The sequence below is a fragment of the Manacus vitellinus genome, unplaced genomic scaffold, assembly GCF_001715985.3.
Source record: "Manacus vitellinus isolate BGI_N305 unplaced genomic scaffold, ASM171598v3 scaffold_1_pilon, whole genome shotgun sequence".
NCBI lineage: Eukaryota > Metazoa > Chordata > Aves > Passeriformes > Pipridae > Manacus > Manacus vitellinus.
In genome coordinates this window covers 46,365,003-46,509,181 of record NW_021939396.1, presented here as the reverse complement: position 1 = coordinate 46,509,181, position 144,179 = coordinate 46,365,003, and the positions used below count along the sequence as shown (strand labels likewise).

General features: G+C 39.4%; 2 protein-coding genes across 2 annotated transcripts in view; one reads left to right on the top strand and one right to left on the bottom strand.

The window, feature by feature from the left end:
- Window positions 1-14,989, bottom strand: part of ANKRD29 (ankyrin repeat domain 29) — a 29,380-nt gene extending 14,391 nt beyond the window's left edge. The window contains exons 1-4 of the mRNA XM_008928351.3: window positions 14,963-14,989; window positions 9,137-9,247; window positions 7,186-7,284; window positions 5,244-5,342 (exon numbers count right to left, since the gene is read on the bottom strand). Coding sequence (XP_008926599.1) covers window positions 5,244-5,342; window positions 7,186-7,284; window positions 9,137-9,247; window positions 14,963-14,983 — 330 coding nt within the window. The 5' untranslated portion in view covers window positions 14,984-14,989. The remainder of the gene's footprint in view (window positions 1-5,243; window positions 5,343-7,185; window positions 7,285-9,136; window positions 9,248-14,962) is intronic.
- Window positions 14,990-35,828: 20,839 nt separating this feature from the next.
- Window positions 35,829-143,644, top strand: LAMA3 (laminin subunit alpha 3). Its single transcript, XM_018080963.2, has 77 exons — window positions 35,829-35,937; window positions 46,554-46,671; window positions 47,283-47,401; window positions 48,931-49,101; window positions 51,949-52,046; window positions 53,534-53,649; window positions 57,344-57,462; window positions 61,429-61,519; window positions 62,529-62,660; window positions 64,066-64,128; window positions 65,466-65,507; window positions 65,640-65,777; window positions 66,604-66,738; window positions 69,386-69,520; window positions 71,045-71,182; window positions 71,625-71,671; window positions 72,575-72,674; window positions 73,884-73,936; window positions 74,301-74,406; window positions 75,329-75,428; window positions 75,932-76,088; window positions 79,298-79,430; window positions 80,846-80,988; window positions 82,316-82,416; window positions 82,533-82,686; window positions 84,058-84,218; window positions 86,429-86,537; window positions 88,675-88,772; window positions 90,853-91,018; window positions 91,422-91,548; window positions 92,646-92,785; window positions 93,156-93,271; window positions 93,794-94,005; window positions 94,830-95,034; window positions 95,658-95,802; window positions 96,540-96,680; window positions 97,994-98,158; window positions 101,053-101,154; window positions 102,123-102,206; window positions 103,171-103,401; window positions 107,116-107,229; window positions 110,957-111,066; window positions 112,941-113,021; window positions 114,457-114,563; window positions 117,370-117,420; window positions 117,808-117,959; window positions 118,493-118,603; window positions 118,702-118,813; window positions 119,377-119,544; window positions 120,673-120,869; window positions 122,262-122,378; window positions 122,920-123,071; window positions 124,423-124,564; window positions 125,162-125,261; window positions 125,645-125,761; window positions 125,845-126,024; window positions 127,853-127,995; window positions 129,015-129,191; window positions 130,318-130,469; window positions 130,578-130,740; window positions 131,235-131,368; window positions 131,857-132,004; window positions 132,849-132,968; window positions 133,897-134,021; window positions 134,372-134,492; window positions 135,632-135,772; window positions 136,525-136,655; window positions 137,527-137,661; window positions 139,230-139,374; window positions 139,677-139,828; window positions 140,242-140,431; window positions 140,730-140,870; window positions 141,681-141,840; window positions 141,979-142,106; window positions 142,225-142,318; window positions 142,642-142,761; window positions 142,947-143,644. Exons 1-77 carry the CDS (start codon window positions 35,890-35,892, stop codon window positions 143,090-143,092), a joined length of 9,936 nt encoding a protein of 3,311 aa, XP_017936452.2. The 5' UTR covers window positions 35,829-35,889; the 3' UTR covers window positions 143,093-143,644.
- Window positions 143,645-144,179: the final 535 nt, after the last annotated feature.

Here is a 144,179-nt window from a genome sequence, read left to right as displayed (position 1 = left end):
GTCAGTGGAGTTAAGTTTCTCTATAAATACAATGAGACATTAGACATTCCTGCCAAATTAAACTACTGTAATTTAATAGGAGCTGCTGGAACAAAACACAAAAGCAATCACTATTGTTCCTGGATTAAAAAACACCTTATACACACTTAAAAGACAATGGAAAAGCTAATAGCTTTGTGAAACCTGTTTCCCGTCTCCAACCAGCCAAAAGCCTCTTTGCCTGAGTGGTGACTTACCAGATCAAAGGGCTACAAACAAAACCCAGACATTTTTAAAGACTCTTCCTCCCGAAGGAAATTGAGAGAGAAAGGTTAGTGAATTAAGAAGAGAAACTATGATACCCAGATTGGAGGTTCTCTGTGGAGAGGCAGGGAAGGATGAGTTTTATGAACCTTAAAAATGTTGAGGTTTCCTGTATCGAGGGTAAATAGGCATGCTCAGTGAGTTGCATATGGGAAATATTTGTTTATTATTTTATGATCTGGCTTTTGTTTTCTAAAATTTTTGTGTTCTCAATAAACTCTTCTTATTTTTAGAAGATTGACTGGTTATTACCATAATTTCTGTAGGGAACCAAATGACAGGTCCCAAATAAAAGACAAGCCTGCAAAGCAACCACAGTTAGCATGGCAGAGTTAAAGACCAGCTTGGAATCCAAATGTGTGATCCCATCCTGGGAGATGTGATAGCTTGGGGTTTAAGAAAGGCAATACTACCTCCCAAGAGATGCCTAAGTGACTCAAAATGGAGATCCTGGTCAAGTGTTTGGTTCAATCCAGTGAACAGTTTTAGACAGAGACATTTTTTTTCAAATAATAACCTAATTCTAGAATATACCATTTGGATCTTTCAGATTAGAGGGACTAAGTTTTCCTAGATCAGCCTGATCAGAGTCCAGGGGTCAGAAAAAAAGTATTGGGTGGTTCCCAGTTCCATCTGTCCACTCTGAGTCAAATATTTACTGTGTCAGAAAGAACTGGGTAACAACTTCTTGGCTCAAATATTTGGTCCCTGATCAGGAGGACAACTGAGCTCAAAGACCTGCTCTACTGCATGTCTGATGTACGAAGCTGAATACATTCAGCAGAAGGGACTGGGATTCCTCTGCATGCTCTAAGTTGGGGTACCACTGTGAAAAAGCAGATATAGATCTTTCTGTAATAAAGGCAAGTTGGGGGCAGGAATCTTTTCCACTGACCATGTGGTAAGACAACACTTAGTTAAATCAAGGAACTGTCAAACAGTGTAAAGGTCCATTGTTTCTTAGAAGGAGAAAACTCAGTCCCCCTATCACCCTACTGAGCTTCCATTTGGCTTTCTCTTACACTTTACTCCAGAAGGCTGTAGCTGGACACCCCAATGTTTTACAGTACCATGGGAAAGCAGATAAGTTATGGGGGGGAAAAAAACCAGTAAATTACAGAGTTTTAACATCCCTTTCAGCCACGTGATTCCCTTTTTCCTTTTTGGCTTCAGCTGAGACAAGTAAAAAGCTGAAGCAGCATCTTTGGTACTGGCAAGCTTCTTGGAAACTCTGAGCAGAGTAGCAAGTGGGAGCTGGACACGTGAGCAAGTACTGAGGCACTCCCGGGGCACTCGCCCTTGTGCAGTGGGCAGGAGGCTGTTGGTGCAGCCTCTGAGAGAAAGCACGTGGCCTTGGGTTCATGTCATGCTCATATCCTGTGTTCCTGACACAATGAAGCTTCTATTACTCCTGCACGGCAAACCCTCCCAGCTCAGATAGGAGCCAGTTCTCTCAGCTACCTCTGTAATTCTTCCCCAGAAAACAGTTTTCTTACGCCCAGTCTGTCCTCCCCACTGACAGCACATAACAGCAGCCGCCAATCTCCAATGTAAGTAACTGAAACAGCAGCACTCAGTAAGACCACTGTCTATTTGCCTACCCTTCCTTCGCCTGTCATCGTCGCCTGAAAGTAGCTTAGAATTACGTGTTGTTTTACCATCTCTGAAATATGCTACAGGGGAGGGGAACTGATCTTCTGCAATCACTACTTGCTGCAAAATAGCCTCTAACATACCGCTTGACCCGCAGTACTGCTCAGAAAACAAGGGTTTGCCACTATGCAAATCCTTTTAAGAACCCACATGCTTATAACATGTATTGGAATAAAAGAAAAAAAGTTTCAATCTATGTTACATACTTTTATGGATGCCAGACTGGGACAATGCAGAATAATATTATTGATTTATATATATATATATAATAATTAACCTTCAGTAGTACTATCCATTCTCTTTACAACATCAGCTTTTATTGCTAATTATTTTATTACACTGTGTTAGAATGCTTGCTTTGCCTGCCATAGTAAATATCAACTCTAATGACACAAGGGGTAACAAGAATTGCGCACCTGTATTAAGACAGTTCTCCAGCACTCTCATATATGAGTAACAAATATAGTAATTACAATTTACAGGTAAGTGCATGAAAAGGTGTTGGGCTTTGCATTTCTTTGTTTTAAAATCTCTGTTTTCTAAGATACATTCAATTTTTTTCTTATTTTAATTCCACGTCTTCATTTATAATAGACATATATATATTCTTTGCAAATTGATCCGTTTTGCAGTGCCCTTTAAAAACAACCAGGATCAGCCATACCTTTTCCAGTGCTGCTCCCAACTGAATGTCTTAGTCAGAAAATGCCTTATCTCTAACCTGAAAAGGCATATTTTGTCAACTATTTGTTTCTGGGGTTTGAGAGGGATGGAGGAGCCTGTTACCTTGGTCACCTCTTAAGAGAACAATGGAATAATTCCAGGCTATGAAAACCACATTACTGAATCAGAAAATTGGACTGATACAAAACCACACTAGCAGGCCAATGGAAGATGTGCACTGTCAATGCACTACATCTCACTAATGCCTCCTGCTCAAGTGCACACTGCTGCACAAAGTAGTTAGTTTCTCACCCAGTCTCAGTCTAAAAATTCAGTGGGTTACCAAAGTCCAGCCTGGAAGCTGTAAACATTTAGATTCCTGTGTCTAGATCTTCATTTCAAAAGAGCTGCAGTACCCAAGAAAGGAATGAGTGAAAGAATGAACATGAAAATATCCAGGATAGGTCCCAGCATTAATGGTGTATTTAGCAAAGCCCTCATACTAGTGTCCAGAGAGAGCAGATCCTTGCAGCAAAGAGAGCATGGACGTGATAATCTACCTCAACTTTTTAAACAAGTGTCACTTTCATCTGGCACAGGTTCATAGTAACTCAGCAATCCTTTGTTCAGCTTCTGAGAACCTTTTCAGGCACTGTAGCTTGTGTCACACCGTGAGTGCTGAAGTGATCGATACACTTCTTGAAGAAGGATGAGAAGGAGGGAATACTTGGACAGGTATGTCGGGTGATGCTACTGGAAAAGAGCCTCACATGCACATCACACATCAGTTTCTCATGTTATGTCCAGTGGGAGTTGGTGTTGTCTTATGACCAGCTTGTGTGGAAATGGCAAAAAGCTGTGGTCTGGAGAGGAAGAGCATCCTGCAGCTTAAAAGATGCTTAGGACTGGCATATGGGCCAAGTTAGGTCTGGATTCAGAAGAAGAGGTAGGCAGGAAAAGGGGAGCTGGAGGCAAAGTTTCAAGGTGAGCAACAGAAGAGCCCAAATTTGCATTTGTCCAAAGATGGAAGCCATTTGGAGCAGCTGAATGCAGAAATATTTCTTTTTAATTTAGATCTTCGCTCCCTTTTTTCTGCCCTAGTGTCTTACATCGATATATTTTGCATGCTTCATAAAAGATCATATATTGTCATGAAGGATCAGACAATTTCAAGCCTGCTGTTCACCTTCTGGATCAAGTCTTGGCCTCTTCCCAAACTCCTAGTTTACAGGCTGTGGAAAGATTCAGTGAAAATGTAATTGTCCCCCTAGATAGAACAAGGTATGAGCCTCTGACTTCCCAGCTGAATGCAAGGGAAGATTCCCTTTCTGAATCTTGCTTAGCCTCACCTATATCCTGAAATAAAAGTCAGAGAAGCAATGCTTATTTTAATGTGCAGTTTTACCCTATAAATCTGTCCCAGAAGAAATTATTCAGCACTTTAAAATCCAGCTACTGTATTTAACATTGCAACCTCCTGCATTGCCAAGTTTTACAGCTGCACTTGCTGTTGTGTTAAACAGCTACAGTTTCATTCATGTTTTTATTACTGATTGCTGCTGTGGTCAGAGAGCTTTTCACCACAAGTATAGCTCCCTGGGGTACTGGAATACTACTCTAAGGGTATGTGTGGACTCTGTCCACAAAACCTTAGGATTTTTAGCCTCTGGAGCATAAAGAATCGAGTTTCTGGTGTTCCATCAATTTCCTTTGTATTTAGAGCCTATATTTCCAGGGACTGCAGAAAGCAGGTATGGATTGAGGGAATCATTCAAATCACAGCCTAGAGTATCTTGAAAAATTGGGTGCTGTGGGACAAAGAACTATTCCTTCTTCAAACACAATGCTATGGGTCCCAGAGTAAGTGACTGGCAAGTGTCCTCCCCAGATTATGGGAATGCTTCAAGATGTGGCTAGCATGTCAAGGACAAGTATATTTAATGAAAACATGTTGCTTTTGGTTCTGTTTGCTGAAGGCAGAGGTGTTAGTACTACCTTGTACAAAGAAACTTAGTTGATGTACTGCTGTCAGTGATGAACTGCTGTGCTTGTTGCTGTTCACCCCATGAGGGGTGACGAACCCAGGCTCTGCTGCCTGCATTTTTGACTGTTCTAAGATGTTGTAAAAGGACCTGCCTGAACAAAGAAATAAAAGCTCTGAGGTGTATTTCATCTTCTTTTACAGATGGGTAAATGGGAATTTAGGGAGGACTGAAGCCATTATACTCCTATGCATCCTATGGTGGTACGCAGAGATATCCCAATGCAGATGGAATATCTGTCTATGCAAGTGAAGTACATAAACACCTAAACTGAGATCATATCTAACATGTACAAAAAGACCCTTTGATCTTGTATTGGAGGATGGCTTAAGAGGAAAGACTGATATCACTATTAAGGGACAGATCTTTGATCAACTTATGCTATTAAGTCTAGGTAATAAAAACTAGTCACAAGTTAATATTTTTACAATGTATTGCATTATGCATATTACTCAGAAAATGTTCAAGTGAGGAAATCCTTTTATCATCTTAGCACTGTCTTGTCATATTTCATGAGAATATGAAAAAACAGCCTTGATTGTCAGAATGTATCATCATGCAAAAATAGACCCATCATCTTACTTTATTCTTAAATTCAGTGGAGGCTCCAAATGAGAAGAGAAACTTCACTACATCATTGTGGCCTTGTTGTGCAGCAAAGAACAGAGGAGTTGCACCTGACTGTAAGAGAAAAATGTATTAAAAGAACTCCAAACACATAACACACCCGACTGAATATACATGCAAATAAGGACTGAGTATACATTTCCAATGAAAAAGTATTGAGCTCAATCAGTTGAATATCAGCTGAATGATGATTTTGAGGACTGCAGAGGACACTAGGTATCTTAACTCAGTCTTCTTCCCATTGCACTGGGAAATCTGTCCAGCATCATACACTTGAGTGAAATCCAAGAAGAACTGAAACCCCGTATTTTATAGAAGTTGTGTAACATACTGTCATTAACATGTGAGCAAATCAAGACCCCAAAAATCATTATGTAAGCTTTTAATAGCTGGATTGAAGGGAGAAAATAGGGAAGGAAGGAAGAAAGAGAGAAAGAAAAGACACGCAGGTTTTCCTGACTTTGGGCTCTCTCATCCCACACAGAAGTTGCAGGAAAGGGGGAGCTACACATGAAATTCACTCCAGTACCAAAACCCTTTACAATAGCACATGGCCCCTTTAGACCATTTCAGAACCCCTTCTCCTGGAGACACATTTATGGGGCACTCACTTCCCCAAGCTTCACTACAACTTCAGAGCACAAGAGCACTGGTTTGAGTATGTGTATTTAATTGCAGAGCAATGCCATTGGTCTTTAGGGCTTAAACTTCATCTGTTCTGCTCCTTTTCTGCAACAGAGTGATTTTGGAGGCTTTCAATGTTTCTCTTTTTGTTGGCTTGTTGAATCAGTATATCCTGAGTGATACTCATGAGCAGCTCCATAAAACTGTTCTCAACTTTTTCTTTTGTAGCTGCTTTCCAAGCAATATTTACCTGGGGGAAGGCACATGTTTAAATATATGTTTTGTTAGAACAGGACCCCACTGAAAGACACTGACAATCATGATTAGAGCAAGTTTAGGCCAGTAAGTGCAAAGACACTTATATCATCAACCATGGCATTCACTGACTCAGTAACTTACAGATGTCAGCATGAGATTAATGCTCTAGTTCCAGGTAACCAAGGAAAGTAAGAAACATTGGCTTGTATTATTAGAGCAACCAGCATACTGCTGTCCTGCACTACATGCTGCCACCCCATGTAACTGCATGTCCTCCTTAAGCTGCTCTTAGGACCAGTACAACTGTGGTTATCCCAGAGCAATTCTGCTCTGTGTAGCCAACACACAGACCAGAGTAACTGCAAGTACTCCTTACAACCATTTGCATGGAGCATGAGTGAAAGGCCGTTTCCCAAAACGAGTCACTGATGTCTGTTCCACAAGCAAGCATGTCATGGTGCAAGAGATGCCTTGAATGCAAAGCAGAGATGTAGGGAAGAGTATGGGTGATCAAGTTGTGTGATTGTTAGAAATGAGTTGTCTCAGACTAAGAGGCAGAAACTCCAAAGCATACCGAGTCAAAATAACCCCTGTGCTAGCAATGGCACCTATTCAATTTTAACCACCAGGATGCAAATTAAAAGGTAAAAGATTTATCATTTATTCCATCTGGAGAGCTGTAAATTATTGTGCCAATAAGTAAAACTGCAAATACATAAATGGTATAACCTGGGGGGGTTACATCTCAGGTGTAACTGACCCTCCCCAACCATATGTGCTGAAAATGTTTGATAAGTTATTTTTAAATGTACCTCTGGCATCTCATTTTCTGTTATAAACTCCAGATATCTGATTCTCTGATGCTGTCAGGAGAACAGACCCTGTTATACATGCACTGCACAGCAAGTGACAAAGAAGCAACTGGCAAAAAGCCACAGACAACTGTCTATTATTATTTGTAATAAACAAACAACAAACTTAATCAAGCCCTGTTTGAATGCAGAACTTCTCCTACCTCTCTCTGCAGATTGATATCTGCTCCTTGCAACACCAATTCCCGTACACAATCTATGTGGCCATAGTAAGATGCCACCATCAGAGCTGTTGTGCCAAGCTGGGGGTAAGGAAAAATAAGTCAGTACCTTTAACAGACACCTACAGCAATGAATCAGGCTGTCTGAAAGAGACAGCATCTCTTCTGAAAAGCTGAAGGAAGATTATGGTCATCAAATAACTTGCTATCATTTTAAACCTACTATCAAGAATACTTTGAAAATAAGCAATTAGCAGGTGTTTAAGCAAAAACATTACAGACTTGCCTGCAGTGTTAAGGCCTGACTGTTCAACAGATATGTATAAAAATACTTTGCCTTATTGCCCGACAGTAAGTGCCACAAGAATAAAAAGAATGTTTTTTTTTAATACACAGGCTTTTTTAAATCACAGAATCCCAAAGATCTTTGCATCATTTCCAGAAGAATAACCTTAGACACAGGAGCTGAGTGACTCAGCTGAGTCACTTATTCTGAGTCACAGTCAGGAGTAGGGGCTGGGTGATTTGAACACTAATTCCCTATTCAAACAATCAGAGCAAACTCATTCTGTGACTCTTCACATTATAAAAGAGAACTTTCTGTCCAGAAATATGTTCCCTCAGTACACTATAAGGTCACTGTTCCAGTGAACCAAGTAAGATTGAGGTTATATGTGTGTGGTGTATGGATAATATGCGAAAACCATATGCATGTAAGGATGAAACTCATACTTCTAAAACATTCCCCCACACCATTTCAATTTAAAGAAGAAATAGGTGACATTGCAAAAAAGAAGCATGTGGTCTTAATTATACAAAAATAATTTAGTCTAGAAAATGTGTATGTCTGATACAATTAATAATGCAGTGCAGTGTGAAAATTCTTGACCAAAGTTAGTCTTCTTTTGTGAAAAAATGAGCAGTAGTGGACCTTATTTTTTTACATTGATCTCTGTCCTGTTTACTTCAAGCCTCCATCTGAACATCCTTCCCTCCCTGGCAGAAGGACAGTCATAGCACCAGCTCTAGAAGTACTGTAGGACAAATTCTTGCCTACACGGCAAAAATGAAATGAAAATGAAAAGATAGGTTAAAGTCAATGTGCTTAAAAAAATCTCTTGCACTTTGAGGGTATTCAAAGTGAGAGAAGCTGTGGCAGGTTCATGTTTCAGGCTTGAAATGGCACTAATCCTGTACAACACTGGCATGACTCCATGTCAGTCAGTCCCCATGCCAAGGGAAAGAAACCTGGAACTTCCCAACCTCAGTTTTCTCCTGCTCTTTGACACAGCTTAGCACAATCAAGTATCTCACCATATGTTACAGGCAGAATAGAAAGAAATAGTCGTTATCCGTGTTATCAACCCATTTCTAATCTCAAAACTAATTTCAACCCATGTCAATTACAGTGAGAAAATGCCCATGAAATCTCTCTGTCACGTGTCTGGGCTCCTCTTCAACTGGCAATCTTGTGCCTTCATGTTGGTGCCCAGTCCAGAGATACTGGAGGGGAGGAGGAAGAATTTAGCAGACCACCAGTTCTTCTAATTATGAGGAGTTCTGCTAGCTGACAGAATCATTGCTACCTGGGCTTAATTGAGCTAACTCTCTACTGTGATCTATTACTACAATGACATTTCTTTGCAAAGAGAAGCCCGAGGTGCTAGGATCTGTGTTTTAAATGTCAGCCCCACAAATAACTGTGTAAGACACATTTTTGAATGCTGGCAAATTCTTAACCCCTTGCCACTGATGTAAATCATGATCTTAAGTTTCAAACTTGCTTCCTGACAAGAGAAGGTTTTAAATCATCCTTAAGTGCCTTAAGACTCTCAAATGTCTCATGTTAGATTCCTACCACACCCTCTGCACAGTGGACTATGGAAAGTGATGCAAAATCAGTGGTGTGGGTGTAGGTGCATTGTGTGCATACGCTGTCTTTGCAGTCCACATCTACTCGCCCACTGTTCAGCAGCAGCTGGAGGAGAGCCAGGTTTCCTTTTCTTGCAGCCCAAAATGCAGCATTGGCAAGTGGTGTTTCTTTCTGGTGAAAAAAGAGAAAGAAAAAAAAATAAAAAAAGCAGAAATAAACCATTTTGGAAGATACATTGGACAAACATACACATTGCATACATTCTGCATTCAAGCCAGGCAAGTTTCAGCTTAGCATGCTGTTCTTTCAAGCCCAGAGCACAGAAAGGAAGCTAATCTAATTTCTTTGTGCAATTAAAGAGATCAGACTTCCTGTGCTACCTCATGTTGTTTCAAGTCTTCCCTACGTCCATGGCAGCCTATATCTCTTAGATTGCTCTGTAATGAGAGATGATGATGCTAGACCACAGGGAGACATCATAGAAAACAACATATTAATTGGTACCTGTATTGTTTGCTTCTGTGGTGGGGCTGGCCACAGTTAGGTTGAAGCATCCTGCTGACATGTCCTGCTGCAGGACATCCTCTTGGCTTTCAGGTTAGCTTTCTGTCATCTCCTTCTTTTCTGTATATAAACTCCCAATACACAAAAAGTATTGCTCATGTGTTTCCTAGACTGCTTGGTCTGCCTCCTCCCTGGAATTAACACTCTGTAACTGTGGGCATGTGTGATATCTCCTGGGTGATGCTAGAAAAAAGGCTAAAATCTGGCTGTTTATAGACTTTTGGATTCATTTACTAGGTATGCAAGGCAACATGAAAGGCAAAATTAAGAAACTCTGAAAACTAGATAACACAGGCCACTGCTGAACAAAATAATAGTAATATAATACTCTTTTGAGGCCTTCTTACTCTTAGAAACAATGCCACAGTGTGAATTCTCCTGGGTAGGAGCAAAGTATCACTGCCCCAGCACAGGAAGAGGGCAGAAAAAAAAGCCATGGGCTTTGCTCTTAACCTCCTAATCTGATCCATGCAGACAGCTGCCAATATGCTGCCCTGACAGGTAAGCACTGTGACAGGGAGAAACAACACTGTGATGGCAATTATACATATCCTAGAGCAGGCTCATGATGCTGATTTTTTAATAAGGCCCCAAACCACCAACAGTGCAATAAAGTATCACTTCACTGATACTTATACCAAAAACAGAGTCAAAAATATCCAGGGGCCTTGCCTTCCAGTGAATCCTGCCTTCATGATAAGAGAGTTCAGAGTGGATATAAAAGTCAATCATTCAGCTTCAGAAATGTAATAGACACTTTTCCTTGTCTAAATGTCAGTGCGCACATGTAATGTGGTAGAGAATCGGGATTTAATGATTTTACAGTTGATACTTAAAATGCACACGTACGGCAGAGCTTAAATTGCTCCCTTCACTGACATACAGATAATAAACTTTGCAGAAACCAGCAGACACAAGACGAATCATGAATCTCAATCTATCTCAGGTCCACTGCACTGAGCACTTTCCTTGGGATGCATTTTTAATATTCATAGGTTTGAAAATTGGCAGCTGTTTGAGACGAGAGAAGTTCCAACAATTCAATAAATTATAAGCCACTTCCTATGAATTGATAACAATATTTCTTGTACCAGCACATATAGCTGCAGAAGTCTGAATATTTTGGCAAGCCCAATAAGCTAAATTCTGATCTTCCCTTCATAGCTCATGGATTTCCCTGGAGAATCTGTAGATAATGTTGATCAAAGAAGAGCTTGCAGTTTATATCCTCCTTGCAGGCAATGCTGTAGTGTATTCCTATCTTTAGCCTTACAACCACTAAAATTTTATGTAAATGCAAACAACTGACCCAAACACACAGTGGCCCATGTTGCCCTTTTTCCTCTGATTTATTAGACAGATATTTATAACTTATTTATAGAGCTGGCAGTTAGGAATATTGTCTTATTGGCTGTATCACTATGATATTCAGTGGAAAGCTATTGCAAAAGAATTATATTTAGACCTTACAGAATGGAAAATCAAATTCTTTACCTGTTATTGTCTCACTCTATCCCTTAAAGTTTAGAAAGCTTTGGGGTATGGCAATATATCCATAAAGGGAAAGATTTATTTAATCCAGCCCAGTTTACACTACAAGGGCAACTGCATTTTATTATTCATACCATACACCACCACCACCTCCATTGGTCAGGTAGGTAGGAACTGGAATGAATATTTAGGAACTCCTTACCTGCTTTCACCAGTTCACATGAGGAGAGAAAAGAACTAAGTGTCCAGTGTTACCTTGGGCTGGAAATAGAAGCCCAAAGTCTTTAGCCTTATGAGTCATAAATTCCTACCTCTTCCCCCCCCCCACCCCCTGCTGCCTCCCCCCACCCCTTGTAGCTCCTACAGTAGCTCTTCAGCAAACTTGTCCTTGTGCTTTGGATCAGACCCAAGGAATGGAAGAATTCTCCAGTGTGTCAAGGACACAAAAACAGATTTTTCCCTGTGGTGCTTTCAACCCAATTGGCAATGACTGCTACTAGTACTTCTCTACCCCTCATGCTCCCTCATTGCTGGGGATTCCTTGTACAAAAGTAGAGTACACAGCACACTCACACCATCAACCATCCAGTGGTTAGACTAAAATAAGCAAATACAAATCTGAGCTATTTTACCTCCTAAAGTGAATGGTAAGTGCAAAGTCATTCAGATGATAAAGAACAGCCCCATTGAGTACCATGCGGCAATTTCTCTTCTGCTTTCAAACAAGGATTTACACCTCTGTGCTCTTCACTTTCAGGTGATATCAGCACTACTGACATCACTGATAGGCAAAATGTAAGACACTACTTTGGGATTAATAATTCAAATAATTGAATAATTTTTTAGCAATAAATGGGTTTTAAGCTGCAGGATGTGACTGCTGTTGTTCAGTTATGAACTCAATCTTGTTCTCATCAGATACGTCTTAGGGAGAGGTAATGTTGAATTTCAAAAGATTAACCGGATAAAATTTTCACGTAATTCTTATTATAAAGCTAGTCTGGTCCCAAAGCATCCTTAAACTAAACAACCGATCCTCAGCACTGACAGTCTGGAACAGAATGTGATAAACCTTTGAAAAAGTGATTAGTTAATAGCTTTGGTGAAAATAGCTTGTTTCATTATGTCATTTACTCCAGCATCAGCAACTTTCAGGATAAAATTTCCTTCGCTTCATCAAGTTCTCTAAAGCTTCATTTCAAACTCTGGCTGTTCTATTAATTTTGATTGTTTGTGTGCTTTTACAAGAGCCCATAGATGAAAAGCTGGCATTATATTCATGCTGTATTGCCATTAGAAAAAATACTTATTCAAAAATGGCCTAGAGGAAAATATATATTATAAATCTGACAAGACCATTTCTGTGCAGGGATACAGGAAAAAATAAATTGTGCTAATATATCTGTGTTATCTCAGGAATATTGAGGGGAAAAATATAATTTAAATGCTGTTACCACCAGCACCCTGGGCTACCTTTGACTTGCTGTTTGCAGAGAAAAGGTAGGTGACAGTGGGGTAACAGCTAAGGAGGAAGAGTGCAGTTCTTAAACAGGGGTCTTGCAGATGAAAGAAAAGAGGCAGTAGGAAAAGAGAAAGAAAAGAGAGGAGAAAGAGAACACTAGCCCTGGTAGTGATGTGTTCCTTTTACTGTCAAAATACAAGAAAATTCTGTTTTCTTTCTTAGTTTCCAATCCAGTCCTAATGGAAAGGAGGAATTGAGTGAAAAATTTTAAGAAGAAGAATTGGAAATCAGGATCAAGCATGATATGATGGAAAAGGTTAGTGATACTTAGGAGCAAAGAGTACTTTATTAGATAGCAATATATCTTACATGAAGGATCCTGATAAAAAAGAAAGGTCACTCAAGATATAAATGTTGGTTAGACAGGCAAAAGCTGGTAGAAGAGAGAATAGTCGTGTATATACACAGTGAGAAAGAAAGACAAATGGTACATCATGGGTAAGTAGAATATTAAGATGGAAAACATGAATAGACAGTAGCAAACTGGGACAGTAGGGATCGAAGCAAAATACAGTTTTCTGAGAAAAAGAGAAAATGCAAAGCAAAAAGAGAAATAAAGCAGAGGGAGGTGTGGGCTGCAACTCTCCAGAGGGGCAGGAAAGCAGTGAGCCACCTTGAACAGGAGTACTTTCTCACAAAGTGAGAAACAGGGCACAGAATAAGAGCTCACAGAGACATAACAGAAAATAAGACCTGAAGGATGGAAGAAAAAACCAAGGAAGCCAAAAAAGGAGAATACAAGAAGACAGGGCTGGTACCACCAGGAACATGAAGCTAGGGTGGATGCTTGTGAGAAATGAAGGTGGAAAAAAACTCATAGAGACAGAATGAAAGGACAGAAAAGACTAAGACTAAGAAAAAAAAAGGAGGTATGAGACCACTGCAGGACCAAAATGGGAATAAACCACAGAGACTGCACTGTAGCCAAGTGTATCCTGGGCTACACCAAAAGAAGTTTGACCAGCAGGTTGAGGAATGTGCTGCTCTATTCTGCTCTGTTGAGACCACACTTGGAGTACTATGTTCATCTCCAGGGCCCCCACATTTTCACAAGGGCATGTAGTGACAGTACAAGGGGAAATGGCTTTAAACTGGAAGAGGGCAGGTTTAGATCAAAATAAATTCTTTATTGTGAGGGTGGTGAGGCACTGGAACAGGTTGCCTAGAGAAGTTGTGGATGCTCCATCCCTAGAAGTGTCCAAAGCCAGCTTGGATGGCATTTTGAGCAACCTGGTCTAGTAGGAGGTGTCCCTGCTTATGACAGAGGGGTTGGAATGAGATGATCTTTAAGGTCCCTTCCAACACAAACCGTTGCATGACCCTGTGATTTCACCACCAAGTATAAGGCTGAGCTGCACTGTGAACAAAGGTATTCTCCTGCTTGCCAGGGCTATAACTGCAGGTGGAAACCACCCGCTACACCACCACTGAGCTGACATGGTGCCTCTGAAGCACTGACACTTCATGGGGGAGATAACTTGACAGGAGTGAGAGGCAGGTACAGGGAATAATCCATCAAATAAAGTAATGCAACACAAGCAATATGGCAAAGGACTGGCACCGAGCTGCTGATCAATAAGAGAAGGGCAAGCACAGCATCCAGAAAGTGCATAACTAAGGAGAAGACGTACATCCATCATAAATATTATCTGTTAACATAATTAGTAAATTGCTGCTTGCTTCCCTCTTTGCCAAATAACCTTTTTAATCCTGTCCTCAGATTAAAAAACTTATTTCAGTTTTTGAATTTGAAATGAGAGCTCTTGCATGGGTTTGGTTGGAAGAAGTACAGAAAGTGACAGGAATTGGAGGCAGCAAAGGGAATGAACCAGCCTGGCTTCAGTGGACACCACAGCCTGAAAGGAAGAGCACGGATAAAGGCTGCCTCCTAACTATTACACAACCAGCACCAGCAGAGACGGTTGGAAAAGTGAAGAGGAGGCTCCTGACTGCACCAAAACCCACAGCACAGGAGCCCGGCCACCCTAAAGCCAGCTTTACGCTCCACGGAGTCTCGCAGTTTATGTAACACAAGCCCCGCACCCTTTTGAGGCTGTCAGCTGTGGAAAGCGTCCGCTCTATCAGCTGCCAGTGCACTCCCAGTGCACCCCATAGCCCGGGAAGGACGCTGCTGTTTTCTTTCCCTCCGCCCTAAACCACCCTCGTTTTTCCTAAAAAAAAAAAAGAAATAAAATCAATCCCCGAACCCATGAATATGACGGAGCACTTCACGGACTGCCGGCACGGCAAGCGCAAAGCGGGAACCCAAAGGCGCATCCCCCCGCCCCTCTCCCCGGCGCCCGGCTCACCTTGAACGACATCCTGCACATCGCCGCGCTCCGCCTCCGCCTCCGCTCCGAGCCCCGCGCAGCTTCGGTCGGCACCGTCGCGCGCCCGGGCATGCGCCGGGGCCGGGGCGGGGCGCGCTCCCTCCGGCATCAACTTTTTGTGCTCAGGGTTTCTGCTTATTTATTATTCCCCTTTGAAGGTTTTGGTTTTTGGTGTTTTGTTTTGTTGGTGTTTTTTTGGGTTTTTTTTTATGCAGGAGGAGAATATTTGGGATTAATATTATTATTATCCTTAAGAATATAAAATTAGAAAATAGTAGAATATAATTAATTATTTTTAAGCATATAATTTCATGTAGTTACATAGAATTTTAGTCTATTGTTATTGGTGGTATTATTATTATTGTTATTGTTGCTGTTATTATTATTATTAGTAGTAGTAGTAGTAGTATCCCCCGGCTTCAGCAGCAGCATCCTGAGAAGCCAGCCCCCGCAGTGGGGGACCCATTGCTCTCAGCCTCTCGTTCAGACCTATAGATCAGGCCTCTGTGGCTCAGAAACAGAACAGAAATGGTCCAAAACTCGGGTACCCTTACCCCAGCCCCAGCCCCATCACAGAGCTAATGCCACCTCCACAGCACCTCCTTTGTACTTCGCAGCCTTTTCCCTTCATATCCAGGAAAACCTTGTTAAGAGTAATGGTTGTGAGTACACCCACGCTGCTGCCACACAAGCATGTGGGGGTGAGCACCCCTTCACCTTGCTTGCATCCAGCTATCACCAACACTATCTCTCATGGGTGATGTGCTCTCATTAGGAAGCCAGTGAGTTCTTAAGAGCTTAATTTTAAGCCTTTAAAAATGAACAACCATAAAGCCAATGCATGTCCTGTTTTGCCTGGCTGCCACAGATTTCATTCAAAGTCTGCGTGATATAAAATAGGCAAAGCAGGGCATGCTCTGGTGGGAGATTCCTGAATTTCTTTGCTATTGTTGGTTTAAACTGAGCCCTTAGGGATTTTACTCTTTTGATGTGCACACATAAATCCCATTCATGGGAAAATTATGCGCGTGCACTGAGAGCAAATACTTGCGCTGAGATCCAAATAGTTTATTCTACAAATCTGCAAGTGAAGGATTTTCTACAGATCTTTTTCCTGAGGCAATATTCATCTGTGCATACAGTAAAACAAACGGTAGGGAAGCAGATGAAAGCCACTAATAGCACAAGCTCATCTCAGAATGCATGGCCTGGTGTGAACCTCACTTTAATTACTGAGAAGATCATACAAACATGGATGATCATTCTGATTTCTTCTTAAGCTTAAAAATACGGAATAAACTGAGTAGATTACATAGTTAAGAGTCATCCTTGCTCTGACCCAATTGCACAGAGTTGCTTGCCCACTGACAGAGGAAAATATTACTGATCTGTACACACTCCCTACCTCACCCTTGGAAAATCCCTGTATTTATTCAATCTATTGTGAATAACATGCTAAATTTTTCACATTCATGAGCCAAAATATTTGACAAAGGAAAAACAAAAAATTCTTTGGATAAACAACAAAAATGGAGACTAAAGAAGTACAGGTTTTTTGTGTCTGTATTTTGGATGTCAAGGGAAAAATTTTGAAGTGCCTTTCTAAATTTCCCCACAGAATCTGAAACTGCACCTATTTTCTGTTGCACACGGTCTCCTGTGATTTTTCTGTTCTTTTATTCAGGTTCAATAATTTGTCAGAACTGTTGAATACAGAAATGTATATATAAGGTATGTTCTTTTTTGGTGATCCTTTGAAAGTTTATCCCAGAATGCATTTAGAAACTCTGTTTTTTGATCTCTATCTATTGTTACACTCAAAATCATGTTTATGGGCAAAGAGGAAACACGTCTCATATATATAAAACCAAGAATTTATAATTAGTATAACTGAATCTTAACAGTCTAACACAAGAACCATTACTAGAGCAGATACAATTATTGCAGAAAAAGAAGTCCATACAGGAAGAAAAAGGTAATATTAATAATACTACAGTTAAAACCTATACACACTTTCTAGTTTTTACTCCTTTTCCTGATATTATCCTCACCTTTCCCCTCCTCTGCTAAGTCCCAAGGTTGGTGGTTTCATTCTGATGGCAGTGCTTTGGGAGGTTATGGTGAGCTGTCAGCATCGGGAATTGGTCGCTGCAGGGAATATGATGTTCATGGTAATGGCTTCTTCCCTCTAGGGTCTGCATAACATCAGTTTATATGTTTGCTAACATGCTTTTACATCTGACTCTTTCTTCACCAGTCTACAGCTCCACATTACAACCAAACTCTAATTTCAATTAGAAGAACCGCTGTTAGAGCCAAGCCATGTAAAACAAAGTTGAGGGAGGTCAAGAAAAGTTAAAGACAGTAAACCTGAAAAGGCTCAGCCCTGCTGCCTTGCAAACCCAATGTCTGCTACTAGCTGTGGGAATACTGCATTTTAGGGCTATGTGGTGATGCTACCCACATCTCCCTTATTTTTGATTCTTGGCAGAATACTTAAGATTGCAAGATACTTGAATGGATTGGGAATTGTTACCTGTTAGGCAGAATTCATCTGCAGGGCAGTAGGCTGCATTCCTATCACCCAGTATTTCATCACAGTGATTATTTCAAATATCCTGAATCACGTTGTCTTGTACAAATCTGAAGGCGATCTAAGATGAATTGCAGGAACAAATCAAATTATTGCCTTTAAGCTGAATCAACCATTCTGTGTAAGTCACAGACAAACTTCACATAAGCCAGAACAGTTCAGACACATCTATATATGAAGGATTAAAAGAAGTAGCACAAATTTTGGATTAGCCAAAACATTCATTTGGAGCTCTTGATCCAAACATCTACAAGTTTTTATGCAAAGACAACATTAATTTCTATTTGCTTTAAAAATAGCCATCAACAAACAAATACCCATTTAGAAACGTGAGTGAAGAGTAATGTAATTTTGCTTGCTGTGTATGGAAATGGATACATATATTTCAGCAGATAAGATGATCAGTGTATGTTTTGTAACTTCAGCAAACTCTGACATGAGATTCTGCCCCCATTTTGAGAACCTGTTGTTAAATTTGACTGCCACCTTCAAGACTCCAGAGCTCTTTACTGCAGGGTGTGTCACACAATTGCATTTGCGTAACTCAGGAGATATGGCATTGACAAATATGTTTCTGCGTTACCTTTTCTCATTTCCCATATGGCTGTATGTCAATAGTGTCAATGCATTTGCTTTCAATATCACCTGGATAAAGATCACTGATGAGAGCCTGTGAAATTTATCCTCCGTTTGTAACTTATTTTTTTTCTGAAGTTTTGCAAATGGTGGAGATCTTAGTATAATGTTATTGATTTCAGCTGTATCTACATTGTCTTCTTTCCTCAGACATTTGCTTCCATTAGCATTTAGTTATTTAAATATTTTTTTAAATGCGAATAGGTTTATATGTTTTTCCAGAAATAAACTACTTTACCCAAAGATTAAAAACAAAAGGCAATTTAAAATGTAAAATGGAGCAATCTTCAGCAGTTTCAGCTACAAATTCTGAAGCCTGGTTTTACCCAGACAACAGTAATATGCCTTGCTACTGTGAACAGCAAACTCTATTTCTATTTTACTAAAGGTATAAATCCTCCATACTACTCTAGTTCTCTTTGCATGATTTCAAAATCTTGGATCATTGCCTCTTAGACGACTGTTGTATGTTTCTGCCTATGACCTCCTGTGTGGGCTTAGGCAAGTCTTTTGTGCTGAAATCTTCAAAAATGGCTTCTCAGTTTGGCTTCCTTACATTCTCTTGCCTTATAACTCAAAATGCTGACACCAGGACAAAGATTACTTTTGAAACCATCAGCCTAAGGTTTTCACACATCAGTTTTTGTCAGCAAGATTCAATACCAGCACACAGTAAGAGAGCAGCTCTAAAATATTTTCTCTCTCCCGACCTTTGGACTCTTTATGTTGCTAAAATCACTCTTGATCTTGGCTAAAGCCTGCAATGCACTGTGGAGTGAATTGAGCTGGCAAGCTCAGACACCACCAACAGTTCTGCTGTGCAAGCATGGACATCTGCATAGACCAACAAATCCAACTGCTTGGATTGGTAAATCAGTTCATGCTGACTTCTCTGGGGACATTCACATTAGAGTTCTAGTCTAGATGAGGAGTACACAGCTGAAGTGACTCTCCCGATTGTCTCTCTTTACTGTGCTCTTTTCTTACTGTGGAGGAATCTTGCACTATATAAACTGGATCCATTTTGAACTAATCTCAAAGAATTTCTCCAGGAGCAGACTCAGTGGACTGCAGCTGCAAACTGCATTCATGTCCTGGGATTGAAAGAGAGCTAATCTGAATTAAAACAAACACACAAACACAACATTAAATGGTACAATGTAGAATTCAGGTCTTCAGCACCATCTATTTGCTCTACAGATTCACTCCTGTTAGGCTGCACTACTTGCAAACACAGACAGCCTGTATTGTGCTACTACTACCACAGCTAGCTTAGGTATCTCTACACTGCAATGTAGTCATTGATGTAGAAAAAACACCTTATGATAAGATGTCTGGTACAGCCATGTTGCCCCCCCCTCCTGACTGAAAATTATCCAAAGCCTTGTGCCACCAGCTCTTCTCCTTGCCCTGTGTGTGTTCTCTCATTCAGTGAGAATCTGGATAGTCTCAGTATTTGCCAGACATCCTGCAGCCCCTACAAATGGGCTGCAAACTCTCTGGAGATCCTAAGCCTGTGAACTGCAGTTTACTATAGGTTTCATGTATGTGTGCTCCATCAACCCTCTAGAGGGACATGGTGAACCTGACTTTTTCAGGATGCACTATGCACAAGCAAATTCATGGTACATAGGATACACAATAAATGTGATACTTTCCAAGCTTGTTGTATCTACTGAAAACAGCTTGTGTCATCAGCTTGTACGTGTCCAACAAGAGTGATACATTCTGGAGTGCCTGGGCATGCCCATCCCCTGTCTGGGAGTGTTAATCATTTCTAGCATGCTATACTGCTTGTGAGTATTCTTCTGACCAAAAGGAATCCTTGGCTGCCTCTTGGCTGCAACTTTTGATGCCCTTTGGCTCCTTCATAGGCACTCAAGGTTGAATAAATGGGCTTGCTTCTTTCAATGAGAATAGCACTGCTCATTTCACGGGAAACACTTGAACAGCCACAGATGAAAACAACAGCATGTCTCAGGTGGACCATCGTTTATGTACTTGCCAACCTTTGCATGCAAAATGCTAGGACATTATGAGTTGAATATTACTTTGAGTGCAACATATTATTGTAATTCCAATTGTCTTTCAATATGTGTTTAGATAACTACTCATAAGAAGCGAAATAGTGACAGATCTGAGAGGCACTTCTAAACTAATTCAGCGAACTGGCATTTTAATTCCAGCATTCACCTGTGTACAAGGAGTTTTAAATCAGGAAAGTGCCAGTACATATCCATCAATGTGTCACTGTGAAAATGCATAGAAATACACACATGGCCTTGCTGCTAGGGTGGTATGTAATTCCCTAACTTGATCTATTTATGAACAAAAACGATGCTACTCATTTCAAGCCAAAATGTTATTCTTGCTAGCACTCCATGGACAACGATTTCAATAACATAACTTCATGAAGGTCTGATACTTCGGACACTGAAATCAGTAAATCCTACCATACGGTGACACCTCTGACGATTAACTCATCAGATCGCATCAGGCTAATCCATGCTGTCGTGTCTTTCCAGTACATTTGCACCCTCTTTTAGGAGACTGACTTCAGGATTTGGGAAGCACTTATGCGTGATTCTTTAAGGAATTTGACCTGGTTTTGCTGATATCTTTGTTGTAGAATCTAATTTAATTTGAAGATGGAATATTGCAAAATTCAGGGCAAAGGAAGCTAATAGATTGACCATCAATTTTGCAATTACTAGGAACATTATAGTCTTCAAGTTGTGTATTGCACTTTTCATGTTAATATCTTAACGTTTTTTGACTGTTAGTTAATTTAAATTTTACATGTTCAAGAAAAGGCATTTAAATTATCAGCAATAACTTTGATAAAGCAGTCTATAGAGTAAAAGTTTTGCCATCTGGTCTGTCATTTCCATGAATCTTTCCCTTGCTAAACTGTAACATAGCCAGCTACATGGGCTGTTCCTTATTTCCATAATTAAAAAACCCCCAGGTCTATTTTACAAAAACTAGTGTATAAAGAAAGTCCTATGAGCTAATAGTGATAATGAGAGAAATAGTAAAACATCCTTTAAAACAAATCTTGCAGACTTTTCAGGAAAACTGTACCAAATATTTATGAATCCCATAAACTTTTTAAAAATAGAATGGAGAATTTACAAAACTGGACCTGAAAATGGAAAAGTTTATCTAATAATAGAAACAGTTTACCCAACATGTTCATAACTGTATGCATTCATCCTTTTAGGGAGCTCTTACCTTGAATCTGTCTTTTCAATACATGGCCCTTTTGCTGAGGCCTCCTATGATATCCAATTTCATACCAAATTTGCTAGTATAAGCTTGTGTAAGGACATGTAGCTGCTAGGAATCACAAGAGTGTTATTAACTTCCTTCATGTGAACCTTTGAACTGATGTCTGAGATAATGACCTGGGATTCAGAGAGAAGTTAGCACAGCATTTAAAAAAGTAGTAGAGAGCAATTTCCACAAATTGTCATTTGAGTGTTTCAATGCCTTGCTCTTTTCTCTTTTCCATTTGTTCAGGGCAAATTAACGCTTTTTGCCACAGATATCAAGTGACAGGTCAAGGAAGTCAGTGAAAGGACTACAACCACCATTTAAGACCAATTTCTAGTCCAGCATAAGAACCAACATGTCATCTTCACTTAGGTGCAAATGCCTTTTGACCTTCAAACAGCTCCAATTTAAACATCTCTATGTTAGCATCTGTACAGATACAACATACTCAAGTTTTTTTTTCATCCTTCTCTTCCCAATCTTAGAATATTGCTCTCTTCAAGTTACGTGGTTTTAAAACAGCGAGTACAGGTTGTGACTGTATGTTTTCTTCATCTGTCACTTCCTTTTGCTTTCCCTGCTTATCCTCTGTATATGCTGATTTAATGACTCAGTCTGAAGCGAACTGTTTACCTGTTTCCTGTCTGCTCAGCCAGAGAGAAGTCTGTGAGCCTGCATTCAAGTGCTTTGAGTTTGCAAGTTTTCTAATTCCATGCCTGGCGCTTAACTGCTGGTGGATACTCACACAGACAATGAAACCATCCGAGTCCATGGGGAGTCTAAACTTGATGGGCAGTGAAGTTGTCTAAATATAAAGGTAGATTCGAATTAAATAATATCACAGTCATTTTTCCCAGGCATTGTTTGAATATTGTTGTGTATAAGTTTACTGTGGGAGGTGTTGTGGTTCCGAAAACATACATATCACATGAGTGTGAGAACAATGCATGGTATATCCCATAAGCTACTGTAGCCTAAGTAAACAGATTTGTTAAGGGGGAAAACCTCATTAGCACTGCACAGGAACCACAAAACTGCTCTGTATTTAGCATGGAAGCACAAGATTCTTGCCATCTCATTCTCATGAGGCGTTCTGAACAGCAAGACCGTATGTGTTTCGTTATTTCTTCTGTCCCAAAAGCCTTGTCCAGGGACAACAGAAGCCATTGCGGAACATAACTTTCAGGATCCATCTCTGAGATGGCTCCCTGAGAGCTTAGAGTCTATACCACTCAGTAAAACTGATCTGGTTGATTGGTTTTATCTTCAGCTGCAGAGGGTGGAGGTCTTCAAAGGAAGGGACTGAGGACCTTGGGCTGAGGGTAAGAATGACAGGGCACAAGGAAGTTCCATGGGAGTCAACTCTACACATGTGAGAGGAAAACTACTTACATTGCCAGGTACAAAATTTATTTAAGTTACTGGCTACCGCTCAGTCTGTTCAGTTTCTCTGTCTTATGCTCTGCTGCTCAGAAAATCAGTCCACTAATGGAAAAGAAAGGACTTGGCTAAAGGACACAGGCATAAAATACCCAAATGACTAATACCACAGCAACACTAAGAAGCTATCACTATCACAATCTCCTAATGAAGCATCTGATAATTAACATGTCTGAAACCAGTTATTAAAAACAAACAAAAAAATTAGGGATTTATAAGAGCTATAACTTTTATAATTATAAACTCTCTTCCAATGAGAATTTTTGTAGTGTACTATGTCTGTCTTACAGAAATCTGTAATTGTGCTAAAAAAAAAGTGAAGGTATTCTCCACTAATTCTACACTTTCACAAGGGATTTGTTTTAAATTTACTATATTTTCCAAGTTACAAAAATAAAAATAAGTAAATCATAAAGTTCTTGCACTGTACCTGTTTGAATTTTTAGTTATATTTGTCGCCTGATCCTCAGCTGGAATAAATTGATATAGCACTGTTGTCTCCTCAGGTTATACTGCTAGAAGTCTGTCTTCCTATCACAATTAAACATAAGGTTCTATTTAAAATTTAAGAACTTGATGGTCAGGCTAGAGCTGAGACTGAAGTAAACCTGAGGCAGTTTGTGACAGCAACACTATCTAAGAGTATAAAAACTTTTCTGGAAACAGATCCCAGGAAAAACACTGCCTAATTAATAGAGATCAGATCACAGAAAATTCTTGCAGAGAAAACTGTGAAATCCAGATGCCACTCTAATTTAACTAATGGTTAAAAAAGCCTGCTAAGAAAAGCAGTTTACAAAGAAGTGGTTTCCATGAGGAGCTGCTTGGTGTACTGTGGCAGGGAGTCTGTGCAAGGCTGTTTTCCTTCATGATGGCCAAAGGAGTAATAATAGCACCAATGTCAGAAAAATAAAAAAGGAGGATGTGAAAAATACAAGAGTAGACATTTTTCCCCAGATACTTGACTGACAAGTCTTTGGATACTGACCAAAGGAAGCATGTGCTTCTTCACAAAGGACCAGGCATTATATGACCAAGACTTGTTTTCTTCTTTTTGAACTTTAAGTCCATGAGCAACTCTATGAAAAATACAGGAAGAATAAAGAATAAAGAATAAAAAGGAAATCGATTAAGAAGTAAAACAATAAAGGGGATGGATTTTAATGTTGCCCATTAGAAAGTTTCTTCAAGTTAAAAAAAAAGAGAAAGATACACATAGTCAACATGAGTTACAGTCAAGCATAGTTTGCTTAGGGAATCTTAAGTTAACTATACCTTTAGCTACACACCTCAGAGTATTTCTCTTGACTTATTATTTGGAATCGAATGGCAAAGAAGTTGTGTCTCCCTTCCAGGGTTGCCCTAGCCCAGGACACTCAGTGAGTAAACACACAAAGATCAAAACCGGGAGGGACAGGCATGACTCTTACACACTGGCTACTGATGAAAGCTCATGGTTTTGCCTTGAAAATGGAATTTGCCTTCTCACGAATGAGGAAAGTGTTGTAAAGCACCAAACATTCACCTTCCCTCTTTGGCTTAGCACTTCTCTGCAGTGAAAGAGTTTGAAATAATAAAGCTAAGTCTCGCATCAGCCGCATAGACATTTTTAAGTTTTTTTGTCCGCAATCCCATCAAGCCATGAGCACCCACTAGTAAGTTGTTTGTAGCCAGGACATTTCCAGAAAGACCAAAAGATATAAAAAGAGCTATGATGAGAATGCTCTTCAGATGTTGCAATTTACCTTAAGAGCCCTTAGAAACTGAGAGTATTCACAGTGGCTTTCTATTATAAGAATACATCAAGTAAACTTAGGAAGCAGAATGTACAGGAAAAAGTCCATGAGATTTCTGGCTGGCGGAAGAAAAGACAGTCCTCATATTAGGCTGTAGAAGGATGCTAAGTAAATGGTAGCTATTAAACCAATATGCAACAAGCACAGTTGCATGGTACGATAACATTATGCAGACAATTAATTGCGAAAAAGTTGTAAGTACCTCAGCTGAGATACCTGAATCATATGAGATGATAGGATGGGCAATATGAGAGGCTCCATTTGCATGGGTAATGAGATCTCCCAGGCACAGTACAAGGACATTTAGAAAAAGACGGTCTGTGAAGAAGGATGGCATCATCCTAGCATGTACATCCAGAAAGAAACAGGTGAAAGAAACAAGAAAAAAAAGAAATCAAACCAAAGGACAAGGCAAAAGTGCAGTTTTGAATAACTGATTTTGGGATACACTAAGTACTCTAGGCATCTAAACTGTTTCTGCTGACAGAACTGCATTTTAGACCTAGGTCCCAGCTTTTTTGTGTCTCTATTCTGGTTACATGGAGGATAATTTATCTTTTGCAAGGGGACATGGCACAGTCCTCAAATACTGTGGCACAAGAAATTTCTGGAAGATGAAAAGGCTACTTTTACCAGAGTAGCAGAGACCCACATGATCTTAACAGAATGCATCTTATTTAATGACATTCAGTGAAGACATGGGTTGTGCCAGCATATAACTGTACACTGAGCCATTTTTCTGTTAAACCAGAGTGTCTGCAAGTAACCTTAGTTTAGTCTAGTTGTACTGCAAAAAAGCTTTATTACAACTAAGGAAAGTTTACTTATAGATGCACACATCTGAATATTAACCATGCATAAACATTTATGACAGGATGTGATAAATGTCTTATTTCCTTGATAAAACCAGGGAGTCTAATATGAGCTAGAAAGCTTCTGGTTGGGTATTAGTACTCTGGGCTATGTATGTGCTTAACTGATTATAATTTTGAAGAAAGGTTCAGTACTTCGCAGGAAGATTCTTCCACAGACTAAATCTTTAGGACTGACTTCAACATAAATGCCATAGATGAAACTTTTATGGGGGAATAAGACACACAATTTAATCTTTAATGACCACTGACCAGAGACTCTGGACTAAATAATCTGAGAGACTTTCTAGCTACCTGCTGGCATATTGATTCATTATTATCTCAAAAAAAGAGCAAATTTCCGTATCACCTGATGTGGCAACATAGGTTGGTAATATAGGAACTAAATAGTACCACTAATTAGTGAGTAATAAAAAATATTGCTCACTGAGATTATCTATTGATGATCTCATTTTCACTGCAAGTTTATAACATAACATTTATGAAACAGCAGTATGAGATGAGATGTGCTATACTGCACATATCACTAAGAGAATGAAACAGAGAAGTTATATCAGCAAAGCTAATTCTGAACAAACACTCTTGATTTGAAATTTTAAATGAACATATTTTAGAATAGAAAGAATTATCTATAGTTATAGTAGCATAAATGCCTACTAATGTAATGTAATCTGTTTATGGCCTTTTTAACCACCAGTGCACTTGTAACAAACATGGGTAGTGCCCTCCCCAGGTCTTCATTCACGAAGCCTAGCCATGATGATGTTAAAATAATACAGACCCACAAACATTTTCAATTGCTTACATTTATTCAATAAATCAATCAACTAACAAAGTTTACTCCTTGCAGACAGGAAGAAATAGGGAAAGTAAATCTTATAAAGGCTGAACAAAAAAGGATGAGAGGCTCTACTGTGGGGAAAAAAGGGCATGTCACTGGAGAAGAGCATTTTCTGCAGAGAAGCCCTGTTATATGCTGATTGCTGAGCTGCCAGCTAATAAATTCTTACCTGTGTTTCTAGAAACTGTAATTACAACAAAACATGACGTGAGGGGAAGATGAAGTATCATTGCATGAATTATTGATAGTGACCTTTTTACAGGATGAAGTTCTACTGAGCCAAAACTCAGTGAAGTCAGCAAGTGCTTTTCTGTGGATTTCTGTTGGCTTTGGTTGTGGCTTAAAATAGATTAAAAAAAAAAAAGAGAGAGATACAGAGTTTAGAAATTTGGACAGTTCCATTCAATAAAAAAAATTTCTCACTCTTCTATTCTTATTTTACTTTTACTTCCCATGGTCCTAAAATCCCGCAAAAGCCAGGATAGACTCATGGTCATACCACAGCTTGCACAGTGCTTACCAGACAAAGACAGCACTGCAAATTTTCAGTTTTCCATCTGCTAGGGACAGGCCATGCTGTCATTATCATCTCCATGGATACATCCACGCTCCTGCTTCTGTCTGCTTCCTCACATAATTAGTTCACTATGGCTTCACATAGTCCCAGGTCTCTGCATAGAATTTTGGTCACTTTGTATAGGAATCAAGCTATTTAGTACCCATGTTGGGAATGCCACTGTAAACATTTTCTCCCAACTGCTTTGAGTCAAAGGCAAAAGTTGTCGTAGCATTTTTAACAATATATGCCCACATATTTAGGTATCTCTGGATCTCCAGAGATTTTGTCAAGAAAATCTAAAAGGTGGCACTTTGATCTCCATTTCTAGAAAACACAGCAAATTAAAAAAAGTTTGTTTGGCATAAGTGTTTAACAAAAGAACAGAAAAATCGCCTAGAAGGCCAACAAAATGTTTTTGAATGTTCCTATACATTAAGGAAAATAGACACTTTTGTGAGGGAAGGATCAGGAAGATTGGAACAGGAAATTTTTTCCTCTCTTTTTCTACCAGATAGGCTAATTTTGTGAATGTTTACAAAGTTTCATACCTGTTTTTAACTTCTAGGAAACCAGATCCAAGAACATGTTACTATTTTACCAAGCTGTTTGGTTCTTGCTCATGTAAGCCACATTTTCTATGTGATACTTCCCAATAAATTCTGTGATATTCCCTGTTTGAGAATAGACATCTCTTGTGAGCAAGGACTGCCTCTTGTGCTGCGCAACGTACCAAACAGCTCACAAGAATCGTCTCTTTAAAATGAGATTGCAAAGGATTTCCTGAACCTGAACTACCCAAAACAACCCGTGCAGGCCCTTGTAAGAGCTTGCTTGCCCTGGACTTACATCAGATACTTCCAGATCTCCATTTCTAAAAACTGATTTACTCCAAGATATACTTCGGATTTCACCAATTTTCAAGAAATAGTTTAAAAGATCACTGGCTATCCTATCTGATAACATGGCATTTTGTTTAACAGAACATTTGTTTGTATTCAAAGCTCTCATATTTTTCACGAAGTACAATCTATTGTACGAAATGACATGATATACACATGCAATAAGATAATTTCATTTCCACAATGCCACAGTTGGAAAAGGGGAGTATTTTTAAGGTGCTCTAGAGATTGAAAGCATTTATGAAATCTGATATATATGAACTGACAGCATGCTACATTTATGGAAGCCAGCTTTTACTATGGAGGACACAAAAACTGTCTCCCACAGACGTGTCTCTATGGGGTGCTAAAGCCATAGTGGTAAACAAACAAGGGTGGTGATATTTTCTTGTAGGCGAAATCAATAGCTTGTGGCTGGTGCTTCCTGTAACAGTACACCAGGGATTTCCCTTGCTACTGCTGTGTGGCATGTAGCAAAGCTTTCCTAAAGTTATGAAATACCCTGCAACTAACATGAATCACTATTAAAATATTGTAATTATGTGTATCTAACCACATCTTTTGTCTAAATCCTGCAAATTTGGTTAAGAGCACTGAACACTGGGTGTGTATGTGTGGGGTTGGAAATGTGAACAGGTATGAAACTTAGGATAGCAATGCCATTAAGCAGTGTAAATCCTGATACAGATGACATGGTTCTTTGACCTCTTTGTCCCTCTCCAACATCCCCTCCAGCTCCTGTGTTACCCAAAGCTTGTGCCAAATAGCTTCAAAAAGACAGGAGGCTCATTGTCTGCTCTGGATGAGCACGAACACCCATTTCACAAGGAGCTGCGAGCACTAGCTGTGCATTGCAGCAGGGTGGCCCAGGCTGCACGGTTTCCAGCAGCCTCAGAGCACTGAAAATGGCAAGAGGAGATGCAATTTCTGCAGCACAGTCACGCAGGATGTCTTCCTGAAGGTCTGCTGAGAGAAGGGTATACCTTGTGCAGGGGTATCCCTGCTCAAGGAGAAGGCTGGGAAACTTTAACTTGTCACTCACTGTATGTGACATGACAGGTTGGGGGTTATCACAGAATCACAGAACGGTTTAGCTTGGAAGGAAACCTTAAAGATCATCTCGTTCCAACCCCCCTGCCCTGGGCAAGGACACCTCCCACTAGACCAGGTTGCTCAGAGCCCCATACAACCTGGCCTTGAACACTTCAGGAATGGGGCATCCCCAACTTACTGTATTGTGGACAAATAACGAGGGCGGGATGCTCTGAGATTGCTCCACGGTCTGTCGATAATACTAACCCTCACATTTATCCAGGAAGAGGAGGATCAAAGATCGCCAGCTGAGCCGGGGGGGTGGCACCTCTCGGCATGCCCGCGCAGCTGGGCGCTTGGGCACACACCTGGAGCAACCCCGCCGGACCGGAGACCCTTCCCCCGTCCCGTCCCGTCCCGCCCCGTTCCCACACACCCTGCACGCCCGGGAGGGACTGCGGGGCTCCGCCCCCGCATTCGCGGCTTGCGTCTCGTCCCGCCCCAGCCCGCGCAGCGCAGGCAGCAGGGGCGTGAGGGAGGTGTTGGGCAGGAACGCGGCAGCCCCGCCGGGCTTCCTGCTCCTCTCTCCTGCTCCCTCTCCTTTCTGCTCCCGCCCCCCACCGCAGCTGCAGTTGCCGCCCGGGGGCGGCGAGGGCAGAGCCCGGCGTAGGATGGCCGCGCCGCCGGCTCCCGCTGCTTCTGGGCGCTGCTCCGCCGCTCCTCGCCCTGTGCCCGCGCATGCCGGACCGCGCCTCCGCGGGACGCGGGCTCAGCTCCTACCCGCCCTACTTCAAACCTGGCGGCGGCGGCCAATTGGGCCACGGCCACCTGCGGATGGGAGGGCCGAGCGCGCGTGCTGGGCGGGTCCGGAGTCTTCTGCAAGCTGCGTGGGGGCCGGCCGCCGCGCCCTCGGACCGCGCCATCCAGGATAACTTGGTTCGGACCCCAGGTGCCGGGGAGGCGGCGGCGCCGCGGACCCCCTTCCCTTCGCACCTGCTCCCTATCCCGCGCCGCCTCCTGTGGCGCTTGCGGAGCGGCGGGGGGCTGTTTGTGTCTTTTGGGGGGGCTGGCGCTACCCTGGGATGCGTGGTCTCGTTTTCTCCTGGCTGGGCGTGTGCCACGAGCATGGAAGGGGAGCGTGGACCGGCGGGAGCCCAGGCAGGGAAGGGCTGGGCAGCATGGAAGCGGGCAGCGGCGGTTCTGCCCGCACATCTGCCCTCAGGTGCTCCCGTACCTTCTGGGGACACACCCACACACTGCCCCCGCCACGGGGAGCGGCCGCTTCCCCTCCGGCCCCGATGCCCGCGGTGTACGCGGTGCTGCGGCTTCTCCCGGAGATGCGTGAGCTGCTCGTCCCGTCGGGCACCTGGAAGTGCCTTAGAGGGAACTCAGGTGGTTTTTTGTGGCCTCAGTGAGTGGCCTATGGTCCGCGGTGGGCAGCGTGATGCTTCTGGGGGTAAAGCAATGAGCTCGGGGGGGATGGATGGGGCGGGGCTGCAGTGGCAACCGCTCGCTGGAGAGCAGGCATCGCTCCGACGGGAAAAGAGGTCCGGGTTTAGCCAAGTATTTTGTGGCTCTGTGGTATTTTGCAAGCACTAAATGTGAGGCTTATCGTCTGTGCCTCGCGTTGCTTGTGGGAGGAAGCCAGAGACTCCTTGGAACTCTGACAGGGAGTATAAGCACAGAGGGCAGCGAGGATCGTGTTGTTCTCTCGTAGCATAGCACAAGATTATTGCACTCATTTTGTGCCAGTCACAAGAAAGATAACAATAAAGTGCAAAACTCCCGGCAAAGGATTAATGGAAATATATTTTTCCTTTGGTAGAAACTTGTATTGACATGTCTATTAGAGAGAAAGGAAGGAGTAACAAGCTGGTGTACTGCGATTGATGCTCAGTATAAGTTTGATCAGAACTGTGTTACAAGGGGGGACTTTCCTGAAGCATCAGACCTTCCGAAGTTATTTTATTTGTATTATCTCTTGGTGGGAGAAGAGAGCCAGAATGAAACTGCAATTTGAAAGGGATTTTGAAAGCTCTAAGGTCCACTGTCTGACTCCAGGCAATACAGAAAGAATGCAATTAAATTTTTAGTGTCTTGGAAGAAGGGTTAGTGTTTCAAAGTCTTATGAGGTGCTTGTATCTTTAATAGTGAAATAACCCTGCATATTTGGTTTCAGAAGGGGTTGCAGTGGATAAAAGAGTTGTTTTTCTCATTTCTTTATGAGAATAGATGCTCAAGAAAGGGGGAGAGGACTAAGAAGGTGAAGCATATGTACTTCTTGTCGTGTGCCATCATTCAGGGAGCATGCACCATCATTCAGCCTGCCCTCGCAGTTCATTAGGCAGCCACAGTCAGCAGTGTGCTTTGCTCGGGGCTTCCCTCTGCCATGACTCTCTGCTGCACCATGAAATCTCAATTTACCTTATATCTTTGTACTGCCCTCAGTCATAAAAAAAAAGCTCAGAGTCGGTTGGAGATGCTTACATGCTGAGTAATATACAATTTTACTAATAGGAAAACTGGGACACAGGTATTACATGCTTAAACTGAGGTTACAAAAAAGAGTTGTAATGATCAGCAAGCTGCTTGCTTCTCTGTTTCTAACACACCTCTGAAGTTTAGGCATCCGTCCTTCCACACTGAATGCAGCAACACCCATGTTTAAAGTTGCCTGAAGCAATGATACCAGGAGGTGAACAGCAAGCCCAAAAATCTCTCAGCAACTTGCTGTAGCCCACTGCTGCAGTGAAATCTCCTACTGACATGTCTTGAAATATCAGAAATCACAGGATAATAAAAATCAGCCAAAGCAAACACCAGACAAACATGCTAAGCAAGCAGAATGAAGCCTGTTTGTGTGATGCATGTTGCCATTGATGGTTTTTGTAATTATCCCCTTTATAGACTAACACCCAACTGGTAATGAGGGTTTGCTGTATAAAGGAAGAGGGAGGCTAGAAAGGAGGGAGCTCCTACTGTTAAATAGTTGACTTGCAGGTCCTAGGTTAGAAAGCTGTTATGGTTCATGTCCAATTCAAGTTCCCAGAAGGAGTACTGATAGCTCAGCCCTGGCACAAGGAAGGGTGTTGTGCCTCTTACAGCATTTGTGTAAGCATGGATACAGCAGCATTTCTCTCCAGTTTTAACAAAGCTCCATTGAGATACATAACATGAATACTTCTGAGATTTACCAGTAGTTCTTGTGGTTCAGCAAGGGTTGGGAGGTCTTTCAAAAGGCCAGGGAAATCCAACAAGGGAAAATGTGATAACAGCACAATGTGCATATTTTCAAGCCACTTCACCTCACAAGTTCAAAGACACTGTAAATAAGAGAATCTCTTCTTTCATGGAAAATTGGAGAGAAGTGCATTAAGCTTTTACAGAACCTAAGCATAGAAGGATTTAAAATCAGCAGAAGTATTTGTGTTGTTTCTTAAAAGAGTCTGAGGGAAGGTCATGTGGCATTTACATAAAGTAATAGGTGTAATAGCCCCTATGTTGGGCTGATGCAAGTTCAAGTGACACCACACACTTGAGTCACTCTCTTTTTGTCTCCTCTACAAGGCTGGGTTGTGGCTATTGCTCTATGAGCAAAGAAATTGGAAAGGAGGTGTGCAGAGTGATCCTCATTCTGTCAAAGGGAGCACACAGCTCTGTTGCTAGTGCTATCTGAAAATGAGGCAAAGAGAGGAAAAGCAGACACAGCTTTATTTCCACTGCTCTGCCATTGGTCATTCTTGTTCAGCTTGTCATTTGGTGGAGTGTGTTTTAGTGAAGCCTGAATTATCCAGCAAATCCAAAAAGAGTGTTTGGAGGTTGTTTAAAGGTGATCAGTGGGATGGACAGTCCCTTCCTGGGCAGCTCAACCAAGGCTCTTAAGACAGTGCTGGACATGCCCTCTGGAAAGCAGTGTATTTCCCTTATGTAGCGCATCGACATGTGGGACAATAACTTAATAAGAACAGTGTTGAGTGAAGAAACGTACAAGAGTGTAAAATATTTCAGCAGCTGATAGATAAATGGCATGCCTGGTTTTGCCTGCCAGTCTGTCCACAGCGGTGTGCGGGTGTGCATTAAAGTCTAACTGCATACCTGTCCTGCCCTGCCAGTGTGCACAGAACTGCTAGGTATGAAATAATGAACAAGTTCTTCATTGTTGTCACTTTCCATAACTTACAGGCAAGACATTTTCATCCCTGGGTGTCTCAGGTCCACACTGGTGTATTTCAGCAAATCCTTTCATGCAGTTCCAGGTTTCTCCTTTGCTCAGGAGAAGCAGGGGAAAGGAGGGTAACAAGGTCACAGCAAATGCACACCTGCCTGCCTGATGAACTGCAGCCAAAATCAGACCAAGTCTCGAGCCCCAGTCTCCTGGAATGGAGACGTGTCCTGTAGCAGTTCCTGAGACACTGTCAGTGAGAAGGAAGGCTGCTCTGTCCAATAATTTTTTTTCTTTCATTTTTTGTTTTGCTGCCTAGTTGGCAGGGTTGCTGGAACGTAATTTTAAATAACTGAAACTCCAGCTGTTGCAATGAAATTCTTTGAATTATGTGCCCCAAAAGAAAAAGATGTATCTTGAGTTCAGATCAAGTGCTCTAGTATACTGAAATCACCTAAGTGTATGTAAATTAAATGCTTGCTTTTAGTAGTCCCCATTGTTTACTGCTCATTCAGCCTTTCTTTGAGGTTGTTTCCAGATCAGAGCTGAAACTGCTCTAGCAGCAACTGTTTCCTGTATATTTCCAGTCTGATCATCGTGAATGTGAATTTAAACTATGTTTCAAGAACATTATAAAGCTATTTAGGGAAGCTTGTACTGTTGTAACATATATGTCAGAACTCGAGCATGCATTTGTGAGGAAAGATGCTGTGACGTGGTAGTAGCTGCAGTTGTTGGTGCATAGATCGATTTCTCAGGGTATTGATTTTGCAGAGAGCAATATGATTCTGTTTGTCATCACTGCAGACACTGGCAATGTTGCCCGTGGCTAGCATGGGCTGATGTGGTATCTGCTGCAGCAAACTACCTGAATACAGCAGTGTCCTGGCATATTGTAGTTCATATGAAAATCAGCCAAACCATCTTCTCTAGCAGAGCTGGAGGAGGATCGTGTTATAACATGACCCCAGATAAAGTTAACTGACTTGTGTATGCGAGTTGTAAGTCCCTAAACAACTCTTTGAATTCTCGAGAGTTAACCCTCAGTCAGGTTGGCACTGGCAGTGCTGAATCAGAACAGCTAATGGTAGACATGGCCTCTGGAAACAGCGTCATATTCTGGGCTTTCCAGAAAAGGAGGATGAGGATGGAAGTATTGTGAGATGTAGACACTGAAATTAATGCTATTGATGCAAAAATATTCAGTGAATATCTATGTTTTGTGTTTGAAAGACACAAGATGGTGTATTTGTATCACATGAGAATGATGAAGTATTTTCCAATCCATTAGTAACTATGGTAGATGTTAAATAAATTCCACTAGAGATAAACATCTTAAATTCACCAAGCTTGCAAGACCGTTCCCAGCAAGAATGTGAGAGCCCTTATGTTATTCCTCTGTTAAAAGTGGACAAGTATGATTGCTCCAGTTACTTCACACTGGTTAGTCTGACAGCAGTGACAAACAAAATAATGGCAGTTATATGGGATTCTCTAAATTCTTAAAGGGTAGGAACATGCTTCATGCCAGGCAATGTGGATTGCAGGAACAACAAAAGACTTGTCATGTATTTGATGAAAATATGCCAAGTTGAGAAGGTAACATTTGCCCCATTCTTTTTATTTTAATTGGGAGTCCAACAGTGTCAGCACCTCACAGGCTGATGGATTAAGCAACTGTCTGACTTAAGTAACTGTGATGAGTGTACTGCCTCAATGCAAATGTAATTTTTTCTATTGGGGTTCTACAAAGATCTGTGCCTGGCACAGTTTAGCATTTTCACTGATTATCTCCACCCAGTGATTGGAATAAGAAATGCATAGGACAATAAAAGATTCCTTAATAACTAGTTACACTGTTTCAGCACTAATCTTAGTGGACTGTAAAATGTGTTTTCTTGGAGATAAAAATAGCTTGTGGGGCAAGCCAAGATGTGAAATCAAAAGACAATTAAATTTCCTGAAGTTTATTCATCATTATTGTACAAAGAGCTTTAGAGACTCTCAAAGGGCATCTCTGGAGTGTGACTTTAGTTGTGCGCTGGAAATTGGGCAGTAACTTCTGGAAATGAGGATACAATGGGATTCTTTAAAGGGAAACTTAAAGAGAACAGTCTATATGTTCTGTTGCATTTTCCATGAGCACATGTTGTTCAGAAACCTCTGATTCATAATGTATTATAGTGGCATGAAAAAAATGAAAAGTGTTATAAAATTGTAACACTAAACTTATAGGCAAGTAACGGAGGGGTTTTTTATGCTTTTATTAATACCAGGCTATGTGCGTATGCGGATATTTCATGGGAGAATTGAGGATAATTTGTTTGTTGGTCCTAATCCAGTTCTAAGGATCTTTGTTTTATTAATTTCCTGCAAACACCACTGTAGATGTCATATAGGTAATTTCACCAAAATGTAAATAAATTAGTTAATAAAGGAAGATTTACTGTAGCCCCTTTATTGAGATTCTGAAATTTTTCTTTGTAACATAAATGTTAGTGTGTTTCAGAGTATGGGTGTGTAATTTAATTGCCAGGGGAATAACTTACACTCTAAAAATTATACTAGGCAAAGAAACAAAATTTAACTCCATTTTTAGTCAACACTCTAGATCAGAATCTCAGTTAACAACCACATGTGTCACCAGTGCATAAGATTTCGTCTGAGACGATCTTTTTAATTTATTGTGTTTCAGGGCCAGTTCTGTGATTACTGCAATGCTGCTGATCCCAGCAAAGCTCACCCGGTAACCAATGCAATTGATGGCACGGAGCGCTGGTGGCAGAGTCCTCCTCTTTCTATGGGCTTGAAGTACAACGAAGTCAATGTCACTTTAGATCTGGGACAGGTAAGTGCATGAGCAGTTGGGTGAAGTTTGATCATTTCTTGCATTTATAAATATGCTTTGCAATTGCAGGGAGACTTCTGAACTGATGATTTTGACTTCCAACAGCACAGCTTTTTTGTCTGATTTATGTATGTCGGTATTTTTTTGTCTGAGTTAACTATATTAAAGTGATTATTTTCCTTTAGGAATTTGGAAGGTAGGAGTTCCTGCCACTGGCATCACATAAACGGTGTGCTTTCTTGCACAGACATTTTAACTTGTTAACCTGAGGTTGCACAGGAGGACCTCTTAGTTGAGGGCTCTGTCTTCCATTTAATATTTTCCTTTTCCATGAGCACAGAGAGAGAGACTCCATGATCTCTGTGCATGTACGTGATTTGAGAATAATGTTTGGAGTCTGCTTTTGCCTCAGGGGTCCTTCTGGTTTCTCTGTCATCCAGCAAGATCTTCATGATAGACAAATACTGATAACATGGTCTAAAAGGGAAGGGACAGCAAAACCAATGTAATATTAATTAATAATGAGACAGTAACATGAGCACCCATATTTCCTGTGCAAGTGATGGGCAAGTAGCTGAGTAAAGCCTCTGTATATGTATTTTAAGTCACAGGGATGGATTCTCAGCTGCCATAATTGGGCACTGATCCAGTAAAATTAGTTGCGCTGTGCAAGTTCACAACAGCTGAAAATATATGACTATAAATACATGTGTGGGTCTACATACTATATGTATATGTGTGCATATATATTTTGGACAGTAGTAACTGTTTATTGACTGATTATATTGGACAGGACTTTTTCAGTGGGCGTTCAATTTAGTTGACAGCAAAGGGAGGGATAACTAAGCAAATGTTTCTCTCTGAGACTCACCTACCATTTTACTGAGGATTCAGGTGCAACTTATTTTACGCCTTCTGTTACATGGTGTTTTACTGCCTGTGTCCCTCACATGTCTGTAATGGTTCTCATTTTGAGAATATCTTCATTAGGTGTTTTTGTATCTGGTATAGTCGCAGTGCAGAAAGGCCAGACAGTTAAAGATAGAGGATATCAGTAATTTAAACCAAATTGCTGTGAATTCTGAATTTGCATTTCTTTCGATTACACTAATAACATGCCTATTTTCTTAGTTGCTTTTCTGCACTGTGCCATGAAAGAAAGGAGAGCTATGTAGAAGCTAATGAATTTTGAGGCCACAGCATCCACATTAGCTTGGCAGACAGTAGCTGGACCCCTGTGAGTTGTGTTGCTCTTTCTGTTACACTGTGCAGTTGAGGGGGGTTGTATCCCCACTGCTTTGTGCTCCTGTGAAGCAAGTCTCTCAGTTGTTCTTTTCCAGCAAACTCCAGGGAAATGTTTGTTTCAGGCTGAACAAGCAGACTTGGGACACTGAATGCAGAGCAGGGTGCTATGAATAGGCACAGGAAGGCAATCACTTCCCAGTAAGGCAGACCTTGCTTTTTGAGCTGTTTGTTAGGGTCTCTGCAAGACACAGGATTAGGTTACAGGCTGTAATTTGTCTTGTGGTGTAACCCAGTATATTTGTGACCAATGCTTGTGCTGCATCACCATCACCCTCTTGTTTAACACGTTGCTCCATCCAAAACTTTTATTCCCACCATGCACTTGTTATTTTCTTTGGAGAACCTACTAACAGACATCATACTTTTTATGTGGAGTTAACTTCTGAGAAACCTCCCTCTTTCAGGGGAAGGATATGAACTGAGTGCCCTCTTCTCATAAGACTCCTTGGAGACCAATTGCTATGTGCTAAGATTCCTGTAGTTATTAGAGAATTTCTCAGCAGGAGGATATGTGTTTCTCATTACTATGATACGTCTTGGAAAGGTGACTCTGAACTCCCTTACTTGGAAACAAGAGGAACAAGACAAAGGTGAAAATTACCTCAGGTCTTGTGATCAGGAAGGAATCATTTTAGCTGCTGGATGGATGAGGGTTTAGTAGGATTCATATAGTGTTTTTTTCTCCCATTTCAGGGACATTATATTATATCTGCATTCATCCAGTTAAAGCTTAATCTCAGGATTTGTTTGAATTTGAGATTCGCTTTTGACGTTTTGCTTAGTAGTCTCACACCCCAAATTCGTATAGTAACACACAGTACTATTAATGAAGAAGAACAGTAAACACTGTGACAGAATAAGTCTATTCAAGAGAACAGGTAAACACTGAGACCCCAGTTCACCTTACCTTACTTCAGGGTCCTAAATACTAAGAGCTTGGTGTGTGTTAGTCATGCAGACTTTCTTAGTTAACAGAGACAATTTTTCAGAGCGCAGTTCCCCCTCAGGTGAGCTGAGATGAAGGTTTTGGTTTTTAAGGAAAAATAAATCCTAAAGTTAGATATGTGTCTAAACACTTTGCAGAACCACAGGCTGTAATATTGAAAAGATAGCAGGGATGTACTTTTCCTCACTGAATATTTGTCCTCTTTGTGGTTTTGTTTTTGTTTTTGTTTTTTTTTAATACAAGTCACCTTTTTCTGCAAACAAAATACGGAAATGTTTTTGCATGTACAGAATGTGACAATGAGTAAGGTACATATGCGTGCAGGGAAGCAATGACTGAGTGTAAGCTGGTCATCAAGTATCCACAATTAGAGGAAGCAAAATTTAGAGCAGAGTCAAAAGCTTTTAATTTACTATGTTCCTGCTTTATATCTTTCTGATTGAGAGCAGAGTCCCAGTGGAGCCTTTTGCCATGGTCTCATAACAATATTTAATCGAATAGTTGCACCACTATGGAAGTTTTAGCATTCACTACAATGGAGTTGGAACAGAACACCCACCTAGTCCTGCTTCTGTTTCACAAGGGCTAGGGGTGATTTTGAAAGTCAAAATCCCTTCAGGATGCTAAAGCTTTCTGCTAGAAGAATGCTCATTTTGCTGCACTTTGTAATATGAGAAAAAGCAAAAACCTTAAAGCAAAAGCCCTGCTTTACTTCCCTTTCTGACTTTCTGTACTATAGTTACACTTCTAATCAATCACAGTCCTTCTGAATAACAATTATAATGTTGATCCCTGAGGCTGTCTCTCCATTCTGTTAACATACCTGCTTACACTGTGGCTATTCCTGACTTGTTTAAAGTATTTGGATCAAATGAAGTCTTAGTTATTCCTTTAATTGGTCATGTTTTTCCCGATGTAGTTTTCACCATATTTTAAACTTCTGAATTGAGAATGTCTGGCTGAAGTTCATTGCCCTTCCCCTGACTCTTTGGATTGCCTAATTTTAGCAGGTGTGCCCTCATCTTTGGCTTGCTTAATGCTCAGCAGATATTACAGTAACACTCCCCCAGGTATTTTTTTGAACTTTGTCTTCAGAAGAAGATGAAGGTTCAGTATAGTGTGTGATGAAAAAGAAATGTCTAACTATTACACTTCAAAAAGTATAGCCCACAAATTTTATTGTTGCTTTAGTTATGTTTAATTTTTTTTTTACTGTGCTTTTGTGGCAATAATGTAGTGCTGAAAGACTCAGGCTTGGTGAGGTCTTGTGCACTAATATGTTCAATAATTTTTATGTAATAATGTTATTAGTCACTGTTGTAAATTAAAGGCACACAGTGGAATGTAATGTCCAAATTAGTACTTTTATTAGGGAAGGAGACAAACTCAACCATAAATTTAAGATAAGTGCTATGGCCTGTGGAGGAGTTCATGATTTTGTTTTCTGCCAATTAAAGCATATAAACATTTTGTAAAAAGCCTCACAGTTTGTTACATCTTCTGAGTTGCTTTTATATGGTAGGGGTTTAATTTTTATCTTTGATAACAATCCTTTATGTCTGTAGGTTTGTTGTGGTGAATATAAGTAGTTCTGACTAACTGTTGTCATTAAAAACAGTTGTTCTTAACTTATAAAGGATTGACATAATAATTTTAAATGTTTCTGAAGTTGCAGTTAATTTAATTATCCCTCTGTAAAATATAGTGTCCTGTAGGCCCTTCTCCTGTAGGGAGAAACTGTCAAGGTGGTGGGAAACTTATCATAAGCTATGTTGAACTGGCCTTCCAAAAATAGTCATTGCACTCATTGTACTTGGCTGTTAAAGACTTTGTAGTATTGCTGACCCTGAAATTAGGCCCAGGTCTGGTGTGAAATTGCATAACCTCTGTAATAACACTGAGAAGTCCTACAGATTAGGGCATGAGAACCACTGCATGAAGCTTCTGCAGTCCTACAGAACTGCCCCAGCAGTAAGTCAAAGCCTTTCCTCTGGAGCCCCTGCTTGGCTCTGAATCCACAGCAACACTGAGCCCTGCTCTGTGGTTCACACTGAGGAGAAAGGGTTTTTTTTAGTCTGGGAAAGGTACTATATCATCCCTATGGTACCCCAAAATGGGTGTTACTTCATATTAGAGAAGTCTGGTTCTGAGTGCTTCAGTTTATGCAGGAGGCTCATTTGGGATCATGCCACAAAACAATATGCTTTGAAATTAGTTGTGATTTTTGGCTCATACCACAGTGAGGTGTATCTAGTTGTAAACTCTAGATTAACACAACTTCAGCTGATCAAGTAGCAACTGCCTGATGGAATTTTCTAAAAGTTGTATCAGGTAATACATGTTCCATTTATTCGTCAGTCACACTACTAGCAGCTCATTCAGAACTGAGCTGCCAGCCTTAATCAGGGAAATACCCTTTATGCATTATTTCTTGCTTATATGTTATCCTTTAAGATGTAGTCAATGTGTTGTGATTTCTTCAAGCTTTAATTAAAACCTTTTCGAATGGCTTAGAATTTTTTCCTTATGTTTGCATTAATAGATGTGTGTCATTGGCTTTAAAATGCATTTTTAATTCTAAGTTGGTATTATTCTCAAAATAAAACCTTGCAAGTCTTGCTCTCCTTTGCTTTCCTGACACTGTCTTCCTCTGATTCTTGCTCAGCATCCCTTTAGGAAGATCTTTGTTCCCGTTCATTGATCTCACTTCCATCCCTCCATGTCTGTACTTCTGTTTCACCCCCCTTCCTTTTTATACTCATTCCTACATGATACTTTCATTTTGTGATATGTTGTTCTAAATACCTCACTCTCAACACAATATAGTCAGAGCAGAACCTCTGCTCATAGCCTCTGCAATTCCCTAGGTTGCCTTCCACTGCTGACAGTACTACTATGTTCTTTTTACTTTGGACTATAGCCCTTATAGGGGGACGTTTATCTTCTGGACAACTGAGGGCTGAATCGTACATATCCTTTCCCACATGAATAGCTTCAGTGTTCTGGGAGGAAATAGGCCATATGTAAGAAATAATTATGAACATTGAGTTGGTCTTTGTCCGAATCCCAGTGGAAAAGTGGCTGCATGAGAAATTTCAGGAAAATAACTGACAGTCCTTGATGTATTTGCCTGCAGCCTTGGCAAAAAGACCAAGGACTGATTGAACCTGAAGAATGGACTACCCTTTTATTTCTGGAAGCAGTTCCTTCTTCTAGAGTATTGCCTGAGAAATATATGGAGAGCTTCTCCCTTCTGGTCCTGCCATCAACTGGGATAGAGAAAACATCTCCAGATGTGCCAATGAGGCATATGCACAGGCACTGACTTACCTAACTAAATATGCTCTCTAGCATCAGTGGCTAGTTAAATGAAAGCATGATGTGAATACAATGTGCACAGAGATAACTGAACGACCTTGGAATTCTTGTGCTTATTCCTGGCTTCTGCACCCCAGGCTGTGGTGCTGGCACACAAGGAATAACTTCTGCATGCTGTGCAGTGGGAGCCTCTCCAGTCACTGTCACTCTTTACAGGTGTAGACATTGCTGTGTGTATTTGTACACAGTTAAGCACAGTCAGAAGATCTAATGCCTCTCAGATACTACCCACACATGATTTTCTCTGCATGTCTGCTATGGCTACTCTTCCACATGCCCAGAAGAGTAGCTGGAAACTGCCAGAAAGACTGGGTCAACTCTCTCTAGTTGGCATTTTTTTATATTACCATTTCATCTGCAAAATACGTTGTTGAGAATTTGCCAAATACTGACTATCAGGAGTGTTTTATACATATCTGGATCTGCAGGAGTGCCTCAAGTCCCACTAAGATATTTGAATAAAGGGAGTGCTTACCTCTTTGCAACTTCAAGAAATCAAAACCTTTAATATTAACCAGAGTATATGGGATTTTTATTTCATTTAAATAGATGGTTACCTTTATGGCTCGGTCCTTGAGAGGAAACAACGCTCAAGACCTTAAGGCTTCATTACATTAAGAAAGTAATGGGCATGCACATGCCAACCCTGTGCAGTCAGCGGCACTAAGGTGTGGAGCAGATGCCAAGCACTCTTCCATAAATCCTACTCCTTCATCAGCCCACATCTGAGTTTAGTTTAGAATGATCATCAGATTTCTGTCTCTTCTGAGTAATGTGCAATGCCAACCGCATTATTCAAGATAATGCCAGCAGCCTAGAGGAACAGTCTTACTATGTTGAGGGAAGTTTTGGTGGTGTAGATATATCTGATAATACTGTCTTAGGAAATTCCATCCTGCTGGAAACAGCTGTTCTCCATACTTCTACAGCTCAGATTACACGAAGAAGCATTGCTGAGGTATCTTTTTGAACACATCTTGAGATATATTGAATGCCACAGAGATGGTCTACCTGGATTTAGTTGGGTTCTTTTTACTACCACACTCCAGCACTTTTTATTCGTCATGAGCCAAAAAGGAAGAACGATCTTTTCCTACAGATGCAGCACACAGCATTAGGATTGTTCAGAACATAGTGTGTTTTTATTTTGCGCTAGTTTGTGTCCAACACTCATCTTACAAGTCATTTCAGTATTTTAATATTCTGGTTTGAGTTTATGGTGGCAGGAATGGAGAAAAATGTGTTATATCTTTATATGTGTATATCTAACTTCCATCTTCTCATGTATTTTAGGATTCCAACAAATCTTGAAAATTTCTCTGTATAAAGAGTTGTTTAAACTTTTAAGGAGAAAATAGAGAAAACATTTTAAACCAATATTATTGTGATTTTTAGAATTTTTATGAGAATGCAGTGGGTAACAGGAAGTTTTCTTTCTGTTGGGTTAAAATAAGTAGTGTGCATGCTGTTAGAGGTCATGAATATTGTATCATTAACAATAATGGTACAGTGTAACTCTCAATCGATTTAAATGTGCTCTTTTAATGCAATCTTAAATTCACCTGTAAGAGCTTCTGTAAAAATCTCTCTGTCTTTATAATGTAATGTTGGTAATATGTGACACTGAATTTTAATTTTCATTCTCAGATGAGGAGGGCATTTTGCTCACTCTCCTGGATGATTTGTAAAAACTTTTTCTGGGTTTTTGTGAATCTTCAAGGTCACTGACTGCAAGAACACTTCAAATCTGAACTTGAGTGAACAGGAAAAAGTCACATCAATATCAGACTAGTTAAATTCCAACTGTTGATAATCCATCAGGTTTCAACTATGCTGCTAGATTACAGGATACGATGTTTGACACTTACAGTAATACATCCTCTCTCAAGTATGCATTTCCAGAGTGGATTGTTTCCAGTAATGGAAACAAAGTGCTGTTTCTACTTTTAAACTTAGTTCTATATTAATACAAGAAAATTATAAGAATTTTGATTGAGCCATATTTCAGGCCTTTTTTGGTGAAAATGTTTTTTACTATTATATAGTTGCACCAAAAAAGCTGTTATTTTGACGCTTATTTAACGTTTTAAAAAACCTTTTGAAGGAACAAGTATTTTTTTTAATGAAAGAAATTCAGCTTAAAAGCAACCAAATAAACTTTTTCTCAAAAATTAAGACATCCTTTTTCCCTCAGGACTGAATGGCTGAAGAAACACATTGCTCTCAGTTTAATCTGCCTTTTTTTACAGGGTAGGTCTTAGGTTGGGATCAAGATTTAAATTAGTGGGATGCCAGCTTAGAATATGTGATTAAAATTGGCTAAAATAGTTGTTTTTCTAGGTCTTATGTCAGCAAGATTACTCTTTTAGCTTTAGCAAGGATGTATTTTCTAAGCCAGTGGTTAGTTTGCTTCTGTTGTTACCTCATCAGATTTGGAGGGAGATCATTCATCAACTTGGTCAGTATTTAGTTGTAGTGGAAGTTTGGATTTTCAGGATGCTATTCTATATTGTTGATCCAGGTCAAAACCAAGTCATAGGCACTCGTGAAGTCAGAAGCAGGACAGGTGGTAGGGTTGGTGACTGTGTTTTGGTGATATACTGTCATTAACTAACACTAATTTAATTTTTATCAAGACTTACCCCTCTCCCCTTCCTGAATGTGACTGTACAAACCTGAGCAGTATTTCAAACTGTGAGATGTTAGGAGAGCTGCATGTGAATTGAAGATATTCCTATGCAATGGTAATGTGAAGTTGCCATGCTTTTTTTTAACTTCATTTTGTGATTTGCATGGAAATAGGCAAAGGGTGGTGCTGGGAGGCAGTTCTCTAAGCATTGGCAGACTTATGGAGTTCCTCATATAAAACACATATCGGACAGTATTTCAATTTCACATGCATTGAGTAGTCATAGGCTTAAGCAAATTGCACAGTTGGATAGCAGATGTGGCATACAGGTGTTTGACAGGTGCCATGTGTTGATTCGACTGTTGTGTGCCTTCATTTTGGCCACTTTCTTTAGATGTGTATGAAAGGTTATAGTCCAGAGTGACACCGATGTGTAAGTGGGCTTGTCTCGTATTTCTTCAGCGGTGTGAAAATACTGTGGAAAAGGAATTCACTCCAATATTTTGCTGACTCTTTGGAGAAGGTATCGCTTCTTGTGAGAGACGAGATGAGAATGGCTGTGTCAGCATTTTGAGTAGCATCTGAGTAGAAGAATATAATGACTGTATGACAAGCTGAAGCAGATGTCATCTGCTTTTTTGGAGAGTAGGTAGAAGGTCATTGTTGTAATGATTCTACAACATGACTACAAGCAATGGAGCCCTGGAAAAGGCAGGACTTTGTCTACATGTTTCCTTCATTTCCTCTTGAGATTTCTAATTTAATCATTTGTCTTGATTAAATCTGTGTCATTCAAAACATAGACTGTTATCTTGCTAATGTGCACATAAGGATGGGACTTCTAAAGACCTTAAAACATAAAGGAAGAAAGACTAGTCATAGATAGGCAGTTGCCTGCCGAGTGCAAACCTGGTTTGAACACATAAATGCCCCTTGAGAGATTCAGCTGAGTTAAAACAGGAATATAAAACACCTTATTTCTTTAGGAATTTTAGAAGTATTATGCTTTCCTGGAAGTATACCAGTCTTTGCACTGAATAGCCGTACTGGATGACATGTGATGTCTGTATGGCCAATATCCCTCTTGGTGGTCCCAGTTGGTGTGACAGCTATTGAACTGTTCCTAGCTGGCAGCTGAATGGGCCAGGCATGCCAAAAGATGCTGTTCCCAGTTTGTGGTTGAGAGCTTGTATGCACTTGTGGTTTGGAGTCTAAAAACATTTGCAAAGTATTAGCTTCAGGGTTATGACATTTGTGAGGTTTGTGCAAAGATAAACTGCTTGATGTGTTTGATGTGGGGGCTCTGGCATCAGGTGCTTGACAAACCTTTGACTGTAACTCTCCCATCAAAGTAAGAATCTCCTGCCAGCAGATAATTCTCAAGTGAGCTTGTTGAGGGGGAAATTCCAGTGCAGCTTCACTTGAATATTGACTGTACTTCAGTATTGGTTCACTTTTATTGGCAGCTCCTATCCATGTTGTGGTTGTTTAAATTTTAGATGACCTTTAGAATCAATCTGTTTAGCTTTTTGTGAAAAGATAGTTTTTACTGATGTTCTCGGTTTTATGGCTGTGGATTGTCCCAAGAGGCTTACAGTAAGACACCTTTTCTTGTCAAATCCATTTTTACTCTAATGTTTGGGAGCTTTCTGTCTCTGTGGTCTATCTCTGTGATACACAATGAGCACCTTGGCCTTAGAAACATTGAGCTGATGAAGCTCTTTGAGCTGTTGCAGACACTGAATGAGCTACCAGTCATAAGAATCTCTCCTGTGTTATTTCATACCCACAAAACTCTAGCGTGGCTTGCTTCTTCTACTTGGAAAGTCTGTCAAGTGGCAAAATTATCTGGAAATATTCTTAAAATGAGGAACAGGTTTCTGAGATTGCTATCAAACACAGGCAAAGGAGTCCCAGCGTTAAGGGTGCGTGCATTTTCTCTTACACCATTTTCATATTCCTTGACTACAAGCACAATTATGTGATTAACCGATGTATCAGGATTCTGCAAAAGTATCTTAGTTCAATGATGTGTTGAGATGCTAACTTTTCAAGGTTAAGTACTATACCCTTAACACACCCAAGCAGTCTGTTGTCTGCACAACAGACCTGTTCTAAAATGTAGGAGATGGCATTTAACACAGTCCTGTTGCAGTTGTCTTATACTTGAGCATGTTGCCAGGTGAGGTAGCCAGCTGAGAATCTGTCCTCTTGTTTTAATGGGAATGAAACTGCAGAGAATAGCCCTCTCCCCGTGCACTAAAGAAAAAGTTTTTATTTGCATTGGTTTTGTTATTATGGTACTTTTATAGACTTCAAAAAAGCTCCTGACAAGATCCATGTATATTCTGTTACCAGCTCTTCCATGTTGCCTATATCCTTATCAAGTTTGCAAATTCTCCTCGTCCAGATCTGTGGGTCTTAGAAAGATCAGTGGACTTTGGAAGAACTTACAGTCCCTGGCAATATTTTGCTTGTAAGTATCAATCCTTGTGTCACTGCCCTTTTGTTGGCAGGTTTCTTTAATCATTCACTCAGTAGCAGCAAATCTAACTGTGGGGTTCGCTGAAGATTCAACTGCAGAGAAGACAGTGATGTTAAATACATTTCTCTTTTCTTAGTTAGCTACAATACATTAGTGATAAGAGTGTATGAGTATGATATTTTGAACGAGTAATTCAGCATGTGAATTTTTTTCACTCTCTTGGGAATTCTTGGTTTGTTTGTCATGTTTTTTGGGTATGTCAGAACTGCAGGGTCCTTCATCCCATGGGACCCCGAAATTTCTTGCAAAAATCAAAGTGAAATACAATGCAAAATTTTGGAGTACCTACCTAACTTTTTTCTTTGTGATGATACGAGAAATACAGGGCCGTGTCTTGTCAGGCACCGCTGAATTGCTTGGGAAGAGAAATGATTGTTTTTAGGAATTTCTGGTTTTCTGTGCTGAGCTACACAATCACTGTTATTATTCTGTTATGGGATAGAATTTACCTGAAAGCACAGGGGATTCTTCTTTGTTAATTTAAATCAGAACAATAATGTTTATTTTCACATGTAAGATTAATTTTGTTCTTGCTTGAGTAGACTCAAAAGCAGATTGCTTGGAGCGCTTTGGAAAGGAAGCTAATCTTCCCGTGAGGAGGGACAACGATGTCCTTTGCACCACAGAGTACTCTCGCATTCTGCCTCTGGAAAATGGAGAGGTGAGTACTTTTAGGAAGGTAATGTGTAATGCTGGAAGCAAACAGCATTGGTTTTGGAAGTCTGCTGGAAGTAATTTTTCAGTTATGACTGCTCGAATCCGCGTTAGTAAGTCCATAACCATGGTGAGATTTTGGGAGGGTGACTTGACTCCTCCTAAATTTCACTGTTCCCTGTGGGGGTAGGGGCTCCTCAGAGCAACCCGTGTTGATATTTATCATAATTTAGGTACCTCACTATAGCCATATGCTTTTGAAGGTGTTGACTGCATTTTCTGAACACTTCCATTGTGTATGACAGAACTTAGTGCACCTAAATTGCTCATGTGAGTAAAGGCTGTAGAAACAGATATTTACCATTCAAGAATAAGTAGCTGTTTAAAAAAAGAATGTATAAAAATGCTACATGTTTATAATATAATACATGTATTTGGAAAAAGTTGCCCTGATTTTTGCTGTTGTTACTTGCTGGGCAGAACTGTGGCTTGTATTATTTGAATGAATGTTAAACTCTTGGTCGTGCTGATGGCTTCTTCTGGCATTCTCCTGATGTGGTTAGAATACAGATCTAAGCTCCTCAAGAGTTATCCAGAGTTTTGAGCATTTTGAGCATGAATCTTGGGATTCATATTAGAATAGAATTTGTTAACATATCTGTAAAATTTTCCTAATAAGATATTGTAAAGGATAATTTCCACAGAGGAACATTGCTAGTGCCATCTCCTATTATATGCTGTCTGACTATTTCTGAAGGAGTTGTGCTGCAATTGGAACAGTCATCATTCCCTTGTTACGTGCCTTAGAGTACAGGAGCCATTTGAAAATAGAAATCTGTTATCTGGATGGTTATAAATAAAGGAAAGTCTTTTATTAAGCCCTGTACTACACACTAGATTGTTCATTCAATAGAGGTCCATGATTGCTAGGCTACTGGCAGCTGTTTCTTTACAAAATAAAAAAGTATTGGAGCCCTTGTTTTGGAAGTCAGACAAACCTGCTTTCATGTGAGGGGACTTTCTAAAGCAACACTGTGTACTTTCCTCCAAAATACCATTAATATGCTCGCAGGCACTGGACCTGGTAACAATAATATTTTCCAGGAATGTTTGTGCCTTAACCCAAAAATAAATGTGCTTTGGGAAGGAGCCAAAACCTGATGTTTTTACTCAGGCAAAACTCTAGTTAACACTGTCAACTGTTAAAACAACTATTTGCAACTATTCCTATTGTTTTTTGCTATTAAGACATGTAATTTTTGCATGTAATACCTACTGTTTCCAAAACAGAGAGAGGCACTTTTTTTTTCTTTTTTTCCAGTGTGCCATATGGATAATAAGAATTCGGGAAAGGCCAAGACTAACAACACTATTTTTCCCAATATCCTGGCTTCAGCATGAAATGCCTAGTTGTTACAGCAAATACGTTCAGAAACAATAGTCAGTTTTTGGATTCTTTTATTTATTTTGCTTTGTGCCACCGCTGGCACTTGCAGTTGATATATTTTAACAAAAACGCGCTTACTTCTTTGTTAGGTTGTAGTATCTTTGGTAAATGGCCGCCCAGGAGCAAAAAACTTCACTTATTCCCCTGATCTTCGAGAATTCACAAAAGCAACAAACATTCGCCTTCGTTTTCTCAGAACCAATACTCTTCTTGGACACTTGATATCCAAAGCTCAGCGGGACCCCACTGTAACTCGCAGAGTAAGTACTGTTTTCACTGAGACGTGTGTACTCAACAATCATATTAAAGCATGTTAGAGACCAAAAAATGGTCTGAATGTTTTAAGTTTGCAACATGCTAACAATGAAATTTACCCTGACTCGCCTTTAAATCCCCATATTTTCTCCAGGTTCATTTGAGACAAGAAGGTAACTAGGTGAGCACAGATTTATGGAGGGGAAGTAGTGATTAATGATTTTGTAACAGACTGTCTTCATTCCCTGCTTTCTAATATGGAAGGAAGTTTGGTGCATCATAGGAGCTATGAAGAGCCAAAGCAGAAATATGAAGAGCCAAAGCAGAAATATTCTAAACAATCTTACACAGAACTGAGGAACCAAATCTCTTCAACTTTTTTTGAAAGTTATTTTGAAAGAAATAACTTTCTGTTATTTGTATCCAAAGAAAAATTCTCTGTAAACGGTACCTGAATTTCTGAAGGAGCAGGAATCAAAGACTGTACTTGAAAGTTACTATCCTTCCACAAATTGTTCGAGATGCCTAGGTGTTTTCTGTGGATTTTGGGCGATCTAAGAGCTTGAAGGCTGAAGTCCCACTCCTGTTCAGTGGGGAAATGTAAGGAAATTCAGCTTCCTCAAGGGAACACCAGACAGAAATTCATATACTTACAGAGATTGAAGACTTCATATTGTATTGCTATTTTTAACCTTTTCTTTTAAAATGAAGATCTGGTAACAATTGGAGGAAGCCCTGGGGTGAGGCACTGCACAAATGCGTGTGAGCGTTTTGGTACTGGAAAACATAAAGCTATTCCAGTTATTTGATAGCAGTTTATTTAATTGCCTTTATTGTCTTAAGTAAACTTTGAGATGTTACTTGCAGGCAGATGTAAATGCAGTATTTTGTTTACTTGGTGAGCAGCACAGCTTTAGCATGAAGAACTTCTGATGTTATCCTAGCCACGGGGTGTAGGATAGATGAATGAGATGTCAAGTGTTTTATTAAATTGCTAAAAGAGAGTGCAAATTTTTATTGTAGAGACCTTCCAAGTCTATGAAATAGTTAATAGTCTTAAAAAAATCTTTATGTTAAACTTATTACAGAAACAGATGAAAACTTAGGGATACTAAGCAGGTTTGCAGATGACACAAACCTGGGAGGAGCTCTTGACTCCATCAAAGGCAGAGAGGTCCTGCAGAGAGACCTTGACAAATTAGAGGACTGGGCAATGACAAACCTTATGAAGTTCAACAAGGTGAAGTGCTGGATTCTGCACCTGGGATGGGGCAACCTAGAATGTTTGTACAGACTGGGGATTGAGGTGCTGGAAAGTAGTGCCACGGAAAGGGACCTGAGGGTCCTGGTCGATGGCAAGTTGAATGTGAGTCAGCAGTGCCCTGGCAGCCAGGAGGGCCAACTGTGTCCTGGGGGCATCAGGCAAAGCATCGCCAGCTGGTTGAGGGAGGGGATTGTCCTGCTCTGCTCTGCACTGGTGCAGCCTCACCTTGAATAGTGTGTGCACTTTTGGGCACTGCAATATAAGAAAGACATTAAGCTATTAGAGAGTCTCCAGAGGAGGGCAACAGACGTGGTGAAGGGCCTTGAGGGGAAGCCGTATGAGGAGCAGCTGAGATCACTTGGTCTGTTCAGCCTTGAGAAGAGGAGACTGAGGGGAGACCTCATTACGGTTACAACTTTCTCATGAGGGGAAGAGGAGGGGCAGGCACTGATCTCTTCTATGTGGTGACCAGTGACAGAACCCGAGGGAATGGCCTGAAGTTGTGTCAGAGGAAGTCTAGGTTGCGTATTAGGAAAAGTTTTTTCACCCAGAGAGTGGTTGGGCACTGGAACAGGCTCCCCAGGGAAGTGGCCACAGCACCAAGCCTGACAGAATTCAAGAAACCTTTGGACAGTGCTCTCAGGCACATGCTGTCTTTTGTATTAGAGAGTACAAATCTGGCCACAGCACTCCAGGTGTGACCTCACTAATGCTGAATAGAGGAGAAGGATCACCACAGAGAGAGTCTAGGCTTACAAGGGATGTACTGTGAATAGAGTGAGCACAGGAGATGTACCTGCATGGCGTTGCAACTCTTTTTCTCTTTGTCCTCCAGTGGCTTTATCTGCCTCTTTAATTTTTCTGAAAGGGTATCAATCTGTACAACCAGCTCTCTGTTCTGCCTGGCCATAAGGAGACAAGGAAACAACTTCTGAGCTACAAAAATGTATGCAGAAGTTGCTATTGATATGTGTACACTAATGATATTTCCACTGAGTTGAACCAACTAAATTTTTTTTTTGCCTGTATTTCTGCAAGGCATGGGGATGAGATACAAAGTGGTTCAACTTCAGGTCACAGTTTCAAATCCATCTTCAGCCATGAGTGATTTTGACCAAGGTGGTAATTTCAGTCTTTTTCTACTGTTTAGTGATAGTTTTTGACCGAATGGGGAAACTACACTGCCCTTACCAGCATGTTCTGTTTGTTGATCAGACCACAGTCTCATGAACTGATGTGTTGACAGTAATTTACATCTCCATCCTCAAGCTGATTTGGAACAAGCTTTGGGCTTGGGTACTGGTGACTGTGTAGCTGCTGGGGAATGGAGAACTTCAGCAACATGTGTTTTTTGTGAACTGCGCAAGCCTGCTCCTTTTAGGTGCCCCATGGGTATTTGATTCGCTGGATGTCTCATACTGAGACATCACCATCAACAGGAGGTTGATTATTGGCTACCTGATTTGACTTTTTGTAAAGTTGTGCCTTTGAAGTTCTAATAAGCAAGATTTAACAATGTGATGTTAGTATTTCTGACGTAATACAAGTAAGGAAAGACGTATAACTACTTCTTGTACTTGTCCCACAGTATTACTACAGTATAAAGGACATCAGTATTGGTGGCCGATGTGTTTGCCATGGCCATGCTGAAGAATGTAAGGCAAAGAGTGCTGAAAACCAATACCAGTAAGTAAATGGAGCATAACATGGATTTAATAAAAACAATACATAAATATTTTCAGATGATCTTTTTTTATTATAGAATGATACGGTCTTACAACGATTTTTTCCATTACATTTTAAAAAAAAATAGAATCTACTAATGGTTAACAAGAAAACATGTCACAAAGGAATTATATTTAATGGGAAATATAATAATAAAAAGTCTTTACTTGGAGTTTTCTTTTTAATTGAAATAGAAGCTTGGCAGATTGAATAATTTCTTAGAAACCCTTTGTTCTTTTTGGAAACATGAATTGATATGACCTCTTAAAGCAGGAAATCCAACTCAGAAACAAAATCAGTGAACTTCATAGAGGTATTGAGCATTATAACTGAGCTCAGCCTAGATTCAGTGGCTTTCAATCATTACTAGAAAAAAAGAACCATTCCCTTTCCTTGTGAAGTTTATGATCTCCACATTGATTTCACAAAGAGTTAGATCAGACTCCTCGGCTCACCTGCTATATGGAAGTGACTGAATAGTCAGGCTCTCTAAAACATATTTTAAAAACCTGGTTTAAACCAGCTGTTGCTTTTATCCATGATGGCATTGAAACAATCTTCTATCAGGGCAATGCAATATTTTCTGTTGTGTTTTAATGAACAGCAAGTGGGGAGATGAGTGCTTCCATTCAAGATGTCTATATTAGAGAAGAGTAAGTACAGAAATTGTAAAATCTACAGGAATAGGATGGTTATGCTTGAAAATTTATTATCATTTATTATTAGATTACATAGATAAGAGAGGAAAATTGGAAAAGGCCTCTCCAGTCTCAAAGTCTTTGCTCCTCCTGGGATTTAGTTGCTATGTGTGATAGACCTAGCCCATAATTAAAGCCTGCTTTTTACATTGTCTATTCAGCTAAATTAAAAAAAATAAATTTCTCGATGAATAGAGAAATTTTTAAAATATTATTTTTAAAATAATTATTAAAATAATTATTTTAAAAATAATAGATGAAGTTATGATCTTGGTTTATTAAAAACACTGATAAAATCATTGTAAACAAAGCATAATGAAAAAATTATGAAAGTGTGCATATAAGGGTGATAAATATTTTGATTTATTGTGGGTCAACAAACCTAAGCCTTGGAATGAAGCTGAAATAGAATACATCCTAAATTGTTATATATCATCTTTGTTTAATATTCTAGAATAGTTTCATAATCCAGTCTATTAAATCTAATTATAAATGTTCTCTATAAGTAATCTGTGCTAATAAACTCATAATTACATCGTTAAAGTAGTCAATCATGAAGAATTTTATGGAAGTTCCAAAATGTTCCAGTATTACTGGTTGACCTCTTTACATGTGAGCTTATATCCTGTCCTTTTCACACATATGTTAGTCTTGGACTGCAGTAAAATTAAGAAAAATAATAATTTTTATTTAAAAAATTAAGAAAAAACATTGAAATTCAGCTTCATTAAGAGCGTTTCTCATCTGTAGGTTTCAGTGTGAATGTCAGCATAACACTTGTGGGGAAACCTGTGATCACTGCTGCCCTGGATATAATCAGAAACAGTGGCAACCTGCAACAGCTGGGAACACAAACATATGTGAACGTGAGTAGCTGAAAAGATAGTGGGTTAAAAGGGGTATTGACAAGATGGTGGGAATTAGCTGCAGCACACACGTTCATTGAACTTAACTAGCACACTGCATGTTTTAACACCCTTTTTTCTTTACAGAGGAAATTCTTTCCATACAGCAATGAGAAGAAGATGATGCAGTGAATATTATTTGTGTTCTTTCTTACTAAACATCTAAAATACTAATTTGTGTGAAAATATGACATGAGAAAGGTGGAAGCCTTCTTGTAGTACACTGGGTCAACATCTCTCCCCAGTCATAGCTGTCTGCTGATAGACTGCGGATTCCCCCAAAAGAGCAGAGACTAGAGGCATCTTGGTGTTCAGATTGCAGAGAGATTGCTCAAGGCTTACAGGTGCTTGAGCTGCCCTCCCTTCTCATGCTGGTAGTTGTCCCTCGCTGACTGTATGTCAGTGGGCAAAAAGGTGTTCCTGCTGGGGAGTCCTGGTGATCCCACACTTGTAGTTGGGAGTTTGGAGTGTGCTAGCCAGACAAAGTAGCCAAGCTGGAGAAGGCCACTCATTCGCCTTTCTCCCACTTCCCTGTCTTTTATTCTTTTGTTAAAGAAAGCGATGGCACGGTCTCTCTTTTGGTGATGGTTATGTGCTGTCACACAGAGGTGTTTTGCATCCCTCTGGCCAGAAACCAGGTAGTGTGGTACAGAAAGTGTTGCAACCTTTGTGCACAGCCATCTCCTTTGTGTCTGGCCCAATCTATATTTCCCGTCTGCCTTTCCTGAGAGTAGCACAGCCAGTGGGTACAAACTGTTAACAGGAGAACTTTATTCGAAAGCCAAAGAGATGTAACTATATAATTAGTTTGAGGAATAAAGAGATGACTTGTTTAATGAAAACTGCAGTAGTGTGACTTGGGAGGGGGAAGGGAGGTTGTGTGTGATTAAAATGTTTGATAGGAAGTAGGCATGTTGGGACAGTTTTCGAACAATATCTGAAACCTCATTCAAGTTCCCCTGTTTGAAAGGAAAATATTTTCTGCCAGAAAAGAGATAGATAAAGAGCATAAATAATGTCATGTTTTTTAAAGAGTGAGTTAATAGAATATCATCTACAAGATTCTGAGCCAAAACAACTGTTTCTAAGTGCCTCTGAAAAAAATAGCCTTTTTAGTATGGATTGCTCCTAGCGGTTTGAGGTGATTTGTTGAGAGCATTTGCCAGGTGCAGACCTCTTTTGCTGGCAACCATTAGTGAGGGAATTAAAGCAACCCCATTACTTTCCAGAAGCCTGAGGTTCTTTAAGGGAAACCGAAAGAGGTTGGTGGGAGCTTGTAGGGATCAGCCCAACATTTTGTTACGAGTTTCCCAGTACTGTATGGGACAGCAAATGGCCTGAAGTGGTGAAAACATGCTTGATGAGATAGAAGGAGTCTCTATTGCCCTCTAAGAGAACATACTATTACTATAATCAGAGGAAATAATTTCCCCTTTGCTGTTAGAAGACATGTGAGCTGTAGCTCAGAGACGGTTTGGCCCTAGAGGCATGGGAGCAATTATTTACACTGTAAATATATACATATATTTTTTATATTCTCTTCTTTCCTTTTCTGACTTAATATCTTGAGCCAGCATGTCATTTGTGCAATGTTTTGTTTTCTTGAACAATCACATGAATAAAAAACCCCAAAGTTCTTCCTAGGCTATCACAACCTGGCCAGGGAACCCAGTCTTGACCTGTCTGGTTTCCTGTCAGCAGACCTTAAAGGAACCTGATGGCAGGCCAGCACCTCAGCTGTGTGGTTGGTAGTTTCTAGGAAAGGGTTTCCTTGTCCACAGCTGTTCAGATATAAGAACGTGGAGCAGATACAGGGAATTATTCAGTTTCCCTTGTCTGTATGATCATGTAGCAAGGCGTGGAGAATCACTTGTCCCTGAGTTGAGCTCCCAGTTGCGCCAGGTGCTTGGAATAGAGTTTGGAGGAATTATCTCCCATATACTTCCCTCATAATGAAGAAAGAAGGGCCAGGACCCTTAACTTCTGTAACCTACTGCCTTCCAGAGTATTGTATCCCCAGGTCCAGATGAAGGAAGGGTTTCCCTAAACATGAAATAATAGCATTGTCAATTCAAAACTTGAGGAATTTCCTGGGAAGGTTTCTCTGGAGTGCCGAAGCAGCTGTAATTAAAGGCTCAACTAGCACGCAGATGCCTGGGGAAGCCTTTTTTGGTTCCTGCATTCTTTCAGGAAAATTCCTATTTGTTCCTCTCCAGTGAGGAAAGATCAGATGAGAAAAAAGAGGACGTGGGATGAGTTTCTGGTAAAACCATGGCCATGCCCTTTGATTTATTCTGTTTGATTGCTGTTATGTTTGGTTACTACTCTGAATTATATTATAGTTCTGGAAGATTTCAGTGAAGACAGGCAGAGCTTTATATGACTAATGGGAGGGGATTAGTTTTAACTAAGATGAGATACAAATAACTGATCTGTAGGAAATTATATAAATTATTTTCTGGGTAAATCCATCACCCTTTACTCAAACATTAGACTGGCCCTGCAATTTATGTTGCCAGGCCTTTTTGCCAAAGATAAAAGAGCAAAGTTTTTTGGGATTAAGTTCTCCCACCTTGATCTAAGGAGATTGGTGAAGGCCTGATGTCTGTACAAGGCCACAAGTGGATACATCAGTGGATTTATCTCAGATGTTTTCAATAGGTGAATATCCTAGGGTGAAGCACCTGTGAGGCTGATGTGCCTGCAAGCAAAGCCTCACAAATATCTCTTGATCTCTTCTGAGCAGTGCATTCTTAACATCTATGAGAAGAAGTGTAGCAGAACATGTATGTGTAGATGGATTCAGATCAACTCTGAGTTCAGCTGTTGCATTTGTTTAGCTTAACAGGAGGGAAAAGTAAAGGAAAGGAAACCCTAGCCACAAACCACCCAAAGTAAAATTTGTCACAGCTGAGACTATAAACAACCGTACACTGGGGAAATGGGTTATCTCAGTCACCCAATTCTATCCTTTTCTAAATAATAATAATAATAACAACAACGACAACAATATTGTTGGTGGTATTACTGTTCTTCATACCATACTTCTCTAAACCACTTCTTGTGTTCACAATTCTCGGGAAGTAGAATCAGCCCATATTTAAAATGTCTCCATTCAGAAGACAGCAGCTGGGCAAATGTATAGCCAAGCTTGCTGGTGTATCTGTATCTACAGCTGAATATGAGAGTTCTTTGGTGTAGGTATTTCTGTTTAAATACGTATATCTTATCTGTAATTGTTTATTTTAAATAAAGGTTTTGTGCACAGAATATCAGCCCAGATGTATCTTGTTAGACATGAAAAAATAGAATAAACATTTGAGCATGTTTTTGATAGTTTTAAAAAATTGCTGTAACCATTCTTCTGGAGCTTCCTAGTTCTGCATTTATGCATAAATAAATAGGCTTGAGATGGTACAACTGTTGCCTCCTCTGATAAGCCTAGCAGCACTTTTTCTTCATTGCTACATGACCGTACTATGTTTCTGGTATGAAAATATGAAATTTCAGTTGTTGATAGGTAAATATTTGCTTTTGAGTGTATCCCAGCATGCCTGAGTATACCCATACAAAAAATCTAAGCTTCTTTTCCACTTTGCTACGTTACTGAATTCCAGCAAAAAAAGAAAGCTGACTTGGAATATTACTTTTTCAGCCTGCAATTGCCATGGACATGCCACTGATTGCTACTATGATGCTGATGTTGATCAACGTCGAGAAAGCTTAAACATCCATGGGCATTATGAAGGTGGAGGAGTCTGCATTAACTGCCAGGTAAAAACGTCATTTTGGTCAGTTTAAATAAATGATGATTGAAGAAGGGCTACTGGAGTGGAATTGTCTCCACACCAATAGTTTTGGGGCTGACTAGTCTAGATAGGCCTATTTTTTCTGGTGTACTCAAAGCATGGAAAAAGACGTGTGAAAATAATTTACATTGTACAACAATACTTGTTAATGTGTAAAAGACATATACAAATTGTATTTATTGGCTCAGTCCTGTGTGATTCAAATAAAACCACATAATGTAACAATTCAATCTACTATAAAAACATTTTCTTGCTTAACGGAAGGAAGTAAAATTAACCAAATAAAATGCCAGCTCAGGCCAGGTGGTTCCTTACTGCAGCAAAACACAGAGGGCTCTCCCTCATCAGCAGAAGTAAAGGAGGATATAGACTCTACCAAGATGAAAACTTACTGGTATTGGAAAAGCACAGAATCATTCAAGGGACCTCTGGAAGTCATCTGGACTAGTGCTTCACTCAAACCAAGCCTAGATGCAAAATTACGTCTGGTTGCATTGAGAAATACCCAGTTACTTCTGAAAATTAGACCAAGGATGCACATTACACAGACCCTGGGTAATCTTTTATAGCACTTAATCACACTCATGGTAAAGAGATTTTTGTTACTGTTCAGTAGGAATTTACCCAATTGCAACTTGTGATAGTTGGCTTTGGGGCTTTTGTTGTGCATCTGTGAGAAGAGTTGGTTCTATCTTAACTTCTGTCTGTAACTCCCTCTTTAGGTAGAGGAAAACTGTCATTAGGTACCTCTATCCTCCTGGAACATCTCTTCTCCAGATGGAGAACATGTTCTTGGAAAGAGAAAGAATGTCTCTCATTCTGAGTAGCTTGTTCTACTCTGGCTAATTACTACGAGGAAAGATCATAAAAGGCTCTGATAAAGTTGATCTTATCTTGGACTTATCTCTGCTTTGAGTGACACTGAACCATTTGACCTCCTGAGATCCCTTTCAACCTGAATTATTCATTGCTTCAGTGACTTCATGGCTAAATACATCCAAACTTATTTGGAAGTCTGTCTTCCTTTTGTTGTCTAGTCATCTGGTGCATGATGTGTGGTGGCAAGCAGCTGACCAGAACACTGCATTACAGGAAAATTGTCATCAAGTCTGTGTTCCTGTGAAACCTCATGATTTATGTATTATCATGCTGTGCATTTAAAAATATAGCTGTATTTAAGGAACAAAAAAAGGAAATATCCAGTAAAGAGTATGTTTTCCATATTATTATTGCCACAATATAATCAGATATTGTCCAAAAGGCAGTCAGAAGAGAGTAGAGCTATTTTTACTAGCACGGGTAGAAGAAATGTTCTTTGTCTTCCAGTTGACATTTCTGTGCAGAACTTTGTTCATGCAGTCTAGTAAGATTTATCATGTTGGTCCTTTCTGTCAGCTCTTTGTTCATGAGAGAACATTTCTTTTATATTACTTCCAGGATAGAAAAGAGCAAAATTAGTCTAAATCTATGAGTTCTATGTTATATGACTGTTATGAATTGTTTGCAGTTAATTTTGTGGAAGTGAATTTGGATTAAATGAGTTTACCATAAATCTAATTATAGATTTATTTTTTTTTATTAATAAAGTACATGGATTTAAATTTACTTTTTCTGTTTTCATCAGGGGGAAAGAAGTGTTAGGAATGGATGCCTCAACAAAGAAGTGATAGAGTGGAAATGTTGCATACAAAGATAGTTTCTTTAGAGTCTTATAACAGTGGAGCTCTGGAAATCACATAGTCCAACTCCCTACTCAGACCAGGTCTAATTAGGTCAGGTTGCTCAGGAACTCATTCATCCAAACTTTGAACTCCTCCCAGGATTGGAATGGCATACCCACTTATGGCAACCTGTTCAAGTGTTTGACTTGATAATTTTTTCCCCCAATATGTTATTGGAATTTCCCATGTTCCAATCTGTGCCTGTTGCCTCTCATCCTATTGCTGTGCACCTTTGGTAAGAGAGATTCATGAAGTTGATTGGGCATACTTTGCCCTAGGTGACCTCTGTTAAATATGTCCTGTCACCTTCCAGTCCTTTGTGTGTTCTAAGATGATTTGTTCACTGGATCTCCTTCCACACTGAGCAGTGAATTCCCATTGTCTTTTCTTTTGCTGCTGCTCTACTCCTAGAAACTTTTCCTTTTGCACTTCATCTTCCTTGCTAGTTTTAACTCCAGCTAGGCTTTAGCTTTCCTAACTCCACTCCTGCACGTTTGGGCAATATCTTTGTATTGCCACCAAGTAGCCTGTCCCTGCTTCTACTTTCTGTGTACTTTGTTTCTGAGTTAGAGGTCAATCAGGAAATCTGTGTTTATCTGTTCTGGCCTTCTGCCATACTTGCACCTTGGAAAGAACTGTTGTTTTTCTAAGGAGGCTGTACCTGAGAATCAACTGCCTCTCTTGGTTTTCTTTCCCCCCAGGAGAGTTTCACACAGAATCTTCCCAAAGCAGCTATGTGAGCAAGGCAAAATATGCTTTTCAGAAGCCCAGAATTGTAATTCTGCTATTAATCTTGCTTGCTTGTCTTAGAATCGTAAAATACACAATCTTGGGATCACTGAAGCCAGCGCTGCCCTCAACTTCACATGTTCTTCCTTGTTAGTGGGTGCCATTTGGAACAGAGCATCTCCCCTAAGTGGTTCATGAACCTCTACATCAGAAATTGTCTTTCATACATTCAGAATAATTTCTGGATTACTTGCACCTTGCTGCATTGCCCTACTAAAGTTATCTGTAGTATCTCTAGTTCTCTGTAGTATCTGTAGTTATCTTAGTAATAACACCTTCTCTTGTTCCCTAAAGAAGGTTTCATTTGCCTTCTTGTTCAGGTGGTCTGCAGTATCAGCTGTGCTGGCCTGTCCTCTGATCCTTACCCCCAAGCTCTGTACAGGTTAATGACCTGCCCCAAGCTCCAGGGAGAGGCCCGGGCACTCTCCACCGCCCCAGACCTGGACAGTGGCATCCTCTTCCTGAAGCTCTGTCTGGGCTGGTGCCTCTGGTGTGCCACTGGAGTTAGCACCAGTAGTCTCTGAAGAATGTGCAGTGTCCTGGCTGCCCTGTTGATAACTGCCCACCAGTCCCTCTAGTAAATACTGGGTCCCTGCTCAGCCCTGAATTGCAACACTCCCTAAGGAGGAACTAAACAGCGAGTGGGAGCTGGGGGAAACTGCTTTGGTTGCTCCAGGGCAAAGCTTCCTGCTCTGGTTCCCTGCTCACACATCTATAAGCTCATCAGGATGCCTTCATGTGACCATGATTTATTGAACTGGTACTTGCCATTGCTGCTGCAGACTCCTGCTGACCCATTGCAGGAGAGAGCTTTGCTGCACGAGTTGAAATATACTCAGGACTGTGTTCACAGCGCAATTACATATTTTTACTGTAGTTCAAATTACTTAGGATTTTTTTTTCTGTGTGCCTAAAACATTTATTTATAGAGACATATACTTTTCTAATGGAAAAATCTGTTTTGTGCTGACTGGACTGTTTAGGTTTTGGTTTATTTTGATATGGCTGATCTTAGACACAGGGTATGCAAAAAATTGATATATAGTATGAGGAAAAATTCATGATTGCTTGAAAAATATATTTATTATGATAAGAAAGCAGATATCATAAGAATGATAAGAAGATATATCATGATATAAAGAGAATTTTCCAAATAATTTTTTAAATAGTTATTTTCTTTATAGTGTTTTAAAGATAAAATTCAGCTGCTTTATGCAAGAATACCATGATTCAGAAACCTGTAGAGAATAGGTGGTTAAAGAAGGCCGCATGATGATTGCTGTCTTCATTGCAGTCATATTCCCTTTTTTTCCTGTGCCAATCCTTTCTTAGTTGTATACAGAAGCAGGATGTTACTGTTTCTTAATTCTTCCAAGTTCCTCTTTTTACCTCATATTCTCCTTTTGTTTTATTTTGCACAGCATAACACAGCTGGTATTAACTGTGAGAAGTGTGCAAAAGGTTACTATCGTCCTTATGGTGTGCCAGTGAGAGCTCCTGATGGCTGTATACGTGAGTCCTACTCTATGCAGTATCTTCTTGTGGTGGTTTGAGAGTTTTTGTCTATAATAAAGGCATAAGATGCATCTTTTGGGGAGGAAAAATGAAGAAGTGGCCAAAAGATGTTGGGGAACATCTGCAAATGACTTTCTGTCTTGCTTTAGACTTTTTTAATTGTATTATTCTGTACTTATGTGTCATATGAGCATAAAGCTTCAACCAGCAGCAGGACAATAGGAGGAAGTAAGGCAGTAAAGGCTTGTGAGGAGATAGGATCACAGAAACCTGGGGTACTGCTACACACCCCACAGTGAGGAGGACCTCAGGACCTCTAGGGAGCCACTCTCATCTCTTCTCATGATCTTGCTTCTCTTAGCTCTCTAATGTACATGTGAGGTATCCTTTGGCTCTTGGTCACTTGAAGATTTTGTTCTATAGCTCAAAAGGTCACAAGGATCACTACTCTGATTTTATGCAATGCTGAACCTATTGACTGGGAAGGGATGCAATAGGATAATTACTAATGGAACATTTAAAAAAGAAGAACTGAGTATAGGTAAGAGATAAGGGTTGGATTACAAACAGGCTGAAGGATCCATGTCACAGGTGGGATGAAAATACAGTTATGTATTGAAATGAATGGGAAGTCAGCAAAGCCATGGCCTTGATACTGCATGTTGTGTGTCAGGGAACATGGATGGAGTGTGGTGCTTAGCCTAGACCATGGAGAGATATGAGAAGTTGCCACAGAAAAGATAATTGCTGCAGTGCTGTGGAGTAATGATGTGCAGATTTTGGAATTAAAATACCCTATTCACTCTAAGAAAATAACATGGGTCTTTCTTCTAAGAGATGTATTGATGATATAAAGTCCTTGGGAAAAACTGCATGAAAATGTTAATTCTTTCAATAACGAGTCATTCAGAACTGCAAATTTATTGTTATAATGGCACTGTGAGCTGCTGTGAAAGGCAAATTATTATTTTCTAAAGAGTGCCTAATTGCTGATACCTTTATTTAGCCTGCAGTTGTAACTTGGAGCATTCAGAAGGCTGTGAGGAAGGGTCTGGCCGCTGCTTCTGTAAGCAGAATTTCCAGGGAGAAAACTGTGAACGCTGTGCTGATGGATTCTATGGTTATCCATTTTGTATCTGTAAGTATACAAGTACAAATGCTTCTTTTTCTCTATTTTAAAGGCATATTAAAGAATTAACAGTTTTCATTACACTTGACTTGGTTAAAAAACATCTGGTATTTCAGCTTCACATGTTTACATGATCTGATAAATCAGTTGTTATAATACTGAAGAGAGTCAGGTTTATTTAACAGAACAGTAATGACTTGAAAATCAAAGAGATTTTGCTGCATTCTCACAATTCTGCATTCTTTTAAGACATCAAGTCTACAGCCTATCTCTCAGTAAATCATGAACTCCAGTCCTAAAGCCTTGAACAAATCATTTAAACATGTGTCAGGGTCTTTAGGTATAAAGACCACTTGGATCAAGAAGTAGAATATGACTGTAGTGAGAGAGAAGAGAAACTGTGTATGTGTTCTCCTTGACACCTCCTAGGATTTGGAACTTGCATATCTTATAAACAATGCTTTTACCATAAAAAATTGTATATAAAATAACTGAGAAGAAAATGTAACATCAGGATTGTATTTGCTGCATAGAAGCTTGTGACTCCATGAAAAGATTGTAAAAATGCATCGGTGGGATGTTTTGTGCCTTTAGGAGAAAGAAGTGTGTTTCTGACAAAATAGTTATTGTTCTGGGGCAAGATTTGAGGTCTGACTAAAATAAAGGTACTGTGATAGAAACACAAGAAGAGGAAAACCGTACGAAACAAAAAAAAACCACCTGTAAAAATTGAATGTTGTTTGAATTCAATGGCTGTGATAGCATAAATCCTGTACAGTGCATTCTAGATTGTCACATCTGATATATCCTCTTGATTGAAATCCAATGTTTTTAAATAATTTCAGCTCGGGTAGACATTGATCTAAGTCCCACTGATGTTTGTCTCATGGGCTTTGGATTCCATCTTAATGCAGGAATGTTTAAGAATGGGAAAGACATTCCAACAGTCTGGAGGATTTTTAAATAAAAGCTCTGGAGGTGTACTGTACATGTCATGAATTTTGGCAGTTCATGTAGCAAGTGGTAATGCCACACAGAAGGAGATGAACCTTCAGCTGGAAGCAGGAAGTCTGAAATAAATATGGAGCTCCCTAGATAGCTCTCCTAACACTGTTTGGTGGAAGTGAATTTTCTGCATGAAAGCATATAGGGAGCAGGGAAGCAACTTGATTTAATTTCCAAATGATGTCTGGCCTTTCATACTGTTATTTTGAGAAGGGAAGTTTGTACCTGAATTGGAAATCAAAAGTAAAATGTTTCTTACCCTGTTCCTAACTGAAAGAAAATTAAGCTGAAACCATATGAATATCATGCTCTCTGTATTGACAGGAGATGAATTAATTGTTTGTCATTATTTTCAATGAAATCAATGTGTCTGTTTCAAATAAACCTCATTGTTTCTTTTGTTTTAAAGATACTCCCGTATATCCTTTTACTTCTTCAATTCCAAGAGATGCTGTGGCTGGTGACATAATAGGCAAGTTCTTGGTGTTTCTTTTTCCCATTTCGCTGTTTTTCCCCATGTTGCTGTTTTTCACTGTTTCAGTGGTGCCTGCTCTTTCGTAAAATCATAGAATCATTTAGGTTGCTCTTTCATGGAGATTTATGTAGGAATTTTGTCACTGTTGGCATTTATCTTTCAGAGAATCTTTTTTCTTGCTAGAAATTCATCATATTGTATTAGAGTTTAGTGGGCTAGTTCCAGAAAGAGTTATGGATCAAAATAGCTTTGACCAGCCTCTGGCAAACATCTGCAGGAGGGGCTGACCATCTTGCTTGGTGCTCTAATGAACAGATCCATCAAGACTTTCTGACACGTACAACTTTCTGACATGACAACCCCTGATTTGTGGTGTAAATCTCTTCCTTAATGCTAACTGGCCTCTGCCTTAGGACTATCCTCTTTCACCTGGCAAATTGTACATTGCCCTTGGCAGTGAAGGACTTTGATTTCTAAGAGAACTACATATTTCTTATATAGCCAACTGCAAAGCTGCCTGAAATCCAATCCTTTGGTGGGCTTATATTTTTTAGTATATGTTATCCTACTGCAGAACAGAGACATCATCACAGCTAGTACTAAATCACTTATGTACTTGTAATGCACGTCAGGATTAATGACTTAAAAAACCCTTGTAGCCTTTTCCATATCCCAAAATCAACATGCTTACCTTTATTTCTATTAGCTTTAATAAAACTGGAATTTATGTTGGCAAATGAAAAAGTGTTTTCTTCCCCAAATGTAGCAGACATTTAGATATAAGCAGACAGTACAAATTCATGTATGTATATTCAAATCCATGTATGTATTTACAAGTCTCAATTGTTTTCTTGAAAGTGTCTGCAGATGCCATCACAACCCAAAAAGCCTCAGTCTCCTGTAGCACTTATCTCTTTCATACAGCATCCAAAATAATTGCCCTGGTAGGCCTCTGGGTATGCTCTGTTGCATATCCTCTTCTTTCACAAATTTTTAAAAGAAAGAAGAAGGAAAACTCCAAAGGAAAATGAATATAACAGGAGAAAACAGATCTTGAGCTATCTACGTTTTCAAAGAGCAGCATCTGAAGACATAAAAGCAGCTGCCTCTGAATGAAAGCTTCTGTGTAGAAGTTGTAAATTTGTGCTGGCAGACCTAGCACGATTACAGTTCATTGTTTGTTGAAATGAGATTTGCATGTAACAGGTAGTTTTCTTGGTTCAAGAGTAGTAATTACTAAGCACTGATCTTGTTTTTCTCTGCAAAATGACAAGGAATTGTGTTATTTTTTGCACTAACTTTGTTTCTTTCTTTTCCTTACCTCTTGTAACTAGAAGGTGGCTGCAAACCAGGGTATTTTGGCCCCCAGTGTCTGCGTAAGTGCCATAGTTTCTTTGACACTTGGAGCTTGCGCTCCAGAGTAAATGCCAGCCTCTGGCTTCCAAGGGAAATAAGAACTTTTATGATCATAATGCTGCAAATGTTTTCTTTATGAATGTGCTCTTCAGCATGCCAGTGCCACGGCGCAGGAACGCTGGGTGATGACTGCGATGGAAGTACCGGGCAGTGCAGATGTCGAACTGGATTTGGGGGTTTTTCCTGTGACACCTGTTCAGTGGGGTATTTTCAGTACCCCTTCTGCCAGGGTAAGCCAAACATTCCTTTTGGCAAGCATATTCAAAACACAGACCCAAGTTTTATACTAAAGGATGAAGTTCTTTTGCCATCTAGGTGTGTTCATACAGGGCTCTCCCAAAACTGACACAAGTCAAAAAAGAAGAAAAATGTGATGAGGGGAGATTTCAATCTAGAAATGTCCCTGTTTCCTTGGTTGCTGTTTACTGTGTGATGCAGCTGCCAGACTCCAAATTGGAGTTGGATTTAGTAACACTGATGAAATTTAGAATACCTTTGGGAACATTACTGTTACTTACCCTTGTTTTTCTTAAAAAAAATTATGTTTGAGTTTGCAGCATCACTTTGATGTACCAAGTTCCTCTTTCTCATTGATACTGGAAAACCAACTGGTTTTGAACTTTAATATCCATCTCTGGACTGTCTTTTTAGGCATTTTATTAACCACTCCCACCTGAGATTGTAAATCCAAGCCATAAATTGTTTCATGCCATCTCAAGAGAGATGGAACTACTTTCAATAGTTGGCATACCGCTCGGTATTGATCAATCAGACTCTGAGTGGAAACAGGCCAAGTGTAGTGCTTTGGCACTGATATTGAACCCAGTACTTCAAGCCAGCTTCTTTTGCTCTTTCATTGTTTCCCTTGATGCTGAATTATTACTGTTGTGGGCAATCAGTAAAAGCTGTTATGAATCAAAATAAATCTGATGAGAAAATTTTGATCCTGTTGAGCCTCAGGGAGTTGCTTTTACTTTTTTTTTGATATTTTTATTTCAAGAAAGATAAGAGAGCCTGTGCAGAGACTACCTCTGAAATATCTTTTCTCGTTTGCAGTGTGTGAATGTAACTCAGCAGGTACCCAGCCCGAAATCTGTGACTTTCTTGGGAGGTGTCTTTGTCGCTCAGGGGTCACTGGACTTCAGTGTGACAGCTGCCAGCCTGGCCACCACTCGTTCCCTGCCTGCCAAGGTAAGGCTGCTGATTGCACGTACAGCATCAAACAAGCCCCTGAAAAGGCAGACAGGAGCATACCCTTTTTGTGTACCCTTTTTGCAGTGGCTGGAGCAACATTCACACTAGTAAATAGGCAGGCACTCTTGTGCTGAAATACTCATATACTCTAATTCTCCAATTCCAGGCATGTTTCCATAGTAGAGAAAAATTATATAGTCTGTTTACTCACAGGGTTGTTTTATTTTTCTGCGTGATCAGACTATTTGATGTACCGTCAGTCAGCACAGCTGTCTTACTAATAACCACAGCCTATTCTCACATGAAGGCCCACAGCAACAGGGCAGACTTGGCTGCTAAGGAACTGATCTACTTTTGCAGAGGGTCTGTGTCTGGTACCTTGTAAAATGTGTGTTCTGAAAATCTGAAGCTCCCATTTTGCCCTTCATGGTGATTTCTCCCTGGTTTTAAGATCATCTGACAGTCACCAGGCCAACCTCTGTCTGTGTAATCATGAAACGTGGAAAATCTCTATGGAGTTTCCCCAAAGTATGTGCTACCAAGGACTAGCCTGCTTTTTTACAAGAGAAGGAAATCAGTGAAGTATAACTTCTGATATGTACTTTTGGAGTATAACATAACAGTCTTGTGTGTGCATGAAGACTCCATCAAGTATTACTTGGACCTTAGGTTTTGTCTGCCTTTGCAGTGAGTGAGAGAGGGGCCCTTAATCCTTAGTAAACTTTATGTTGAGAAAGAATATAGACTATTACTGGGTTCTGGTATGTGCTTTCCTGTTCAGATTAACAAGATTTTTGTAGACCATTATGATTTACTTTCTTCTACCGTGTTATTTTTGGTTGTTGGCTATATCAGTTCTGCTTATACACTTTTTTATCTCCTGTGAATGGACAGCAGAATTCTTTGTGCCCTTGTGTCCTGATTTTGGCTGGAATAGGGTTAATTTTCTTCTTAGCACTGTGTACAGTGCTGTGTTTTACCTTTTTTTCTAATTCTTCTCCCCATCCCATGGGTGGGCTGTGAATGGCTGCATGTACCTAGTTGCCAGCTGGGGTGAAACTACCACACTTTGCAAAGGTGTTGTGTTGTGTTACCAAACACAATGGGTGGAACAAAGAAATAGCACATGACTGTGGTTTTTATCTGGAGTAGATGAACATTTTTTAATGAAAAACATAAAATCAGGATTCTCTGTTGGTACACAGTGTTCAGTGGTTTTAAAATAACCTTTTTTTTTCCTTAGAACAGAATCAAGAAACAATCTTAAAGTAAATCAAACCCATATTGAATATGTTTGATCGTTGAACACCAAAAGCTGAAAAGAGACATAAAAGCTTAAAGGAGCATGCAAAACAAATTGTAAAAGACAGATAAAAATAGTCAAAAACGCAGTCAGTTGGATTACTCAAAACTGCTGCAGTTCACAGTTTGTTCAGTTAAAATAAGCTGCAATGGGTTGGGTTTAAACTTTACGCAGCATGCTGCAAACTGTGGTGGAAAGTGAGTAGCCCAGCCTGCTACTCCTGTTTGGAGTTGTCATCTTCAAGAGGGAGATAGATCTATAACTTTTGGGCTGCTGCAACTACACTAATCTCTCTGGTCTTGCCTTGTTGAACTCAATAGAAGGTTTATTCAAATAGAGTGATATCAAAATAAAGCCTTCTAACAAAACAGTAGTATTAAAATTAGGATAGAGTGCAATATAATATTCAGCTAGAGGTGGACTCTAGTTTTTGGAAGCTTCAGTATTCATACTTCATATTTCTCTTATACTAACTTCCTAGCAAACCCTGCATCTTTCCAAGCATCTTTGAAGTAAACAGAATAAAGTCAGATGTCTTTGACTGAAGCAGAAAGGAACCAAAAGGGGCATCCAGAAACATGAATATTTTGGGTTTATATTTCTGTCAGTTCGCCATTTCTGTCAGTCATAAAATCCAAGGGATTAACTACAACACTTTGGCTTGTACCTGGGAGGTCTGGGATTCCCAGATGGGCTCCCATTTGTGTCCCTATGAAGTATGACCCTGTGTAACATCCAGCATCATCTCAATAAAATAGCACATGTTATCTGTGATGGAGTTGCTAGCCAAAATAGTGATAACTCCACAAGAAATTTGTGGAGTTATAGTCTGACAACATGCTTTTAGTGTTACATGCAGATTACTGCAATGCACTGCTTGCCACCTTGTAGAATCAAGATGTTGGCATGTTTACCTTGTTCATCATGAGCTTGTGCTTGTGCATTGTTACTTATACACATCTTGGTAGCCACTAGACCTGGTCTGGCTTGGTGGATGCTGTTTCTTAGAGGTAATTTTTTTTAAAGCTGTGAAGTACTTCTCTCATGTGACATTATTCATGTTGTAAGATGGATTTCTGTCGCTTACACGTTTTGCAAGGCATCTCTAAACTGGACATTATAGAATTGCAGGAATGTGATCATCAATGGTTGAGGAGGCAGTTACAGAATAAACATCTATTTCAGGGTATTAATTTTTGGTGGTAAAATAATGGTTTGTCTGGTTTTCTCATGATTGATTTACATTTAAAGATAAGGGGTTTTTTTGCAAATTCTAATTTAAATAACTGATGATTTAAACATGTATCTGTCAGGACAGATTTTTTTTTTTCCTCTGTGCAGAATGCAAATGTGATGGTGTCGGCTCAGTGGAGAATACATGTGATCCTAGAGGTCAGTGTCTGTGCCATAGTAACTACGCTGGACTTAGATGTGATCAGTGTGCTCCAGGATATTACAGCTACCCCAGCTGTTTGCGTGAGTAAAAGTCTTTTCTCCTTTTACTGGGGTTTTCCTTCTTGTATTTGCAATGCAGAAGAAAATAAATTTTCTCTAATATATTTCCATCTAAAACTACCCATGTAACCATGATAGCTTTGTTCCATCCAAAGCTGGCATCAACAACACTGAAAATCCAGGCAGTGGCCAGTCTTCTTGACCAGCACACACTCTGATAGTCCTCCCTGGCACGTCACTGCTGTTCGTGTGCTAGCTGGATTAATGTGAGCATGGCAATGTTTGCCCTTGGTGCAGTTGTGTGTCTCTTTTAAAATATGAAATCTAAAGCTTAGGCTGGGCAATGGGTATTTATGAGTTCTGGCTCACTCAACTTACAGAACATAGGCTGTGTTTCAACTGGTTTGGGCTTCTAATACTTGACACACTGTCCGGTAAACTTTATGGTAAGTGCAGTAGTGTGTGCTCATCATGTGTGCCAACACTGCACTGTAAGTCCTGTTCTTGATGGGCATGACTCTGCAAATTTTCCATCATACCAACAATTTTTCCTGCCCATGTGGGTCAGGCCCAGAACGTGTTGATAGTTTTTTCACATCACGTGGATGGAAGCCTGCGGGCTCTGTCATTAATATCAGCAAGCTCTTTTTTCGTTATGAACAGGACTACTCTTTCCTAGAAATCAAAATATTATTAATGCTAAAGAAGGAACATACCCTTATAATTCTGCTGTTGTTAATCACTGTAACCACAGCAAAACCCAATCCGACTGGTTTTTTTGTCTCCCTTTGGGAGACTGGCTCCTATTTCTCTAAAGTAATTGTCAGTAACTAATTAACCCTTAGACTCTATCTGAGCAAAGATTAATCCCCTGGGCTGCAGCAGCATTGTTCTTTTTTGTGGCATTATTCTTATTTACCCTGTGTACATAAATCATTTCACATCTGAGGCCTTACATAGGAATCTGGAACAAGACTGTTGCATGGTGTTTTTCAAAGGTTGCCTCTGGCCTCCTCTGCCCACAGATCCAAAGTTGTGATGGGCATGCAGATTGAGATTCTGTCTTTCATAGAATCATAGAATGGTTTGGGTTGGAAGGGACTGTGAAGATCATCTAGTTGCAACCCTTCTGGACATCATATTTTTAGGTGGAGATCTAATTACAGAATTTGCCCTGTGGTTTCTGTAACCATAAAAAGATCAAGAAAGCAGAAAGTCAAACCCAAGCCTGCTATTGGGATGGGACAAAGAAGTTGAGGAAGAGAGTTTCATTCTGGTTCCAGATAATCCTACTTGTTTCTGTCAAGATCAGAGGAAGAAAACCATGTCCATATGGTACAGGTCACCTCAAACTCCTAGTTTCCCCGTAGGGCCACGGACCCTGGGAGTTATAGAAGGACCTGTGAGCTATTTATTGGGAAGAAAACTGAAGAACACTCTACACAAATAATATTGAAAACCTCTTCAGTACTTAAGTTTTGGAAAGTTTTTGCTTGGTGCCTACGGGGTGAACCCTCCCACCACTGACAGTTTGTTGTTGTGTAGCTTGTCGGTGCTCTCCCGAGGGCTCCCAGCGTGGAGTGTGTGAGCCCCTGTCGGGGCAGTGCCCCTGTTGGACAGGCGTCACAGGACAACGGTGTGACAGATGCCTTTCTGCTGACAGCAGTTTTCCATACTGCGAAGGTAATGCTTGGGAGGGGAAATCTTGCATTCTGACTGGGATTGCAGGGCTCTCCGGAACGGTCTGCTGCATGCCAGGTTTTGTAGAAAACCTGAAACCTGGGAAGGGAGGAACCCCCCAGGAGCACATACTTTTTGTCATTCACCTATTTTGTCATTCTGTGTGTTATTTCATTAAGTGAACTGTAATATTAAAACCTATTTTTAGATGATAGCACAGAAACATTAAGAAAATATCTGTGGGTTTTCAAGTAACTACTTTGCATACAAGACCAAATAGTCTAAATCAGGCTAAATACACATTTGAAAAATATTAAAGGTTAAGTATTTGAGTCCCTCCAAAGTAACTATATTAAAAAGCCCAACCTGCTACGTTGTACTTCTGCACTACTACATTCCACAGCTCTGTTTTTAAAAGATCTTTCAATGTGTTTGCTTTATAAAGATGTCAGCCCTGAATGTGACCCTTCCGGGAGCATTGGTTCTCACTCTGTGAGTATTCTACCATTGCAGCTAACAGTATCTGCTAATCATTCAAGTGCCTTTGCTGAACACATTCACCTCATTGCTCAAGCCCTGAGTTCTTAGACTGTAAAATAATTGCACAAGCTTATTTGCAGAGTAACAGTGGAAATAAACTTTGTGTTTTGTTCTTTGATCATACCAGTGCAATTTACTGTCAAGGGTAGGGGTTTTTATCTTTTATATATAGAATATGCATACTCTTTATGTCTTCTTGGTATGCTGTAACACTAATATATACGTGCAGCTATAAGCCCATGCATGTCTCAAAAGACCTGGTTCTGGGTTGCAGCAGGCCCTTTCAGCATCAAGTTATTCTTGAAATAATTATTATGTCTTTGTAACTCTTGCTGTTCCACTATTATTGTTATTAATACAATGATGGTTATTAGTAGTAGCATATTACTAGAAATCACAGTCATTGCTAAATGTGTAGCTAAGACAACCTAGAGGGTAAGTCTGATGGATGGAAGGGCTATCTATGTGGGTTCCTTTATACAGCTGTGTGTGTCTTCCAGCAATAAAGGAAAGAGTAAATGTGAAAATGAATTATTATTTTTAAGGAAATATTTTTTTTATACTTATAGCAGTTATAATAAGGCTATGAAAGAATTGGAAAGTAGATCCATTGGGACATTTAGAATCGAGTAGATACATAAAAAATATCCAGGGTGCAAAAATCCTGTGCTGATAGGATAGACTTCTTAAATTTTTCTGAATTTAAGAAATCTGAATCAACCTCAATTTCCCTGCATCTCTAGAAATCAGTAAACTGCCTGAGCTGTTAATAATAATAGGGTTTTTTTTAGTACAAAAGAGGAGTGTGTTTTTTATGAAACAGATGAACTCATATTTACTCCTTTCTCTCATTAGGGCTACTGTCAATGTCTTCAGCACGTTGAAGGTCCTACCTGTAGTAAATGCAAACCGTTGTACTGGAACCTGGCCAGAGAAAACCCTGAGGGATGTACAGGTGACATATTTCTTTGGCTTATGAAATGTGTTAAGTTCTTTTAAAACTCATCTGTATTCACTGAAATCATCTTTGATGTTCAGGGACTTTCACAACTTATATTAACAGCATGTCTCTTATGCTACTTAGTTGTAGCAACAAAGTACCCATGATACCAGCAGTTACTTTGAGAAATGAGACCATAATATCATGAGTATTTGTCTAGTGCTGAACCAAGGTGTGCTCTAAGTTGCAGTAATGTGCACTTCATACAGCTCTATGGCAAATTTCTGGAGTGAGACGGGATTTCTGCCTGTAACACTGAAACCAGAATTTGACTCATTGTTTTGAGAAAAAAGTGTTTTGTCACTTCATATGATCTCCTAGTTGCAAAGAAATATAAAACCTCCTTGTGACCACAGGATGTGTCAAATCTGTTATGGCTTATGTCTTTATAATAATCTGTGATTTTTCAATGTTTTTTAACAGTGAGTGTTTGTTTCTCAGACAGACAATAAAAATTATAAAGATCAAAAAGGATTATAAAGATTAAAAAGGATAAAGACAAGAATTCTTTAAAGATTCTCTCCAACTATTTTCTTCCCAACAGGTTCCACCACAACAGCCACTTAGATAGGATGAGTAACTTTAGAGCTGATACTGGTATCATTACATCTTTGACTCTAGATCTCTAAATACTAAACAACTCCTCAAATATTAAGTACTGCGTCTTTCATGTAATTAATCTCTGCCTTCAGCCACGGAGTCAATACTGGGTTTCACCAAATTTCTAGGTCTGCAAAACTCCTTCCTGCAATATTTGCTCCATTTCTGTTTCATATGGAGAGTTGAACTGGTCCCAGAGCAGCACTGCAGAATAGAAGGTGCCAGTCAGGCTGGAAGAAACTGTTTTGCATCAATTGTCTGAATGTTTCTAAGAAAGAAAACAATTGTAAATTCAAACTCAATACTGTTTTGTTTTTTTTCAAATACAAGTTAGATCACTTGAAAACACACCAGTAAATTGCACATACTTAGAAATCCTTATTCTTTCTCCTTTGCATTTTCTTCTCACCTTGTACCATTATTTATCTGCTGTTCCAAACCTTCCAGAGCAAAATCCACCTTGTGGCAGAATGACTCCAAATTGAAGATTCAAGATGGTGGGGGTTTTTCCCTTCAAAGACAAAATGCTGGTTGTCTTTTTTTTTTTGTTTTTCATTTGTGCAGCATGCCAGTGTGATGTGAGTGGAACACTAAGTGGAGTCGGAGAATGTCAGCAGGTAAAGTGAAATTAAAAGAGATACTATTTATTGTAAAGATAAATCGTTGTAACATTTGGTAAGGTAGAAATCTTAGTACTGATTATTGCTTCTGCACATGAAGTAGCTAGTTTTATACAGCAAAGAATTAGTTTTATACATCCTAGGGATGTATAAAGTTTTGAAAATTGTTCATGTTCTTGAGTTTACGTATTTTCTACTCTGTTTATTGAAGATGATAAATAATATAAGTTATGTCCAGACAGTATTTTTTGTTGACATTAGAAAGTTCTCTCTTTAGAATTACAGGGAATTCTGAGTATTGAAAGATTAGAGTTCTGAAAAGCTACTGAGACATTTTTTGATGAAACTGTTTCCTTCACAGGAAAATGGGCATTGTTACTGCAAATCTAATGTTTGTGGAGATTTCTGTGACACTTGTGAAGCTGGTTATTATGCTGTTGAAAACAAGAATTATTTTGGCTGCCGAGGTAAAATGAATGAAGGACATCTCTAGTAGAATATTTGCACTTAGTGCTAAAGTCTTTAGAATTTCCTGTGTTGTATTTTTAAAATGGGGATGTTTGGATTACCTGTGTGCATAGCATTTTGCACTACTGCTGGTAGTTGCTTGTAATCTGTGCAACTCCTACTTTGCCTTTTTACCCTTGATTGATTACAAGTGCTTAACATGTCTCAGAAAACAAGATGCTTTTACACTATGACATAAATACATGTTTAGAAACATTCAATTCAGCTTGAAATTATTAGCCTTGTCATACTTGTTCCTTAGTACAATAAATCATACCTCATTACTAGAGTTGTCCTTTAGTTAGTTTGTGTCACAAGTCCTGTCTCCTGTAGATAGCTGTTCAATATTGTTGTCTAGTGTCAGTTAGAAATATGCATATACTGTTATATGAACACATATATTGCAATTCTTGTAAGATAAATTACATATTGGAATACCAGACTCTAAAAAATTAACATCTTACAATTTTTGTTAGTTAGGTTTTGGATTTTGTTGTCTGGGGTTTTTTAATAATTATTCTTTGTGATATTGCTGTAGAAATTCTGACTTCCTAGCAAAACATTTGCAAAACATTTGTTCTGCAAAACTGTAGCCCTGAATTTAGTAACATGGCATGGTGTATTATTTGTGGGCTTTTTTTAAAAAGTGGCTTTTTTCCCATTCCAAAGAGAAACAAAAAAAACCCCAACACAAATCTGGGAAGCTCAAAATAATTGCAAGTTGTATGTGTATTAGCATGTATTTGAAAGAGTCTGAAGGACTCCAGAAAGAGGAAGCAAGTCATTAATGTTGTTTAGTTAGCTGAAGTGAGGTGTGTTTTCTGATAACTCTTATCACTCTTTTTCTGATGGGATATTTGGCTCCTGCTCTTTGCCTGACAGGCTGCCAGTGTGACATTGGAGGATCCCTCAGCCCAGCATGTTCTGAGCCCATGGGTAGCTGCCAGTGCAGGGCGCACGTCGTGGGGACCACCTGTCAGGAGTGAGTCCAGCTGTAGCTCCTGGTAGCTCGTGCTCCAGCACAGTTCTTTTGAAACTGCCCACAAGTTCCTTGATATACTTTCATGTGAGGTTCTGGATTTGTTGATAAATAAGTTTGTAAATTGTACCGGTTATTGATATTGATTTTCCTGGGCAGTTTTCTTCTGTTATTTTAATAAGATTTCTTAACCTGTTTCCTTAAATAACCAATACCTGTTTTGCAGTAGTATTGCATACATATCTACATATATAGGTTATATAGGAAAATGTATGTAAGCTGTAAAAGCTTCTGGAAAGAGAATTCTCATTGCATCTGTCTTACCAGCTGTCTTGAATTCATTAGCTGCTGTCAGGATTCCTCAATCATCACCTCCTCAGTATATACCTCCTCAGTGATATACCTCAGTATATCACCTCCTTTCCACTGCTTTTTGCTCTTAGATGTAGACCATAAATGACTGATAATTCTTTGCTGATTTGTTGGGGTTTTTTTCTCCTTGAAAGGCCTGAAAAAAACTATTTTTTTCCTGATCTGCACCACATGAAGTTTGAGATTGAAGATGGTACTACTGTCAAGGGAGGGGAAATTCGGTTTGGCTATGATCCTCAGGAATTTCCTAGCTTCAGTTGGAGAGGATATGCCCGGATGTCCTCTATACAAGTAAGCTGGTGTTTCACTCAAGGCTTTGGGGTGAAAACATAAGTGTATGGTACGTATGTCTTTATAGTACTGCTGTGTGTGTGCAAGGTCATGATAAAAACAGAAAAAAGGGCAGGATCTCACTAATCCGAAACCTTTGGCACTATATTGCTGTGTGCATTAGTGGTATTACTGTCAGGTCATTGCTTGTGCAAATATGTGTTCTTCAGAAATGTTCTTTGGGGTTTTGTTTTTTTGTGAGATAGCTGTAAAGAAAAGAACTAATAGTTTTAAAGTCTATAATACTAAGTGCAGAAATTCCTGTCATGCCAAGGACAGCAGAAACAGAAGAAGATTGATGCTTGGCTAAATAATTTGAATTGCACAATTCTGCAGCAGTCTGCATCCATAAGATTTTCAAGTACCATCACAGTACTGTCACTGAAGTTGTCTTACACTTGCGACTTATATTGGGTAAGGAAGAGAAAGGCACCAACTTTTATTATGAATGGTACCGTGACATTACAGCAAACAGGAAGGCGTGTTATTCAGTAAAAGAAGCTGTGAGCAGGAGCATATTGGCAACATTTGTTTTATTCTCATGGCAGACTACAAATAAACTAAACAACAGCTGAGGGAATAAGTAAATCACAGGAAGAAAGACACCATAATTTGAGTGAGAAGGGACCTGGTTGACTTTAAACTGAACTGCTGAGCAAGTGAACTAGGATTTTAAAACAGTAGATTTGAGTAATAAGTGGGACTTATTCACTTGTCTTAAAAGTAGTGCTTTGGTATAGTTATATCCAGCTTCCATTTGTCCAAGGACTAGTGAATCACTATAGGCTGAGACATAAGCACATAATCATTGCACAGGCACAATGATTTCCTTATGATCTTCATTTTACAGTGTCTGTTCTTGTTTTGTTTTTGGTTTTATTTTTTTTTTATTCCAGAGCTCCTGTTTTTGGATTTTCAGAATTATTCCACATTCATAAATGAAGGCAACTCTCCAGTAGCTGTGATTTCTTAGCATCTGCTTTCTAACTCAGCTACTTTTTGCATTTCTTATCCAGTGACATTTTGTACAGAGGTGATGAAAGGGCTGTCTCTAATCTTGCTAAAAGTCTGTATTATTTTGCTTACCTGCATAAAGCTTTTCACTCATGTAAGTAATTGCCAGCTCCAGGCCATCCTTAGCTAGATCCTTGCATAACTCAGATACTATCATGTTCTTAATTTCAAGGAACTTTCCGAATTTTGACATAGCGTTTTTGTGTCCTGCAGGACCCTGAAATAACCCTCCTGACTTTTATTTTGCAGAAGATAAAGATTAGCCTCTTGCAAAAGGCTAATGTAACTTTTTGTGAAAATAAAACTAATTCAATACAATTGAAAAAATTTGGGGTGAAATAGATAAGCTGTGTGTGACCTCAGTGGAAATCACTGGTGCCCTGTCATGCTGCTGACATGGGTGTTTCATTATAAGTCTGAGAAGCTGACAGTCAGGCTCAGATTTTGAGGTACTGGCCAGAGTTGCCTAAGTTTGTGACAAGAGCTCAAAGAATAATTTCTGCCTGTTCCCTGGCTTTACTTGAAGCCAGGGACCAACACCTCTTCCTCCTTCATTCCTCACATATCTCCTCTTTATCTCCCTTCACATTGTCTTCTAAATTTTCCATAAAAGCTTAGAAACCATTTTAATAAATGTCCTGAACCATATTTTGTTATTTCTTTTGCCTTTTCTGTTTTGTTTGTATCTATTTTTCAGGTGTTCCCTCAGTATTTGTCTTATCCGTGTAGTATCCTTCAGAAGTCATTATTCTCCATTTAAAGTGACACTTCCCCTACTTGTCTGTAATTCCCATTCTGGTCCACTGCTCTACTACAATCACCTAAATTTTAGTTATCCAATCTCTGCAGATCTCTCAACCCTCCCATTTGTCATGTGTCTAGCTTTGCTTTTTGCTTTACATTTGTATTAAAAAGGTGGAGGTCTCTGGGATGATGATGACAAAACTGAGGAGTATACATTCACAGGAGCATATGGGAGCTGGGAGTCTTGGAATTATTGTAGCTTTCAGAAGTAAGACAAAAATGATGCTATGTGTTCTATTCTCAAATGTGTGAAACAGAGAAAACCTGTGTGCATTTGGGGAAGCAGAATGAACCACAGTGGTGGGGAGGTCATTGTGCCATAAGCATCTTGGAAAAGGACAGCAAGTGTATTGTGATGGGCAAGCTGGTGGGAGTTGGATGAGGGAAGCTTTAGGATTTAGGATGAAAAGAAGGAAGCCAAATCCATGAGATTGCACCAGTTCTGTTTTTTCCTAATCCTCCACCGACATTTAACATGTCTTTGTTGCTCTGGAAACTGAATAATGGGGCTATGTGAATGCAATCTCCTGTAGACTTGAGAATTCAGTGGTTCCAGAGATGTCAGTCCCAGGGCAAAGAGAACATTCATGGTATTGCATCTCTAAGAAACTGCAGGATCTGGTAAAGCAGCAAAAGTTGCAGTGACAGTCTTCATGCTGTGGAGTGTTGTGTGTAATCTCAGACTAGGATCAATGATTCTGGCCTGTTCCTTGGAAAACCAGGAATATGGACAGCCTTTGATACCATATACCTCCTTTATGGCATGAGTGTGGGGAATAACAGTAAAATACTGTTCGTGTATCAAGGTGCGGTATCAACACACGTTAGTTCAGCCATTCTGAGTCATTCTGGGTAAGGTGTACTCAACGAGAGTTTTACTTCACAGGAGATTTTGTTCTATGTTCTTTTGTAAGCTGCCCGAGCCTTTTGTCTTTGCCAAATGGTTTTTCTTTCTCTGGGTGCTGGTAACAAATAATATACTTTCCATTCCTCCTTTTTCCCTTTCTTTTTATTTTTCCCAGCCAGAGGTGGTTGTGCCTATCACTGTGGCTTCCCCTAAGCTCTTCCACCTAGTCCTCCGCTATGTCAGCTTGGGCTCAAAAAGCTCTAAAGGGAAGATCTCAGTTGCTGAGGGAAAACATTTTGGCACTAATTATACTTGTAAGTGAATTAATTTTCTCACTAGGCTTGCCTGTCTTCCTCTGTCATACACCAGCATTGCCATTCCAGTATATACTTGTCTGCATGCATATTTTTCTTGTAGGACTTTAGTCTGGTGCTTGCATGGCTTCTAACTGTTACTCTATTCAGCACTTTATGGCTGTTTTTGTTTATTAACTTCCATTTTTCAGAATGAAGTGAGGATAACTTTGAATGTGGGAAAATCAAACCTCTACTTGTTTCGCATTATCCTGAGGTATATTAACCCTGGAGGTGAAACATTATCTGGTCGCGTATCTGCTTGTCAATCTGGGCCCGAAGCAGGTAGGTGTAACCCAGTAGCGTAACAGATCAGATGAATGCTTGGTCAGAGGAGGCTTTTCAAGGTGCACCTAAGTCAAATCTCTAGTGTTGCTCAAAATGCATCACCTCTAACAGTGTCAGTGCTTTTGTGCTTCCTCTAATATATTTTTGCAGTGTTAATTGATGTGGCTGTGTTTGCACGAAACCCCTGCTTACAATAATAATCAACATCTGTTTTATCAAATGTTTGCCAAACGCAGTAATTTCAGTCCTGTACTTGGAAACTCTGAACTGTAGGCTTTATGAAGCTTTTAAAGAAGAGGTAACAGCACTTATTTTGGTTTACTTGCCTTTATTATTTCAGTTTAAATGTGGCTTCTGCCTTCATTCTGTGAGTAATATTTGTGTAATGCTGAATCCAGTCTACCAAGTTAGTTCTGATTTCAGCCCTCAAAAGCATGTAATGTCTTTTGGGCCCTGATAAAAGATAAGTACTTCATATCCTTTCAATGGTAGGGGCATACCAAGCCTATGTGCATAACCTCAGCATACTGATAGGAGCTAATGGATTTAAGTTGTAGATCCTTTTAGTAATTCAAAGACAAAACTGAAGACCTCACAGACACCATTTGGCAGAGTGGGAGCAGTTTGGGATCATCACTGGCTTATATTGACTGGGAGGCAGGGAATCAGCTTTTGTCTGTGTCCAGGGTCTTCAAAGAGGAAACCTTGAATATTCATACCAATTGATCTTCACAACTTCTCTTTGATAAAGCATGCTCAGCTACATTTCTGTAGTACATAGAATCATAGAATGATCTGGGTTGGAAGGGACCTTAAAGATCATCTTGTTCCAACCCCCCTGCCGTGGGCAGAGACACCTCCCACTAGACCAGGTTGCTCAGAGCCCCATTCAGCCTGGCCTTGAACGTTTCCAGGGATGGGACATCCACAACTGGCCCATCATTTCTGCCCAGAATTTATCTTCAGTTGCTATCTATAACTAAACGTTTGAGGTGCTGTTGAGAACCTCCAATACCCAAAATATTTGGCTGAAAGTTGCACGAGCCTTGTGTCAGCTGAACGTATTGTAAGTCAGTGCAGAGACAGGCTGAATGCAAAGTAACGGAAGGAGAAACTGAAAAAGTGACCATTTCAGAATATTACAAAACTAGTCATTACAGGGGCAGATCTCTGCTTCTCAGAACCAGTTTGCTCAAGGCTAATAAGAACAAAACCAACAACCACTGCATAACTCTGTATGCGGTCAAGTGCACTGTTAATACATATTGACAGAAAAGCATTGATCAGCTCCTGTTAGACTAAGTTTAATGGATCAGATCATCAGTCCAGCTCACTGAGCAAGTATAGAGACATTTTACACAGTCCCTCATTTTTTACTCTTTTTTTTTTTTTTTTTTTTTTTTTGCTGGCAGGGGCTGCTCAGAGCAAAGAGTTTGTCTTCCCACCCAGTAAGGAACCAGCTTTTGTCACAATCCCAGGAAAAAACTCCACAGAGCCTTTCTCACTGGTTCCAGGCACGTGGACTGTCAGTATAATGGCAGAGGAAGTCCTCTTGGTAAGAAAACAATTGAGGAAAACAAGTGCTTGAAGGCTGTCATGATATTACTGCTCTGGAGTTATTTGCTGGGAAGAACCCTGCAAGCAATTGAAATTCAGCACTATTGAAAAGAGTATAAGAGGAGAATACAATTATGAAAATTTACAGATCTGCCTCTTATTTCTTTCTTCTCTGACTTTCACCTTGCTCTAATTTTTCTTGTACTTACAGAATCTAAGTCTGTCTGGAATCAGTACCTTCAAAGTAATGTTAACATACAGCAGAATTGGATGACCATAAATGCTCACAGAATTTAGTAATTCTTACATATCAGATGTTTTATCTAGATCTTAGCTCAGCCAAGGCCTTAGTTTCTTGACAAAGAGTCTTAATAAGAGTACTGTAAGATGGGCTGCATGATGTGCAGGTAATTTTCTGAATGCTTTTTTCCTCCCATCATTGCTCTTCTTTCACTCACTGAAAAACTGAAAAATTTTCTAACAGCAGTTCTAAGAATTTGCTAGAAAAAGAGAAATTATTTGAGATGATCATTTAGGAAAAACCTTAAACATGTATGATCCCAAAGACTGAATTTCTTGTGTATACTGAAATTTTAATGTATAGGGTTAACATGTAGCCAGTGTCTGTAGTCATTAAGCCTGGGGCTGTGTTAAATTTATGGAATACTACCCTAAAGTGTTAGTAAAGAGCTTGCAAACATTTCTTGCTGGAAGTGACAGTACTTATTGTACTGAGTTTTTTACTAATACCTTTGAAAAGGAATTTATTAATGATCTTAGCCCATCATGTTCTCCCATTAACAGTTTTTATAAATAAATGCTAATACATTAATTTAAGTGGGCAAAGCAGAACAAAAATATACCAGCTTTTGAAGCACAGCTTAATAGATTACATGAATATTTTTATTAAGTTACCTGGGATCCATGAATCTCCCTTGTGGGGTCACCCAGAGTTGAGTTGTGTGCATGTGGATTGCACTCATGGATGAAAACTGCAGGCATCTGGCTGCGTGTTTCTGGCTGCAGGGAGGCTCCTTTCAGAGCACTGCCTTCTACAAGACATGATGGGAGAGTGACTTCAGAGTTTCCCTGCTCATGAGAGAGCTACCTTCGTCCTATCTTTCTGAAGGAATAGATTTAGGGAGACACATTCTGATGTTTTTAACCTGTGTAACAACAGAAAAAAACCCCCACACCTTATAGATATCCTCTGTAAAAATTATTTATGAGGTTGGTTTTGTTCATTGTTGTATTGTGAGGGTCTGGAGATGTTCCTCATGTAATTTTTTGCATGGTCTGGCATTTGTTGTATTCTTTGTTTTTAGGATTACCTGGTGCTGTTACCTAGTGATTACTATGAAGCATCCATCTTGCAGATACAAGTTACAGAGCCTTGCACATATTTGGGACCTGCTTCAACAGAGCAGTCAGTATATATGCTACAGAATAGCATAAAGCACTGCCTTGGTTTATTTTGTTATTATGCTGCTGCACTTGAAAACAATAATAATCCTGTGTTTTGTTTGTTGTTTTTTGTGTAAGCTGCTTGCTCTATCAGCATTTGCCTCTGAGCAGGTTTTCCTGTGTCCTCGGTTCAGAGGCAGCTTATTTCAGACATGGGGCAGAATACAGAAGAATACCTGTGCGACAGCCAACTCCTAATCAACCAGTGATGGCCCATATCAGTGGAAGAGAGGTCAGATTCCTGCCTGCTAATTGCAGTCTTGTCTGTGCTTTTGACTGTAAACCTACCAGACTAAAATGGTTGCAGATTTAAAGCTCAGGATTTGCAGATCTCTAAAAGACAGACTCTGCCAAGGTCTGCATTTTATACAGAACTGTGTAAAAGGATCAGCGTAGGCAGATTTATAACTGTGTGTAGAGTGGGCATTCCACTCCAGTAAAAGTATTTTATTAAATAAAAATCCCTCTGCTTTAGGCATACTGGCTTGTTCAGAAGAAATGACATAATGATTTGTCAGCAGAAATGGTGTACGTACGTCACTCTAAGTTTTGGGTTTTTTCCTCAAGTAGCTATACTTATATAAAATGTTTCCTTTCCTAAAAAACAAGCAGATGCAATTATGCCACTGCTGTAGGTCCTTTGAAAGAGAAACATATGTTCTATGAAATGAAAAGTTATACTACAAATGTGTTTGGCAAAAATAAGGTATTTTATGAAGTACGTGATAGTGATATGTAAAGTGATTATGCCCTCTATTAATGTGCTTGGATATTGCTTTTAAAAATATCAAGCGCAACAGGAATACTCACATGCCATAGGCTCCTCTGGTGCTTCATCACTGATGCACGTGCAGAATTTCTGGTATGAATAATTGCAGTGAAGTCAAGAGGGCTGTTGACAGAATTATTTACATGTTTTAAGTGCTTGTAGCCTAAGGAAATACTGAGAAAAAACCAGTTTAAATTTGAAAATAATTATATAGTCATCTGAAGCAAAAACGTTTGTAACCACAGCACTTTCCATGCAACTATTTAGAAATATTTTGCATGAAATATTGTGTTAACCACTTTGTGCAAGTAACCTAAAAGAAAATCTTGTTGCTTCAGAAAGTGTCACTGTCAGTTTGCTAGAGAAGATGCTTTCACTCATTGTAGGGAATCAATATACAGCACTGCTGTAGTAGGAATTTAGTGTTCCTGGAAATGTTTTTTTCAGTGGAGAAGTAAACTACATTTTTATATGTTGTTAAAGATAGCTTAGAGGCGATGGTGACAAATTTTTAGCGTCATTAATGTTTTCCTCCCTTTCTACTGGGGAGAAGAGAAATAGTAATATACTCATTTCCCAGGGTTATTTTACAGCCTTCCTAGAACTGTTAGAGTGGCAGGTGTTTCTTGAATTTGTTTGACTCTTATTACTAGACAAAGCGATATTTATAAGCATTACTTACATTCTGCTGGGTGTCTTCTGTTGAACCATTACAGGATTGGCCCTGGAGTAATGCTGACCAGTTGGCTGGGAGAGCAGGAAATGGGAGCTTCCTGCAAGAAAAGGAAGTGAAAAATTTAACAGCTTTTGTGTTTTTCAATTATTTTGACCCAGATCAATTTAGAGATGACCATAAATGTTCCTCAAGTCGGTCGCTATGTTCTGGTTTTTGAATATGCCAATGAAGAGGATTGGTTATATAATGCAGAGGTCATAATACATAGCCCTGGACCTATCACTGAAGGCAGAGTGAGAATATATAGTTGTAAATACAGGTAATAATTTCAGAAGTAATTACTAAATGATTAAATAAGTTTTTGGGATATAATTATACTTTTAATATATTGGAATCCACTTTACTATGTGGATTGTTCAAATTGTAGGGTGATTTAAAAGCAAGTGAATGATTCTGTGGATTTTGTACAGATTTTTAATTCTCTCTGTGTAATCAGCTCATTAAATATTGCTATTACTTCAGTGAACTATTTTCCTATACAAAGGATTATTTTTTTATATACATTCATAAATACTTATAAATTATTAATCTCCTAGTCCAGTGAAAGAGCATCACCATTGGCTGCAGTGGCCTGCACTGTTTTTGTGTAGTTAAAAGTGTATCCAAAGGCTTTGGCTATAAAAAATGTAGCAGCCAGTTTTACAAGGGTATTCCCACTGTTTCTAACAAGATTTGCTGAAGCAGAAGGATAAAAGTCTCTGAAATTCTGAGTGTAGCCATCCTCTGGCTGTTAGGCTGTAGGCGAGGTCTTCAGCCAAATGCTTCTTTATCCCTCTTGACTGATGAGGTTACTGCAGATGTTTCTGCACAAGAGATTTTGCCTGTCCTGAGTGAGATTGTCTTTAACACTTGAGCACTTCAGCTTATTTTGAGCCTTTGGGAGAGCCTGCCCAGTGCCAGGGGACTATGGACATGTATCCGGTTTTCCTTTGAGCCAGCTGTTTGGCAGAATGGAGGCTTAGGGATATTCAGGATGAAATTGCTCAGTAAGAAAAATCATTTTCATCAGCATGTTTATGACACAGGGCAGAACTATGTGAAGCAGTGACCTTGTCAGGTTATTGCTGGGGAAAGCTCTTATTTTAGCCTGTTATATAACACTTTGAGCCCCAAACTGTGTGTAATAAATCTTCCATTTTATTGTTTTTTGTTTTTTGGTTTTTTTTTTCCAAACACATTTTATGGGCTAATTTTGAACATACTTGTTTGTTTGTATGATACGTTAAGAACTTGCTCATGAAAATACAGAGGAAACCTTTGCTACTTTAACACAGCAATGCAGCAAATCCCTTCTGTGGCCATTCTGCATTAAATGAATGGGCACATTGCAAGTAAGCTGCTGTGTCATCTTTCCTAAGCAGGAAGGTACAAGTCTCTTCTGATAAAAAATAAATCAAGCAATGACATAGTGAGGTACATACAGAGAAGAGTAACTTGTAGAATCTGGAACATATTGTGCCAGGCCTTCTTAAGAGCTTGATTATTCTCAGTAAAACATTGTAAGAGAATAAAACATTGCAAGCTTCCAGTGAATCACAAATAAGGGACCTATATTTCCCTACTATTAAATGTTCTTAAGCCCTGAGCTGCCCTTATTTCTAATCTATGCTTGAAGTAAGAGTGAAACTTCCACATCCTCTGGCTTGTAGAGGAGAAATAGAGAAGCAGTGATATGGTGATTACAGCTGCACATCTGTGGCATGCTAGCTGGCCTACCTGAGGGGAAGTGCAGAAGAAAGGAAAGAAGTCAGAGCCTTGTATGACTTCTCTTTAGCAAAAGAGAACTTTTGGCAAGTGCGGGAATCATGCTCCCGGAGCAAGGCAGAGTTCAAAGGCTTTAGCAAGACTCTTCCTCTTAGTATGTGTTTGTCTGTACCAAACATATGCAGCCAATTGAAGGTGCTCGATAAGGGGCAAACCTACGTTTTTTCGGTTGTATTGAGGAGTATCTCAGTGTACTGTAGCCTCCGAAAATCAGGACCTGCCTAGCTGCCACTGTGTGGGCAAGAGCTGCTGATCCACATTATCAGTGGCACATGCCAGTAGTGGAAAGCAGCAGCTGGTGTGTACTGGCACCTCAAGGAGCACGGTCCGGGCACAGAAACATTAGTTACACACCATGTTACGCAGCGTGGAAACCTCTGCAGATAGCACGTGTGTGCATCTGTCTGTCCACATCCTACTTAAACCAGTAGCTCAAATGGATATCTGAGCTGAGGTCTGGAGGCTTTGGCTCTGGCTAAGACAACACAGAGGTTAGACGAGCAGTTCTGTGTGTGGTAAATCCTTTGTCTCACTATTGAGGATACTGTATGTTCCTCAATGGCCAAAGGTAGGTTAGTTATGATCCAGCAGGGTGGCTAGGTACTGGTCTGTGGCTAGCCAAAAGCCAGGCAATGATGCTAAGTGACAGCCTAAACAACGTGGCAATACCTGCAGACTCGTCCTTAATCCTGCTTTCTGTCTCAGTTTCCTTTGTCGCAGTGTTGTAGTTGATGACAGGAATCGCATTGCAGCCTATGACCTTCTAGCAGACACAAAGATACATCTTAAGGCATCATCAATTAATTTTCTTTTGGTAAGTTGCCATTTTCTTTTGCTTTTTGTAATACTTGTTCCCTGAGTGGGTAAAGAGAGATACTTGTCTCTCTGTGTTCACATTCTGTAAGGGAATGTTTGAAATTATGTATATTAGGTACCTGAATAGATATGCTTTATATATACCTAGAGTATGCTGAGGCAAACTTATCAGTTTCAAAGATAAACAGAACTTTGTCTTTACTGCCAAGGATTTTTCCAACTCTCTTGTGCTTTATTTCAGTTTCCCCCTCTCTTCTATGAATAAACTTTAAATGATAAATGTTCTGGTAACTTTTGTATTTAATCTTTCATTTTCTCTCCTTATCTTTCACTTTTTCTAAATCCTCAAAACCCATGTGGAAGTTCCCTGTGTCTCTTACAAAATTCAGATAATAATGTATATATTTCGGGTAATGAATGCATTCATTAGTCATATAGCTTTTAGATATTTTGAATAAAAAGCCTTCACTGACCTCTTTTGGCCACACCAGGAATACACTTTACTCAACACTGAATCTTCTTCTGTGTTGTTTCTGTTTTCCATTTCAGAAACACAAGGTTTGTTAAAATCTAGTGTTCAAATCCAGCTAATAACAAAGAGTAGTTTTGTGGAACTATTAGGACTAACAGCTGATACATGCTTTCTTCATTTCATGGAGAGTGTTCAATGTGAACAAATACCATTCAAATTGTCTGTTGGCTCCCTGCAGCAATTGCTGTGTTAACAAGATCCATGTCCAAAAGGCACTGACGTTATTAGTCTGTATCTCTACATATGGAAGTCTCTTGTGCTAAGAATCTCTATTTTTATTTATGAATTCTAATTGTAATTCTCTGAATAACTTGCTGCAAGATAAATTTCAATAGTCTTCTGAGATACAGGAAATATTTCTCCATGTTAGAAGAAGGAAGAAGGTGGAAGAGAAGAGCTTGTTTTATATAGACACTAATCATCAATGTCAGCAGCACTGGAGTTAAAAGACCCTTGTGTGATCCCCTGTCATGTAGCCCAGAGAGGGAAAGGGGAACCACCCACCATGCTGGAGTTCAGAAATGTCGTCTAAATAAGGAGAAAATAGGGTTCTTGAGGTCATCTGTCAAGAGGGTCTTACAACTTGATAGTCTTTATTTCGTACTGATGCAGACAAGCTGTCTAAACTCAGACCACATTTTGCACTAACTTTTTAGCCACTCATAAAACACTGTTCAAAGCTTCAGGGTCTGCCCTTGTTCTGCTGGAGCCCTGTGGGTTGTTACATGCAGGACGGGCAAACTGTTGGCTGCCCAGGAAAAGGTATTTTTAGTACTCTAGTCCCTGCTCACTACAGCTAGAAAACAGACCCTTAGGACCTGCTTCCAAACTGAATCACTTTGCATATTAATGAATTCCCTTTATGCAATTTTAATTTACATTGATGCTTGGTGCTAGCTTTCTTACTGCTTATTTTACTGTTCTTTTCAAGTAGTCCATGCACAAGTTCTGTAACTTGCATGTGTGTATTTTGTTATGTATTTTATTAGTGCATATTGTTGTGCCTACCCACAAGCCTTCCCTTATGTCCTTACCACCATGGGTACAGCGGGACTACCACAGATTCATTTGTTCATGTCGAGTTTTAGTAAAAAAAAAAATAATAGTGTGAGGTCTTGTTTCTTTTGAAATAAGTTCTGAATCTATTTGGAGAAATCCTGGTGTCACTGAAACTCACTCCTATGGACTTTGTGCGAGCAAGTGTTTGTGCCTGCATTTGAGAGAGTCTAGGAATTCACCCAGGGTCCAGAAGTCTAACACGACAGATGAGGGCTTTTCCCTCCCACCTCTGTTCATTCCTTGCCTGGCTTCTCACCCTGTGAGTTGGTCTTCTGTCTTTCCCATTGCCACACACATACTTATGTTTTGGTTGTTTAACTTCTGAACAGCCTTCCTTGAGAAGGACAGAAAAATGCTATTTAATCCTCAGGCATTGAGGTGCAGGGAGGTAAAGGGATCCAGAATCTTCTGGGAGGTCCATGACAGAACATGGCTTTGGGCTCAGATCTCCCCATACTAAAATTAGGCTTCATCCTTCCCAGTCAGGCCTGGCCCTGTTATTTATGATATTAATAGTTAATTGTACTTTGTGCTTGTTTTTCAGCACAAGGTTTGTATTATATCAGCTGAAGAATTTTCTCCAGAATATGTGGATCCTAAAGTACAGTGCATAGCTGCATACAGGAGTACCCATGATGGAAGGTAACTTGCTTGGTTTTACCCTTCTTATTACCTGAAGATGACCTTGAAAGGCAGACTAAATGATATTCTAATTCTTTTGCTCAGCAACCCACAGCTGATTTTTAGGCCACTTTTGCAAAGTAATATTTGTAAAAAAGCTGCAGTGTTAGTGTTAACCTAGACAGTCTTTGAACAGTGTTTTGTTAATACTGTTCTCGAGTTTTCTTCTGCACCTCATTGCTTCAGCTGTCCAAAATGGCTTTAATTTTCACTAGGTAGGGGATGTGACGCCCTTTCAGACACAAATCCACCAGCTCAACTTGGCAGTATCAAATTATTCAACATGTAAACCCCCACTTCACAAACAAGCCATTCCCTTGTCCATTTCATCGTGGGGCCCTTAGGGGAGGTGTGTCCTTATCATTCACTCTGCACAGCAGTGCCAGGTGATCCTTCTTCTCCTTATACTTTATAGGACCAGTAATTAGAGGACTCATGTACTGCTTGGTTGATCCAGGCTGATGGCTCTTCTCTTGCTGTGAAGATCTGAACCTGAACCCTCACTTCCCAAGCGGTCAGGTTTGGGTTCCACAGAGCATTTACTCTGTCCTATTGAAGCTCTTCCCCTCTCCATCTTTTATTCTTTGGGACACAGAGAAACTCGCACTGCAGCTTCCAAATTAGGGAATTCCACATTTCAGTGCCTGTCACACTCCCCAGGATGTCCCTCGTGATGCTACTGTTAAGGCTTTCTTCCTACTGATCTGGCAGTGGGAAGGGCCTCAAAGTAAAAATGTCATTTGCAGGACTTAAGGGGCAGAAAGAGTTGGTGACTAGGTCTAATAGTTTTCCAGAGGCTAGCTTCTAGTATAATGGTTGAATTGAAATAGAAAGCAGAAAACTCTGGATGGTAAATTGGATAAAAGCATGTGACTGTCCTTGGCTTCCAAGCGTGCATAGAACTGAGTCGCAGCTGTAATTCTCCTGTTTGGAGTGTTACCACTGAGAGCAGCTTTCTAAGACTGAAGATACTTGTCCTTGCACCAAAGGTATTTTGCAAATCCGGGCATTTATATTCTGAGTAAAACAGAGGAAAGAGGCTGGGTGAAAAACACAATTTAAAATAAAGCTAATGTAGAAACTTGTACCTTTTACTTTGGTTTTGTGTTGGTTTTTTTAGTCTCATTATATTTGCATAGTTTACTGTATGTTTATGTTCTTTTATTATTATTATCTGGCAAGCATTTTTGCTTTCTTGAAAGTGTTTAAGTTCCCCAAGTTGAAAGAGGTAGAGTTTTGCCTCATTTTAACAGTATTATAAATGGATGCTGCACATGATTTCCCACACAGGCCTGGCAAATACATCTCAGTTCTGGCCCTGAGACATCCTTGCCGTTCTAGTTCTGGGCCTGTCTTGAGCAAGGATTAATCATTGTCTGTTGAGTACTTATGAGGAGTGATTAAATACTATCAGGAAACCCCCAAAAACATTTTATACTGCAGTTCGGAAAATTCTTCTCTCAATCAAGTTCTTCAGAATTAAATATGCCAAGGAAGAAATAGTTAAATACAGCAGTCAATGAATAAGGATGCTTTCAATGATTACTGTTATTTATTTTGGCTCCAATTCTACAAATATTTGAGTGTATACTTAACTTCTAAGTATTTAAGTGGGAAAATTTGCATGTTTAAAGGATACACCTATGTAAATGTTTGTAGAACTGAGAATTCAATATTAGTACAGATTCCAGTGACTGTAACTAACTGAATTAACTAAATTGTATTTAATTTTTAACACTCCTAGTTCCCTTAAGTTTCCTCTTCCTTAACTCTTTCCATTGAGACTTAAAGTTAGGGAAATTTTGAGTGAATAAAGTCAGTTAATGTACACTTACCCGTGTGTAAGTTAAATCTGTATTTCTTGTTTTCAGTTACTTTCCAATCATTTATATAGAATCCAAATAGGAACAGGAGTTATTATTGCATTATTAATTGTAATACAGTCTAATATATTGACTTTTCTGAGCCAACAGCTCTTCCTCTTATGATACTTAAGAAATTCTCCTGGCCTCAAGAATAATTACTATAATTCTGTGTTTAGTGCAACTTGCATTCCCTCAGTTTATGAAACTCCGCCAGCAGCTTTGGTTTTGGATGCGTTCAAAGATGGGGAAATTTCCAAAGTACAGAAGAATATACTCTATGATCTACTCAGTGCCCCTTTACCTGCTGATTCAGTTAAGGGAGTCACCTTGACACCACTACAGGTATCTCATATTCTGCAAACTTTTGTTTCATAAATCATAAAGTATGTTGTTAGTAAAGTTAAATAGATGAAACACTATAATAGAGTCAAAACTGAATGATGTGATATGATCAAAATATTGCAGGCTGAATAAGCCACAGAGGCAATATACAGAAAGAAAAAAAAAATCCATCTTCTTTCCAAACTATGCAGTAGTCTCACAGACTGCAGAAGAATGTTAGATGTGCTTGGCAGGCAAACAGAGCATGCAGTTGTAATGCCATGTTCTTTCAAGATATTTAACTTGCTGAGAGATGCTAAGCCTCATCTCTTTTACTGCAGATAGGTGGCACTGAGCACAGCTGATAAACCCAGGTATATTTCACAAAACAAATATAATATCAGAGCTGTTCGTGTTTCCCCAGAACCAGATTACCTTGAACGGCAGAGTGCCCCACTTGGGCCGATACGTATTTGTAGTACATTTTTATCAGACGGCGCACCCGGCGTTCCCTGTGCAAGTCCGTGTGGATGCAGGACGTGTGTGGTCAGGTAAGTGTCTGAATTTCATCTAACCCTTTTTCTTTCTCAGCATTTTGGCATATGGAGCTGCGCTGGGTTGACCCTGGCTGGACGCAAGGTGCCTACCAAAGCCACTCTGTCACTCCCCTCCTCAGCTGGACAGGGGACAGCAAATATAACAAAAGGCTTGTGGGTAGAGATAAGGACAGGGAGAGACCATTCACCAATTACCATCACAGGCAAAACAGACTCAACTTGGGGAAATTATCTTAATTTATTAACAATCAAATAAGGGTAGGGTAATGAGGAATAAACCCAAATCTTCAAACACCTTCCCTCCACCCCTCCATTCTTCCCAGGCTCAACTTTACTCCCAGATTTCTCTAACTCTTACCCCAAGTGCTGCAGGGGAACAGGGAATGGGGGCTGCAGTCAGTTCCTCACAGGTTGCCTCTGCTGTTCCTTCCTCCTCAAAGGAGGACTCCTCACACTCTTCCCATGCTTCAGTGTGGGGTCCCTCCCATGAGAGACAATCCTCCACCAACTTTTCCAACATGACTCATTCCCATTGACTACAATTCTTCCCTAACTGCTCCAGCGTGGGTCTCTTGCACAGGGTCACAAGGTCTGCCAGGAGCCTGCTCCACTGCAGGCTTCCCACAGGATCACAGCCTCCTTTGGGCATCCGCCTGCTCCTGCATGGGTTCCTCCCTGGGCTGTGGGTGGACCTCTGCTCCACTGTAGACCTTCATGCAGTGCAGGGGGACAACCTATCTGTCTTCACCATGGGCTGCAGGGAAATCTCTGCTCTGGCACCTGGAGCACCTCTTCCCCCTTCTTCACTGACCTTGGTGTCTGCAGAGCTGTTTCTCTCATACGTTCTCACTCCTCTCTCAGGCTGTAGTTGCCATTGTGCAGGTTTATTTTCCCCTTTCTTAAATAAGTTATCCCAGAGGCGCTATCATGGTGAGCCTCGCACTTGGCCAGTGGGGTGTCTGTCTTGGATCTGACTGGCTTTGGCTGTTGGAGATAGAGGAAGCTTCTGGCGGGTTTTCATAGAACCCACTCTAGTAGCCCCCTGCAAACAAAACCTTTCCACACAACTCCTTTTTTTTTTCTCCTTCTAGGTACCTTCAAGGCTTCATTCTGCCCCCATATGTCTGGCTGTCGGGATCAAGTGATCGCAGAAAACCAGATTGAGCTTGATGTTTCTGAACCCAAGGTCTCTGTTACAGTGATGATACCGGATGGAAAAATGCTGGTTCTGGTATGTTCATTACATAAATGTACTTGAAAATACTGTTTTCAGTTTCATCATTCATTTAGAGATACATGCAAAGATGAAAGCCAACAATACTAATTTTTTAATGTTGTGTTTAAGATTTTTAGGATCTTTTGCACTGATTTGGTTTTATTTTTAATTTTTAAGATACTATACAATGTTTTTATTTTACACTCCTTGTAGAATCACAACTTTGAGGGGAACATGGGAAGTGTATTTTCCTATTTTTTTTGGTTAAAATATTACAGGTTTTGAGAAAATACAGAATATATAGTGAAGCAACATTTAAATGCCTTAGCTTGTGTCTTTTTGTTTTTCTCTGAAATGTACAATTTAGCTTTCTTGTTGTTTTAAGGAAAATATCTTAGTTGTTCCAGCAGACACCTACAGTTACAAAATACTTGACAAAAAGACAGTGGACAAGTCATTTGATTTTATCAGCCAATGTGGAGGAAACAGTTTTTATATTGAGTAAGCATCACTTTCTAAAAACTGAACACTGACAACAAACTGGGAATAATATTACTTTTACTGTGTATTAAAGAGATTTATAAAATCACCATCATTGCCCAACATTAAAATGCTTTTCATGGCTTATGCTGGCCCATTAAACTTCCATGAGTCACGTTTCCATGACTTTCTATTGCAAATGCAATGCAAAGGTAGAGCTTTATTGCTCACTGTACAAAAGAGGAAAATCTATGTCATCTTTCTGTCTTTGGTATTTCCATATTTGGTATTTGGTATTTTGCTTGGCATGTCTGAACTGATATAACTAACACACGCACTTGCTTTGAAAAAAATTTCTTACCTGCATGTTCAAAGCCATTCACCACTAATTTAATTAAAATACACCCTTGCATGTGTACTGATGCTGTCCTTATGTCAAACTGTTTGAAAGGCAGGACCCTAATTTACTGAACCACTGCGAAGCACTCTCATAACAATTCCCAAGTGCCAGAACTTACATGATTTATATTTCAATTCTAATAGCCCAGAGGGATCATCGGCCTTCTGTAAGGACTCTGTAAGGTCACTAGTGGCTTCCTACAACAAAGGAGCCCTGCCATGTAACTGCCACAGTGCAGGTGCCACGAGCCCTATGTGCAGCCCCCTGGGAGGACAGTGTGTTTGCAGGCCTAATGTCATCGGTCGTCAGTGCACCCGATGCCAAACCGGCTACTATGGATTCCCATTTTGCAAGTGTAAGTACATGCTCAGGCTTGTTCAGCACCTGACACGACCTTTTATTTAATCCTCTGAATTTACTGCAGATGCACCACAGCCTCGCTTTTCTTTGTAGGGCTCAATCCTGTGAGAGGCTCGTTGAGCCATCTTGACTTTACTATAGCATAGCTTTCAGTTTAAGGCAGAAGTAACCCCATTCCCTTAAAGCACACCTAGTTCACAATGAGGTGTGCCTTTGCATGTGTAGTCTTATCAGGTGTAATAGGCTTACAGATAAACTGGTTAAAATCCATGTTGTCACTATTGAGTGAAATGGATTTTTTCTACACTTAGTGCTGAATCATTTCCACGTTATTATTGTTTAATCCCATTTTGTACCTTCAGGTTTTCTCATAGATAATCAGAGACACAGCATTCCTAATTCCTCATATTCTGATGTTAATAACATCGACAGATCTACAGATTACACCAACAGTCCTCATCTGCCTTCCCAGATATTATACTTGATGTTTATAAGTATTGCTCTATAAAAGTGGTGCCATTAACACCAAAACTATTGTCATTTAATCCTTGTAAGTTGTGGCGAGTGATTAACAATGCCTGTGGTGAAGTTAAGCAACCAATTGGTGGAAAAGAGCCAAGCACTAAACCTGTTCTTTGAAACTACTGTTGCAGTCACATAGTTGGTTTCTATAGCCCAGAGCTTTAAACTAGTGAAAGAAAAGAGTCATGTTCTCTATATAAAAATGTTGTGTGTGTTTGTTTCATATGCAAGTCCAATAAGAGTTGATCATTGTAAGATGAGATGAAATTGATTTGTACAGCATTTTCTTTGACCTAGTGTGCAACTGCGGGCAGCGTCTATGTGATGACATGACTGGTAAATGCATTTGCCCTCCACGAACCGTGAAACCAAAATGTGAAGTGTGCGAGAAACATCACTTCAGCTACCACCCTCTTGCTGGCTGTGAGAGCTGCAACTGCTCAGAAAGAGGAGTCGTTGATGTTTCAAGCCCAGAATGTGAAAAAACCAATGGGCAATGCAAGTAAGTTTGAGTTATGTGCATTATAAACAATGCATGAGTGGTTTCCTTCACTGTTCTTTTCAGGCATTTGGAGGGGATATGGGAAATTCAAGACATTCTGCCTTCACTATGAGCAAAGTGGATTTTATTCATTCTGAACAGTTGTAAACTAACCCAAGCTTTGTGGAAGGTTGAAGTCTCTGTAATTAATCATATGCCCACAATTCTCCACCTTTTTGTTAGCAGGTGCATGCCTTGAATAATGCCCAGTCACATTTTCCAGCCATAAATCTTGTTCCAGCTCCGCTTACCTATATTCAGCATCCGTGTTTTACACCTTGGTGTACAGAGGGAGTAGTTCTGCACTGCAAGCACTGAATAGCTGCAGAAGTCTAATTCTATTGTGAGCATTTTTATCCTTCAAATCTGTTCCTAGGCAGTTCCAGGGCCATTTCAAATGTCATACTATTAAAATCTGAGAGCAATACTAACGTGCTGCTTTTTGTATGTGGAAGTCATAAAGTTGTGTCATAGCTGTACAATCACTTCAAAATCCACCTGCCTGTTGTTTTAATCTTCCCTCCCTTGCTCCATTCCTGCCTCCTCTGTTGACTCCCTCCTCTTCCCTGTGTTTGTTGATAAAGATGCAAACCAGGAATAAAAGGACGTCAGTGTGATCAGTGTGCTCCTGGAACTTACGGTTTCCCTAACTGTGTGCCATGTAACTGTAACAGAGATGGAACAGAGCCAGATGTTTGCGACCCCCAGACAGGAATTTGTCTTTGCAAGGTCAGATAAATCAAATTACTTCTACACGCACAAGCATCGTTTGCAAATCAGTGACTATTTCATACTTAATGGGCGAATGAAGTGAGTTTATCATTAAGTTTTATTATAAATTAAATGCAGCTGTACAAAAATATAACACCTTGCAGTATGTGCACACGTTATGATGGTAGCGTTAGATGCCATTTTTTAATGACTTCAATATGTGTCAGCTGTACAGATGGTCTTAGGTTTTGCAGGATGTTAAATAGCTGCAGAGTACATGTCCATCGATTCACTGAAGCAGTCTGTACCCTGCACATATCTGTTTTATCTGTCTGCATCTTGACTTCTGGATGTTAACCAGGTCCCATGCTTTTTTTAGCCATATTATGTCAGTTGACATTTTACCACATCATTATAGCCAGGAAATCTTCTTTTGTTCTGATCTGCATAATTAAATGTGATAAATGTGAACTTTCACAGGCGACCTTTTATATAGTAGGGTTGCAAAAGCTAGTGGGAGGCTTTTGGCAGAGAAGTTACCAGCTGCTTCTGACTAATATTTATTATTCTGTGGTTCACTTTATAAACTGAAAAGACAGCTCATAAGATAGTCTCCAAGACAGTTTTATTTGCATTTGGAATATGGTCTAGCTAGAGAATCTCACATTTTCATTCATGTTTCCATACATTTAAGTAAGTACCTCACCCAAACCAAAAGGAAAGCACTGAGATTTCTTTGAACTATGCCTTAACAGGAGAATGTTGAAGGTGCAGCATGTGATACTTGCCGACCAGGATCCTTTTATCTGGACCCTTCTAATCCCAGGGGATGTACCTCTTGCTTTTGTTTTGGGGCAACCAGCAACTGTCGCAGCACGAATCGTCGTAGAACCAAGGTGTATCCAATAGGTTTATTTCTTTTCTATCATGCACCTACATTTATTCCATTAAAGACATTTCTAAGGATAAGAAATATTCTCCAAGCAATAGTTCGGATTTAGTGCAGCCTTCTTAAAACCTATGTGTAATCTGAAAGTGCCTTTTGGTAGAAATGGCCCTTTTTACCTGTTTGTTTACGAATCATTAGTTGGACTGAAGTTGAGCTGGCCTTTATCTTCCTTGCTGTATCTTCAAACTCCATGTCATCAATAAAGTCAATGGTCTCCTTCAAGATGCTTTGATAAGCACATGCCATTTTACGTGTCTATATCATAGATACATTTTTAAACTTCAGAAATGTGAGACAGATTCTACAGATTGTAAAAACTGTCTTTCTTCCCTCCCTATAAAAGAGGTAGAACATCAAGTGTGAGAAATGAAGATTGATTTTTAGTAGCATAAATGAACGGTAAGATGTCTAACGACTGAAAAAAGCAAGAGCTGCTCGAAACAATGCAAGAGAAAGAAAAAGAGAGAAGCAGAGCTAGAATCATGGATGAAGAGTTTAGTGAAGGTTTAGACATAGACTAGATGCAATCCAGTGATTCTTTGCTGTTTTCATGCAAAGGATAAAAATCTGTCCTCAGTGAAGTCAGCAGCAAACTTCCATTTGCTTTAGGAAAATTTCCTCTAGTGATTACTTGTCCTCTCCAAAAATTGTTTTAGGGAACAAGTTTAGCTTTTTGTGTTATTGTTCTGGTACATATTCAATATGCGCTCTTTCTCCTGTTCTGATGATAAATGACAAGATGCATGGTCTTTCATGAAACAACAACCATAAAATGTGCATTAAAGAGCCAGAATATTAGGCTACATTGCCTGCCTCTCCGAAATATCATCCCATGTCCCCTCCCTTGTACCTTGCACCTACCATGACCAACCCAAACTCTGTCTTTTAGGTTAGTGTCCTGGGTTTGATTTTGGAATGGACTTTAGAAAGCACCTCCAAATTATGTCCTTGGATTTGTGTACAAAATTCCTAGTCACCTCCAGAAGGGTATGTCTTCATGTGACCGGAGACAGAATTTAGTTTGCAAATGACAAACCAAATGCCTGCATCCCAAGTAGCTTTGGCTCATCTGTCCCACTTATTCTCTCTTTTGAAGTCCGTGCAACATCCACTGCACAAAAACTTTAGACTGACTTTGAAGCGGTTGCATTTCATGCTAGGGGAATTATAGCGGCTAAACATTTTCTTCTCATTACTTGGTGCTGGTAGAGTTTAATAAAGGATGAGACAAGCTTATTTCCTTTATGTATTTTTCATTAGTTTGTGGACATGAGAAACTGGCGCTTGGAGGCAGTGGATGAAAATATTGACATTCCAGTCACTTTCAATCCAGTCAGTAATAGTGTAGTGGCTGATGTTCAAGAATTGCCTGCTTCTGTGCATAGTTTGTATTGGAAAGCACCACCGTCTTACCTGGGAGAGAAGGTAAATGCCACCTAACTCATCTGTTTTAATAACAGGAATTAATTTTTTTGCCAGCATTTTTGATAAAAAGTCTGGTTTTCTTAGATACTTTTCTCTTTCTTCTCTCACGAGATTCTTGTTTCTCTTACCTGTCATGCCAGGAATCTCAACATTTTACTTCTGAGTACAGTGTTAAAATTATAACCAGTTACACAGAATTAATCATGTTGCTTGGTGCCAGAGAGGTCTTTATGTGAACAGTAGGGTCAGAAGCTGTGGTTCAGGGAGCTGGTACCTTCAGCTGCTTTTCCAAAACCCAGAACACACAGAGCTTGCCAATGTGCCCACTCTGAAACCCAGAACACGTAGAGCTTGCCAATCCTTTAGGTTCTTTAGAGTATGTCCTGGGCAGATTTCCAAAAGAATAAAAGGTGATTATGTGCTCAGTGGCACACAAAAAGACCCAACCTTTTGCATTTGATATGTTGCTTAGGAAGAGCAACAATTCGTTTTCTAACCTTTGTGTTCTTTGAACTGCTTGCTGCTTTGTCAACTCATGCATGGGAGCAGTCTTTTTCTCACAGTTACTACCATCAGCATCTCAGCCCAAGGATCACACTGACCCGGGGGGACTTTGATAATGGTGACTTGCAGACCTGGAGCCTAGGTTCTCCTCATTTTGAACTCTGACAGTGTTGACAGTTATTAGCCAGTCATAGGACACACAGGCTTTTCAGATGTAATCCTGAACAGGAGAAAACAAATGGGATAGACACCAGAGCATTAAAGATGGTACAATTTTGAAGTTCCTCTTAGTCCTTATTTTAAAAATTAGAGCAGTGCTTTTCATCCTACTCTCCTATGCTCAGAGGTCTGTGTCTCAGCTGAACAGCATGTTTAGTTAGGGTGCTTTTTGTTAATGTTATAGAGGTTCTTGTTTCAGTGCTTGCAAATAATTTTTGAAAGAGATTTCATGTTAAAGCATACATTATCACGTAGAGTGTTGAACCAAAAGGACTTTTGTTGTTCCCATAACAAGATATAAAGCAGGCAATAACCCTCTTTAAACACAGCTATTAAGATCAGTGCTATGAGTTTTATGTTACTCATAGGTTACTGTTTCACAGTCTATCTAGGCCTGCCATGACTTTCTTTCATTTGCAATGACAACACTGTAAATGAAATAGTTCTAATTTGGGTGCTGCTTTCATGGTACACAGTGTGTTAGTGTATATTTTAGCACAGGCAATACTGCAGTAATGAAAGTCCCCCCAGAATGCTATCCAGCTGTTAGTTTACAAGCTCATAAATTTCCCAGTTATTCACACTACTGTATTTTGAAAATGTCAGGTTTTGGTCTGCTTCTAGTGATAGCATCTCTTTCAGAAAATGTGAACAAAAGCACATCAGACGTTTTTTAGTGTGATGAGGTATAAATCCTGTTTTCCATTATCTTAAACCTTTTAACTAGTTCCACTGGAACACTTACATTTAGCAGAGTGTATTTTTTTTCCTATCTATGTCTTTTGTTTAAAAGTTAAAAGGGAATCAAATGCAAATTCTATAGCAGTGCAGAAACTAACAGTCATTGAGAAATTTGGATCACATTGTCCCCGTTTTCTGCTCTTTTGTATTTTAACATTTTATTTAATAGATGACTTAATGTTAGAAAATAAATACCATATATCTGGAATACAGAGAGTGGTTTATAAGACCAATATTTTCCCATTAAAAAAAAATCATTGAGAAACAATTTTGCATACTTTTAATTCTGTTGTGTTTTTTTCTAAAAAAATATTTTTACAAGGTGGTTAGATTGTGTTGACAAAATATAGCCAAGTTCCAGATGATGCTTTTGAAAATGCAATTGACATTAATTACATCCTTGTGATCCAAGGAACAAATTTAGTATTGAGATGTCAGTCTTTTGTTTGTAATTCATCAAAGTATTTGGAAAGGGGTAGATTGAAGGCTGGTGCTTACCTGTAGAACAGCAAAACCTGACAAAGTAGTTCTTCCTCCATGTCAAAACCAAGCATAAGATACAAGGGCAAAAGACAAGGGGTGCAAAACAAAATAGTACATCCATTCCAAAACGCGTGATTTCACCTAGTACCCACAAACTTTCCTTCTAGGCTTGTCTTGGAACAAAAACTATCCAGGCTGTGCCTGGAGCTTCCTTTCTTTTCAATATGTTTTGTACTGAGTCACTCATACACCACCCAGGGAAGCTGTTTCTCAGATGATTCAAACATACTTGCTTATGTCTGTTCTGGGCAGCACTGTATGTATTTGGTTGAGTTTGAGGCCACTTGTGGTCACCTGAAGTTGAGCCAAAAGAAGTGTGGTTTCAGCTCAGCCTTCAGCACTGACCTGCTTACAACAGAGCTGATACCAGTAGAAGTCCTGTCCTCCAGAAATTAGAGCAATGGTTTCCTGCTTGCATTCATGTTTGCAGAGTTTAGAAAATGCTGGCCCATGAAAGCCACCTGTAAACATTTGTACTCTTACTTTTTTTTGTCTGTGGCTGTTCATGGGGTTTACTACCACTTTCGTTATCAATCTGATGTCTACTCTTGATGCACCAAATTTGTTTTGCACAATCAGGGGAGAACAATGTTCATGTGAACATGTGATTTCTCCATGACACACACAGTGTGAACTCAGGTCTGAAAAAAACCCTTATGATGTAGGTAACCTTTCAGAGAATAGTATCTGCTCAAAAAGTTACCTCAGATACACACAGTAAACAAAATAGTAATTTCTTGCAAGCAAGACTATTTTTGTATTTTTTCTAAAAACAAAGAGTATTTTATTTACAGTGCTGGAAGATGGGGTAAACTGGAATACAAAGTTACATTAATATCAAGCAACAATGCAGTCAGTTATCTCTGTTCTTGTGCATTTTGCTACAGCTTTCTTCATATGGTGGCTTCCTAAGTTACCAAGTGAAATCTTTTGGCTTACCTAGTGAGGGCATGGTTCTTCTGAATAAGAGACCTGATATACGACTAACGGTAAGTTTTTAAATGCCATTTTTGGTTTTAAGCAACACCAATACCATGATTTTTATGTTACCTGACAACTATGGCCAATTTTGCTCCTATAGTGTACTTAACTTTAGTAGCAACTTGCTATTTTTCTGTAAAAGTGATTTTACTGCATTTTGCTTAAAGCCATCAACACATCTTTGTTGCCAAAGTAACATGTTATTAAACATAATGGATTTGAGAGCAAATAAAAAGATGAAATAGGATTCTCTCTGTAAAGTGCACATGTGGAAAAAAAAATTAATTAGTGCCTTACACACTTGTCAACAAGTATGGCCTGGTCTCTGCAAAAGATGCCCTGAATTCCATGTGTAATTAATCTCATTTTCTGTGAGAATTTTCTTCAGCATAAAATTAAACATAATTTCAAGGCTTCAAGGGACTGAAATAAAAATGCATTTGAGGTTAACAGCTTTTAAATTTAACCACTTTGTGGCCAAAATTTAAAATCTTTGGCTATTTGTTGGAATTCACAAGGTGGGGGGAGGGGGAGGCTTATTTCCTCAGACTGTCAGAAATATTAATTCAGAATTTTAGGATTGTTACTGGGAAACATGCCTCGTAAAGTACTACAGTAATATCCATAGTTGCTTGTGCACCAGGATGCAAAGGATAATGTTTGAAAATGCAAAAACATTTTAATAAAAAGTACTAACTAGTTCCTGTGAAAATTGATCAGCATTAATTTGGTTCTCTTCATGTTTTACTTGAAAGCAAGGTTATTAATAGGCAAAAACAGTGAAAACCTTGCTGACACTAGAACACAGTGCTCACTATACCACTTTGCTGACAAAATTTGCTACAGTTTTCAGAGGTATTACTTAGTTTTTATCTCCCAAAGAACAGGGTTAATGTTTCACCAAATTTTATTGCATCTGAACACTTTACCATAACAGGTAGTGAAACAGCAATGTTACATCCTCATTCTCACATAGGGCCATCAAATGGAAGTTGTTTATATGGATCCCAACAACCCTCTGCCTGATCGTCAATATTACGGGCGTGTGCAGCTGGTTGAGGTAAGAACTGAAGAAGGAAGGGCCTTCTCTTTTCTTCCCAGTGGCACATAAAAAATACACAGGTAATATAAATACACAGGTAATATGTGCAGAAATACCAAATACTTGATAATGGTAGTGAATATAAACTTAAATACTGTAGACCTTAAATATGAACAACATTTGTTCTCTCTCTTTATTGCCACATTGAACCTTGGTTCTGGTTCATGTCACCTAAATTTGGCACCTCTGAGCTAGGCATCTTGTCCAATTTAGCCCTTAGAACTCCCCTCCAGGGCTAGTGGAGAATTACTGAATCAGTCATCAATGGAAGATGATTCATTGCAGCCTCAGACTGTACTTAAAAGGGATGGAATGAACTGGTATCTGTTTTCCTTGGTGTCTAGTTATCTAGTTTAGAATGGGTGTCCAACATTCAAGTAGGTGAATTTAACAGGGATTATTCCTACTTAAATCTGTGCTCAGAAGATCAGACTAGGTTATTTATTTCTCTCTCATATGTAGGCAAAAAAGATGTTTCTTCAAGCCAGATTCCATTTTCAGTAATGCTGCATCCATTAGCAGCAAGACAGCATGTGAAGGTATCCCCGAAAGATTGGATTTCTAAGACTTCACCTACCTTAGAAGTAAAAGCATTTTCCTCCATTCTTTTATGGTTTGGAGGGTGATATCTCAAAGAAATTTGGATGACTGAAAAGGAACCTACAGGCTTCTTCACTTCTCAATACCTCAAAGATATACATAGCTTGCAAAGTAAAGGCAACATCAATTTTTATGCTCATTATTCTTTTTTCCACCCATTCTGTGTTTATTTTCCTGGCCCCTATTTCACTCCACCCCAATTGGCACTGCAAGGGTCTGTTCCATGGATCTTTTCTCCCATTTCCCGTCCTCCAGTCTTCTTTGCAGATACTCTTTTTAAGAAGCTGCAGGGCCGTGCTCATTTTGTACCCTTAATGCACAGGGAAACTTCAGGCATGCCAGCAGCAATAACCCTGTATCCAGAGAGGAACTGATGATAGTCCTGTCCAGACTGGATGGCTTACACATCAGAGGCCTGTACTTCACGGAGACTCAGCGGCTGACGCTCGGTGAGGTCGGGCTGGAAGAAGCCACCAGTGCAGGAAGCGGCAGCATTGCGTACAGCGTAGAGACGTGCTCCTGCCCTCCGGAGTACACCGGTGACTCATGTCAGGTAGGAAACGTTTGCCTTCATACAGCACCATTATCTTCTGTCTTGCCTGCAGCTATACATACTGCCTTCGTTAGAGGAACAGGCTAGTTATTAAAGTAATTAAGCGTGCTTCTTGTAAGCCTGTGCACTTTCAATGGCTCAAGTGCTTTCGCTGTCTGAGAAGCACTGTAGAGTTATGCAGCTCGTGATTGCTTTTGTGGAGCTGTGAATGTCATTTTACGTGTGTAAGGCACTATAATGATGGATTCCTCTGTGGTGCCCTCTGAGAGGCTGAATAATCTCAGTCAACACATACCTTAATGGAGAGAAGGTCAGTATTGACTTGATCAAAGTTTGTGAGATCATACACAGTGGAGAAGATTCCTGGTGTTCCTTATTTTAGCTGGGTCCAAGGGAAGTAGCATGAACCTAGATAATTCTACTGTATTTCTAGGAAAATATTTGAAATCTGAAATTAACATATTTGCAAAAAAAAATTTGGAGATACTTTTTGAAAGATAATGTAAACATTGCAAAGTAATACTGTTACCTGAAGACTGGTGAAATCCTAACCACAGCTGTAAATCCTGTCCTTGATGCTGTTCCTGTAGCTGTAATTCTTTTGGTTGTCTTTTTGCTTAGCTTAGAGCTTGACTGTTGCCACGTGTAAGCACCCAGTGCAGCAGAATAAAGTACTGGAGAGATAAGCAGTATGCAAAGTGCACAAAATATGAGAAATTACTCTCAGAAAATGGTTGGTGGTTACTCTAAAGCAACAATTGCTGTACTAACCTTGCAAAAGTTTTTTGAAATGAGAATGAACGAATAATATCTAGACTGAAGCAGCTGCAGAGAGACTGAACAAAAATATGTATGTCTGGCTTGCATTTCATTTGTGCATCCACTGCTCAGGGCAGCTATTCATCATCTCTCAAATACCATTTTGGAAATATTTTTTATTTTTTCATACATTTGGTGTTCTGTACCCCACACAAATTGATGAGCATTGACTGAACTTACTAGTGCCATTGCATTGCTTTCAACATACTGCCTTGATAAACCAGGCGTTTGGGTTTTTTTAATGTAGCCTGGTGGAAATACAAAGCCAAAGGAAGTGACCAAGACACTCACCTGGGAGGTTGGTAAGCCCCGTATGTTTATGCAGCATTACTCAGGCAGTGATTTACTGCTCGAATCACCCAGCTCTGTCTGGCTGCCGTAGGTGGGGAGGAGGTGATGCCTGCCCCACCCCGACTTAGGTATATATTGAGCTGCAGGAACTGCAGGGTTACTCGTTAACCTCAGGAACAGTAATGTGTGCTGTACGACTTGACTCACGTATAAAGTTTGAAGGTGGGGCCCATCACAGCACAGAGCCTCATTAATCTGAGTCAGAAGCTAGAGAAGAAGGGAGTGTATAAGAGAAGGAACGGGTGAGCACCGAAGGGATAGCAACGTATGTCCGCCGTGGGGCCAAAGTAAAATGATGGCCCAAGCACAGAGGCCAAGAAATGTAGGATGGCTGGTTGTCACGTTAGTGTCCCTGGGGCATTGTTTAACACAAGATATGCAACAGAGGCTCTCCTATCCCCACCTTCTGGAGAGGAGTCAGCAGCAACAAGTTCAAACGGATTTTTACCCAAGACAGGTAATTTGCTCATTTTCACTTGCTTCCTTCTTTCACTTTGTTTTTAAATTAACTAATTTGGTAACAACTTATGCATTACCTAATATAAATGTAATGAGAAGGCTGATCTTATGTCTCAAAGTACTTTGCCAACAAAAGTGTGTGCAAGAGTTTCTTTTAAATTGCTGTTATTTGAAAACAATGATCCTAAATACGTAAGCACTTGAAGGTGCTGAGCGAGAGCTTTATCTTCACATGGAATCAATTTATCATTTGTGTGGAAATCACAAATGCTGCTTCAAAAACAAAATGCCTGTGTACTCCAAATGTGTCCTTTTAAACACAGCATAAATAGAAAAACAAAAGGCTGCACAGATATTTTTCCAAATGCATCTGGATATGTTTTTAAAAGGTATGATTCATTTTGCTCTCCAAAAAAAAACTGTAAGTAAATAAAATTCATATGTATTAGGGCCTATATTTTACTTAGTCATGCTGTTTAATGTATTTCAGGCCCTGGTTTCTTCAGAAGCTGTGTATATTGGCTCCCTGTTGTTCAGGGAACATGTTCCCCCTTTTAAAAATGTATCTGAAAAACTTCAAATGTCTATTCTTAATTTAGTCCTTGCTCACACTGAAGTCAGTATTTGAAGTTTTTGATGGTATTAGTATTCTGTATACTTTTTTTTTTTCATTTATCCTATATGTAGAGAAGGCAAAGGTGCCACTAGCAACAGTTGCTTAAACAGCAGTAACTCATTATTCCTTTTGGGATCTGCTTTCTGAGAGGCTTTTTTTCCTTGGGCAGTTCTATCTATTGATAAATTCTTTTCAGATTAATCCTACCTCTGCATAAATACTTATACCTTGAACCACTGGAACATGATTTGTGACACCGTCCCACAAACCCTTTGCTCTTCAGATTAGTCCCATCAGTCTTGGTGGTGCAATTATTGTGAGAAAAGATTTATGGCTTTAAAGTTCAACTGTCACTTGTTTTCTGCATGTTGTTGGGGCCAACCCCTAACTGTGAGGTAGGGGTGAGTATAGGTACAGCACAGAAGTACATTCCCGGAGGCGGGAACCTGGGAGATGCTGGCTTCGTGGGGAGCACAGCTTTCTCCCCACTTCCATACAACCTCTGATCTTCCTTGCACCACACTAGCTTAGTTCCTAGTGAAAAGGAGCTAGGGAATGGAAGGGGTAGACTTATGTCCAGTCATTTTCGGTGTGGTTGTTGTGCCAGGAGTATGTGAGCAGAGAAGGTGGGTGTGAATTTTTGAATGGGTCTGTGCACAGGAGGGCTTCATGCTCACAGGAGGAACTCCTTATGCTTTCCCTGTCCTTGGCAAGCAAGAACCTGGTTTTAACACGAGTTACTACCTTCCTGGTGTAGGCTAATAAACCTGATGTCTCTTGCTTCATTCATAATGTCCCTCTGGTTCAGCTCTCTGCTTAAATCCAACTGTGATCTGACAGGCTGTGCTTCTGCTCCTGTGCTCTCAATAGCTAAACATTCTTCTCATGCTTCCCTAGTCTCCAGGGCAAGCCTGTACTTAGAAATTAGATCACTGTATATTTTGTTACATCACCTAGCTGTGTCTAGGCATGGCTTTGTGTAGTTCTTGGTAGACTTACTGTGGAAGTCATGATGAATGTATGTAAAAGATATCTAGAATTATTTCCAAGGAAATAATAGATCGTAGTGAAATTATATATTGAGATTTCATATAACCACTAGTTAATATGTGACATTTCCATATGTTCTTCCTAAGATTCACAATACAGTATTCTCATAGTCAAATGTTTTTCTGTGGTTTAATAATCATATTCAACACCTTTGTACATAGCCACAGGAAACGTGTTTTGCTCAGTGGTTAGTGAAAATTATTAAATCATCACTACCAAAATGTGTAAAGAGCAGGGGTGCAGCTGAAACTTCTTCATCTCCATTCATTGCTATTTGCTGCATTAGAATAAAGGAGCTTGCAAAGAAACGTGTTCCTTTACTCCTCCTTGGAAATGACAAACATTTCCAAAATACACTTCCCATAACGTGTTCTTTCCACCGACACTCGCTAATTTTTTTCTCTCTGCTTACTGTCTAGGAATGTGGCCTTGGATTTTATCGTGAGAATAAAGGATTATTTGCTGGACGTTGTGTGCCCTGCAACTGCAATGGAAATTCAAATAGATGTCAAGATGGTACTGGAAAATGTATTGTGAGTAACTACGAAAATTCAAGAAATTAATGGGAAGAAAAGGAGAAAAACTCATTTATCTTACTGCAGTATAGACTATGCAGTATTGTTAAATTCCAAGCAACTAAAAATAATCCTTGTATGCCTCATTCTCTAAATTTTGTACTGTTAATGAACCTAAGATGCATACACTTAAATGTATATTTGACATAACTGTGGGTGATTGGAGTAATTTGTGTCCTTGTTTTCAGTTTTTTTCTTCCTTCCCCTCTTATTTTTGTTAGGTCCTGGTACAAAAAGTCATCAAATTAGTACTTTTGGAAGCTTTTGTAGTTATTTATAATAAACATGGGTCTTATCCTGGCGTATGCAGTCCTTAGTGTTATACAAATATACTAATATTTGCCAATGCCGACAAACAGGACTTTTGTACAGTCTTTGCAGAATCTCTTGTTTAATCAGCTTCAGTGTATCTCCACAAACTTCAGTCTATAGCTAGATGGATTAAAAAATATTGAACTAAGATGAGATAATAAAAGCTAGATTAAATAGAAATTTTTAGCTGTTGCAGAAGGTGTAGTGGGGCAGATTTTGCTCCCTGGCACACTGTATTAAACCCAAAGCAGCCTCATGGGAGTGGATCAGCCCTTGTAGCAATGGAATTGTGACATTTGGCTGACTGTGCTTCTCCAGTTTATATCTATGATGCTTCTTTGAATACTTTGTTCTGAAAAATTCCCTCTTTAAAACTTTTCAGTAATTTTTCATTTACTGTGTAAACAAAAACTGTGCCAACATCTTTCACAGTCTGTCTTTTCTGTTACTTCTTCCTTGTTTGCACTGCATCCATTTTGCCTGCGGCGCATTCCTGTGCGTTATGTCATTTCCCCCGACTTCATCTGAACCAACCGTGTTGCTTTGATGGGAACCATAAACCAATTCAGCACATTCTGGGGGATGACTTACAGGCTGCTGCTTTGGAGGGGCAGGGCAGGCTGTGACAGGAAAGTGCTGCAGTAGAGCAAGAAAGATGAGGAAGTTTCACTTCAGATTAGAATTATGAAGGCAAATTTTACTTTCACCTCATGAAGTATGTGACTTAGATTTCTCTTCATCCCCTCTTTCTCACAGCTGGATTAACTTTCAGATAAAGCTAAATCAACCCTTGGCCCAAGGACAAGATTTAGGGCAAGCAAAGTCATCCAGAATAACGCAGTGAAAAATGAAAGCCCTGAGGGCCTGTATTTCCATTATGAGCCTCTGCCTAACCGTGAGCAAGTTAGTGTCTCTGTAGAGGAGCCATGGGACAAAGACCTGATGTGGGGCAGAGAAGAAAAGGAGCTTCCCATTGAGAAGCCACCAAGTTCCACATCCTAAGAGCAAAGCTTGTTCTCTTGGCTTCCTGCTCCTCACCTGGAGCCCCAGGCCCCAGTACCTACATATATCAGTGTCCTTTGAGTGTCAGCCTCCAGAGAAGGCTTTGTGAGGGAGGATAAGACAAGGCTGGCTCCTTCCCCTGTGGCAGCAGTGCCCTAGCTCAGGCAATAACTATCCCACTGCTGCATACCAGTGGAAGGAGAGGAGTGTGCTGCTGCACTGCTGAAAGCAGGGGAGAATGGAGGGCAGGAGGAGGTGGAGAAGACTGAAAGGCTGGTTCTTATGTGTAGGGAAAAGCCAGCTCTCTGCCATTAATCAGGCTTTGTGATCCTTGTGGTCCCTGCCCTTCCTCCTGGAAGGCATGTTCCCTCAGGGGCACCATGGTGCTGAGACTTGCTCATCCTGTGACATGTTGCTTCATGTCCTGTAACCCCATGTGTTTCATATAACCTCAGCGTTTCTGTTGTGGCCCTGACACACTCTACTCTGACTTCCTTATACCATATGGGTGCATACACAGTCAGTTGGGAATTTTCCTTTTAGGATTTGCAATACTTGATGGTTTGGAGATGCTGTGACTCCAGGACTGTCTCTGACCCTGTGAAACTTGAAGGAGGACCCATGAGGAAGCTGCTGGTCTGGCTTTATTCCGCTGTGCCTTGGGACCTCCAGCCCTTATATGCCATTTAACTAGAGGAGCAGCATGGCACATTTAGAGTGCCTTATGTGTGAAATAGCTTACGTTTTCTTTGCAATTACAGAATTGCTTCAGTTTCTGTAGACAGAGTGAGCAAAACAAAAAGCCAGGAGATAAACTTCAGGGGATGGGAGGAAGTTGCTCCAAGTTGAAACCAACACATGTATTTTTAAATATGTCTCTTTTACTCTTTTTGCAGTTAAATTTATTCTTCAGGATTATAAAAATTGACAGTAATTATTCAGAAACAATCTGAATTTTCCATTAGGTTTTTGCAGGAATATATGCACCAACTTTTATAGAGTCGGCACTTTAAAATTATTCCTTTTGCAAACATAGTGTCTTTGTGTTACTTGTTGTTTAATTTCATGTTAAATGTCTCATATTTTAACTGGAGCTTTTACTGTTCGTTCCCAGAACCTTTCATAATTGAGCCACAGATTTAGGTCTTTAACCAAAATGAAAACAAATTAGGGGTTACTACCTGCAGAGTTTGAGGGAAGGGCTGTTGATGTGGTTAAGGGAGTCTGGGTATGAAGAAATGTGGAGGAGAATGGAGTGTAAGAGGAGATGGGAGAGACAGAACTATTTCTCATTCATAGGGAAAAATGGTCCTCTACTGCTAGTCATGGTAGTAAAACATAGCCCTGAGCTATCAAGGTCCCTGAAATGGAAGCGTAATTTGCTCAGTAACCTCTTCCAGCCAATTTCCCACTTTATTTTTTTCCATCTTTCGCTTTATTTAGTACACCCTCAGCTCTGTGGGACATTGGATCAGTCTGTTGTGCACTGAAGACAAACAGCTGTAGGACTTAGGAGTGTGAATGCCTCTTGAGTGTTGGTCACTTGGAATTTTTATGGCTGCTTATGTATTTTTATGCCGCCTATGTATTTGAACAACTTCTATTTTAAATTAGCATCAATTTAGGTAATGCAAAAGCGACTTACTCATTCTGTCCCCATAAAATATAAATGTGTGACAATTAGACAGAACCAGAATTAAGAATTTTTCTAAAACAAAATGTAATTTGCAACAATTTTATCATGGAAAAAGTAACTCAATTGCATCAGTTTCAGTTGTATTCCTAGTCTTTGCTTTTCATTATTTCATTATTTTATTATTTCATTGTTTATTCCAGTTACCCCAGATACCAAGTAACACATGCACTGGAGAAACTACGTGAAACTCAGTTCTGATCTGAATCTATTAAGAGAAACAATTTTTGTATTAATTTAATGGGATTTTTTTAAAGAATGTACTTGGACTCAATTCATTGCATGCTTTTAAATTATATCTGCCTTCTAATTAGTGTTAAGATGCAAAATTTAAACGTAGTGGGTTTTTTTAATTGGAATATCAAGACATAGAGAGTGTTTTAATGGAATGTTCCTTAACTGACCATGCACCTGATTGAATTTCCTTAAAAATATGTTTAATTCTGCTTATTTATCAATTCCTTTTCTGCAGTAGGGAGGAACTTGTGCTTTCTGTGGTTAGAAAATTGACTGAAACTGCTCTGTCCTGGTTGTGAAGGCAATATGGCAATAAATGCTTGATTATGTGGAGGGGAAAGAAAATATCCTCTAAATAGATTAGCTGTATTTTTTTAAAAATAGTAAAGTCATACTGAGTGGTAAAGCACTGCTAACTGTCTTGCTTGTTTCCTTTTCAAGAACTGTCAGTATAATTCTGCTGGGGAGAAATGTGAGCACTGTAAAGATGGTTATTTTGGAGATGCCACTCAGGGTTCCTGCCGGATGTGTCCTTGCCCCTATACAAACAGGTACAGTAAAAGCTTGTAAGAAGTCAAGGAGGGGAGGGGAAAAAAAACATGAGAGAAAAACCCCAAACCATAAGCCCAAACTCTGCTGCCATAGGCAGATAATAATCTTCTGTGTTCTCATATTGCTCAACATAGTGTGGCATCAGACCCATTTGAGACACATTACACCAGCAGTAACTTGGTAGTCTGTCTCACAGCTTTGCCTTTTCTCATGAGCTGAGCATTCTAATTCTCACTCAGACCCTGAACTTTAACTTTATGAGTACATCCTCAGCTCAGTGGGACATTGGATGGGCTTCAGAGGCATGCTGCTCACAGCCTTGGGGAGCCCCAGGCAGTTGTAGTGGGCTTACATACAAAACCACGAGTAACTCCTTCATAATGGCAAATGTAGGATGGAAGCCCTTTCCCTTACTGGACATATCCAGGATCTTTCTTGTTTACTGAAATGCAAGATGTTTAACAGTATTACTCTGGCTAGGAGATAAGTAACAACAGTGAAACAAGCCTTTTATATGAATTCAGAAAAATTAGTAAGATGCAAAAATAATATAAAAACATTCAAGCTCTTAAGCATGTATTTAGAACTCTGAAAGAGTGTGGTTGCTCTTCACGTGGACGCTCTGTTGGAAGTGTAAACATGCAAAGCTGAAAAAAATGAAACTTCCTTGGATCTAATGAGGTTGCCAGGTTTTTAAAATTGGGCAATAAATTGCATTTTAAACGCACAGTATGTTTAGGCACATTGTCATCGTTGGTCAGTTTTGAAATGTGTTAAATAAAATCAATTTTTTTCTAAATTAAGCTATAAATTGCTAAAGGCACCACATAATATTTGCCAGGTGCATTAGCAAACACCAACTAAGCTTAAGTAAGAGATTTACACTATCAGACAATAGACAGGTTTTTCATTTATCAGAGAACTCTCTGATAGATCTAGTTTTGACAGCCTCTTCTGCAGGTTCTTGCCTGAAGCTGACTGAACATGTTTTAAGAGTGCTGAAATACCTATTTCAGAGAGACCATAAACCTATGCAGTTTCATAGCTGCACATTAGGGTAGTGAATCTCATTCCTGACATAGGAAATGCACCCCACCTGGCATTATTGGAGTTGCAGTCTTCCATCTAGTAAAATAATATGCAATGCTTAGTGCAGACATTTGTCTTTGATACACAGACTTGCTTTATCCAACTGTTCATAGATTAAAAAATGAAAATAGCAAACATGGCCTGCCCCACTTCATCTCCTGCCTTCTCCTTCCTGAACATTGGACAAAATAATGGTTTCTCTCCAAGTGAAATTTGAATCCAGATAATTCTGCTAGAAAGAGCAGAGAAAAATATTTATTATGTTAACCGGATATTCCCTAGAGATTCCAAACATGCTGCACAACTTTACTCAGCCTCGGTTAAAAATACCCTAAACAATATTAGCTATGTAAAAATATCCACTAATGTTGTCATCCATTAAAAAGGAAGAAAAGAAAAGCAAAGCTATACAAACAGGAGGAAATGTTGTCTAGCACAGGCTATTGATTCTTGCCTACTAAGATAAAATAGCTACCCAGACTTGTTTTATTTTATGACATCACTACTAAGGTTTATTTTAGGCATTCCTTTGGGTAGTGCACTATTAATAGTCAGTCCACAGGGTCAGGAAAGGGTTATTTTTTAGTCTAAGGGAATAATATACACAAAAAATATGAAACTTCAAAGAATTAGTCACGGTAGATTATCTAGAGGCAATTAAATTAGCTGAGAAGTACTTTGGTGGTATAAATAATTTTTTAATCTGAAAGTCATTAAACTGGACCTCAAGAGTGTAAAACCTATTTGATGATGTGCTAACGATAATATTTTCTTCTTCTCAAAGATTTGCAACTGGTTGTGTGGCAAATGGTGAAGAAATTCAGTGTCTCTGCAAAGAAGGTTACACCGGAGTTCGTTGTGAACGGTAGGTGACTTGTTTCTCAAAACTAACGTTTTTGAGAGGCACCATAAAAAGAAGTATGTCTGTATTGGGTAATACATACAGACATATGGTAATATTGGGTAATATATGTCTGTATTGGGTAATATATATGGACATAGTATGCACATGCTTAAGGAGTAGCTGCTTACATGCAGAGCTGCTAAAAAGTGGTGTTCTAGTGTAATTCCAGCAATAAACCCAATGCTTCCTTGAAGAAATGTAAGCAATTCTCCACAGACTAGTGACTACACAATTTTTACCAAAAAGAGAAGTGTCAGCCTCTTTGCTTAAGTGCCCTATGCCTTGCCTTATCCTGCACTCTGGTAATAGTAACTTCCACTTCCTTCATCCCTTTTCAGGTTAAAAACATCGTCCTGTTTCCTCCAATGTACATGATGGTGTTTCAATGGTCTTAATTATCCCACAGCAACCATGTAACATTTAGCACCATACCCTTGATCTAAAATCATTCTAATGTGATCCACAGCTGGAGCTTACACACACCAGGCTGAAGCCATCTCTTTTGCTGGAACATTGCAGCAGTTTGGCAAAGCCAAGGAGGAACAACATGGCAGTTTGAGGCAGGCAGATGAACCAATTTCACTGAGTTTCAAATCCATGGAGAACTTAAGTGTAATGGAATGGTGTTGTGTGGTTTGGAAACTTGAGGCCAATAAGTCATGATGTCTCATCTGTAGACAGGACCTCAGTAGGACACTGTCTTGTGCTTCAAGACTGTTATCTTAGACAGCTAATCTGCAGGTTATAGAGACTTTCTCTTCTAGATATAGCTGTACGTCAGCTACTCATCATGGCCCTTTGATCCCACATTACCAATCTTATAGGTCTTAAAACAGAGTGACTTCTAGGAGTATTAGCTAGCCAGTCTGGACAATATATTTTACCTGTGAAATATTTAGAGATCATGCACACAGACTGCTTTGCTGACAGGTGGCAAGAGGAGGTATCACCCAGCCAGAAGGTTGATGATTTCATTCAGTGCCATTACTGTTTGAAATCTCAGCTGTGCTTGCATTGTGATCTTCCTTATTACATGTTTTCTGGTGGGATCACAGACCAGAGTGGTATGGTTTGCTGGGTTAAGCCTTGTCAAATTCCTTGTGTATCTGTGTGCACTGTATTTTTTCAGATTAAGTGAATTATTCCTATAAGAGCATTGTGGGAGTGCTGTTATTTTTAGAAAAAAATTCTGCAGCACTTACGAAGATATTTTTAGCATAGTACAGAGGATACTGTAAACCAAAAATATATCCTTTCTGTTTAAGTCAAGACATGAAATTAAAAGTTCTTGAAAGTTTCTTCAGGACAATAACTGGGATTTTTTCTCAAGGGAAAGTATGTTTCACAAAAGTAACTTCAGATATTTAATCCAAATTACTTGTATCTCTTTATCTAGCTGTGCTCCAGGATATTTTGGAAATCCACAAAAATATGGAGGCTACTGTCAGAAATGTAACTGTAATGATAATGGGCAGCTGGCTAGCTGTGACCACCTGACCGGAGGTACGTGAGGGCCTGTAAACATGGGAGAGAGTGTTGTTTTCTTTTTAGGAAGCAAAGAAGGAAGGTACTTGGATAAGCTGAACTGAAGGAAAGATCTAGACTTGAAAGAAATGTAGATAATATTTTACAAAATGTAAGATTTCCTACAACATAACAACATAGTAATAGATGGGCTGTCCTGAGTCATCAAGTTTACCCTTGTAAGCCATTTTATCCTGTATTTCCCTTCATAAATAGTACCAATTTTTTTTTGTTTCATGGCTATGTTCTTAAATGCATCATAGTTCCTCTGCTGACATGGTTAAATTATATCATGCCAGTCTGTGTTGATGGACTTATGAAACTGAGCATTCTCAATGTGCCTTGTTAAAATGTATTTGGCACAGATTAGTGATGTCTTTGGAGTCTGCGTCAGGCACTGCCTTCTTAGGTATTCAAGCTAACTGCATTTACAGTGGAAGCTAGAAACTGACCTCAGGAGGCTGTTTTATAAATCCAGCTATACACTGCTCTGCTAGCTAAGACATCTGTGATTTTCCCATAATCAGTCACACAGGTACTTCACTACTAGTAAGCTCTTATATAATACCATGGGCATATGTTTGCTTTATCTATTATAACTTTGAAGTAGAGGGCCTGATCATCCCTACATTCCTCAGACTGTGTTTACCTCAATTCACCTCAGTCCCGTGGGATACTCCTTTCTATTCAGAAACACATAAGCCGCTGCTCCTGAAATGACCTTAACTTTTCTTTCCCTGTAGACAGATTTTCCTCCTCATATGTTAGTGAAGTTTCCAACTATTAACTCCAAATATTTCTCTTTCAAATACGCTCTTCATTGCTCTGCACTGCTGTTCACACTGCAGTCTAGTAACTGCAAGGATCACATTATCTTTCTTTGGCCACAGAAATTAGAAAACCAGCAGGTGATGTGAACTGCTGTTGGCAACTGGTGCAATTTTTCAATAGCTTGTTCTCATTTCGCATTTCATCATGGAGGTAATACATCTCTATTATATTTATACCTTGTATGGAACAGATCCAACCAGTGTTTGATGTTTTATCATTCCTTTCTTTTTGAAGCAAGAGTTTGCTGGCACAAACTAATCCGTAGGGCAAAATTCAATGTGCCAGTTTGTTTTCCTCCAACTATACATTCTGATCAGCCATCTCTTTCTCTGCATTAGGAATAAAACCCTCTGTGATCATCGGCACAGCATGTTCTAGAAGGTTTCTTTTGCGTGATGTTCGGTGCTTGGCCAACACTTCACCATTTCTTGGCTGATGCTGTTTGTGCACAAGCTGTAATAATAGTTTTATTTAATTGGTACTTCACAGCGACAGCTGAAATGTGTCTGGTGTTAGCTGAATTACACAACAACAGAATTGCATGGGTATTTGAATCTCAAAATAATTTCCTTCATTCTCTCACAAATATATTCTTTGTGACTTGTCTGCTTTTGGCAGCAACGATCACTACCAATCCCATTTAACTTCCTGATGATTTAATGTGCAAGTGCCAAAGGAAATGGCACATCTAGGCAGTGTGTTCCAGGCTGTTTCATGCTGCTGTTAAAGTTCAGGTCCAATTTTATCACTGTACCCTCTCACAGTTGCAAGCTGTTGTTGACTGTTGACAGCAGCAGCCTATATCAGGTGCATCCTTTTCCTGCAGAGTAAAAGACATAGAATGATTAGGGTTGGAAAAGACCTCCAAGAGCATCAAGTTTAAGCTTTGATCAACATGCACAGCTGTTTTCATTTTCAAGAGGAGATGATATTTTGGCAGTAAGACCAAGCCTGTAAAAGGGACTTGGGCATCAAGACGGGGAAGATTCCCGTTATCTATGTAATATGATTTGTAGGAGCCAGTTCCTCTCCTTCCTCCTAGGAGTTAGGATCCCAGGATGTTACAATTCCACGTGCACTTGGGGATTGTTAAGCTTCTTGTAACAGGGTTCATAAAGCAAATGAACAAAACGAAAGAGCACTGTGGAGATGCAGTTACTTGTGATGGCTTGTTGAAAAGTCTGGGGGCAATGTTTGTTACATACCACCTCTATCTGTGGTCCAAGCTCCATGCCTTGGTTTATATAAAATGCCTCCTTCCGTGCATACACTGTGGATTTCTCTCAAGGTTAATTAATACCTAAATCTTGCAATATGTGATAGGTATGAAGGAAATCCATAAATATTTCTTAGTTCCTTGTGGGTAAGACATTCTTTGGGGAATCAGAATCTGTGGTTTGAACATGGATACTAAGGTAGATAAAGGGGTTTGAACTTACGTCCAGGGTAAAATGCTTTAACAGTATAGTCATAGAATAATAAAATATCCTGAGTTAGAAGGAACCCACAGAGATCATTGATGTCCAGCTCCTGGACCTGCAGAGGACAGCCCCATGTGCCTGAGAGCAAATACATACTGATGTCCAAAAGCTTCTTGAACTCTGTCTTGGCTCCAATGCCCCTGGTGTTATTCTAGGCAAATTCTAGGAATACATTCGGCACACTCAATATGAGAGGGCCTTCTGCTGCTACCCAAGTGGCATATATTAGGGGATTACACTAAGTTTCCTTTGAGGGATGGAAAAGGCATTGCTTACAGCAAGGCATAAGTGGGAGCGAAATATTTTGGCATTTTCAAACCTTCTGGGCATTTCAGATCATTGACAGTGAGTGTAGATTTATGGAAGGGAAGCACTGTGTTTTAATGGCTGCCAACCATGAAAAGTGAGGGCAAAAATGAAATAGTATTTCCATAAGAAAACTTTGGTTACTAATGACAATCTTGTCATTTCAGAATGTTTCAATAAAGAACCAAAAGATGTGGATCCCAATGAAGATTGTGACTGTAAGTAATAAAATAGAACTTCAGTTGGATTACTTTCAGCTGGTTTCAGATGCATATAGCCCTTTTAAGGGCTACAGAGTTTAAAAAGGACTGGAGGTATCCTGTAATAAACATTTTAAAAGCAAACATTCAACCAAACACTTGGAAAAATGATTAAAGAGGCAGTCAGCTATTCAGATGTAAATTCAGATCTCCTTCTTATTTCTGGCTTTGGTCACTTTCCTTTATACTGCGGGCTTTGTCGTTGCCTTTGTTCTTCAGGCATTACCAGATGACAACCTTCAAAGCATTTCCATTGCATCTCACTTATTAATGTGCTCAGTGAAATGTTCTCTGTGTCAAATATCAATGATATATATTGATTTCCATTGCTCGTGCTCCCTCCAGCTTGCGATAGCTGTGTGATTACGCTGCTGAAGGATTTGAGCACAATAGGTGACGAGCTTCAGCTCATTAAGTCTCAGCTGCAAAATGTCGATGCAAGTACCCACACGCTGGAGCAGATGAGGCATCTGGAAACACGCATCAAGGACTTAAAGGTAGGCACACAGAAACAGAAAAGGGGATTTCAGATTAAGCGGATAAGAAATGAACCCAGAAGCTTAGGTTTTGTCAGTTTGCAAGGGGACGTACATCAGCATTTGATTTCAAATACCAGATGCTGGCAGCACTGGGCTTCACTTGTTGGAAGATATCTGTGGTTTCTATGTCATGCTCTGAAATAGAATTTGTATCTCTGCTTTTTCTTAGGCCTGCTCCCCTTGAAAGTTATATTTCTGAGGTTTCCCTCTGGCTCTGTCTTTTTCAAGCACTTCATATCTCTGCATTACTGAAAAAAAACAATATTCCAGTTGCCATTACTGAAATTAATTTTGAAAATGTTTTTTAGTTGGAATAGCTGATGCTGTACTCACAAATAATAAAAAACAGGTTTTGGGAAGCAATTGGTGAGTTTTCGTGTCAGTAACGCTGCTTTTATTTACATTGGATAAAGGTCTAAGCACATGAATGTTTTGCTTTTTGACTCCTGTGTATGGGTGATTTATTGGCTTATTTTTTCCTTTCTTTTCAGGTCTTATTGAACAACTACCGTTCTGTTGTTCATAATCAAGGTTCAAAGGTAGATGAGTTGGAGACAGAATTCACTAAACTAAATAGTGATGTAAATGCTCTTCAGGAAAAGGTGACTTACCAAATCAATTTAAAAATACACATCTCCTGAGTATATATTGGCATGCTGTATCCAGATATTTTTAATCTATTATTTTTTTTCCTTGCTAGGCTGAAATGAACTACAAAGCAGCTGAGAGATTATTTAATAATTTTGGCCAAACTCATCAGAAAGGAAAGGATTTGGTTTCACGAATACAAATAGTTGTCAACAATATACAAGGTAAAAATTAGTTTCTAACTCCATAACATGATTTTGTTTTATGAAATCTTTTCAATTTATTTACAATATTCTTAATTAAACAGGAGAGGTTTTGTTAGAAAACAACTTCAGAAGTCAGAATTTAGTCATAGCTCTGGAATTCACTCTTCCTATTAGAAATCTAATATATAATGTTAGTTTAGGAGCCTGCCTTCCCTATGGAGTGAATAGAGACAGAGAAACTTCACCACAGGGACATTTAGAACAACAAATTGACTATACTGACTTAAGTCTAACTTTATTCTAGATTGCCATCATAGGCTCTTTAAAGTTAGAAGCTTAAAATTATTGCTGTGAAATTGGTCATTTGGGACAAATTTCAAGCTCAATGCCATCTTACTAGCTCTGGTTGTGTGACATGGGATACTTTTCATCTTAATAGAATTAATGCAAAATGGATCAGCTTCATTAAGGAATTCAGGAATAGGCCTGTCTATTTCAGAAAAGAAATTGGCACTGTCATTTGTGTCTTTTGAATAGGCTTGAGCTCATTCTTTCTTTGACTTTTACAATGCTTTTTTCAGTGCTCCTGGAACAAATAGCTGGTACAAATGCAGAAGGTAACAGCTTGCCCTTGGGAGATGCCTCTGAAGAACTGGCAGAAGCTCAACGCATGATGAGGGAGATGCGAAACCGTAACTTTGGCCAACTTCAAGCCGAGGCAGAGAAGGAGCGAACAGAGGCTCAGCGGTGTAAGTGCTTGTTCTCTCAGCTTCTTACTCTCCAGAAAGATCAGTCTTAAAACTGGAGCATTATTGATTGTTTGGGATGGAGTGCAGGGAGAGGCCTTTTGGAGTGAACCCCTGGGATCTGTAGCGGTTGTTCGTCAACAGGAAAGTTGTAGTGGTAGTTTTGGAGGGGATTTAAAGGCATTTTTAGTTTGTTTTGGAAGAAACTGAGTTGAGTTGGGGAAGAAACCCAGTAGATACTTGTTTTGTAATTAGATCGATCTCAGTGAAATAAAGATGTAGCCATTATAATACACCTATGCAGCACTTCCGTGTATTGTAATACGTAGGCTGCGGTATGTACAGCTATTTTAGAGAAATTACGGGTTTAATTTAACAACAGATTTTCAGAAGCTGCTAGAGTAGTTTGAGGGCCAGATCATACAAGGATTAGGAAAGTTAGAAGTTCTAGTTGCACTAGTTGTACTCCCTTTTGTGTTCTCTACACGTTTGACTGGGACATTCAGAAACTTCATTCCAGACATGAAAGACAGCAAGAACAACAATGTCACAGGCATATCTCCTAACCAGGGGCATAGCTGAGGAATGTAAGAGATTAAGAGTCATAGTTTATTTCCCCCAACTTTGATACCTATCTCTGAGAAATTCTACTGTATCCTATTTTGTAGGCAGTGAAATAACACTCTTAGGAGATTAATTTGATCTCTTTTGTGTTCCTACTCTCTTTCAGATTACATGGGCCCATATCTCTCCATTGATTAAAGGGGAGACATTGATGACTACTGCAGTTGTAGATGTCTACATTGCAGTTGAAACTGTTGATGAAATTGTGTTAGTTCCGTATTAAAAAAAAAGAAAATTATTTAGTATTTGCAGCCTCACCCTTAGGTAATTTAGAAAATGTTTATTTGTGCTTTGTGTCTGCAGCAGCAAACTAGTGAGCAGATTTGATCCAGGGAGATGCTGAATACTGTCTCTGCTGTAGTAACACTGAGATTAGCACTGCAAAGGATGCTCAGTACACACAAGCACAGCTTTCTAATCCTAAATGTCAAACCCTTTTGAATGAACTTTGTTCTGCTTCTCTTCTTCTCTGAAAAAAAACTTTTCTTTTTGGTCCCAATACTGCAGTACTGACACGTATTAAGAATGAACTACAAAAGTACCACCAAGAAAATCATGGGCTTATTAAAGCTGTGAGGGATTCACTGAATGAATATGAATCCAAAATCGCTGACCTTCGTGAAGCTCTGAATGATGCAACAGGGCAAATCAAGCAGGCTGAAAACTTAAACAGAGACAATGGAGTTCTGTTGGAAGACATTAAGGTAATGTTGGGCTTCTGGAGAAGAAAGTTAGAACTCGGGAGATAAGAAGCTTTTGATTGCTGCTTTTGCCAAGCAGCACTAATTCTGTAGGCTTTCTCCAGGGTCTCTTTCCATCATTTGATGTGTGTATGGATAGGTGTAAACATAGTCTCTAGTCCCACTTGTGGCCTCTTTGTGGGACCAAGACAGCGTGACCAAGACAACTCTGATAAGAGCAGGGAAGAAGAGTCTCTTCCTAGCACTTCAGCTGCCACTAGTGTTTTTGTTTCCTATTCTAGATCAAATTCATGATGCTGATGTACTTTTTTAGTAAGTGCTTTAAAGTATTTGGCTTTAGCAACCGTGAAAGATGGGAGCAGATATGTGTGCAATACTGTTAAATTATTTGGGATTAATGTTCTGTAGAACTGCTTCTGAGGTCTCATCAGAAATGTGACAAGAAACACCTGTCCTTCCTGAGCAATGTTTGATTTTTAGAGCTGGTAAAATAGTACGAGAAATGCGTGCTGCAGCACCCATTCTTTTAATTGTGATTTTGCTGAAATATATCACTGTTTTAGCACACTCATGTCCATACAGTTTTCTGACACTGCTTGAACAAAAGAATTCCTTCATTCAACTGTCCATTTCAATATTTAATTGAACCTTTGTGTTCATGGACTAGATATTGTGCGTGTTCCATAAGTGTGCACAGTTGTGTTAAAAGATGGACGAGTAGGTACAGGTCTTACATCTCCTGATACACTTCTGTGGTAGAGAGATTTGACACGTTACAGTGATAGAAGCCGAGCTGAAGAGAGTTATGTGTCCTTACCTGCAACACCACTTGTCTGGCTGTGTTTGTGGTGTGCCATTATCCTAGAGCTACACTGTGGGTTGTCACAGGGCTGCCCGAGACTGAGTGGCTTCAATCCCCTCAAAGCTTTCAAGATAAGGCGGGGAGATTTCACACCTCCTTTTTGGTAAGATCCCCAGATGAAGGGATAGTGTAATCATTTTATTCATGCTTTTCAAAGAACGTAGAAGATCAAGGTAGTCACCAGGGAGCTGTTTTTAAAGTTTCCAGGTTTGAAGTTTGCAGGTTTGAGATATCAGACACTTAGATGGTCTGTCTCGACAGTTTATCTCAGCTGACCCATACTCCTTTTACTTTGACTATTAGTAACTAAACTACTGCAGTCTGCTGTCCAGCTTTATGCTGTGCTAGTGCAGACTCCTGAGTTTTCCCTTCTAATAGGATAGCATTATTTCCTAAACATTAGAGGCATTTGATTAACACAGCAACAGTACCTTCAGTAAATCCTACTGCCAGCTAGATTGAGTAGGTATGGTTTTTCCTGCCCCTTATTTTTAACTCAATCACATGTTGTTCAACTTTTCTTTTTTCCTCAGAAACGGATTGAGGAGACAAAGGTACAACAGAATGGTATCTTGAGTGTTCTGAGCTCTGCCCGATCTTCCCTGACCCAAGCTAACAGTGTACTTGGATTATTGCAAAAGAGTAAAGAGGTATAATTTACCTTCTTAACACAAGGTTGAAAACCCCAATATGCTGCTGTCACTGTAATGGGTAGCATAGCTGGGAGACAGGGCTCGTTTGAGCCTCACAACAAAGGATCTCACGGCCCATCCTGGATGCAAAAGGAGTCTGCCTGCACAGGTGTCTGTAAGGGAAGCTCTTTGAGGGTTGTGATCTGTCTGAGGAAGATACTGAACTGCAGATGTCAGAATCTGGGAGAAGGTCTGTGAGAAATACCATAAGCAGTTGTGATATTCTTGTATTTCTTTCTGGGCAATTGTTTTCAGCCACAGCCAGAGACATAGTGGGCTAGAAGGGTCTTTGCTCTGACTCAGTTTTTATGTAATGGGTCTGGAAGCATAATGTAATGACTAGCAGTTGTTTCCAATAACCTGCAGAGTAAGCTGGAACATAATGTTTTTCCCCTTGCTCTCCTCAGATGCAAAGTATATGTCACACTAAAGTAGACAAGTACAAAATCAAGCATGTACGAATAAAATAAAATAAAATTTTATCTTTATAAATCCATAGGAATATGAAAGCCTGGCTGCTCAGCTGGATGGAGCAAGGAAGGATATGAATGAAAAACTGACAAATATCTCATCAGCAAGCAAAGAACCATTGGTAGTGAGGGCCGAGGAACATGCCAAATCTTTGCAAGACTTGGCAAAACAACTAGAAGAGTATGTTGCCATTCCTATAATTGAGTAATTTTTGTACAGAGCATCCATGGTTGTAGTGGTCTGTCTGTAACTTCACTTGCTTTAATAACTGTTTGCAAAGTTAGAGAGAAATTAAGTTGATCTTTTTCTGCTTCTTCATAATGTGTGGAAGTTTTCTTTTTTCTCCACAAAACAGCTCTTCCTGTATTTTCACTGATTTTTTTCTCCCAGAGGTGCAAACTCCCATAATACTCTTTTATACTACTGCACTTACACTTCATTAACATCTTACTAACAAGAGAAAGTCCTCATGTACAGAGTAGGAAGATGTTTAGCATATTTTTTTGTAGAGTTATTTCCAGTACTCGTACTCAGGGATGCTTTTATGATATCAGTGAATTGAGGCAAATAATTGGAAGAAATGCTATCTTGGCAGTCTTCAGACACACCTGCCTAGCATTACTAAGGAAAAGACTTCCTATAGTTTTCTCATCCTTCCAAGGAGTCTTCTAGAAAGGCAAAAATATTATAAACTTGATAGGAATCAAGTGTTTCTCCATTTTTTGTACTTTGGGTTGGAATTATGGGAGTTTTGGAGGCCTTCTGTGGTACATCAGAACAAAATGAAAAAAAAAAAAAATGAAATCCTGATTTATTTTTCCCCGTGCAAGTTATTTGCATTTGTCATTACACCAATTAGAAACCTCAAAAAGTTAAATTCCAAAATACCTAACTCAGCTGGAAAATTCTTAGTTAAAACCCCCCACATTTTCATTAGTTTTTTTTGTTAGTTTTCAGTGTTATTTTTTTCAGTTAAGACGACACTGTTCTCACAGATACAAGGCAGCTAATATTGGACAATTGTACAGTTCACGGGGAGTGGGTAGAAGAGATTTTGTCTATGGTTTCTGATTCCAGAGCTGCTGTGCTGGTTTTTGGGGAAAACATGAAAGGTCTTGTAGTTGCTCCATCTTTGTGCTTCATTAGGATGATGAAGCAGCCAGAGATGATCTGGAATCTACAATTCTATGAATTCCTCTTAACTGAAGTGTATTTGGAGGGCTATGATCGAGGTGCTGTATTGGCCAAGTGCTTTGGTAAATTTTCTCCATCTTAATCATTTAAAGGCTGCTTTGGAGGCCCACAGTTGTGCTTTTCCATGTGCCAGAATTCATCCTGTCTTCTGAAGAATCTTTGTGTGTTGTTCTGCTTCCAAGTTTGCTATTTTTGCAGAATGAAGTTACAGATCTAACAGAAAAACATTTTCTGTATTTTCATTACTTAGAAAAGACTGAGTTCAGATCTGTTCAGAATACTTCTCAAAGTCCACAGCCTTTGCAGAAGGCTGCATTTTTTACCCTTTTTCCCACAGAATAAAGAATAGTGCCAGGAAGGATGAGTTGGTAGGCTGTGCTGTGGAAGCTTCTACTGCTTATGACAACATTATTAATGCCATCAAGGCAGCAGAGGAAGCAGCCAACCAAGCTGGGAAAGCAGCTGACTCAGCTTTATTGGTAAGTACCTGTAAGTGGCCAAATTGTGGTAAACTTGTTACAACTAGATTTTTGTTTTCTTTAACTGTCAGAGAGGCACCGAAATCAAAGACCTGTGTATCTTGTCATGCTTTATTTGTCTGTGACCATCACATGAGTTGCTATTCTGCATGTTCAGGAATTAGCCTTGACTCACCACTAAACAGGCCCTTCTCGCTGCCTTTCTGGTGAGACTGTTCATATGAATACTGACTGTTGCTTTCAGTGCAAAATAAGGAGATCTTATAAGGCAAGCCTGGTAATCACTGAAGGTGATTTCAGGTATTCTCTTTTACTTTGCACTACTAATGCCCACAAGCTCTTCAGCAGAGGTTTAACATCTAACAGCTGTATGCTAGTAATTTCTTCCTGATGCCCCAAAATCTACCTGAAGTTTGTTAAAGGCCGAGGTTGTATTATCCCTAGAAAAATCTTGATAATTGTTTTTAAAGGTAGTGTTCTTCACATTAGATCTTTGCCCTTGTATAGTTTGGGCTTTTTTAATTGGATTGGGCTACCTCTTTTACTCTTTAACTTTTAATATGAAGCAATCTTACAGTACCATGCTTCTGTTATCAGACTGTGAAGAGAGAAGACCTATCAGGAAAAGCTGCAAGGTTAAAAACTGAGAGCAGTACACTCTTGAATCAAGCACAGGAGACTAAAAGGACATTGCAAGGTACTAAGAAAGAAAGTGTTAGTAATAATGTTGTCACAGCATGAGAAGTTTCCATAGAAGCATAAATTTTCAGAATTCAGCAAAGCTTTGCGTCACTTGTTTAACCAAAAATAAAACCTAGTTCTACTACAGTAGGACATCTTGTGATGGTTAATTCCAATGGTAAAAGGTGGGAAAGTAGATGTCTTGCTTCTGCTATGCTATATACCTTTGCAGTACTCTTGCCCAGCAAATCCTGTGTCTTGTTCTTTCTTTGCAGTGCACTCAATGCTCAGTGGCAACACAAGCTTTGTAAGAGTGCAGGCTGGTCCTGCAACATCACTTGTCCAACAGAAAGGTGGTAGTTTTGTTTAAAATTCACATGGGGCATTACTGTTTTGCAGCTCTTGGTCCAAACCTTGAAGACATAAAGCAAAGACTTGATGTTGCTGATGGAAAGAAGAATACCCTGCAGATTGATCTTGTCACTGTTCAAAATAATCTCAATGGGATAAACAGAGGTCAGTTACTTAGCGACCACTTCTGCTCTGCCTCTTTCATCTGTTCCTATAAGAACCTGCACATGCACTTCTCTGTGTTTCAGATGACATTGACAGCTTCATTACCAGTGCAAAGAACATGGTAAAAAGTGCTGAGGAGGTCACAACTAATGTATGGGATGAACTGCTCCCAATTCAAGCGGATGTGGAAAAAATTAAGAGTACCTATGGAAGCACACAGAGTGCTGGCTTCAGTAAAGCACTGATGGAGGCAAACAATTCAGGTATTGCAAGTGCTATGTGGGATCTGCCAAATCACTGTTAGGTGAACATGGTCAGTTTTGCAGTGGAAGGTTTAGACATTTAAAATTTGGGCATGCAGACTAAGCTAGTATTCTGAGCTTCCTTTATTGCCAGTAGAAAGGGATAGGCAGAGCAGAGAATGACTCAAGCCATCCTGTGGTGTGTGTTAAAAGTTGGTGCCATGACTGGTCTTTAAAGACTTGGAGGTCAGTGACTGGCAGGGTAACCCAGGGTTCAGTACTGGGTCTGATCCTGTTTAACATTTTCATTCATGATCTGGATGAGGAGGCAGAGTGTACTCTCAGCACGTTTGCTCATGACACAAAACTGGAAGGAGTGGCTGATACACCAGAGGGTCATGCTGCCATCCAGACAAACCTCAACAGGCTGTGGAAATAGACTGACAGGAACCTCATGAAATTTAACAAGGAGAAGTTCTGTGCCCGAGGAGAATTAAACCCCTGCAGCAGTATATGTTGAGCAGGTGGGCAAGCTGGAAAGAAGCTTTGTAGAAAAGGACCTGGGGGTCTTCGTGGGCACCAAGTTGAAGATGACCCAGCAATGTGCTCTTGGGGTAAAAGGTTTAAACACAGGAGGTTCCCTCTGAACATCATAAAACATTTGTTTTTCTGTGAGGGTGACTGAGCACTGGCACAGGTTGCCCAGAGAGGTTGTGTAGTCTCCATCCTTGGGAATATTCAAAAGCTGTCTAGACACGATTCTGGGCAACTGGCTCTAGGTGACCCTGCTTGAACACAGGGGTTGGACAAAATGACCTCCAGAGGTCCCTTCCAATCTCAGCCACCCTGTAATTATGTGATTTTCTACTATACTGGGTAGAGAAGGGATCTAGACAATTAGCTTAGGCTAGATGTCTGTTAGCTGAAATTAAGTGAAATGGATTACATAGAGCCTGTGCTGAATACAAAAAAAAGGGACAATCACAATCCCAAACAAGTTTGTTTTACATCTTTTCAGCAGATTTATCTGATAAAGTCAAGTGAGAGGAAAACATTTTAAATAAGATAAATACAAGCACTAGTCCTGGTTATTATTGCAGAGTTATAAGTCATCCTTGCAGATACAAGACTGGCTTATAAGTAATACTTAGAAAAATGATAGGTCTGTATTTCATTTTATTTGCCTTCTTCATCATAGAGTTGCAGTCTGCAGATACTTATAGGGTGAGGTTTTTTGTTTTGTTTTTTTGTAGTCACAGGAGGTGAAAAATTGTTTCTTGTTATAATGGAAATTCTCATAGTATTTTCTGCTGAAATAAACATGCCCAGATACTGTAAGGCTCACTACTAAATTGTGCTGACTAGCAACCTTGACACAAGAATATAAGACATGCCCTATTCAGTCAGGCCAGCAGTGTGCTTGCCCCAGTATTCACTCTCTGACAGTGGCAGCAGGAGATGCTACTCAGGAAATACATGTAAGCCTGACCCCTGTCTGCTGTCCTTTATCCTCATCCTCCCATAGCATCCACAGTCACTGAATAATAATGTTAGAGACCACATTGCTGTTCTACTTAATATTTTTTTCTGGACCTTTATCTAAGACATTTTTGAAAGTGCTGATTCTGACTGCTTCTGCAAATACCTTTGGCCACAAATTTCAGGAGTACAATAACCTCTGCATAAACTGCTAGTTTAGTGAGAACTTCCTAATATTGCAGGAGTAGTGAAAAGAGTTCTGTCATCACTCTGCCCACTGCATTTCTGGTAATTGTGTAGTGATACCACATTTTTGCATCTTGTTTTCCTCTTCCTGTTTGGCATCTATTATTTTTTTCTTTCACTGCAGTGAAAAATTTGACAAACCAACTTCCAGACCTTTTCAGCAAGATCAGGAGTATCAACCAACAGCTGATGCCAATAAGCAACATCTCTGAGAACATAAATCGCATAAGAGAGCTGATTCAGCAGGCAAGAGATGCTGCAAATAAGGTCTGTCGTGAGCATTGCAGTCATGCTAGACCTCAGTGTTTTGCACACATAACAGTACTTTTGTTCCTCTTTCTCTTTCTAAATAATTTTGTTGAAATGTATGTGAAAGACCAGACATAAATTTAATTCAACAGCACCACCCAGCATTTAAAGTAACTGATGATGGGAAGCATAATGCTTTGTACATAAGAAGGAGTGGATGCAGTATCATCCTGCTACACCTTTCTCTCATTAGGTTTTTTTCCAGGGCAACTCTGCAATATTTATTTGTACAACAGCCTCTTGCCTTCCAAGGTACATTGTTGTGGCTTTGACAGCAGAGATAGAGTTGGATCTGCAGCTTAGGGGCAGGGCTCTCCACCCATGTGTGGCCAGTTGAGCAAATTTGACAGTGCCAAAAAAGTTGGGCAGCTCTGTGCTCTCATTTCTCCAGCTGCTCCAAGATGTCAGAAGTTGGCTGCTAGCATCTTCTTACTAGACTGTTCTTTCTCCATTTAAGTAACTGCTGTAGGTGTTGAAGGGATAGTGTGGTCTCAGGGCCCTGAAAAGCATCCCTGAGATCATCACAAATAACCTACAGTTACAGTGAATAAGAGGAATCAGTGATCATGGTGCAAATAGCTGTAATAGGACATGTCTTTACAGTATCAGAGGTGCGTTATAATTCCCAACTGATAGTCAAGTCCAGCTGAGTGAAGCATCAGGATGTGTATGTAGACATCTAAATAATTCACAGGCTTGCTCTTTAGAGCTGCAGGGCACATCCTTCTGGTTAATTGATGTCTGAAATAAAAAAGTGCTGTGTTAAGTGAGTATTGATAATACAGATTACTGTATTATCCAGTCTGTTTCCTAATTATGTTGTTTGGTAGGATCAGAGTCCAAATCTCTAGTAATTGGTGGCTGAAACATGGCTAGGATGTGTAATAGGTTACTTTGCAATTAAATACAACAGTAAAGTAAGTAGAATTAGTAGAAAGAGATAATTATAATGTATTGAATTTTGTTTTTCTTAACAGGTTGCTATTCCTATGAGGTTCAATGGCAGCTCCGGTGTAGAGGTTCGACCTCCGAGCAACCTTGAAGATCTGAAAGGCTATACTTCACTTTCTTTATTTCTCCAAAGACCTCAGAAAAGATTAGACGCTCCTGAAAGGGCATCAAATAAGTTTGTACTGTACCTGGGTAGTAAAGATGTAGGTATATTTTGATATTTAATCTGATTTTTAGAACAGACATCATGTTTTGAGAAACGAATAGGAAGTGGTCTATTTTGACTGAAGTTTATAGCTCCTGTTGGCCTTTTTCTTTATAATTGCTGATATATGGCGGTAGAAGTGTTTTGTTGATTCCCTCACTGGCAAAGTAACTTTTGGGGCTGACTGCTTTGCCCTTTAATTCTTTGCTGTTTTGCTCCTTTGGAAATTACCTCTCCGTCATGGATACCATCACACAGTCTTGTCAGAACTGACACTTTCTGCAGCAGTCAGCACAAACTCAGCCCAACTCCTGCCTCACAGCTTTGTCTCTTTTCACAGTATAAGTCACTGTGAGTTTCTCTGTTGGTTAAGAAGAAGTGGTAATTTCAGTCTTAAAATTCAGCCCTTTGGCTCTTAATTTCTTTCACTTCTGAATATGCAGAATAATGCAGACCTGCTTGTGCATTCAGGCTTGTTCCATCACCATCAAACATTTTAAAAATTTCCTGCATGCAGTTCCCGAACGCATTTTTAAGTTTCAATATTTAACAGCAGCTGTATCTGTAGTGAATCTCACGCATACACAGAAAGCTGTTTAAAGGTAGTTGTTCTACACTGGATTTCACCTCTTTATCCCCTGAATAACTGGCCAGGATATCTGTTGACAGCATTTTAATTGTTACTTCTGAAATATGGTATGTGGAAGAAATATAGTATGAATTTCTTTGGAAAATGACTGCTCTCCGTCACCTCAGTAGGAAACACTGTCCTTCACTGAGACTTGTTCTGAACATCTTTTTTGTTTCACAGATGTTGAGTCTAGCTTTTAGTAAAGGTGTCATGTTTTCATGGCTTTATCTGGGAGATTTTACAAATGTGAAAATTATTTTAGCTACTATGATTACAAAAATAAAAAGCGACACATTAATTTGTAACTATATTCATTGAATCAGTGCAGCATATAGGATTACCATTTTTTCTTCCCAGAACTGATAAACTTAATTCTCATCATTAGGTGGGTGGATTTCTTATGACTCATGCACAGTATGATGATATCTCTGAGGAAGCACTGCTTCATTAACATTAATCATTTATTAATTATTATTTGCTTTGCTATTTTTAGGCCACCAAGGACTATATTGGTATGGCTGTGAAAGACGGTCACCTTACCTGTGTCTATAACCTGGGAGGTGATGATGGAGAAATAAGAGTGAAGTCATTGGTGACTCAAAGCGAAACTGAGGAAGCTGTTATGGATCAAATTAAGTTTGAAAGGTATAAGATCCACAGTGCACAACAACCTTCTCAAAAACCTGCTAAGAACGTGGTGGGGTTTTTTTTTTCAGTGTGATGTGATATTCTTCCTCTCTGTTTTGGTTTTAGGATTTACCAGTATGCAAAGCTGAATTACATCAGAGCAGCAACATCAATTTCTCCAGAGCAGGAAAGCCCTATGAGTGCAAGCACTGGAGGCAGTGACACTCTCCTAAACCTTGATCCCAGCACTGTTGTCTTTTATGTTGGAGGATACCCCGCAGATTTTAGGGTACAAAGAGTTTCTTAGTGTTTTAAAGAGATTTTCTGTTAATTATTCTGTTGTTCTTACAAGTAAAGATTGGAACTAGCAGTCTTTCAAAGCATGTGTAAAAGTTTATCCGTGTCATTAGGAATAGATGGGATGCAAGGAGATGCCACTTCCTACAGAAGCTGCCTGGCTTGTAGCATGCAAAACTCAAAGCAGGGACCATAATGATCTTTCACTTGCATGAAACCTGAGTAAAGCATGAAACCCGTCCAGCCCTGCTAAGTACTGTTCCCAATCCATCCATGTGACTCCACTGTTAATTGAGCTGCAGTATTCCTAGGGTGGTATCAGATGGCTTGGAGATTATATACAAGTATATAATATTTTTAATATATATTTAGAATGTCATATTCTGTGTCTTAATAATATTTGCAGTAAGTCTTAGCAGTTAGATGTCAATGTAAAATTTTATCAGCTGATGTTGATGGAATGTTTTTGATGACACTATTTTGCAGCCTCCACGTAATCTTGACTATCCTAATTATGAAGGCTGCATTGAATTAGACAGCCTAAACGAGCATATTATCAGCCTTTACAACTTCAAGAGGACATTTAATCTCAATACCACTGAAGTGCAACCCTGCAGAAGGTATGATCTAAACATAGAAGTGTTGCAGAGTTCTGTGATTTTATCATTATGAATTCTTGTCTTTTCTCATCCAGACGAATAACCACTGTAGCTAAACAGGTGATTTTTTTTCTAACTCTTGGTCATTATTACATTTCTTAGAGAAAATTCTTAGTGATGGCACAATTCACATTTATGGCAGTCGCAGTCTGTTTAAAGTTAGGTGTTATAAAATCCAGACACAATTTGTGGACTAATGGGTTCAGCTCCTTTATAAACTAAATATTACATTAAGTTCAAAAAAGTCACTAATGATTTCCTCTCTAAAGACTAGATGTGAGTCTGATAGAAGGCAGTGGAAGGTTTTCTCTCTGCTTGGGCTTGATCAGAATTTGGCCCTATACCAAATGCTTTAACTTAAGCTTTTTTAAAACTACAACAGCAGTAAGTCCATGTGGTAGTAGTTTTTGCTCTCATATATTCACACCTGTGACATTGAATTATTACAGGTATAAAGAAGAGACTGACCAAAGCTATTTTGAGGGCACTGGTTATGCCCGTGTCACAGCAAGAGAAGGAAATGCTGACCGAGTACGGTACGAGCAGACAATTCAGACTACTGCAGATGAAGGCATTGTGTTTTTTGCAGCACATGAGGTAATGTGTGGAATGTTTCTGTCTGTTTTGTGGTCAGAGAACATCTTTAAAAATCTTGCTTATTCAAGAACATGTTAGATTTAGTAGTAATTGTAAGGAAATGTCTTAAAAGTGTGATTTTTTTTCTATGCAAAAAATTAGTAGATTCTGCTGTATGTTTAATGTCATATGGTTTAGTTTTTGGTAGTTATGCAAGGAACAGGGAGTTGGACTTGATCATCCTTATGGGTCCCTTCCAACCTGAGATATTCTATGATTCCACAATGGCTACTGAATATTCACTTTGTCAAAGCTGAGAAAAAAAATCATTCCAAATAGCTCTTCCATTAGGCCATGCAGAGAATTCAGAACTGGGGGCAGGAAAGGAGGAATGTAATTGGAATCAAACCTATGTTGGAATACTGAAATCCTACAATACTGGAAGTGCATTCTTTCCAAATCTAGATGTGTGTAGAAACAGAGGAAGGAAAAATATTGAAAGTGACTTGGTGACTTACACCTGTAAAGGTGCTCAAAAAGGCAGTGATGCTACTTATCTGGTAATGTCGTAGGCATATGGCAATCACTGTGACATGTTCTGGATAATTTTCTATTTCAGTAGACATCTTGAAATGACTTGAAGTCCTTTAGAGATTTGGAGAATACCTGGAGCTGATACCAGATCTCTTTATAATAGTTTAAAGTAATTATGGTTGATTAGTGTAAGATGTAGTCTGCTTTGTGTTACCATTTCCCCAAAAAGCTTTCTTGAATAAACTAGATAGCTTCATTAAAATTATTCACGACAGTGAAATATATATGAAATTGTGGCAGTTTAATTGTGTTGGTGTTCTTTATTTTGCAGGATCAGTTCATCAGTGCACTAATTAAAAATGGTCATAGAGTTTTTAGATACAAAGTTGATTCTGAACCTCCAAAAGAAATAGAAACCAACGCAACTGTAAATGATGGAACATATAAACAAGTATGTAATTTTAAAGAATCGAGTGATCATTATTTGTAAAAATACAGATTAAGTGAAATTAAATATCCTGTTGTAATGTTTAGTTGTGGAGTTTTCTTTTTCTATGAGGAAATCTAGTCACTAGGGATTAGTTTGGACATGTGAAAATTAATCTTTCTCTTGTCATGCTTTACTGTGAATAAGTTCAATTTTAACAGTAAAACCACCAAAGAAAAAAACTTTGTCAGAGAAATGCTTTACATAGAAATGCTTACAATGTGTACATTGCAATTATTGACATTAGTTTAATACTTAGATTAGTGTTTTCACCACCTAAGGGTTTATTTCTTCTGGGTGGACTGATCTTTATAGGGATTACTCTTTTGTAGTCTTTTTGTTGTTGCTTGTCTCCTTAGCTTCAGTCCAGCTGTTTTGTAGCACTACCTTAGTGAAATTGTAAAGACGTTGTTAAAAACCTTTGATTTCCATGTTGAATTATTCTCCCTTTTCATCTTAATATATTTCCAACTAAATAGTGTAAGTTGCAGGGTCTCTGGAAGGAACTTTTATGCCCTACTGGGTCAAGTTACCTCCAGCCAACTGACTGATTTAGTCCTTGTATCAGACAGCAGCTTCTGAATCTTCAGCTGCAAACAGAAGACAAAAATACTTGAATCTTAGATGAGATTTTAGGACAATCTTTCTGAGGAAAATAAAACCTCACCTTGTATTTAGATAGTAAGACATTTTCCTTAGGCATTTGCTTTGGCTAAATACCCAAATTTTGCAAAGTACTTTTGAACTACTGCAGTTATCCTGCATTTAATCACTAGTAAACGGGGGCGGGGGGGAACCACCACTGTGTCCTGCTCCATGGGAGTACTTTTAATCTGCTAAATTATTTTTGTTTCTACCAAGTGAAGTAATTCTCATGATTCACATATTTCAGATTAATTTGGTGTTTGACCGAAAAAGGAATATTGTTTATGTCGGTCCTGGTATTAACGCCAACATACATGTCTTCAATTTCACTGAGTACTACCTAGGTGGAATTCCACCTTTTTTACGGGAACGGTGAGTAAAAAAGACTGTAATGCACAGGCTTTGTACGGAAACTCCATCTAAACTCTGTCCTTAAACAATTTCTTACACACTCAGTCAGGTATCTTATGTGACATAAAAAGAACAAATGTGTAATACATGATCATCATCTGGGATTTTTGGCTAAGGGTGCGATCTTTGCACCCTTGGAGTGTATCCTGAAGATTGGGTTTGATCAGCATGAAGTATGTGTATGCAAGAAAGGTTGCTCTTGTGTTGTCTTTCTATTTCTTATATTGTCAGCATTTATAGGCTACTATATTGGTGTGTACTTTGAAGTATTAGGCTACTGAACTCTTTTTCCTTCCACTCCCTGAAACCAGCTTTAATATATCCACACCTCCATTCCGGGGCTGCATGAAAAATGTGAAAAACCCAACCACTGCATCTGTTATTTTTGATGAGACTTTTGGTGTCAGCAAGAAATGTTCAGATGACTGGAAGGTAATTAAAAAAGTTCCTTAAAAACTTCTCCTCGAGTTCACACAGTCTGGTTTGCCTGTAAATCCTGGACCATTATGTTTTAATTAAGTCAAAAATTGTATTTGGTTAACATGTGACTGCAATAAAAGAACGGGGGCTGGGTATGAAGATACAGAAGAAATGAGACACCATCCCTACTGTGATAGCTTGCTCCAGCATATAGACCACCCTCTTATTTAATACTGTTTACAATTAGGAATTCATATTTACCATGTAAGCTTGTTGGCTTCTAGTTGCTGTTATTGATTAGGCTGGAATACTTAGTTACTTAATACTATTCTGGATCTTCCCTCTCATCAAGGTGATTCCTAATTAAATGACCTCTCAACCTTTTTTCTTGGAAGATCTTAACTGACTACTTCTGCTGAAGTCTCTCATTGTAAGGCTATTGCTCCACTCATCTGATTGTTTTGTAATTATTTTCTGTGCACCCTTGAGTTTTGCCCCATTCTTTTTGAAATGGGACAATGTGACATTTCAGTGCTGGCTTAACCAATGCTGCACGGAGAGATGAAAACTATCCTGCTTCTCCTTACTGCTGCTTACATGGTGCATTATCTCATTTGCCCCTTTTTACTATGAGTTTGCGCTGTAAGTTTGTGCTTGTTTGCTTTCCCTTCTTGGCATCTAAACCTTTCACAGAGCAATTTCTTTGCAGGCTATTTCCCAGTGCAGAGGATCTGACCTTCATTCTTCGTATCTGTGCAACTTCTCAAGTATTAAAACTTGTCTTGTTTCAAAAGGCGCAGGTATATTCTGTCTTATGACTCACACAGTTTCAGTTATGTAGCTCATCTACACAGCTCCATAGCCACTCACTTTTGTGTCCCCAAGTGTGAAAACTTTCAAAGCCAGAGTAGCTAGACGAACAGTTCATTATCCTCGGCGTGCTTTAGAATTTCTCAGATCATAGTTAATGCTGGTAAAACCAATTCAGTCAGTGTGTTCTGTACTGAAATAATGGTGCTTGTTGTTTGCCTTGTGCTTGGTTTTGACTGGAGTCGGTCACAATTATGTTGAGTGGGGCAGCTGTTGTCTCATGTTTCCATTTCCTCTGATTAAGAGGAAAATCACTGAAAACATTATTTTCTCTCTTTCAGCTTGTCAGATCTGCAGCTTTCTCCACAGAGGGAACTCTGAGCCTGAGTGCAACAGGTTTCCCATATCCCAACGATTTCCAAATTGGCTTTGGCTTTCAGACCATGTCTTCGACTGGAACACTCTTAAATTACAATCTACGGGTATGAAACTTGTTCAGCTTTGTGTATGTGATTGGTTTTATCTCTCAATCAGTCTTGTCAGTTTCTGTTCTAAGTCTCATGTATATTCCTGTATTTTAAGGCAAGAAATGGCTATTATAATCATCTTTTGAGCATGGCATCTTGGGTGTCATAGGCCAGACAAACTCATCCTGGCAATTTCTTCACACAGCCAGCAAGTAGTTTGATCAGTAACTGAGCTTTGAATTTGAGCCTTCTGCAGACTAGCTTGTGCACCTAACACCACCATCCCAGTAAGAAAACTGTTGCCAGATACAGTTGGCTGGAAATTTTCTCAGGAAAAATAGGCATTCTGCCCACATAGAAAGGTTATCGTGATCAAATACGCAGAGAAGAGCGGTTGATTTTGGCTATGATTCCTCAGAAAGCAGGGAGGTTCAAGCAGAACCGCATTCTTGCTGGCTGGAGGTGTTAAGAAATGAATGCAAACCAGGCATTTGAGAAGGGGAGAACTGACTCCTCTGCTTTTTGTAAAAATAAACAAGTATTTTAACTAATTGTTTGGTACTCAGAGTGCAGAAGTATTTTAAAACAGAAACTGTGCTAATTGTGCAGAACTTGGCATAACATCTCATACTGGATGACTGAGAAATGCAGATTTAATGTAGGAAAATTTGTTTCTTACAAGCAACCACTGAAAACTGCATTAATGGCAGAAGCAAGAACTAAAGGCTCTTGCATTTGGCTGATGATTTTTTGGGATTCTTTTATAGCCTGATGTTCTTACCATCTTTTTGAGACCTGGCTCTGTAATTGCAAAGATGCGAGAGAAGGAAATCAAACTGGAAAAGAAATACGAGGATGGGTCATTGCATTATGTGACAGTAATAAAAACAGACAGCACGTGAGTCCAGTTCTTTATCTGATTCTGTATGTTGTGGTTGGAGAAAGAAGATTCAAATTCTGTGGGACTTGTTCTTTAGATAAATAGCTAAATATGGCATCTGCTGGGAAAGAATGCTTTAGTAATGAAGGAAAAGGAGATTTTTGGTCTGTAAAGGTACATTTTGGTACCTGTATGGACAGCTGTTTCAGCTGTACCCCATTATGCATGTCTTTTATAGGTTGTGTGAGTTTTGACTGCTTGTCTAGCTGGAGCTTTGGAGGCTTTGGAGCTCTTCCTCTTCCCATAACCTTTACCACTGTAATATAGGTGGTTAAATGACTGGGGAGGAAGCAAATATTGTGTCTGTTTTTTCATCAGTGGTCTTCAACACAGATATCAGAAGAGACAATTTACTGAAAAGCTCCTAAATTATATTGATTTCTGTGGAACACATGAAATTACAGAAGTGTTAGTTGAAGTGGAAAGTTGCAAATGGTTGGCTATAATTTTGGGTGATTATAACTTGATAGTCTGTAGTAGCTATTGCTCACAGGTCAAGTGCACCATTTAGACACAAAGAATTTAATCCTGTTCCATAGATGTCAATTACAGTTTTTCCAGGAATTTCAACTGGACCAGGATTTCACTGTAGGACTGAAGTATGAGCTTCAACTCTTGCGCAGTATCTAGTATGGAAAAGCAGAACAGTTTCACTGCAGTCAGTGAGCACATCCTGAAAAAATCCTAGAATTAAGCTAATGAAGCTCTAGCATAATTAAAATGTAACAAGAAAACACATCTGTCAAATGGTTCTTTTTTATATATATTTCCTTTTGTGTCATAACTATTTCTTTATATTTCATGCTTATTTGGATTCACTTTGTTTCAGAGTACTTCTGCTGGTTGATGATGAGTCAAAATCAGAATCAGTTGACTCTCCCAGGGCATCCCAGGAGTCAAACAGACCTATAAAATTTGGTGGAGATAGTTTTGAAGGTTGTATCTCAAACATCTTTATAAAAAGGTATTTGACCTAGAAAGAATTTTGTTTCATGCATTTTATCCTGTTCTTCTTCTTCGATTATATTAAAATCACTTTTTGCTAAAATGCTTTTCTTCTGTATGTGTGAAGCTTTCATGAATTCATAGCTTTGGTGCCCTCAAATATTCAGTTATATTATACATGATATCAAGTTGTAATTAATCTGCTGTTCAGATGTAAAGGAATTTTAGTCTGAATCATACCTGTTTAGTAGTCTGCATAGTGAATTGGAAATGTCCCAAAAAGTATCTGCCAGATTGTATTGTTATGGCTCCCCAGGGAGCCAGGTAATGAAAGGAGCAAAGCTACTGACAGAACCAAAACAGTTACACAAACAAGTGAGAGCATATGTATAGAAATCATGTGCCTGATTTAGTTTGTCTCTTTTCTTCATGTGTTTGCCTGGTTATTAGAGACATCTTATAGGCAAAATTTAGAAGAAAAGAATATGCGTAAATGTATTTCTAGAAGAAAAGCTTTCCTTGACGCATAAGTGATGTCCCGGTGGGCTTTAGTGTTAGCTAAGTTTTGCTGATATTTATACATGTGTAGAGTTTTAAAAAAATGGTTTGGCTTGGAAGGGACCTTTAAAGATCATCTGGTTCCATACCTCCTGCAACAGGCAGGGACACCTTCCACCTGACCAGGTTGCTCAAGTTCATTTAAAGCACTGCAAGACAACGAAGTAACCTGCATATTAACCTCTCCATCAGAAAACAAACTTGGAAAATTGTTTTTAGTAAAAAAATAGATGGACAATTAATATTGTAGCTAGTTTGATTGAGTGAATAGAGAACAACTAGCATTGAAGGAGTTCAGGTTTTACCCTCAACTCTATTGCTCTTCTCATAGAAAACTGGGGGCAAGGAACTTCATTGCTTTTTCTTGTTGTAAAGTGTTTTGTAATTTACTGATAAGAGATGCTGTGTACAACTTAGAAAATTATGCTATTACTTAATATTATTCTTTATACACATGGGAAATTGGTTTTGACAGTCTTTCTGATAATTTGGCTCTAATACTAAAGCTGCGTATGAAGCTGTGATGGGCTTTTGCCCCTTGACAAAACTCATTAGAACATCTTATTTAAAAATGAGTGAATCATGGACTGAGCAGAACCTGATGTTGCCATTTTTTCTTGATCTGCTGTTGGTTTTGAATAATTAACCAGCAGAGTTTTATAGACTGATCCAGAATCTTATTTAATAAGGCCACTGTAATTTTTTTCTCTTTTTTTCAGTGGCAAAGTTTGTTTGGTTTTTTTTTTTTAAATTGATAGCTTTTAGCAAAAAATACTTTATTTAGAAAATATGAGGATAAAAACATTGGAATTTTTCCACAGCCAAAAAGAAATGGGCAGAACCATGGCAAATATGAAGAGTTTTTACAACATTGAACATACATTTTTCTTTGAAAAATAAAAATTAGTACTTCAACACTGAATCACTGGCAAATCTGTTTTGTACAGAACACAGTTTTACAATATATTATTGATTACGCTAACGAAAAGGAATACTGCCTCACAACACTTTCTGCTTTCATCACTACAGGACAGGTCAGCTCCCTGAGGTTCAAAATCTTGTGAGTTATACCGGCAAGTCTCGTGTATCCCTTGGAGCTTGCCACAAACACGAGAACCTTGAACCAATGCTGCTGAAGGAATTTGAAAATCCTCTCGGGTTTAAGATGCTCAAGGTATACTTATTGTTACTGTCATCTTCACTCCATATTGCTGCCAGGGCTTTGTCTGCACAGCCATCATTTGCAGAACTGAGATTCGGATGTTCTTATTTTCCTTCCATCTTACATCGGAAGAAAGTTCTTACTGTTTTGGAGTTTCATGCTAAACCCACACCTATCCAGAATGACAGCAGCTTTTCTGTCATTCAGAGAAGGCTGTTGACTGCCTCAGGTGGGAACTCTTAAATGTGTTGATTGAAACGTTTCTATTAATATTCATGCATAGTAAATGTTTCAATTCTGTCTTATACGAACAGAATGAAAAATACCTTGATTATTTGAAAGCTGCTAACATGCAAAGCAACACAATACCAACTCAGTTACATGTCAGCAGTGAAGCATATCTCCTTGGAAGCATCCCCAACAGTTTCTTATCCTACATGTTTTCTCCACTGTTATCTACAGACAGGTAATACAAATGTTCTCAGTTCTCCTAATACTTGAATTGTCAAAGCTGCTTGAACCTTTGAGTGCCAAGTGTTGGGGTTTTCTTCTTGCTTATGTCTTGGGCCATAACAAAAGAGTGGTTCTAAAGGTTCAGGCGTTTTTTTTTCTATGCAAACATTTACCTAAACTGAGTAGATTGAATGGGACGTAGTAGACAATTACAGTACATGTTGATGCCTATTCCTAAGCCTGAATATGTCAAGTTTCATTCACATTCAGAAATGCAGGCAGTGTAGAATGCCATGATTCCACCCACCCAGATTTCATTCTGCATTTCACAAATGGGGATTTCACTAACATTTTTCTGGAGAACAGAGAGAATACGACAACTAACAAAATAGACTTGTACTTGAATATGCTTACTTTCCACTACAGGTTACATTGTTCTGTAGATGTACGGACTCGATCATCAAGAGGATTAATAGTCTTCATGGAGGAAAGGTCTGAGGGCTCTTACGTGGCCCTCCGCATTTCAAAAGGACGTTTTGTCTTCTCACTTGGCTCTGGAGGAAAACAAATCAAAATCAAAACCAGTATTAAATACAATGATGGGCAATGGCACACTGTAAGTAGTATGGCACAGGAACCATGGTGAAAGCACAACTAGCATTCAGCAGGCACAGCTTATTGAATTTTTAAGATATTAGAAACTCAGTTTTGGTCATCAGAAATTAATTCCTATGCCTGAAAGTTCTTGTGGTTGACAGGTCTCTGAGAGAGCTTATTGAGACTAATAGTTCCAGCAAGTTATTTTCAGTTTAAGTATTTCAACAATGTGGTGTCTAATTTAAAGACAGAGAAAATCTCCAGTGGCTTTCATTGGCCTTTGGGTTTTTCATTCTTTATGTTTGCACCCTGGAAAGGTGGTCTTCAGCACAGATGGGAAGAATGTCCGCCTTGTGGTTGATGGTCTAAGGGCCCAGCACAGAAGATTAGCAACAAATTCTGCCGTCAGCATTAAGCCACCAATCTACGTGGGAGGGCTGCCATCACTGAAAAAACAGGTAAATAATTGACACATCCACCCACACACACTCCCCATGCTGCACTAATTACATGTGAAAGTGTTTAATATGCAGGATTTCTGTGCTGAAGAGCTTTGGGGGGTATTTCCAAGCACCAGGTGAGCACCATCTGTGACTGGTGTTTGCAGTTGTGCATTACAGATCTTTTTCCTCACCTATTCACACAGCCTTCATCTGGACCCATATTTTCAACATGTGTTGCTGAGACACTGATGACAACCATGTACTGTTTTCATTTTTATTCTTTAAAAATGGAGAAGACCAAAGTCACATTTTTAATTCCACAAATACCATCTTTTGGCAGAATGTTTACCTCAGTGGAATAAGCAATAATCTGTAGAGAAGCAAAAGAGCAAATTGAGCTAATTCTCATTAAGGAATTATGGATGTAGAACTGGATTTTAATCTGAAATATATGTGATTTCTATTTAAAAATGGGACAATTAATGATCCGAGGTATTTTATAAAATCAGATATAAGACTCTTAGAAAGGGAAGGGGGTATTTGGGATTTCACAGTTCGTCTTGCATTGTCTTTTTGACACATCATTGGGGATGTATCTATTCTACAAGCAGGAGTTATGTTAATTCAAAATCAACTGTTACTTTCGTGTTTTAAGCTCTTTTCTTAGACTTTTGAATATCTTTTCACTGCATCAAAGATGGGTTTTAGGTGTCTTTAGTGCCAGTTGGCTTTCTGTAGTCCAACAGTCCAAAAGAACTAATGTTTAGTATTATTACTAAAAAAATTACCATGCTTTAGTAGTCATGTTTTGAGATATGCTTTCAGAATATACCAATGAAGAGCTTCAAGGGTTGCCTGAGGAATTTTAAGGTGAATGGAGAAGTTATGAATGCACCTCTGCAAAAAAATGGCGTACTTCCATGTCTGGATGTTCCAATGGACACAGGGATTTATTTCTTTAATGAAGGAGGATATATCACCACTGGTAAGATGTGTAGAGATTATGGTATCTGGAATTATGTCTGAAGTGTGTATGGTACGGGTTATTTAAATTATTTTTATATGATTTTCCAATTCTGTCCTCCTATGATCATTCCTCTACCCACTGTTTATTTGTCCACAGGTAATTTGCTGTTGGGCTTGGATTTTAGGATTGTATTTACCATTCGACCAAGGAGTTCAACAGGTATACTCCTCCATGCCGGAAGCAAGCAAGACAACTACTTGACTGTTTACATGGAAGGAGGAAAGGTAGGTACAGACTGTTTCCACTTCAGCTGTATTTCCCTCATTCAGCAGGGAGAATTCTGACCTTTTTGTGTTGCTCCTTTTCTTTTTGACAATAGCTTAAAAGATAACTTTTTTACAGGTCATTGCGGCTGGAAATAGTGGTGCTGGAGAATTCCAGACATCAGTCACACCTAAGAAACCTCTATCTGATGGACAGTGGCATACCATTGCAGGTACATGTGCATACCAGTTCTTCTGAAGCTTTGAAGAGATAGTGGGCACAGAGCACTGCAGCTCCAGATAAAATCTGTTTATTCTGAGAATACTCTTTAGAACAATGTAAATGTCTTGTGTTAATTCAAGGCTTTACATAAGATTTTTCTGGGGGGCTCTCTTAAGCCCCAGACTACTTAGATGTGTCTGTCTGACTTTGAATTAAAACCTGTTTTTCCTATGAGTTAAATTTCAAGAGAGATGCTATTTAAAAATAGTGCCATATCTAGTTGATTCATTAATAGGGTTGAGAAAGAATTCTCATTTACCTGCTCCTTTGCAGTCTCTCAGAAGGAGAACACTGTGCAGCTAGAAGTGGGCACAGAGAGTAGCTCTACCACTGGACTTCGACCCTCTCCTCCTAGACGTGTGTATCAGCTACTCTACTTTGGCAAAATTCCAGGTAATATTATTGATTTTTTTTTTTTTTGCTGTATCTACTCGCTTTTTTTCCTTTCTAAAACAAAGGTCCAATCGATGCATGTAGTCCTATATCATTCCCCCTCTTTTAAAAGCCTTACAATAATTAATGTTATTTAAAATAATTTTCATTTTATTAACTTGGTCTTTCTACCTTGGTTTTTGTAGCAAATCTGGACACCCCGTGGCTTCCAGTTAAAGACCCATTTTTTGGCTGCCTTCAGAGTATTAACATCAATGACAAACATGTCTCCACCAGGAGAATTTCAGAGATTCATGGTGTAGTGAATTTGCATGGGTGCCCAGCAAAGTAACTGCTGTTAGGGTTGATGTACACACATCAGGTGGTGTCTGATGAAGTGTGAATGGTGTCTGGTGGTGTGAATTCCCTTTTTGCTGAACACCACCAGTCATCAGGCTGGTTATTCTGAACAGCCAGTGAGCAAATGCATCCTCTGGATGTGGACTGTGCCAAAGCAAATGAAAAGTATTTGCTTTGATAAACTCCCTTTTAAATGTTATTGATTTCCAAGGTAATCTGTTGTGCCTTTTGAAATATATGCAGAAAACATAATTGTATATACCCTACCGGGCCAAATTCTGCTCTCATCCGTAACAGCTTAAACTTGAGCTACTCCAGTGCCTTAATTTTGGAAATTTGCCTTAATGTTGGTCACCTTGAGAGCAAATTTGATCCATTAATATAAAGAATTTTATAAAAATATAAATCTCTTTGAATTGTTGTTTATACAGAAATGTACATTAATGTTAAAAGTAATAATAATAATATAAATGGAGTTTGAAGCACTTTAAGGAGTGAAACTCTGGGAGTTTGTTACAATAGTAGGAATTGTGGGGCCAAATAAATGCAGAATGTTCCTAAAACCGTCCAGTTTCTTGTTTGTTTTTTTTCAACCCGGTAGGGGTTTTGTGCTTTTTACAGTCTGCTAAGTCCTACTGGCTTTATCCAAATGTTTTGGTAGCTTTAAGAAGCTGGTTTGCCTGAATAAGCAGGTATCCCTCATCTCTGTTTATTTCAATTTGATTATCTAAAAATCTCAGTCATTGTTTTGCAATCTTCAGAGCTAGAAAGTCTCCTCCATAGGCACTTTTTTTTTCCTAATAAAATGAAGACAAGTTGTATCAAGAATTGCAGCTGCACCTGCTACAATTATGTAGCATGAATTACTAAACCAGCAAAACTGTTTTCTTTGACATTCAGATCTTTACTTTGTACCTGATTGTGACTCACAGTGGAGGGCACGGAACACAGTTTGCTTTATTCTCCTGAGTAGAGGGCTGGACTGAACAGACCTGACATGGCTTCTTCCACCGTCGTTCAGAATCAGCATTTTGATAGTTAATTTTTTTCCCCAATGCCCTGATGCCAATCTTTTTTTT

Excerpts from the sequence above, each read along its gene's own strand:
- LAMA3 (XM_018080963.2), top strand. The coding sequence starts at position 35,890 with ATGGGCTTGAAGTACAACGAAGTCAATGTCACTTTAGATCTGGGACAG. Across the intron at positions 71,183-71,624 it reads CAGTTTTCCATACTGCGAAG|ATGTCAGCCCTGAATGTGAC; the intron begins GTAATGCTTGGG and ends TGCTTTATAAAG. Across the intron at positions 125,762-125,844 it reads TCTCAATGGGATAAACAGAG|ATGACATTGACAGCTTCATT; the intron begins GTCAGTTACTTA and ends TCTGTGTTTCAG.